At 40.6% G+C, this 138,082-nt stretch overlaps 3 protein-coding genes across 5 annotated transcripts; 1 reads left to right on the forward strand and 2 right to left on the reverse strand.

The window, feature by feature from the left end:
• Positions 1-7,709: 7,709 nt before the first annotated feature.
• mlc1 (modulator of VRAC current 1) lies at positions 7,710-24,315 on the reverse strand. 2 transcript variants are annotated; one of them, XM_033039777.1, is made up of 12 exons: positions 24,231-24,315; positions 23,953-24,143; positions 23,378-23,467; positions 22,454-22,507; positions 22,261-22,362; positions 16,207-16,308; positions 15,787-15,858; positions 13,352-13,468; positions 12,590-12,646; positions 11,459-11,581; positions 10,875-11,042; positions 7,710-9,981 (listed from the first exon to the last, which is right to left on the reverse strand). In XM_033039777.1, exons 2-12 carry the CDS (start codon positions 24,130-24,132, stop codon positions 9,907-9,909), a joined length of 1,140 nt encoding a protein of 379 aa, XP_032895668.1. In that variant the 5' UTR covers positions 24,133-24,143; positions 24,231-24,315; the 3' UTR covers positions 7,710-9,906. The 2 variants fall into 2 exon arrangements, with proteins under 2 accessions (XP_032895668.1, XP_032895669.1); XM_033039778.1 differs by having other exon boundaries at positions 24,228-24,310.
• Positions 24,316-32,322: 8,007 nt separating this feature from the next.
• Positions 32,323-72,596, forward strand: mov10l1 (Mov10 like RISC complex RNA helicase 1). The gene is made up of 26 exons (XM_033039779.1): positions 32,323-32,537; positions 34,480-34,658; positions 39,093-39,261; positions 41,290-41,402; positions 42,853-43,043; positions 44,109-44,255; positions 45,972-46,466; positions 48,085-48,285; positions 49,146-49,260; positions 49,349-49,526; positions 51,555-51,625; positions 51,801-51,892; positions 52,007-52,065; positions 54,432-54,550; positions 58,205-58,280; positions 59,281-59,465; positions 60,001-60,147; positions 63,136-63,257; positions 64,088-64,187; positions 64,712-64,873; positions 67,043-67,216; positions 69,166-69,315; positions 69,619-69,726; positions 70,609-70,749; positions 70,958-71,052; positions 72,015-72,596. Exons 1-25 carry the CDS (start codon positions 32,453-32,455, stop codon positions 71,045-71,047), a joined length of 3,669 nt encoding a protein of 1,222 aa, XP_032895670.1. The 5' UTR covers positions 32,323-32,452; the 3' UTR covers positions 71,048-71,052; positions 72,015-72,596.
• A 2,128-nt stretch (positions 72,597-74,724) lies between these two features.
• LOC116985197 (glutamine-rich protein 1-like) lies at positions 74,725-111,400 on the reverse strand. Of its 2 annotated transcripts, none has more exons than XM_033039780.1 (9): positions 111,311-111,400; positions 88,461-89,498; positions 86,617-86,788; positions 85,144-85,298; positions 84,869-84,983; positions 80,635-80,743; positions 80,207-80,358; positions 79,182-79,272; positions 74,725-77,747 (listed from the first exon to the last, which is right to left on the reverse strand). In XM_033039780.1, the coding sequence occupies exons 2-9, from the start codon at positions 89,487-89,489 to the stop codon at positions 77,555-77,557; spliced, it is 2,016 nt and encodes a 671-aa protein (XP_032895671.1). In that variant the 5' UTR covers positions 89,490-89,498; positions 111,311-111,400; the 3' UTR covers positions 74,725-77,554. The 2 variants fall into 2 exon arrangements, with proteins under 2 accessions (XP_032895671.1, XP_032895672.1); XM_033039781.1 differs by lacking the exon at positions 111,311-111,400 and adding an exon at positions 110,915-111,288.
• Between the last annotated feature and the right edge of the window lie 26,682 nt (positions 111,401-138,082).

Here is a 138,082-nt window from a genome sequence, read left to right on the forward strand (position 1 = left end):
TCTGTTTTTTTGTATTGTATATCTATTTTTCTTGACTGTCAAGAAATCATTAACATTTAAGAAAATGTATAAAACTATGTGGAAACCACAGACATAATGATTGCCCGGAGAACACTCAGAACGATTCCCAGAAATATAGCACAAATACAATGCATGCTCGAAGATCTCAGGTTGAATGACCTTAAGGTAATTCTGTTCTTAATTGTTCTACAATAAGCATTGGTTTCATTTATCCACTGTTTTAAGAAAGTTCAACAAAATAATCCAAACTATCCTGTCATAAACAGATTGTCTTACATCCTGTAATTTTTAAAAAAAGTAAAATTACAAAAGAGACTGCACTTCTGAAGCAATTCACTGGGTATTAAGTGTATTAGACCATACAAAGTTGTGAGGGCTCTTAATAAATTCATTTATTTTTTCAAAATTGTGATATAACATGAATGCCAAGTATTCAACTGATCAAATTATCTTTTCTAAACTTATTTTTCAAAATTGTGAAATCGTGATATCATTTGATTGCCAAGTATTCAACTGATCAAATTATTTTTTCTAAACTTTGTTTTTGCTAATTGCTTCAATCTTACTCTGATAGTATTTTGAAAGTTTCAGCCATTAATGTTTTCAGTTACATCACCTATGTCACTACAGGGTGTTGGAGTTGAACTGGTTTTTGTCAATATCAATTAAGGTGCCACAATAGTCATTGAAGTGGCTTAAGAGCACAAAATGAAGGTAGCAGAATTTGGTTCTTACAACTATATGTAGAACTGTAACAACATGAATACTGCCACAGGAAGTCCATCAATGAAAGGTGGAGGTGAGCAAATTTCATGAATGGTCCTTGAGCTTGAGCCTCAGTTAGAAATTACCAAGTATGATGTTTTGGGAATTACAGAGACATGGCTGCAAGAGGGCCAGGGCTGGGAACTGAATATTCAAGGGTATACTTCCTATTAAAAATAAACAGACAGGTGGGCAGAGGGGGTGGGGTAGCTCTGTTGGTGAGGAATGAAATTCAGTCCCTTGCAAGGGGTGACATTGAAACAGGAGATGTGAAGTCAGTATGGATAGAACTAAGGAATTGTAAAGGTAAAAAGACCCTAATGGGACTTATCTACAGGCCCCCAAACAATAGCCTGGATATAGGGTGCAAGTTGAATCAAGAGTTTAAATTGGCATGTCGCATAGGTAATGCTGCGGTTGTTATGGGAGATTTCAACATGCAGATAGACTGGGAAAATCAGGTTGGTACTGGACCCCAAGAAAGAGAGTTTGTGGAGTGCCTCCATGATAGATTCTTAGAGCAGCTTGTAATGGAGCCTACCAGGGAGGAGGCAATTCTGGATTTATGGTTATGTAATGAACCGGATTTGATAAGGGAACTTGTGGTTAAGGAGCCATTAGGATGTGGTGACCATAATATTGTACGTTTTAATCTACAATTTCAGAGGGAGAAGGGTAAATCGGAGGTGTCGGTGTTACAGTTGAACAAAGAGGACTATGGAGCTATGAGGGAGGAGCTGGCCAAAGTTGACTGGAAAGGTATCCTAGCAGGGATGACAGTGGAACACCAATGACAGGTATTTCAGGGAATAATACAGAAGGTGCAGGATCAGTTCATTCCATAGAGGAAGAAAGATTCCAAGGGGAGTAAGGGGTGACCGTGGCTGACAAAGGAAGCCAGGGGCAGTATAAAAATAAAAGAGAAGAAGTACAACATAGCAAAGATGAGCGGGAGGCAAGAGGATTGAGTAATGTTCAAAGAGCAACAGAATAGGCAATACGGGGAGAAAAGATGAGATACGAAGGTAAGCTAGCCAAGAATATAAAGGAGGATAGTACAAGTTTCTTTAGGTATGTGAACAGGAAAAAATTAGTTCAGAACAAAGTTGGACCCTTGAAGAATGAAAAAGGTGAATTTATTATGGGGAACAAGGAAATGGCAGATAAGTTGAACAGGTACTTTGGATCCGTCTTCACTAAGGAAGACACAAACAATCGTCCTGATGTACTAGTGGCCAGAGAATCTGGGGTGAAGGAGGATCTGAAGGAAATCCACATTAGGCAGGAAATTCTGTAGGATAGACTGATGGGACTGAAGGCTGATAAATCCCCAGGGCCTGATGGTCTGCATCCCAGGGTACTTAAGGAGGTGGCCCTACAAATCATGAATGCATTGGTGATAATTTTCCAATCTTCTATAGACTCTAGATCAGTTCCTGTGGACTGGAGGGTAGCTAATGTAACCCCACTTTTTAAGAAAGGAGGGAGAGAGAAAACAGGGAATTATAGACCAATTAGCCTGACATCAGATGCTTGAGTCGATTATTAAATATGTAATAGCAGTGCATTTGGAAGGCAGTGACAAGATCGGTCAAAGTTAGCATGGATTTATGTAGGGGAAATCATGCTTGACTTATCTTCTGGAATTTTTTGAGAATGCAACAAGTAGAATAGATAAGTGGATCTGGACTTTCAAAAAGCCTTTGACAAGGTCCCACACAAGAGATTAGTGGGCAAAATTAGAGCACATGGTATTGGGGATAGGGTATTGGTCATGCATAGAGAACTGGTTGGCAGACAGGAAGCAAAGAGTAGGAATTAACAGGTCCTTTTCAGAATGGCAGGTCTGTGACTAGTGGGGTGCCGCAAGGCTCAGTGCTGGGACCCCAGTTATTTAGAATATATATAAACAATTTAGACAAAGGAATTAAATGTGACATCTCCAAGTTTGGCAATGACACAAAGCTGGGTGGCAGTGTAAGCTGCGAGGAGGATGCTATGAGGCTGCAGGGTGACTTGGATAAGTTGGATGAGTGGGCAGATGCATGGCAGATGCTGTGTAATGTGGATAAATGTGAGGTTATCCACTTGGTGGCAAGAACAAGAAGGCAGTCAGATTAGGAAACAGGAAGGTGCAACGAGATCTGGGCATGCTTGTACATCAGTCACTGAAAGTAAGCATGCAGGTACAGCATGCAGTAAAGAAAGCAAATGGCATGTTGGCCTTCATAGCATGATTTGAGTATAGGAGCAAGGAGGTCCTACTGCAGCTGCACAGTTTAAAAATGAATAGGCCATTTAGGACTGAGATGAGGAAAAACTTTTCACCCCAGAGAGTTGTGAATCTGTGGATTTCTCTGAAGGCAGTGGAGGCCAATTCACTGGAAGTATTCAAAAGAGAGTTAGATTTAACTCTCAGGGTTAACGGAATCAAGGGATATGGGAAGAAAGCAGGAACGGGGTACTGATTTTGGATGATCAGCCTGCTTACATTGAATGGTGGTGCTGGCTCGAAGGACCGAATGGCCTACTCCCGCACCTATTTTCTATGTTTCTACATTTCTCGGATGGCTAGCCTGATCAAAATGCCCTTCTCTCCTTCAATGGCACAAGTCTAACAACCAGTCTTACTCTTCAGAGTAGCTCAATTGTAAACACTCTGATGTCAAACAAGCAGATTCTCTGTATAATATGTGCAAACATATTAGTTCTGTTAAGGAAAGCCCTTTGGAACATCGGACCCTTTTGATCTAATGAAATTGACTTGCAGTCAACCTTGCAGCAAAGCAAGAATTTCATTGTCCTATACAGGGACACATGACAATAAACTCACTTGAACTTGAACTTGAACTTAAACTTTACGTTATTGAATTAATTCCTTATTACCCCAGACTAACTTGTGACTCCATTCTCACCACCCTCCTCCTGAGAAAAGATTCTGGTCTTTAATCCCTGACGTTTACCTCTCGCATATTTCAGTCGGTGAAAGCTGGAAAATAGTGCAAAATATCAACCCGACTGACCGTGGTTGAAAACAATCCCGAAAGTCAGGAGCAGTGAAAACCTCACGAAATATTCATAAAGAAGCAGCATCCGCCTATTTCCAGAGCAGCTCCTCACGTCACAATATTGACCCCAATTCTAACCAGTACAGGTCTGCGCAGTACATCGTGCACAGGAGGCATTTACCAAGGTGCTGCTGGGTTCGTCTGAGGACATTTCAGAAGGATTCAGTCAGACTGTAGCTGTGAAATCAACAGCATTAAACGACCTTGCGTCAGACTAACGTCATATTAGTTATGAAAACTCCTGGCGATGACGCCAACACCCAGTTGTGGGCAAGCGTTAAAACGATGGTCATTCGCCTTTTTAACTTTTTTTCCATTGAAAATTGAGATATTAACTCTGTCTCTCTTTCTAAAGACGTCGCCTGGCCTGCTGAGTGTATCCAGCATTTTCTTCTTTTGCAGAGAGGTGCTGCAGTGTTAGAAAATACGTTAAAGCTGGAGTCCGCTACTGATCCTTTGGCACTATTCCAAGAAGAGCAGGCGATATATTATTTGATGTAGCGATGACGCTTTAACATTTCCACATGATTTAAACATGTATAACTTTTTGAATTATGTGCTTCTAGCTTTCCATCCTGATCTATATAATTCCAACTTTTGTGGGATTGTCATTGCGTATATTCCGATCGAGGCAGGCTACATGTAGGGGAAGGATAGAGTTGCGCCATAGACCCGGGTTCGATCCTGACTACGGGTACTCTTTGTACGGAGTTTGTACGTTCTCCCCGTGACCGTGTGGGTTTTCTCCGGGTAACCCGTTGATCTACTCCTGCAGTTTGTTTTTGCTGAAGATTCCAACATCTGCCGTTCCTTATAACTTCTCTTTAAATAAGCTTGAAGTCCTCTGCTCTAAACTTTTCTTGTTTAGCTCGGTGTTAATGTTATATATAATAAATAGTTCAGTACAGTGCCTTGGATCATTATACTAATAGGCCATTGCTAAAATGAAAGCTACAAAAAGTTACATTGACTTTAACAAACATCTTCTAATTCTGAAACAATGATCTTGTTCCCAATATTTGTCAATTAAGAAATTAACAGTTCAGCAGAGATGATATTTGATAATTGGATAATGAAAGCACTTCAAAAATATTTGTGTTTGAAAAGAGCCAGTTTTAGACATTGATGTTGCTGGGGAGATCCTGACACCATATAATGTTCATTCTGGGAGACAGCTTTTTATGCATTTTGTTAACAGTCATGGCTAGCAGGAATTCATACATTTAAATACCAGAGAAAGTCAAGAGTCAAGAGTCTTTTATTGTCACTTGTCCCAAAATGGAATAATGGAATTCTTACTTGCAACAGCAGCAGCACAACATGTTTGTAAACACAGTACTCAATAGATAACAAACAGAAAAAAAAATCCAATAAATGAAATACATCCAATATAGCACAAAAACAAAACAAAGACCAAAGTCCCTTGTGCAACCCAGGCAGTTTGTAGTTCGGAGTTTAATTGGAGTTTGTAGTGTTCAATAGCCTGATAGTCGTTGGGAAGAAGCTGCTCCTGAACCTGGACATTTACGTTTTCAAACTCTTGTACCTTCTTCCCGATGGCAGGAGTGAAATGAGAACATGGCAGGTAGTGAGGGTCCTTGATGATATTGGCGGCCTTTTAAGCCAACACCTTTTATAGATCCCGTCAATGGATCCACATTATGGCAAAATATATTTTATAATAGATTGATTTTTGAGAGATCAATTGATCAACAGGTTTAGTCATAGAGTAATACAGAGTGGAAACAGGCCCTTCGGCCTAACTCGCCCACACCGGCCAACAATGTCCAAACTGCCCTAGTCCCACTTGCCTGCACTTGGTCCATACTCTCCAAACCTGTCCTATCCATGTACCTGTCCAACTGTTTCTTAAATGATGGGATAGTCCCAGCCTCAACTACCTCCTCTGGCAGCTTGTTCCATACACCCACCTTTGTGTGAAAAAGTTACCCCCTGGATTCCTATTTCCCCTTCACGTTAAACCTATGTCCTCTGGTCCTCGATTCCTCTACTCTGGGTAAAAGACTCTGTGCATTTAACCAATCTACTCCTCTCATGATTTTATATACCTCTATAAGATCTCCCCATCCTCCTATGCTCCACGGAATGGAGACCCAGCATATTCAACCTCTCCCTATAGATCACACCCTCTAGTCCTGGTAAATCTTTTCTGAACCCTTTCAAGCTTGACAATATCTTTCCCATAACATGGTGCCCAGAACTGAACACAATATTCTAAATGCTGTCTCACCAACGTCTTATACAACTGCAACAAGATCTCCCAACTTCCAAACTCAATACCCTGACTGATGAAGACCAAAGTGCCAAAAGCCTTTTTGACCACCTTATCTACCTGAGACTTGACCTTCAAGGAACCATGCACTTGTATTCCTAGATCCCTCTGCTCTACAACACTAGCCAGAGGCCTACCATTTACTGTATTGGTCCTGCCCTTGTTCGACATCCCAAAATGCAACACCTCACACTTCTCTGTATTAAATTCCATCAACCCTTCCTCTGCCCACCTGGCCAATCAATCCAGATCCTGCTGCAATCATTCACAACCGTCTTCACTATCTGCCACTAACTTTTGTATCAGGTTTGCTACTAGATTGGCTATACTAGTGACCAATAATCTTAAAATGGCGATAAGACTCTTTCCATATCTCATCCACAACTATGTCCAGAAAAATGTATCCACTTTGGATGAATACGTTACATGCAGAGCACTGGTAAGATTATTTCTTGTTTTTATTACCAGTTGTCAGCAAAACAAAGTCCTGAATCCTACATTGTCATTGACTGTATTCAGTCCACGGCAGAGAATTGGAGCACCCACCAGCAGAGACTTGAAAGGAAAAGATAATTCCTGAAGATGGTTCTCAGAGTTACCGATCACAGCATGGAAATAATAAATATCTGTATGTGATCATGGAACAAAACTTGGACCCATTTATATGTTTTACAACTCTGCAGGTACCCTTGGCCATTGTGATTTTGATGACTGTCAGTTTTTGGTTCTTGTGTTCTTTGTTGCTATCTTTCACAAATAACTTTCACTGAGGAAGACATGCTGCAGAAATTATGGCATCAAGTTATTTTTTGCTTTTGTGTACCATTGTTATGTTGTTAATAGACAGTAAAATGTACTTGTCCTGAAAATTATATTTCCACATGAGATCAGTCTGTATTCAGTGATTACATAAATTGTAAGGTTTGGCATGTACAGAAGACACACACCAATTTTAGTTCAAAAAATGGTGCTGTATATTTATACAATATCAGATACAATATGAAATAAACTAAGGGAAAGAAAGATGGGAGACAGAGAGAAAATGGGAAGATACGCCAACATGATGTTAGGCATTTCATCCGAATCATTGCAACAATTAAGTAGCACATAGGATGCTCGCTAAGCAGTCAGATAATGTGGGCAAAAAGTATATCCAATATTGTCAACAAACACATCAACAAAGAAAAATCCCTTAGATTTCACATTAATGTACCATCTGAGCATTGGGGCAAAATTGACAGGCAAGTTTCAAGATAAAACATTCTATAAAATAAAACTCCCTTTAATAAGGCAGCACAGGGCAAATGGCTAAAATAACAGTAAGGAAGCTGATGACAATTCGGGTTCTGTCAGAGACCAGAGTTTAACTTAAATTAGACAAAGATAATTGATTATAAGATCATAGACGTTTAATCAGGGATTGATGGGAAATTAGATTAGAAGTAACCCCAGTACAGACACCATTAATGACAGGGACCACAACACTAGTTTATTGTAGTCAGAAATTGAATAATATAATAAACAAGTTTTGAGACTTTAAAAAGATATGCTCAAGATGAGGAAAGAGTTTAATCAAATTGTTTTATTGTCACCCTGAATAAACCATACCTTCAAAATATCAGAGTTTACAGGATAAATATGATCATTAAGCAAAGACATAACAATTTAGATTAACCCAACAAACTAAAATAAAGTATCATCAACTTTCAAATTGCAGAAACAGAAACATAAGGGACAGCAAAGAAAAATGAAGTCATTAAAATTTAAGCTATACATCGTAGTTATCAACACTTCTGCACAATTACAACATAGGAGCCGCTTTTTGTCTCCTACCAGTATGTTTCCATGAATGGAGCAGCAGTATAAGCATAAATATTCTTTGCCGCTACCAACGCCCACAACCATACCCACCCTATACACACTCCCCAACCAGGTAAAAAAAAAACTTCATGCTAGAGGATGCCACAGAAATTGTAGATGAATCATTGTTGGATGAGGAATGAAATATGCAGACATCATTAATAATAGGGACCACAAACCAAGCTTATCGCAGTCCTTACCGCATGATCTCGCACCAGATTTTGTCACAATGTGATTTTTATACAGGCCCAGTATCACCAGACACAGGGCAGGGACTGAACTGTTGTGTCAAAGTTCTGTAATATTATTCACATTCAGATGCCATGTCCTTGTCAGGTAACAATTGTACCACTGCATCCCACAATTCTGTCGTTTTCAGTGTGTCTGTATAATACTTGAATTTGTCTGTGACAGATCATTAGTTTTCGTTCAGGAATAGATGAATGCAGATCAATAAAAGTGGCAGATCAATGGTTAACAAGGGAAGTTGAAGACAGTATTAGATCGAAGGAAAGTCCTACACTGTTGCCAAGAAAAATCAGCTAACCTAAAAATTGGGAAATTCTCAAATTTTGGAAAAGACCAAGAAATTGATAAGGAAAAATAGAACACAAGAGCTAAAGACCAATAAGCATAAAAACTGCTATAAATATGAATAAAGCTTATTAACATATGCCCTACAGACATAGATAGGAGAAATTATATAAGGGAATAAAGAAATGAAAGAGAAAGTAAACAAATATCTTGGCTGTGTTCATGCAAAATGATAGAAAACCTCCCAAAAACAGTGGGGAATGTTGGAACCAGAATAGGGAAGTGAAATAAATTAATATTAGTTTAAAAAAAGATAGAAATGAATGGAGCTGAAAGCCAATAAATCCCTAAAGCCTCATCACCTGCATCCTAAGATCTTGAATTAGGTGGTTTTGCAAGGACTCATAGTTAGGATGCAATTAAAAAGGTACATTGGCTTATATCAAAAGAGGATTTAAAGAGTTGTTTTACCACAATAACAGAAAGCCCTGGTGAGATCACATCAGGAATATTGTGTACATAATGGGTACATGTCACAAAGAAATTTACAAAAAACATTGCTTGCTATATTACTGTTGAAAGCAGGGTGAGGGAGCACAACTAGGCTGTGTGGTGCATGAAATATAAGCTTTTTGTTTACACCTCATCCAGCCATGTCAAGATTGAATTCTCCCGCAACACTCTTACTTCTATTTTCTTATAACAAGTTTTATATCCATCAGAAACCAAGCTACTCAACTATACTTACAGAACATGATTCGGAGATTCCCGGCATTCTGCTTTGACAGCTCAAACTAATCCTCATGAATACACTTTTCAGCACTTTATAATTTATTTTTAAGACTGTTATTTCTTCCCTAACATTCCCTAAATACTTACTCTTTAACTAAAACAGACTACAAATTTACAAAACAAAGGTGGGAATGTAGCAACTGGGCATGTCAATTATTACTTCATATTATAATGCCGATTTGTATTTTCTGTGTCAATTTTTATTGCTCTATTTTCCACCAATAAACAAAATTAGTCTTCATCATTGCTTATATCTTTATCCCAGTTATTCCTGTACACAAATCAAAATAAACCTATATAAAAATCAGCTACTGTGTAAATCAAAGCAATATTGTAGAAAATGTTATATTTCAGTTAACTCATGTGAAATTAATTTTAAAAGATACAGACTCATTTGTTAATGTCAGTCTGGTATAGAAATTCGAATCAAATTAACATAAATGGCGTTATTTACAACGTTTACCTAAAGCTTTCACATTGGATGGTATGTCATGTTCAGAAGTCACCCGTGGATGAAGAAGACATTACATGTCAATGTTGGTGAGATAATTTGAAGGCTCATCCACCTTGTTATTACTGCACCATTTGAACCATGACTGCTTTCCACGCCTTGTCTTTGTCAAAGTCCTTTGTGACAGATTTGGAAACCTAGGTGATAAGTATACTTATTTCAAACCAGCTGTAACAATAATAACATGGAGAAACTAAGAAACCAATAGTTTAGTTTAGTTTAGAGATACAGCACGGAAACAGGCCCTTTGGCCCCCCCCGGGTCTGCACCTACCATCGATCCCTGCACATTAACAGTATCTTACCTACACACACTAGGGACAATTTACTTATACCAAGCTAATTAACCCACAAACCTGTACGTCTATGGAGTGTGGGAGGAAACCGAAGATCTCGGAGAAAACCCACACAGTCACGGAAGAATGTTCAAACTCCGTACAGACAGCACCCGTAGTCGGGATCGAACCTGGGTCTCCGGCGCTGCAAGCACTCTAAGGCAGCAACTCCACCACTGCAATAGTCTGCGCCCAATAGTCTGTCGGAAATTAAAATTAAAGCAAAAATGCTGGAAATATTCATCTGCTCAGGCAGTATCTGTAAAGGTGGAAATGTAGTTTATATTTCAGGTTGTTGACCTTTCCTTATGACTCCACAGATGCTGCCTCATCTGCTATTTCTGGCATATCTATCTTTATTTTGGATTTCCAACATCTTTAATGCTGATCTTCAACATCAACATATTGCTTTTTGGATTAATGGGTGGCCGGCATTTTTATATTTGCGATATTAGAAAATGCAGAAACAAATATATTTATTGCATCTTTTTCAATAGAACAATCTATATTACCTACAGAAGTGTTACCAATTCCCATATCAACGGTTCAATCAAGAATTTCTGGAAACAAAGTACCTGTATAATTAGGCAAAATAAGAAAATGTAGTTCTTAGATGTACCTACATGTCATAGACTGCCAAGTAGAAAATCCTGGCTTTGATTTATTGTGAATCTATTTGTGCATTTTTATACTTGCCTCAACTGTCTTGCAGCTCTCCTTTTGGAAGTCTGACATATTCCACGTTGACTCATGATATTTAAGCTGCATCTTGTAGCTCACACAGTGGACAAATGTGGCAAGCATGAGACTGGACTGAACCAGTAACAGAAGCATCAGAACAAAAACCAGAATATCATACGACTGCTGCAATAACAAAGTTGGAGAAATGTCCATTACAAATAATCTTTTGCTAGAGTGGCTTTCAGAAAAAGTAACAATGATTATTTTAACCCTTAGAATAAAAAATAAGCAAATGTGGGTGATAATTCTGGAGAACTATGAAATACAAGGGTATATTAAAAACCTGATCTAATATATATAACATATAAAAAAATAAAGAAATGAATTGTACTGCATAGGCATCGGAAATGTATTGTATACTTATCCTCTGCTCCATTATATATCTTGAAGGAATTAATTTGAAGGCACAATTCAAAATTCAATTTACTTAATATTTAACACTTTAACACTTTGGGATGTGGGTCTGGAATAAATGATATTGAAATGAATTTAAAAGTGAAATAGTAAAAGATGCCTTTTCTTTCAGTCGGCAAACTTACAAGCAAATTTGTTGAACTCTGTCGAAAGATGTCAATGAACTTCATAATGCTGAAGGATAGATAGCCAGAGGCAGTAAACAGCATTGGAGTTGTGACGCTGCTGATAGCAATTAAGACCTCGATCTAAACATTAATTAAACAAATGTCCATAATCATTAAAGAATGCATAGGCCAGATATTTTTTATTCCAATCCTTGCCAAGACACATGTCCAATATGATAAGGATAGACACAAAATGCCAGAGTAACCCGACAGGTCAGGCAGCATCCCCAGAAAATATGGATAGGTAATGTTTCGGGTCTGGTGATTGTAGTAGGGAGAGTGGGGAATAAAACCAAAAGCAAAGAAAAAACAGGACAAATTGGGGCTGGGTACAGATTACCTCAGTCAAGAAGGTTCCCTGATAGGCTGACAGTTGGCAACACAGTCGAGGTAGCTATGCATAGCACAGCCTCTTAAACAGCACAGAATTGAAATAACAGGGGGGCTAAGTCTTTGGCACTCATAGAACATTCATATATTATTATACATTAAACATTCTAATAAAAGTTTAGAAAATTAACATTTGAAAAATTACCTGTGATTTACCATAAAATTACCATTTATGAGTGATTCCAAGATTTGTTTGAAATAAATCAATGAACTCAACAAATTTAAATTGCTGAAATTTAAGCTTAAAGCTGTTCTTCTCCAATGACTTGTGTGTTGCAGCCAAACATGCTCAGCAGACGGATTTCCCAGATTAACCTCTAGGGATGGCAAACAATTGACAATCCATTGCAGAACTACAAGAAAAGTCAACCTTTCACTGATCATGACATCCTAAGACCCTTCCCACAATTCATCACTGCTCCTGGCATTTAAAAATACCTTTTTCCAATGTGTTTGCCATTGTGCATCCTGTCATTGCCTACAGCTCACCATCTCTGGGAAGTCCAAGGTACAGGATTCAAGTACCGAGTGCACCAGATCTTACTATTCAGGCCTGCAGGTCATTCCCAGATTTGAACCCCATCAGTTTTGATTCTAGGGCACTTATGTAGCTGGATAATCATAATACCATACAAATGATAACAGGAAAAGTTAAGTGAAGCTACTGAATCAGACATTGGTCATGTGTTACCTACTTACCATGAACTTGGATGGGTATTCTGCTGCGACATGGCTTGCAATAGCACCAGGAAAACACTGGAAGAAGCAATCACATCAAGAACATTGTGAATAGTATACCAGAACTTGTTTGTGTATGAAATCCCCTGAAATTAGAAGCTAAGGCCACTTGCACACAGATGTAGCCTCTGGGTGGTGCAAAAGTATAATAGTGGATTCCTAGAACTTGCAGCAATGCCTTAGTGAAAGTTGTCAGGTCAACTTGACTTTATGACAGATGATGATGTAAACATTCATGAACTATAGTTTTACCGTGTTCCAGGTACTCACCCACCCCCACCCCCCCCCCCCCCCCCCCCCCCCCCCCCCGTGTAAAAAAAAAATCCCTTCACATCTCCTATAAATGTTGTCCTTTCACCTTACAGCTGTGTACTCCAGTATTTGATTTTTCCATTCTGAGAAAATGATTCTGACTGTCTACCCTATCAATGCCTCTCATAATTTTATATACTTCTATCAGCTCTCCCCTCAACTTCCGGCTTTCCAGATAAAATGATTCATATCTGGTCAACCTCTCCCATATAACAACCCTCACAATTACATTCTCTCCAAAACAGTTGTTTGAATTGGAAATAATTGATACAGTTTACAAGATTGGAAGCAAAACTCTTGACGTGCAAGTTTAGAATTTCCTTTTTCCCCAATTGCAGTTCTGAGTCATGATTTATTGATTATGATAATACAACATTGATACAAACTACAACTAAACATTGAATGACTTACTGCAGCCAAAATCCAGAAGAATGTCACAGAGAGGTAGGGTCCAGGGACCAGGGCACCCATATTTAGAGCAATAATTCCACCAAAGACTGCACAAATCGCCACAATTACTTCAACCACCTGCGGAGAAAATATTAACATAAGTTTCACCAGCAAAATAATCTATTAAAAAGGTGCCGTGTTATTTCATGATATTAGCCCCACTAGCCCCTAAATAACTATAGAACAGCCAAAGGAGAGCTGTAAACATTAGCGAGTGCCACTCATTCAATGCCAACTGAATTATCCAAGCCAATAAAATTAGATTGGAAATGTTTCCTCCATGAAGCTGCATCTTTCCTTTCCATGGGCATAGTGTAACATCACTTCCTCAGTCCCTTTTCAAATTTTCATAACTTTTTGTATAATCCTAAACTCCTAGTGGCGGCGCGGCTCTGGCTGCAGCGGCTCTCCGGCAGTCCTGTTTGTTTTGTGTTTTTTGGGTTGTTTATTTTCGTTTTGGTTAGTCTAGTTTTGGTTTTTAGTTTGTGTTTTTTGGGGGGGGGGGTTGAAACGGGGCTTGCTGTCTCTCCCTGCGGGGGAATGCGACTTTTTTGTCGTATTCCCCTTCTCTGTTCCGTCTGCGCTGAGGCCTAATGGCGGAGCTGGCGACCTCGAGGCTCAGGAGGCAGAGCCCGCCAGGACTCGCACTGAGCTCGCTCCCGTGAGGACGGCCCGGCTCGGGGCTGGAACAGGGCTTTCGTGAGGGGCTGTGACGGCCGGCCCGAGGAAGGAACGGTGCTCCCGTCGGAGTGGCCGAGCTCGGGGAGGTACGGCGTTCCCAGCCCGAGGGAGGAGCGGCGCCCGGTCGGGGCGGCCCAGCCCGAGGGAGAAGCGGCGCCCGGTCGGGGCGGCCCAGCCCGAGGGAGAAGCGGCGCCCGGTCGGGGCGGCCCAGCCCGAGGGAGGAGCGGCGCCCAGTCGGGGCGGCCTGGCGTGAGGGAGGAGCGGCGGCCTGGCGCGAGGCTGAGACGGTGGCAGTACTCACGTGAGGGCGATCCGGCTCGGGGCTGGAACGATGCTCCGGGGGCTGGGACGGCAGTTCTGGTGGCGGTGGCCTGAGACCGGGGTTCGGCCGCGGGCCAGCGGCTGCGTCAGCAGGTCTGGTGAGCGGCAGCTTCGACCACCCCGGGCCGCGGTGTTTGAGCCGCGGGACAGGTTTTAACATCGCCCGGGGGGTATCGCCTCAGCGCAGAAGGAGAAGAGGAGGGAAGAGACTGCAGCCCTAAGACTTTTGCCTCCATCACAGTGAGGAGATGTTGGGTGGACTCACTGTGGTGGATGTTAATATGTGTTTATTGTTGTTTTTTATTGTATTGTATTGTATGTATGACTGCTTCAATTTCGTTCAGACTTCGGTCTGGATGACAATAAAAGGCTATCTAATCTAATCTATCTAAATTTATAATGCCTATTGAATTCCTGATTTTGATTCGAAAGCAGGGGGACCAAGGTTTCTCTCAACATAACAGATTTGAGCTCAGGAATTGGATGTAATTTCCAAATCTTCCAGCTGTGTTTTATTGCTCTGGACTTCAATGTCTCGCTCATTGTGCAACGTGGAAACTGTGAGAAGCACAAGATCCTTGAACGAGAAATTATGTAACTGGTCTGCTCCCCATTACCTTATTCTCCCTTGAACAAATCTTTGGAGATTTTGAGAAAATGTACCATGACTGCTTCATGATTCAGATACAAATTATCTAAAAAAAAAAAAATCTAGCCCAAGCAATGACATGCTTATAGAGGTTTGAAGCAGCATACCAAATCTCGTTGCTCTTATGTGCAATGACAATAAAATATATTATTATATTATTATTATTCATTCTTGAGGGCGAAATAAATAAAAGATGTTGAGGATAATTGAGAGAAAGTAATTAGATTGGGAAACAGTTGACCTGAGTGACCAGATTCTATCAGTTCAAGTAATAGCTAGAAACAAGGAACTGCAGATGTCAGTTTACACAAAGTGTTAGAGTAACTCAGTGGGTCAGACTGCAACTGTGGAGAACATGGATAGGTGACGTTTCCAGTTTGAAGAAGGAACCCAACCCAAAATATCACCTATCCATGTTTCCCAAGTAATTGCTAGAATCTGTATATCCTCTATCGGGAGAGATGCAAGGTGTCTATTCTCATCCATGAAAAATAAACAACTGCAGCTCATTGATTAGTCAACCTTCTTTTCAGTATCTTATATGACAGATATCACAACACACTCTCCGAACATAGCGGGAAAAGGTTAGTATCTGTAATAAGACAAATACTAACAAAAATAAATTTATGACATAGTACTTGAATACACAGATGAGATTTTAACAACAATTACCCTGATGATTAAATTAATAATTAGCAAAACAGCACTTTTGAGCTTTACAGATATTTAGTATTTTCCACTTACCGAATAGGACTTCAAAGTACGAGACGGAAACTTTATGTGACAAAAGAAGGTTGTTTCATTGTAAGGCAACACCTGCAAACATATTGTATGAGAGATTAACTAACATAAAATTAGAATACAAGCTCTAAACAGCCAAAAAGAAAACCATCTCGGAAATTTCAGCACTGTTACTTTAATTATGTATCTTTACAAAATATAAAAATGGGTGTAAATATTTAAAAATCTGGTGCATGATTTGCTTTCACAATAAGTTGTTACAATGTTACAAATTGATTTAAAAAAAAGATGCTTCTTGATATGGTTTATGTCAACTTAACTGCATCTACATGAAAAACAGTGCACTGATGCACTAATATATTGTTAAATTGAAAGCACTGCACAACAGACACACAGTGTAAGCATCACAACACGAATACTTGCTTTCTTTTTCTTACAGCACCTAGCATCCGATCTTGCTGACAAGATGACTTTACTTGCCATGAGAATTTCCAGAAGTACAAGTAAAAGCAAGTTAAAGTTTATCTGTGAAAGAAAGTAAATTGTAAATTATACCAACAGTAATTGAGTGAATTTAAGCAGTAAACTTATTTCCTTTCATAATTAAAACCCAGTGTGAATTCTCAGTGTCTACCCAGAATTTCAAATTAACACCAACTATCCTTTTATGAAGGCCAACAATAACTTAGAGAGCACCAGCAATTGTGCAGCTTGAAAATGTGAAACCCATTCCATCTCAAAGATTGAATAATGGAAATTGTCCAGATTTTGGAGTTTTGTTGACATCATTACTTCATGGAACAGGCTACAACTTTGGTCTATGTTCCCATTAAGATCCAAAACTGCTCAAGGAGTGTCGTTTTACAACTTCATCAATTATGAGATGTATAATGGGTTTCAATGACATAGCAAACCATAAATACTTCTATCGAAAATTACTTTAATATACTTCAAAACCTGGTACCTTTTGTACTTTGAATCTTAGAGTCAAAGAGTCATATAGCATTTAAACAAGTTCTTCAGCCCAAATCGCCCATGCTAATCAATATGTCCCTTCTACACTTGTCCCACCTACCCACATTTGGCACACATCCCTCTATACGTTTCCTATTCATGTACCTGTCCAAACCTCATTTAAATATTGTTATAGCACCTGTGACAACTACCTCCTCTGGCAACTCATTCCATATACCCAAAATGTTGCCCTTCAGGTTCTTATTAAATCTTTCTCCTCTCACCTTAAATCTATGCCCTCTGGTTCTTGATTACCCTACTCTGGGTCAAAGACTCTGTGCATCTACTCTATATATTCCCCTCATGATCGTACACACCTCTACAAGATCACTACTCATCCTCCTATACTCCAAGGGATCAAGTCCTAGCCTGCCCAACATCTCCCTGTAGCGCAGGCCTGAAATCCTGGCCACATCCTCATAAATCTTCTCTGCATACTTTCCAGCTTAACAACATATTTCCTATAGCAGGGTCACCAAAACTGGACAAGTTACTCCTAAGGTGGCCTCACCAACATCTTATACAACTGTAACATAACATTCTAACTTTTATTCTCAGTACTTTGACTGATGAAGGCCAATATACCATAAGCCTTCTTAACCATCCCATCTGCCTGTGACACCACTTTCAAGGAACCATGCACCAGCACTCAAGCTTTCTCTGCTCTAGAACTTCTACAAATATCTCCCTCCTTCTTCTTTCTCCACTAAAGGTCTATTAATCAGCTCCAAAGTTCGCAACGATGTATCCTTCTTGGGCTCACACCTGCCTTTATCCAAAAATCGGCCTCTCAAGAACCTCCTTGTCTAAGGTCATATGTTGCCAGTCCTGATTTGGCCTTTTTTTTCACTTCCACTTTTTTTTCCCCCCACTCTCCCCACTACAATCAGTCTGAAGAAGAATTCCAACCCAAAACGTCACGTCTCAAATATCTCTCGAGATGTTATCTGACCTGCTGAGTTACTCCAGCATTTTGCATCTATCATCCATCATCACCCTTTGCATCTTTCCATTAAGTCAATTCTCTATCCAGTCGGCTAGCTTTCCCTGGATCCCATGTGATCTAACCTTCCAGAGCATGTGGAATTTTGCTTAAATCCAAAGAGACAACGTCTACAACTCTGCCCTCATCAACCTTTTGGTTGCATCTTCAAAAAACTCAATCAGATTTGTGAGACACGATTTCTCACATACAAAGCCATGCTGACTATCCTCAATCAGCCTTGTCCATCCAAATGCATATATTTTTTATTTCTCAGATTACGCTCCAGTAACTTGTCTACCACGGATTTTAGGTTCAATAGTTCCATCTATTATGGCTGAGGAAACACAAACACAATTAATGATAGTGAATGACATTGAGACCTATTCAGAACCAGCTGAGCTCCAACAGACTTAAACATTCATTACTATATTAACAGGTGTAAATAGCACATGTCTTTTACATGTCAAGCACAAACTGGCATGCTCAAGTACCTAATATAGAACAAAACATTATTTGTTGAGTTTTGGGTCCCTCAACTGAAATAAAGCTAAAAATAAATGTGATTTTGCTTTGGCACAGAAGGTTACTTTTGTGTTCCTTTTCCAGGTCTGCACAAAACTTGAGAGTCTTTAATTTACAATGTTGGCAGCAAGACAAGTCAAAATGGCTGCACACACATTGTCACACAGACAGGAGAGAACTATATACAAAACATCCCCCTTTGCCACCTGCTGCACAGGAGGAGCAACGGGTCCTCCCACCCCACACAGTCCACCAAACATCACATTCACCCTTTCCAGTGCGAACGTCTCCATTTAGCTGGACCTCGCTTCACTCTTTTTTTTCCAGCCTTTTTTGCGTTTCACAACTCTTGCTAAAGGCTCAGAATCAACAGAGATTTCCTCGGTGTTCTCTTTTGAAGAGATATCAGTATTTGCTTTATCTGTATGCTGTTCTTTCTCCACTTTGCTGTAGTTTTTCCAGAAGCCTACATTTAAAGTTTAACTGATTGTAAACAAAAAGCAGGTTCTTTTGTAGCAGAGAATAATGAGGATTATTCATATGCTATAGATTTTGTGAAATGTAATCACAGCAAAAGAGGAAAGTATAATTGTTTTTCACGTTATTAAATATTGACTTAGGATCAGTTTAAATAATAACCATTACAATTTTAAAGTAGAAATTATATTCCTTGTGCAATATAATATGAAGGAGGGCCCAGAAGCCGACGATGTCTGATCCTCATCGGTATTGATCTTCCCATCATCGAAGACATCCGTAGGAAGTGTTGCCTCAAGAAGGGTGCGAAAATCATCAAGGACCCAGACCACCCTGGCCACCATCTCATTTTTCTGTTACCATCGGGAAGAAGGTACAGTGTTCCGAGAACCATTGTCTTGAGGTTCAAGAACAGCTTCTTCCCATCAACCATCAAGTTCTTGTACCACAGTACACAACCTTGAACCACACTACACAACCTTGAACAACACTACACAATCCTAACCATGACCCTACCTCAGCACGTTACTACTATGGATTTTGTACAGATTGTACTACCTACTCCAACTTGCACCATTACGAACTGATTACCTAATATAACTGAGCATTTACTGTATAATTGTTTGGTGTATTCAATTGTTGTGTTCCTGCAATTAATGTGCCAGTCAAACTTTAATTGTTCTGTTCATGGTGTATATTACAATTAAACACTCTTAACTCTTGAAAGATAGATGTAAATCATCAATTTTTATATGCATGATATCTTCTGGGGTATTGGGAAAATGTATCCAATTGAAGCAACATGGGAGGAAAACAAAGTTAAGAGAGATGTATTTTCTCCCAGATAATTATTATGTCAAATGAAGTCATCTTGTTACCCATACATTTACTAACAGACACATGTATATTCAATGTTCAATATCCAAAGTTTGTATCATCCAGAACATCTATTACATAGAACCAAAACACAGAAAGTAGAAATTCTGCCAGGTCTTTAGTGGACATCACTCCTTGCTTTTTTACTCTAATCCCTGTATTTCCTTATTCCCTTCAAATATCAAATCAAATCCCCCTCACCTGTATCCACCTACATTTACCTCCCTCACCTCTCTTCCAGCTTTATGCACCCCCTATTATAATCAGTCTGAAAAAGGGTCCCAACCTGAAACGGTACCTATCCATGTCGTTCAGAGATGCTGACTAACTAGCTGAGTTACTCTAACACATTGTGTCTTTTTCTGTAAACCAGCATTTGCATTTCCTCGTGTCAACATTCAGGTAAACTGCTTCTGCACCCTCTCCACATTTTTCCTACACTGGGGTGATCAGAACTCCAAAATACTCCAAATGTGGCCTAATATGACTTTCTGACTCTTATACTCAATGCCTCAACTGATGAAGATCAACATACCTTTTTTACTACTTTATTTGTTTGTGTTGCCACTTTTAGGGAGCTAGGACTTGGGCCGCAACAGCTGGATCCTCAACATCTGGACGCATAGATCACAATCAGTGAGGATAGGCAACAAAAGATCTTCCACAATAACCAATACCGGTGCCCAACAAGGATGTGTTCTCAGCCCCCTTACTATACTTCTTATACATTCACGATTGTGTGGCCAAATTCTGCTCTAACTCCATGTATGTTTACAGATGGCAACACCGTAGTTGGCCGGATCTGGAACAATGACAGTACGGAGTACAGGAAGGAGAATAAGAGCTTAATAACATGGTGTCAAGTCAACAACCTCTCTCTCGGTGTCAGCAAGATGAATTGAGCTAATTATTGACCTCAGGAAACGAGATGGTGTACATGTCCCAGTCAGCATCAATGGTGCCAAAGTGGAAATGATTGAGAGCTTAAAGTTCCTTGGCATAAATATCACAAACCACATTGAAGCTATTGGCAAGAAAGCACACCAACGTCTCCACTTCCTCAGACTAAGGAAGTTTGACATGTTTCCAACAACTCTTACAAACTTCCACAGATGCGCTGTAGAAACCATCCTATCGGGATGCAGGAGTGCATCACAGCTTGCATTGCTAGCTGCTTTGCCAAGACTATTAAAAAAATGCAGAGTTGCGGATGTAGCCCAGCCCATCACACAAACCAGCTACCCTCCCTCACCCCACAAATGACTATCTATCCCATGCTGCCTGGGGAAAGCAGTCAACATCATTAAGGATGTTAAGGTTGTTAACACCCTAGTCATTCCCTCTTCTCCCCTCTTCCATTGAGCAGAAGCTACAAAAGTGTGAAAGCATGTACCAGTAGATACGGGAACCACTTACTTCTTCCCAACTGCTAGCAAAACAACTGATCAGTCTTCTCACAGGCTAAGGGAGTAGCCCTGATACCGCCACCTACCTCAAAGCAGTCCTTGCACTTTTTGTACCTATACTTTCTCTGTAGCTGTAACATAATAACGCTGTAACACTATAATTTACACTCTGGTATTTTCTTTTTCCACCATCCTCTGCTTCTGTGGATAAGCCAATTCTGATTCCAAATTTGGGTATGACTTAATTGTACTCATGTATCGTTTGATTTGAATGGATTTCACAAAGAAAAAAGATTTTCACTGTATTTCAGTTGACATGGCAATAATAAACTAATATTAATAAATCAATGCTCTTGAGCGTCCTGCCATTTACTGCATACTTTCTCTTTGTATTTGACTTTCAGGTGAAGTTCAATGCCTCACACTTGCCTTGATTATACTATACCTGTCATTTATTTGCCTATATCTATAACTGATCTATATCCTGCTGTATTCTTTGACAGCTTTTTTCAGAGGCCACAACACCACTAATTTTTGTGCCATCTGCAAATTTATTAACCAATCCATCTACATTGTTGTCCATTTATGTCATATATATCACAAACAATAGAGATCCCAGTACTGAATCCTGCAGCCAACCAGTCACAGGCGTTGTGCCAAATAACATCTCTCCACTACTACCCTCTGTCCTCTGTAAGTAAACCAGTTCTGAATCCAAACTACCAACTCCCCATGAATCTCATGCATCTTAATGTTCAGGATCAGTTTATCATGAAAATCCATGAAGACAACATCCATTGCCCTACCTCTATCAATCATCTTTGTGTCCTCAAAAATCTCAATCAAGATCATAAGACAGATAATGCCATGTTGACATTGCCTAATTAGTCCATTCTCTTAAAAATATAAATATTCCTATTCCTAAGAATCTTCTTCAATAGTTACCCAACCACTGATGTGAGGTTCACTAGCCTATAATTTCCTGGATTATCCCTATTTCACTTCTTGGACACACAATAAACGAAAGATTGTTATGTTCACACTAAATCTCAAAAGGAAGTTTATGATTTTTTGTTTGTTTATACTTTTTAATCCTTGATCAAATAATATTGTCCAAATATCTGTTACATTCCAGTTACACATTTTTAACAAAAATGTCCATTAATTAAAAAAATGCATATAGTTATGATGACTTACATTCAATGCAGCTGGATTGAGGAGTAGTTTGCACCCATACCAAATCATGCATGTTGTTGTTATAGTGAATGTGGAGATGAAGAGAAGCTGGAGGTGTGGTAACTAAAGAAAATAATTATTTTAAATCTGTAACTTCAACCTTTAATCAATAAGAGTATAAATATCAAAATGTCATTGGCATTAATATACCTACTGCATTAACTCTTCTCCTAGCTGTGGCAAAACTGACAACTGCTGCAGGAATACACTAGGAAGGAAAATATCAATTAGTATAATATTTGCAGGAGCGGGGAAAAAAGTCCGCAAACTACTATGCCGCGTGCAATAAATACATAAAAATACCTGAAACTTAACTGGAAAAAATATTTTGTGCTACTCTTGGGATCATATTTGAAAATAAATTATTAATGCATGTATTTCATGCAAACCCTGGGTTCTGAAAGAATAATGGAGCAAAATACTTTTTGTGCTATCTCTCTCTCTCTTTCTCTCTCTCTCGCTCTCGCTCTCGCTCTCTCCCTCCGCCACCCCCCCCCCCCCCCCCCCCCCCACACCTCACCCCCGCACACACTCTGTCCTCTGAAAAGATTGAATTGAAATGCATCTGGAACACTCCTAACCCAGATCCTCATAGTCACCATTTTTAATTTGGAAGAAATTGTAATCAGGCCCAGAGAACTCAAAGAATTGCAGAACTCAAAGAATTGAGAATGTTTCCACTTCTTGCTTCTGCAATTCTTTGATGAGTTGGTGAGGGGGCATTTTCTGGAGCTGCTTGGAATTTAATCCCTGGATTTTTTATGGCACAAAACAAGCTAAGAAATTTTGAAACTCTAACATCCCAGAACTATATTCATGTTTTTTTTCATAATAGAAGGATATTTTCAGACTAAAAAAATCTAATGAATTATTTAGAATAGAAATTCCAAATATTTACTACAAATAAATTCTTACAAAAATAGCCTTATCTAAACTGACCAAGAAGTGAAACTTAAAATTCACACACAGCTCAAGCAATGTGAAATATTTAAATATTTTTATAACATTCCATTCACTATGCTTTCAACCATGCAAAATTAAGATAAAAATCTAATAATCACATTAAAAAAGTGCTTACTGAACCTGCTGCACAACGCAAGTAGTCCATTTCATCAGGAAATACATTCCCCAGATAAACGGAGAAACCAGTAATTATCAGGAGACAACTCTGTAACGCAATTAGAAATGTGATTTTTACCTAATGCAGCAGCATCTTACAATAAGAATAAAATCACAACCTCTAATCCATACTGGCATTGACTAGTGTGCTACGGCTGAGTAAAATTAAAGATCCCAGAACAAACTATCTACAAAATCTAAAGCAATTATAACAATTATGTTACAAACTAATTTGAACAACAAAACCTTTTTGCTATTTACTAAGGCTTTCTTTCTCAAGTGATAATCATTTAGTCTTATTGTGAATATTATTGTTTCATTTTGTTATACAAGATTTCATTCTTTTATAATATATCACATTTTTTTTTAAAGCCTACCTAGGTTACTTGTAAATTCCACTTCCTATGCTAAAATATTCTTGTGAAATCATATATAAAATGTCAAATTCAAATATGAGCATTGCTATGAGTTTGTAAACATTTGTTTACGTTTAGTAGTTATCTCTCATATAAAATGTTACATGGGTACATTTACCCCAATCATCAGACTGTAGATCCATCCCCTATGATGAAAACAAGTATGACATTTTCTGTTCAGCTGAAGATCACTGGATTGAACATCGGTGGTGTAACTTGCATTGTCTTGTTTTCCTTGTTCCAATGTAGACATTTTATCATAGCCAAAGTCCTCTTTGTAATCATCTTCCTTGGACATTTTTCTTCTCGCTATAACAAAAAAAACATTAGTCATAGGCATGGGAATGGTTCATGAGTAGAAAATAAGTATTTGTTTCAAAGGTATGAACTCACTACCGTTTTGAGGAGCAAAACTGCAAGTGACAGCAACCTTAGTGTTTTGCAGCGACGTGATGTGCTCACGCAAAGTGCTCCCGAAGATTTTACAGTGTAGTGAGCTTCTTTTGAAAAGTTTGCTCATCAACTTTGGCTTTGAGCATAATCTATTCAATTGCAAACAAAGCTGCAGCTCAGAAACTGTGAATTAGTGCCAGGAGAGTGGAGTGCATCCTGAATTTAAATGAGCTGAAAAGCCCAGAACAGGATCTTCGCTGAACTTAATTTACTTGTTCAAAACTTTATACGTGCACATACTTTTTTATGAAGCCAGACAATTTAAAGTCTTATAGGCTAGAGTGTATATGTGTCTTCACATGTTATATATGCCCAGGTTTCCTGAGTAAAAACATAATCACAGTTGTGTCATCCTGTGCATTTTGGCTACAAAATGTAAGAACGTGCAAGGCACATCTTTGTTGAACACTCTGGTGATTAATGCCCACAGGGAAAGACAAAGGCATGGATTACTTCAAGATTTTTCAACCACTTTGCAAATGTTATTACCCAATGTTCTCTTCAACATTGCTGGAGAAGCATTTTCACTGTTGCTCTTAACAAGCTCCGAGACTGTAGAGTCTTCAAGCAGAACAATTTGCACTTTGAGAATTTGTACCAAGAAATAAAGATGTACCAACCTGCTTCTTTTCGGAGTACTTCTTGAAACTGGCCTTATTTACAGGAATATTTGAAACAAAATCATCATATATAATTTGCAATGCTAAAGGAGGCCAATGGCTAGATCCACGCATGAGGGTCCCTGAAGGGTCAAGTGGTGAATGTCATAGTGAAGGACATTTGCAGAATACGGACCACAATATTGGAAGGTTTAGTCGAGAAGTCCAAGGAAAAACTTAGAATCTAAACAATCGAGGAGGGTTAATTTCAATGAACTCAGAGGGATCTTGATGGTTACGTTGGAGTCACGAGCTAGCAGTCAGAAATGCACAATGGATAGTCTTTAAAATCAGTGACATTCCAGTACACTTGTACACGGAGGTAAGAGCGGGCAACACAAACTTGAGTCTACTAGATGAGTTACAGAATGGGATAATGCAGAAAAAGTGAAATATAACTGATATCATTCAAGATTCAATTTAATTATCACATGTACCAATTAAGGTACAGTGAAATTTGAGTTACCATACAGCCATACTAAGTAAAAAGCAAAAAAACACACAGTACATAAAATAAAGTTTAACATAAACATTCACCACAGTGGAATCGACATTCCTCACTGTGATGGAAGGCAATAAAGTTCAGTCATCCTTTGTTCACCCATGGTCGGGGCCTTTGAACGGGGCCGTTGCCAACCGTCCGCTGTTCAACCCTTCTCGTCGGGATGATCCACCACCAGGTGGCACCCGTAATGGCCGCCTCGCCAGCAGTCTGTCTTGTCCCTTCTCTGTTTTTATTATTTTAAGTATGTCTTGAATGTTTTAATGTCTCTTGGTATGTTTTATGAGGGGGGTGTGCGGAGGGGATCGGGGGAAACCTTTTTCAGTCACTTACCTCGACAGAGATGCGATTTTTCTCCGTGTCGCATCTGACTGCCAGCAACCACCAAATTCTGTGAATGAATATAAAACAGCTTTTGATGGAACATCTATAGTCTGAAATATTAACTCTGTTTCTATGAATTTTGCCTGTACGTTTTCATTTGTGTTTATATTTTGATGCTTTATTACCACAACTGTGAGGAAAAAAAACCTCAATCACATTGAAGGAAAATATTATTAGGCAAACCCATTAACTTTGCTGTTCTTGCAATATCAATTCAGATTGTGAATTGGAAGAATTAATGATGGAAGGAGGTGGTTTACTCCTGGTGAGTTTAGAATGATTAATACGACTAAATTCTGCTTTACAGATGAAAACTGCAGCAAAGTGTTGACATTTTCTTAAAAGGATGAACTTTTCTTAAATCTGCCAAAGCAGCACATGTCAAACCAACACAACAACACTTCAATACAAACAATTTCTGCGTATTTTGATATTTCAGCACGATATTTCAGCTATATTTGGAACACAGAGAAAGACACAAAAGCATTTTGCAGTCAGGCATTTTGCTCAAGGCAAAAGTGGCACAACTCCAAATGTTATCTCAAAACAAATAGATTCATGCTTTGATTTGAAATATGAAACCACACAAGCATAAAAGTGCTATCACGCAGAAGGAAGCAATTGGATTATTTGAGTACACACCACATGAAAGATCTACCAGCTATTTGCATCTTTCACCATTGGCTCAGAATGTGGCTCCTCAAGCCTGGGATTTCTGCCTCTCCACCCCTCTCAGGCCATAAGTTCTAGACCCCTACCATCTTATAGGTGAGAGAAATATCCCTTACGTCTAATCTAATCCTTCCAACACATACTGAGTTTTTGATCCTTCTGTTCAGGAAAATATATCTTCTATGCACCTCAACTAAGCCTCCCAACCCTCCTCCATTCCATAGTAAATAGCCCAATCCTGATTACACCTTTGCAAATCTCCTCTGCATAATCCATGTGCATCTTCCCTGTAGTGTGATGACCAGAAGTGTACACTGTACTGAAGCTGCGATCTGAATAATATTATGTACAATTCCAGTAAAAGCTTCCTGTTCTTAAAGTCACATCTCAAAACAGAGGAAAGTGCCAGCACAGGCCATTTTCACCACCTTAATAAATGATCTCACTACCTTTTAGGATATGAAGACATATATTGTTCTATTTGTCCACGATGCTCAGCATCCTCCAATTGATGGTGCCTTCCTATGCTTTGCTAACTCACCCCAGATACATCACTTCCCACTTCTCTGGATTGAATTACATTTACCAATGACCAGACCAAGTGATAAAACATTGAGCTTGTGTTCTACAGCTTGAATGAGTCCAGGCACTGGTGAGTACATGGAACAAGCTGCCAGAGGAGGTATATAGCGCTATCAGAAGATTTCAAATACATTTGGACAGGTACGAGGATAGGAAAGATTTAGAGGTATATATGGGCTAAAATGCAAACAAATGGGGCTAGCGTAGATGACGTAATGTAAGGGTTAAACAGACTGTGTCATCTGAAATGGAATTGTCAGCTAAATTAACAGTGCCAAGCCTTAATTTGGAAAATTATTAAATGTTTTGGGAGGATGTTTAGGCTACCTTGGAGGGACGAATAAATCATGAGGCCACATGCAAGGTCACTAAGTAAGCTTGTGCCTTCATAGAGACATCCAAAACCAGTTTGGCATCTTATACGACAAATAATTAATGTTTTTGCCACTAAAAAGGATAGCTAGTTTTAAAGCAAAGTCACCTGTTGTTCTAACAGGTAGATTAGGGTAGAGACGCAATCTTATTTAATGCAAAATGCATGCTTTGACGGAGCTGATAGGAACTGCATCTTTGCGGGGAGGGAGGAGGACCTTACCTTTGGAGAGAGAATGACAGAGAGGGAGAGAGGCGGAGGGAGAGGGGGGTGGGTGGGTGAGGGGGGAGAGAGGGAATGAGGGAGGGGAGAGGGGAAGAGAGAGAGAGAGAGGCGGGGGAGGGAGAGAGAGAGAGAAGGGGGAGAGAGAGAAGGGGGAGAGAGGGATAGAGGGAGAGAGGGAGAGAGGGAGAGAGGGAGAGAGGGAGAGAGGGAGAGAGGGAGAGAGGGAGAGAGGGAGAGAGGGAGAGAGGGAGAGAGGGAGAGAGGGAGAGAGGGAGAGAGGGAGAGAGGGAGAGAGGGCCTGGACCGTGGTCATGCCAATGCCAGGACACTCAAGGTCTCCAGGCCACCCATCGCAGACAGGAATCTCAAATGAGCAAAGGGAAGTGAAATATAACTCTATTAATAATTTTCTTGCAATTTGCTTTAATAAAAATAGTTATTTCTACTCTTCAAAATATTCTTTCTCCAATCATTGATCAAGAAGAATTGGGGCATCTTGGTCAGCATGGAACTAAAGAGCCTGTTTCCATGCTGAATAACTCTCACTCTAAGACTAAGAAAGAGGTTCTTGGAGCTAATGATGAGAGACAAAAATTGCAATTCTCTCCAAGAGATTGAGTAATCATATACATCACAGTGAAATGTAATTTTCAAAAAATAAAATAGAAACACATCTGAATATAATGGAATAACAATGTATTATATTATATTACTTTAGTGAAGGCATAGAGTGAAATGTGTTTTTAATGTACTTTGTAATGATGTTCTGAACTTCCTTCATACCTCCCTATTTTAACCACAATATTCTCATACAATAACACATTGTTCCTTTGTCTCACTGGGTTGCATGACAACAGCTGATTCAAGATGTGTAAACTAAAAACCTGTTTGAATAGGATCATTTACAGAAGTCGGAAAAATGAAGACAAAATACAAAACATAGAGATAACCATGCAGAAATGTGGGACTTTGCTCATGGACAAAATATCTGTGCTATGTTCCATAAGTATCAAGTTATATTTAAACCACTTGCGGTAAGAGTTCTATTACAAAACAAATGTTCAAAGTTTTCAGACTTTCACGGTTGCAGTTGCAATAATTTCTGTAACCAGCATTTCTGAAGAGATCCAGTGTGTCAAAAGATTTGCTCTTTTTGAGTGAAAGGGAATGGGTAAAAAAAAAAGTTAAAATATTTTTAATTGTGCTTTGTGATCCCAGTTATATTGCAATATCTGTTTAATTTCCTCAAGCTCTATCCTGTTTCAAAATACATCCTGGATATTTTTCTGTTACAGTTCCTCTGAGGGAAATTGAAATCGGAACGTCACCCATTCCTTTTCTCCAGAGATGCTGCCTGACCCACTGAGCTAATCCAGCATTTTGCGTCTATTTTCACCAACAGCCATGTTCTTCTAATAGAGGTACAGCTGCATTAGACTGATAACCAGGAGACAAAACATAGGAGTAATAATTAAATACTGTTGAAGAAATGTATCTCTACAAGCTTGCACGTACCAGTTAAATGACTTCTTACATTCATTGCTAAAATGTTAACGAGCTTTCTTAAACTTTTCCCTTCCATTAGGTGTGAATTATGCCGATGTAAACCTAAGTTAAATAAATGTAGTACAATAAACTAAGATTACAGTAATTTATACAACTGAACAGTTGATCAGTTAGTTTCAGCAGATGCTTCTCACTCCATAAGACATAGGAGCAAGATTAGCCATTCGGTCCATTGAGTCAACTCTGCCATTCCATCATTTAGTTTTGATTAGTTTAGAGATACAGCGTGCAAACAAGCCCTTCGGCACACCGAGTCCGAGCCGACCTATCGTACACACGCTAGGGTCAATTTTCAATTATACCAAGCCAATTAATCATCAAACCTATATGTCTTTGGAGTGTGGGAGAAAATCAGAGCACATGGAGAAAACCCATGCAGTCACAGGGAGAACAACAAACTGTAGACAGCACCTGTAGTCAGGATCGAACCCAGGTCTGGAGCTATAAGAAGTGTCAAGGGCGATGGGGAGAAGGCAGGAAAATGGTATTAGGAAGGAGAGATAGATCAGCCATGAATGGCGGAGTAAAGTTGATGGGCCGAATGGCCCAATTCTTCTACTATTACATATGATCTTATGACCTTAAGACAGCAACTCTACTGCTGGCTGATCTAATTTTCCCTCTCAACCCCACTCATCTCTAATGCTGTGACTCTGGCTTCACACATAAACCAGACTGGGTATGAATGGCAGATTATGTACATCAGTGATCCAGTGTTTACAGCAACATTTTTTTTATATGGCTATCTCACAAGTCAAGTGGCATTTAAAAAAAACTCATCCCCAATCAAATTGAATAGAAACGTGTAGTTATTTTTTTTTCAAAAAGAGGAATGTAGGCATGCATTGAATAGCACTCTGACTCTGCAGCACAGTGCAAAGGCTGGAGTGTTGATGCTCCACGTGCCCCGGCCCCGCCCCGGGAGGGGTCTGCGCGCGACAGTGCCCCCGGCCTTGTGGCACAGGTGAGCTGCAGGAGGCGCCGGCACCCGGGCAGAGTGGACAGGTACAGGTACAGGGACAGGGACAGGTACAGTGCAGATGTTGCTGCTAGTGACGCCTTGCACTTACCAGGCATTTAATTATTTAGCTATTTATATATTTTCATACATGCATATACACACAGGCATAACCTTCAGCTTGCGCCACTCCACGCCCAGCCACAAAGCCCTCTCTGAGGAGCTCCTCTATAATCTTTGCTCTAAACAGTGACTGCATTTGTGTACGTGGTACATTAAAAGAACCTCTTAATTTAAAACCCCACCGTCTTGCAGGCCTGACCGATGCTTGCAAAAAGTAACTCGTATCGAGTTATGTATTGTAGACGGATTAAAACATGCTGGAAAACAGTTTGATCGAATTGTTAGCGTTTAAAATATTATTTCAATGTCAGCGTCGCTGCACCATGAATGTATTTAATTATTGAATAAGTATTTTATGATAATATGAAGCGGGGCTGTTTAAAATAGTGTGCAGTTAAGATGCTGTAATGAAGCAATGTGTTTTCCGATCAGGTTTCGCCTACACTTATTGCAAATATCTTGGAGCAGTATTAAATTCAACATTTGAATTTATTATTGTACTAAATATAAATGCCAAGTACTCTATGTTATTTATTTAGTCATTTAAATTTTTTCTGGCTAGTTTGGACCCTGAATCAGACCAGACGTATTTGTTTTTTGTTTATTTAGCTTGTTCACTTTCTGTGTGCTGTGGCTTCCTGTTTCAACTTCTAACCATCTTCTGGTTGTCATCGTCTTACAGCATGGAAACACACTCATAGAAACATAGAAAATAGGTGCAGGAGGAGGCCATTCGGACCTTCGAGCCAGCACTGCCATTCATTGTGATCATGGCTGATCGTCCCCAATCAATAACCCATGCCTGCCTTCTCCCCATATCCTTTGATTCCACCAGCCCCTAGAGCTCTATCTTGACCCAACTGGCCCATGCTGACCAAGATGTCCCATCTAAACTAGTCCCACCTGCCTGTGTTTGGCCTGCATCATTCTAAACCTTTCCTATCCATGTACCTGTCCAAATGTCTTTTGAAAATTGTGATAGTATCTGCCTCAACGACCTCGCCCGTCAGCTCGTACCCACCATGGAAAAAGTCGCCCCTCTGGTTCCTATTAAATATTTCCCCTTTTGCCTAAAATAAAGGCTCATTAATTTTTTTTTCTCCATTGAACAAGTTAAATTGGATAGTGAGTCTCGTCATGCCTCCACTTTTAACTCTTTAATTTTAATTCAATTTGCTTCTATATCTGGCCTCCAGTCTTGCACTCCTCCAATTCTTCCATGGATAGTTGTAACTTTGGGAATGAACAGTTTGGAGTACATCATTTTCGTTCTCTACCTTAACTTGATAGAGTTAAGACTTCAAAAAGTATAAATATGTTATTTATTTAGTCATTTAACATTTTCTGGCTAGTTAGGACCCTGAATCAGACCAGACTATTTGTTTTTTGTTTATTTAGCTTGTTCACTTTCTGTGTGCTGTGGCTTCCTGTTTTAACTTATCTTTTTGATTATATTTTTGGTAAATGTCTCAAGGTGTGTTATGTTACTGAGTTAGGACAATGCCCAAATTATAATAAGCACTTCATGTTTAGAAGGGAGGTGGGAATAGTATAATTAAGTTGCCTGTTGGCCAAAGGAAGGCTCAGGTCTGTGTCTTTAACTGGTAAAAGTTCTATATGCCAAGTTGAAAACTATTATCAAATTAATTGACTTTCCTAATTTGTTTGGAATTTAACTCTTCAAAAAAAAACTTCACTGTAGAATGAAGTAAGACCACATCCTCCAGTTTATTTCACCTGATACTAAATACAAAGTTGCTGCAGTAAAAATTGTTTGATGTCATTAACAATTTGCTTTAAATAATCTTTCTTAAAATATGTTGTTATTGTGTCCAGATGTCCAGACCTCTTGTGTTTGACTTTTTAACTGAACTACCATAAATCTCATCTGTTTATTAAAGGACAATAAGTGTATTAACATTCTTAACTCCTCCTGCTGCTAAATTGATGAGGCCATGTTCACTATTTTTCTAAAGCATTTTCTTGCACAGATTCATCAGGTCACCTGCATCTGTGGAACTTTTTGCTGTGTTGATTAGACGCAAACACATCCAAGCAGGCTGTGTTTTTCTCTGTATTAATTCTTTCTATCAAATTGTGATATCGTGAGGAAATACTACGATGCTGTCACTCCTGATGAAAGCTGCCACCTTCATGTTGAGGAAAGTTGATGAAGACTTGGAACAGGATAAATATGAAGCAGCAGGTACTGGAATTTACTCAACATTCTTGCAATTAATGGAGAATGTGTCTCGTAGTTTTAAAGAATGAAATCGGTTACGTATGTGAGGATGTCACTATTATTGAAGTCTAGCTGTTTTCAGACTTCGTTACCTAAAGGTTACCCCTCTCACTGGTTAACCCTTTCCCTGCATTGATGGCAGTTGTATATTAATATCAATAGCAACTGAGACATACATTGTTTTCAATAACCTACTGCCGCTTTCTTCAGCTTTATGTGTCCTGGGTTATGTACAGAATTGATAATGAATACATGGTGGATTTCAGCACATAGTCTTGGAGAGAACAAGAATATGTCTAATTATATTGATACAAGGATTGGAGAGGATATTTGATATCTTGCACTGGATTAGGCTGATTTAAAGTTGAAAATTCCAAGGCATGCTGCATTTCTCAAATTAATTACCCTAATACAAATTATTTCTCTTTTGGAATACTTAGGAATTTGAATTGCTTATTGGTATTTTAACCATATTCAATAATTGGCCAGCTAACCTACAAATCCACACTTGTTTGGGATTTAGGAAGAAACTGGCACACTGGAGGAAATCCAAGCAGTCACAGGGGGGAACATACAAACTCCACACGGGGAGCATCGGAGGTCATGATTGAATCCAGGTCTCTGGTACTGTGAGGCAGCAGCTCTATCAGCGGCACCAATGTGCTGTCCTTTGTTTCTGAATATATTTGATATTTGCAATTTTTGCATTTAGTCCAGTGCTCTTAGATTCCTAATATAATGAGAGTTGTCTTGAAACTTAATGTTCATTGAGATAGATGAATAGATCAGGTGGACGCATAGAGTCTCGTGCCCAGAGTAGGGGAATCGAGAACCAGAGGACGTACTGTAGGTTTAAGGTGAGGGGGGGAAAATTGAACAGGAATCTGAGGGGTCACTTTTTCACGCAAAGGGTAGTAGGTATATGGAATGAGCTGCCAGAGGAGGTAGTTGAGGCAGGTACTATCGTAACTTTTAAGAAACATTTAGACGGGTACATGGATAGGACGGGTTTAGAGGTATATGAGCTAAATGCAGGCAGTTGGGAGTAATGTAGATGGGACACGTTGGGCTGAAGGGCCTGTTTCAACACTGTAAGACTATGACTATCAACAACCCAGTTTAGGCAAACATTTCATGTCACGTAGTAGTCAAATGACATGTGAATGGTAAAGGACATATACAACTGTGCTTTTCTTTTTCACTCGTGGCAAGTAGGTTGAAGGTAGCAAGTTCCGATGAGGTACTGATCCACAGTTCATTTTACCTCATTTATGTCCAAAAAACCTTCTTAACGTTTAACAGTGCTCAGCTACTGTTTCATTCCCCATGAACCAAAGTTAATAGTTCCACACGGAAAGGAACTGCTTTTATTTAATGGATTGTCATTGGGTTATTTGTCACGCATGGTTGGTCTTATTTGAGTAATGGAACATTGAGGGTTTCACAGCCATCTTGTGCTCACCTTATGTAGCTGTGAACTCTTGGTTTGGATCTGGAAATGCAAAGTTAGGACGTGAATTAGTTACAGCGGAAATCAGAAAATGTTGCTTTTGTTTTAAAGTGTTCATGAGTCCCCCTGTAACTGCTTGGATTTCCTCCAAGTGCACCGGTTTCTTCCCAAATCTCAAAGGCGTGCGGATTTGTAGGTTAGCTGGCCAATTATTGAATATGGTAGAAATACCAATAGGCAATTCAAATTCCTAAGTATTCCAAAAACCTATTCCAAAAGCTGAATAATTTGTAAATAGTGTAATTAATGAGAAATACAGCATGCCTATGAATTTTCAACATTAAATTAGCCTAATCCAGTGCAAGATATCAAATATCCTCTCCCATCCATGTACCAATATAAGTGATTGATAGAAGTCATATACAAAACTTCTGAAACATTGTTTTATCATTTTAGAGTACAAAAATGTGTTTGGAGGTACCGTGACCAGGTTTTGTGATAAATACGGTTTAGTTGACGACTCCATCTATTTCACATCTAATGAGGTGCTGGGAGGCGTGCCTTTGCAGGTGGGCCAGAAGGTGAACATATTGGCCCAAAAGAGCGAGCCATCCGGGGGATGGAAAGCAATAAAGGTAGGGTGCGATCTAGTGATTGGGTATTTCATTCAGATAAAACAGAACTCTGACAAGCAGACTTTAAATGTTGCAACATTATCTCACTACTTTTAATTCTTGGATTGCAAATGTAACTCAGTATAGAGGTAAGGGTCATTGTCAGTGCACATGGTTAGATATCACAGAATATTTCATGTATCATGTAACATTTAATTTCATGTTTCATATATCTTGCATGTTTTATGACTGTTGGCAGACCAATTTCCCTCCTGGGATAAATAAAGTTCTATCGTATTGTATGAGGGCTTATGAAGAGAGGGCAGGAGAATGGGGTTAGGAGGGACAGATAGATCAGCGGAGTAGACTCGATGGCGAAGTAGATTCAATGTGCTGAATGACCTAATTCTGCACCTATCACTGATGACCTTATGTATCTTTAGTGTTCTTGTTCTATGTCTGTATAAAACTTGAGAGTCTTCAAGGTACAACAGAAGTCTTTATTACATTAACTCAATGCTGGCAGCAAGACAACTAAGGATGGCTGTAACCACACGATCTGCACCAAAGATCTTAGAGCAGAGCAAGATAGGCCACTCCTGCGAAATACAATGGGCTGACGTGTAGTACGCTACGGAGGGGATCCTGGGCATTTTTCCCCGCCCATTTTAGTAACCAGAGCTTACCTGACCCGACCCGACTCGCAGTGTAATCAATGTTGCGGGGCAATAGTTTGTGTGTGTGATATAGGGTTAGATTCATAATTCTGTTAGTTCATAATTCTGTTAATTCTTGTTAAAGAATAAAATGTTTATAAACACACATACATGAATGTGATATAAATGTATATAATCATATAACACACACAATTATATTTCTTCTGATCCAATGATGAACTTTATTTCAGACTAGACAAGGGACATTAAATAAGAAACATTGTAAACCTCCCCGCAACTTCACACACACTAGGCCTTATCCCACCCCTCAACTCCCCCCCCCCCCCCCCCCCCCCCGGCACTTCCCTCGCCTGCCCCCACACTACAATGTCTCCCCCCCTCCTATGCCCTCTCCCCTCTCCCCGGGCCGCACACCCCCTCTCCCGGCTGCCCCGGGCCGCCCACCCCCTCTCCCCGGGCCGCCCACCCCCTCTCCCCGGGCCGCCCACCCCCTCTCCCGGCTGCCCCGGGCCGCCCACCCCCTCTCCCCGGGCCGCCCACTCCCTCTCCCCGGGCCGCCCACGCCCCTCTCCCCGGGCCGCACACTCCCTCTCCCCGGGCCGCACACACCCTCACCCCGGCTGCCCCGGGCCGCCCACCCCCCTCTCCCCGGGCCCCACACTCCCTCTCCCCGGGCCCCACACTCCCTCTCCCCGGGCCGCACACTCCCTCTCCCCGGGCCGCACACCCCCTCCCCAGGCCGCACACTCCCTCTCCCCGGGCCGCACACCCCCTCTCCCGGCTGCCCCGGGCCGCACACTCCCTCTCCCCGGGCCGCACACTCCCTCTCCCCGCTGCGGAAACAAAGATCCGATCTTTGGCCGGAAGCCAGATGGCGGAACAAGATGGCGGAACAAGATGGCGGGGACTGGTTGCTAAAATGGGTCCTATAATCACCCATGAATCTGCCCATGAGCGTACTACGCGTTTGCGTGAGAGTAACCCATCTTGCTCTGCTCTAAGATCTTTGATCTGCACACTCACACTGCGTACAGACAGAGATAACTATACAAAACATCTCCCTTTGTCCTGTGCAGCGCCGCCTGCTGCATGGGAGGAGCATATGGTTCTCCCACCCTATACGGTCCATCAAACCTTAGTATCGTATATTTTCGTACAAAAAGACCACTAATTACTTCAAAACAATTACTAGAAATCAGAACTAAAATGAGAAAACCCTGAAAATACTCAATTCTGATTCTCCTAGATGATAAAGACAGATTTTGTGTTCATGTGCAAAATATAAAGTGTTGGAGAAAATCAGTGGGTAGGTCAGCGTCTGTGGGCAGAATAGATGGGCAATGTTTTGAGTCTGGACCCTTCATACATGATATGTCATGTTACATATTGAAGCTCCCTTGTGGGCTTATGTTGACTTCATTCACATTCTCTACCCCTGTCACATGTACAATGGCTTTGTGCACTGGAGTGAAGCCGGCCTTTTGAGGCCACTTCAGAGTCTGAAGAAGGATCCCGACCAGAAACATCACCTGTCCTTTTCTTCAGAGATGCTGCATGACTCACTTAGTTACTCCAGCACTTTGTTTATTTTTTTGTAAACCCGCAGCTGTAGTTTTTTGTGTCTCCTTTTGGGACCAATGTTGCTGTTCTTTACTTCACCTCTGGCCCTCAATGTTATATTCTGCTTACCTATCCCACACTCTGCCATCTGGTAGCAGTATGCTGTTTGCTGGCTGCCCAACTGGAAAATTGCATTGGGAACTGTGCTGGAATAACCAGCGTAGGCAGGGGCAGGCTTGGAGCTTTAGTTTAGTTTAGAAATACAGCGCGGAAACAGGCCCATTGGCCCACAGAGTCTGCACCAACCAGCGATCCCCGCACACTAACACTACCCTACACATACTAGGGACCATTTACATTTGCACCAACCCAATTAACCAACAAACATGTACGTCATTGAAGTGTGGGAGGAAACCGAAGATCTCTGAGAAAACCCAAGCAGGTCACGGGGGGGAAACGTACAAACTCCGTACAGGCAAGCATCCGTAGTCAGGATCGAACCCAGGTCTCTGGCGCTATAAGACAGTAATTCTACCGCTACGCCATCTTGCCAAGCTCTGGGATAATTGTAGATCTGCCCATTATCTTCTTAATGGGGAAAAGCAAACTGTTGGAGGAACTCAGCAGGTTGGGCAGCATTTTGAGTTGAGACCCTTCTTCAGACTTGAAAGCTTGGAGTCTGAAGAAGTGCCCAGACCATTTATCTGTCCATTCCCTCCCCAGATGCTGCTTGATCCGCTGAGTTCCTCCAGCACTTTGTGTTTTGCTCAAGGTTGCACCATCTGCATTCTCTTACATCTCTATCTTCTTGATGAATCTAGCTGCAAATGAGTCATTTCTTTCAGAGTCATGAATATATAGGTTATGTTTCTACAGATACCAATTAAAACTACAAACACAGTATAAAAGGGAATCCGGTGAAAACTTGCAGGGGAGTATTTGAACATAGTGGCAACAGAAACAATATTGAAGAGACTGACATGAGCATAGGTCTATTTTCCTACCATGCTGGAGTTTTTGCATTCCTATGAATCGCACTGCTATAAATCCTCATATTCCGGCATCATAAATGTCAACCCTTAACAGGTTCCTTTGCCATTATCGGCAGAAAATTTAGTCAAAACACCGTTCTTTGCCAAAAAAACTTGCTGATTGATTTTTCTGATGACAAAGGCTGTTCTGTACGTAGCAAAACCTACAATTCCTTTGTGTCATTTCAAATAAAAATTTGAATTATCTTTCCGCTATCCGTTGCCAATTTAAAAAAAAATCTTTATGTATCACCTTTTATATGTTTACTTAATGGAAAAGGAATTGAGCATCAGGTTAAGGAGATCTTGCTGTGATTACCTAGGACCCTGAGATCACACCTTGAAACCAATCTACACTAGTCCCACCTGCCTGCGTTTTGGCCCATATCCCTCTAAACATGTCCTATCCATGTACCTATCTAAATGTTTCTTACCTGCCTCAGTTACCTCACCCACCACCCATTGCGTGAAAATGTTAATCCTCAGGTTCTGATCAAATGTTTCCCCCCCTCACCTTAAACCTATGCCCTCTGGTTCTTGATTGCCCTACCTAGGACAAGAGACTGTGCATCTACCCGATCTATTTCTCTCTTGATTTTGTACACCTGTATAAGATCACCCGTTATCCTCCGGTGCTTCAAGGAATAGTCCTAGCCTGCTCAACCTCTCACTGTAGCACAGGCCCTCGATTCCTGGTAACATCCTCGTATCCTTTCCTATAACATGGTGTCTAAAACTGAATGCAATACTCTAAATGTGGCCTCACCAATGTCTTATACAACTGCAACGTGACCTCCCAACTTCTATACTCAATGCTCTGACTGATGAAGGCCAATGTGCCTAAAGCATTCTTGACCAAGCTACCTACCTGTGATGCCACTTTCAACAATCTATGTTTCAGTTTAGTTTATTGCTATGAGTACCAAGGTACAGTGAAAAGCTTTTGTTGTGTGCTAACCAGTCAACAGAAAGACAATACATGATTACAACCGAGCTATTTACATTATATAGATACATAATAAGACTTATGTACCTGTACTCCTAGATCCCTCTGCTCGAGAACACACCCCAGAGCCTTACCATTCACTGTGTAGGTTCTGCCGATGTTACTGCCCCTGAAATGCAACACCTAAGTTGTCCAAATGTTCAAAACAGTATTTCTACTGCTATTATACTTTTAATTCCAGGTGGAGCTAGTAACTAATCAGTGGGATGAAGATGGTATCTGTACACTATATTCAGATCCTTCAGACCAAATGGAGACTCACAAGCTGATTGGCATGATAACTTTGTGTACCAATGATGATGGCTACATTAATGAAACCACTTATTTTACCATGGACAATGTCTGTGAAGGTAAAAGTACACAATTTTCTTTTAATAAAATACCACATGTGGCGCACCAGTTTTTCTCAGTTTAAAAAGGTAAATGTTCAAAAGATCCAACTTTTATAAATCGTCTGAGTGGATGATTGTCAATATGTCACGTATTACTTCGGTGAAAATAATTGCTGTGTGGTACTACTTCATCTGGTAAGATTTTATTTCATTAGGCATATAGCAAAACATACTTGACCATTGCTGGAAAACCACGAATTGATTGAATTGTGCGCCGATGTTCATGTTGGCTGAAGAACATCTGTTGCAATTGTACCTTACACCTTATCAAGTAACCCCACCCCCCAGGAATGAGGGGGTTAACATATGATGAGCGCTTGATGGCACTAGGCCTGAATTTGCTGGAGTTTAGAAGGATGAGGGGCAAACCTCATTGAAACTTACCAAATAGTGAAAGGCGTGGATGTGCAGAGGATGTTTCCACTGGTGGGAGGGTCTAGGACTAGAGGTTGTAGCCTCAGAATTAAAGGACGTTCCTATAGGAAGGAGATGAGAAATTTATTTAGTCAGGGTGGTGAATTTGTGGAATCCATTGCCACAAATGGCTGTGGAGGCAAAGTCAATGGATATTTTAAAGGCAGAGATTGATAAATTCTTGATTAGTACAAGTGAGTCAGAGGGTGGTGGCGGCGCGACTCACCCGTTGCAGCGGCCCCTACAGCCTGTCTGTCTTTTTTTTTTTTTTTGTCTAGTTAAATGTAGTGTTGGTGTTTTTTAATACTGGTTTTAAATGTGTATATGTGGGGGGCGGAGGGGGAAACTGTTTAAAATCTCTTCCCTGTCTGGGAGACCCGACCTTTTCCCTGTCGGGTCTCCGTTGTCGTTGGGGCCTAGCACCGTGGAGCGGCCTTCAACCTGAACGACCCGGGGGCTCGGGAGACTGCGGAGCTGCGGACTACTCACCATCGTGGGGCTGGCCGGCCTCGGAGCGTGGGGAGCGGTGGTGACTCGCTGCTGCGACTCGACTCCTGGGGCTCGGAGGCTGCAGCAACGCAGCCGCAGGTCCGGTGGACTGTCGGGACATCGGGAGCTCGCGGGTCCGGGGGGAGAGAGAGACCGCTTCCCGGAGCTCCCGCAACGCGACTTCTCCAGCCCGGAGCGGGGTCATACATCGCCCGGCACGGCTTCATGGCTGTGGGACATTCCAGCGCCCGCCGGGGGCTCCAACTTCGAGACTTCTAGACCGGGAGCGGGGCCGTAAATCGCCCGGCACGGCCTAAAATGGCCGTGGGACTTAGCATCGCCCGCCTGGGGCTTGGACATCGGGAGAGTCATGGAGAACAGGGGAGAGAAAAGACTTTGCCTTCCATCACAGTGGGTCCACTGTAATGGATGTTTGTGTGAACTAAATTGTGTGTATGTCTAGGAATTGTCTTTGTTTGTATGGCTGTGGAAACAGAATTTCGTTTGGGCCTCACTGAGGCTCAAATGACAATAAATTGTATTGTATTGTATTGTCAGGGGTTATGTGGCGAAGGCAGCAGAATGGGGTTAGGAGGGAGATAGATCAGCCATGATTAAACGGCAGAGTAGACTTGATGGGCCGATTGGCCTAATTCTACACTTATCACATGACCTCATGACCCCCCCCCCCCCCCTGCTGGAAATAGAAGTCCATAGCACAACGTAAGCCAGGCCAGAGATCAGTGGATCCCAGACTTCATCTCTCTCTCCTGCTGAAGCTTCATTCTACCGAGGCAAAAGCTGAGTTAAATGCGCTGCCATTGCCCTCTGGTGGACAGGCAATGCAAGGTTTGGCAATTTGGAACTCCAGATATGAACACAACTAATCAGTGAAACACTCTGCCATCTCTAGACTGTGGACTGATTTCCGTGTGATGTGGGCAGTGTGATTTTATTTAAAATAGTGGTGAATCTTCTAAATAATTCTGTGCAGAATGATAGTTATTTAATATGCGTTTTTTGACATTTTTATCTTGTCTTGCTTCCCCCTCTTGATATTTTTCGTCTGTTGGATTTGTGCAGGTTTTCAGCCCTTTGTAGGTGACTGGATTCAAGCACAATATTTTATTGAACAGACAACGTGGAAAAGTCAAGCTTCCTCCGTGAAACCACTTAGATATAAAAGAATAGACAAAGTAAGTAATTTAAACAAACTTACACTTTAGGGACGAGAAAAATTTCATTTCAATTTCTGTTTTTCCTTGAATTGCTTTCTTTCCCACGTTTTGCTCATTTTTGCTTGCATTTATGGTGACACTATTTACAAATGCCAAGTGCATGCACTATATTCCGCAACTACCTTTTCTATAATCACATACTTGCTGGCAACACTCATCAGCTATGTTCTTTTAACCCATCTTTCCTTTTTTGCAAGTAGCACAACATGCATGGTCATTTGTCAGATCAACCTTTGCTCTCATGTTTATGTTCTGCTCAAGATGCCCACCATTATGTATAACTAGTGACTATCTATATATTATTAAAACTCTCATCTTGTTTGTATGCGTGTGCATGATATTCCCAAACCCTGCCAAAACAGTAGACGATAGCGCTCCAATTTTTGGCCCAACTTACCATGTCCTGTGATGTAAAATAAACAAGTTTTGTTCAGATTGATGGTATATTTTACAAGTTATTGACATTTTCAACTTTACATAAATCACTTTTCAAACCACTTTTCAAATTGCCTGCCCGTCAGCCGCGTTCAACGTCACAATGACGTCACAATGGGATCCAAAATCTCACTTACAATAAAAATCTTGATTTTCAAAAAAACTCAGTTTTAATTAAATTCCGCTTTCATTAACAGCTAACATTGTGTTTAGGTTATTTTTTTTAAAACATCGCGATTTTCATTGTGGGGGGTGGGATGGAGGGAGGTTTCTTTTTTTTTTAATCCCAATTTTCATTGTGGGGGGGGGTGGAATAGGGGGGAGGTGAAGAGTGGGGAAGCAGGGGGATAGAGGGAGAGGAGGGGGGTATGGAGGGGAGGGAGGGAAAAGTGAGGAGGGAGAGCGGGGGAGGAGGGGGGACAGAGAGAGTGGGGTGGAAGATACAGGGAGAGGAGGTGGAGGATAAAGGGAGAGTTGGGCAGTTGGGGAGGGAGAGTGAGGGTGGGATAAGGGGGAGGTGAATGGGGGAGCAGGGGGATAGAGGGGTTATGGAGGGAGGGAGTGACAGGGTAGGGGAAAGGAGAGGAAGGGAGAGGTGAGTGGGGAGGGGAGGAGGAGGGGGGAAAGAAGAGGGAGGGTGAAGAGGGGGGAGTGCTGGGGGATGAGGGGAATGGAGGAGGGGTAGGATAGAGGTAGGAAGAGGGATGGCGAGGCGCAGGTGGGAGTGGGTTGCCGTGACTCATGACACAACGGGGATCTCTGGCATCACAATTGGGGGCTACGGGTGAGTGGTGCAATATTGCGTTCGCGGACGGGGCCCCAACGGGTCCGCACCTGGTCTAGTATTGTAACAATATTTTAAATTTTCTTTTTAAACTTGAGTATAGGATAAACATGAACTCTTGATATTCTTGTGGTTTTCCTGTGCAGATTAAACATTCAGCCTTTTTTATTTTGCTGTATTTGTGTTAAGGTTCCGATAACTCGCATACTTCATCGAAGTGGTGTAGTGGATGATGCCATATTCTTCACTCTTGAGTCTCTCCAGTTACCCCTCAATTATGTTCCAAGAAAGGATGATGTGGTAAACCTTGTGGCTGTTGAGAGTAGTCAATCTCTGCACCAGTGGAGAGCTATATGCATTGCACCTGCAGAGAAAGAGAGGTGAGCTGTAATCACAATCTGTAATTTAAAAACAAATTCAATCCTCCATTTCTCTGTGTGATGAGAGACGGATTTTAGAATTAATAGTGTAATTCCTCTCTGCATCACATTATTTAATTTCTTGATAATTTTTCCTCCCGTGCCATGTCAAAATGCCCCCTATGTGGTGAATGTTGGCAGGCTCTCTGGCTCCAGAGTAAATTGCAAACAAGCTTTAAGTCTGTCAATGGCCTCTGACAAGGCAGCTTTTGCACAGCTGCGTGGGAAATGATTGTTGAACATGGTCAAAGAACATTCAATTTCACTTGAACGCAGTATTATTCAGATCCTACTTCATTTGATAAATCAAGAATATGTGGAAAGTCTAGTATAATATGTTAGATCAATAAGCTTAGATGAACTATAAACTGTAATTAAATACTGATCTTGGCACAGAATTGTGGAGATCGGCTACCTTAGCTCTAAATGTTCAAAAGTTCTGATTTTTTTAAATTGCATTTTCTTCTGTTGTTAATCTGTATTTCAGCAGCAGCAGTATTTGGAAAAACTTAATTCAAAAATAAGAAAAATAGATCATACCAGGCAAAATGGAAGGATTTGCTGATCTTTAAATGAACTGACAAGCGGAGTCAGGGGATATGGGGAGAAGGCAGGAACGGGTACTGATTGGGGATGATCAGCCATGATCACATTGAATGGCGGTGCTGGCTCGAAGGGCCGAATGGCCTACTCCTGCACCTATTGTCTAAGACACAAATTATTAATACCTAAAATCTTTGCTCTCTTGTCTGTACCGATGGTGGGATGGATCCAATGTGGAATGAACCTGAGATAAACATATTACTGGAAACGGAGTAGAAAACAGAGTTTATAATACCCTGTGGTAAACCTAAAAAAAATGAGCTTGTTGCTGTTTAAATTTACCAAATATAAATTAAGCAAATTTTATTTCCGTTTCGTGTCTAATGAAGGCCAACCTGTTCATTATGGCGCAGGTAGTGGAAATGCGCTGGATGGGAAATAATGACACCTTCCAATTCTAAAATGTACAGCTATCTCTTTCAGTGTTCCATTGCTGGCAATAAACAATAAAAATCTTGAACAAATTGATGTGGAATTATTCTCTGACAAAGGAGGACTGGAAATTACAAGGAGTTTTGACTTTGGTACTATGAAGAATGGGGAGAGGAAAGACTTGATGGTGTGGATTGAGTAAGTTTATGTGTTTGTTATCTGTACGAAACCCATCGTGTCCCCACGTTTGAGTTGTGTTTTGGGTATATGCATTACCTTTATTGGCAGGGTTTTTCTTTGACTAAGTGAAATAGTTGAAATCTTTGGTAATGATTCACTTTCACTTTTATTTGAAAAAGACACTTCCAAAATAGAATGTTATTGTGGGTTTGCAGAGGCGGAAGTGAATTAAATATGTTTGCACAATGAGTGAATAAATTGCCAACACTTCTGTCCACACTGCACTGAATAAACGGAGGTGAATGCCCATTAATCTAGGATTGTCCAGATAAACAAATTGTGTTTGGGTCTAAGATGGGCAGTGGGCAGGTGCTATAGACCTGCACGGGAAGGTAGACGCCCCTGCCGCCATGAGTCTCGGGCAGATGGGGCTCGTCAGCTTGGGAAGGCAATACATCTAGGTGAGGGAAAACTCTGATTTAAAACCTCCACTGCCTTGTGGCCATATCCAGTCATGGAAATGGCTCCAGGAGTAAACCTCAAGAAAATCCGGAGTCGGAGCCCCTAAGGCAGTTCGTCGTTGTCTACAACCTCGCTCTGGCAGCTCCTGCGACGGCGCTGGTGCCAAACTATAATGGCCCTGCTGTTCCTTTGGATCGATCAGCGACGCGGCGAGGGGGGGGGACTGTCCTCCATTTGACATCGCCCAGATTTGCATCCGACCAGGATGCATCACCCGTGGTCAGTCATGACCGAAGGGGGCCTACTACTACTACTACTACTAAGATAGACACAAAAAGCTCGAGTAACTCAGGCAACATCACTAGAGAAAAGGAAGGGTGACGTTTTGGGTTGAGTCCCTTCTTCAGACTGTGTTTGGGTCTGGCAGGCAGAACAGATGCTCTTCTAGCAGGTCGGGAAGTATCAGCTGGAATTATTTCCTCAAGGAAAATCCTGACCTTCCTGGTACTATATTCTAGATTTGATTCACTTGTTTCCACTCCTATGGAGGAGGCCCATTATCAAATGGTTACTATTATGGCAGTAATTCAAAATGGCATTGCTGAAGAATTGTCAATGAGGGTATATGGGAGGAGGTGAGAAATAAAGGGGATGATTTAGGATTGCACTATAGGCCCCCAAATTGTTTCTGTAGTCAGAGGGTGGTGAATCTGTGGAATTCTTTGCCGCAGAAGGCTGTAGGGACCATCAATGGATATTTTTAAAGCAGAGATAGAATCTTAATTAGTACGGGTGTCCGGGGTTATGGGGAGAAGGCAGGAGAATGGAGTTCGGGGAGAGAGATATATCAGCCATGATTGAATGGCGGAGTAGACTTGATGGGCAGAATGGCCTAATTCTGCTCCTATCACTAAGGCCTGTGAGTGTTGTACCCACCGTATCCCATATAGACATGTGGTGAAGGTGCAAACTCCACACAGACAGCAGGTTCCTATGGCTGAGGCAGCAGCTTTACTAACTTGCACTACAGGAGCAAAGCATTCTGATGGCAGAAGATTTGAGTGTTAATTGCAGATCCTAAAATGAAGGCTAAGAAGGAAGAACTTACCGAGTCCAACTTGAGTGGTAGCGGGTTTTTAAAAATACTGTGACTCGAGTCTGAAAGTTATTGATTTATGAACAGGTTCAGTTAACAGTGGAAGTAATGGCGTTATAGCATATTTGGTTTTATTCTGCATTATTTATCAGTGATTTTTTAATTTTTAATTTTAGGAACAAAGGAAAAGAGACCCAGACCCTTCTGCGTTATTCAGTGGCTGGATGGGAAAGAGAAAATCAATTCCTTTTGGCATCAGTGCAAATGGTTCCAGCCACGTTCTCCAAAGACAAGCAACAACAGGGACTCTGTTGTAATACGGCGGGGTCCCAATTGTTGTCTCAAAACATTGTCTCTCCTCTTCCCAGAACAATGGTTCAGGCAGATTCTCATTTCCTCTCTGCAACTATCAATCGTACACAGGGACCAACACTTTGTGAGATAACTTCAGGTCAAGATCTGGCGACTGATTCACTAAGTACTCTGGCTAAATTGCTAAAGGACATGCCACAAACCTCAGAGAGTATGAGTAATCAAATAAATTGTCCACCAGCTAACCATCCTACTGAGAAGATAAACCTGCACTTCAATACGGATGCAGAAATTGGTGAAGGAGCACAGCAAATATCTCCTGGTGGAAAGGCCTGCATAAACCTAACTTGTGAAGCAAAGTAAGAATCTGTTTATTGGAAATATTGCATTGATGAAAAGAGCTTTAATATGCTGATCAGTATCTGTAGCTTTAAAAAGTAGCAAACTGTAATGTTATTTCATAAACAATATTGGATGCAAGTAATAGAGGTGATCAAAAATGGTCACACCAAGTGAGAGCACTTGCCAATGCCCTTTTGCATATGCCCTTTTGATCCAAGATATAGTTAATTTCTTTATCTACATCACATGGACATTTTTAAATAAAGTGTAATAGATTTCCAAAGTATGAATTTAAAAGGAATTGGTATAATATATTGTTGCTGCAGTTACATCCTCTAGGGGCGCTGCACTGGCAGCAGCCTCTGCCTCCAGCCTGTCTGTCATTTCTATCTTTTTTTTAATTTTCAGTTAGTCCAAAGTCTGTTTTGGGGGGGAACTTTAACTTTTGTATGTGGAGAAGGGGGGCAGGGTAAGGGAGAAACCGTTTCCCAGTCTCTTCCTAGAAACATAGAAATTAGGTGCAGGAGTAGGCCATTCGGCCCTTCGAGCCTCCACCGCCATTCAATATGATCATGGCTGATCATCCAACTCAGTATCCCGTACCTGCCTTCTCTCCATACCCTCTGATCCCCTTAGCCACAAGGGCCACATCTAACTCCCTCTTAAATATAGCCAATGAACTGGCCTCGACTACCCTCTGTGGCAGGGAGTTCCAGAGATTCACCACTCACTGTGTGAAAAAAGTTCTTCTCATCTCGGTTTTAAAGGATTTCCCCCTTATCCTTAAGCTGTGACCCCTTGTCCTGGACTTCCCCAACATCGGGAGCATGTTCTGGCGGGGACGCGACTATTTCCCCGAGTCGCGTCCTCGCCCCCCACCTCGCGGCCTACCAGCTGGATCGGAGCGGCCTTTCCTGCCGGGGACCGGGAACCGGACCAGGGCTGCTACAGCGGCGGCGCAGCGCTGGAGTCACCGCGGAGCGGGCGATGCCTACCTGGGTCGCCGTTTGGAACACCGGAGCGTTGGGCTGCTGCTCCAACATCGTGGAGCTCTGGTGCAGAGAGCTTCCAACACGGGCGGCGCTGAACAACATCGTGGAGTCCTGGGGCGCCTTGCAGAGGGTCTACAGCAGCAGTCTCCACCCGGCGCGGCCTGCGGACTTTGGAAGCCGCTGACTCCGGTAGGAGGGGGCCGACTCTGTGTCCACGCCGCTGAGGACGTCCCGCAGCCCCGACGTCGGACTTGTATCACCCCGGCGAGCGGTCCTGGATATCGGGCCGCCCGTAGCTGCAACTGCGGAGGGCTTGGGGAGGCCCTGACCACGGGGAACAGTGGAGGAAGAGACTGACTTTGGTGCCTTCCCACACAGTGGGAACTTTGATTCTGCTGTGTGGGGATGTTTTATGTCAAATTCTATAGTGTGTTGTGTTCTTTATTTTTATTGTATGGCTGTATGGGAATTTCATTTCACTGTGCCATCTGGCACATGTGACAATTAAATCTATCTTGATCTTGATCTTGTGACAGCATTGGATTTTTAAGATTTTACATGAATTTAAAATTCTTGGAACACATGACAACAATTTTCTCTTTTTTTTGCTGATTCTAAATCAATATTTTTTTTTCTCAAACAGAAATCCTGGTCGTTGCAGAGATCTTATCCTGTTCTATTTTAAGAACTTTGTGATAGGTCGCTATGTGGTGGTGGACGTGATCACTGATGAGGAAACTCTCCTTGCACCAAGGTCACAGTATTATCCCGTACTACGCAGGCCACATCAAACGAATCAAAAAGAAACCAACACTACAATAATAACAGTGCAATATCCTAAAAGGTGCCATGAAATAATTTGTAAAAAATGCGCAGCGTAAAGAGTTCTTTGCAGTGTGTGGTTTATACATTTGATAAGAGGAATTGCAGCGATTCTTGAGAAAGTGGGTAGGGTGGTCTTAGATTCTCTGGGGTTTAGATGAATTAGAAGTGATCTTATTGCAATATAAAATATTTAGCAGGTTATTCAGGTTGGATGTTAATTACCTTGTATGGAGAGTTGAGAGTTATTCTTGGAGGCTAATGATGTGGGATCAAGTACAGGTAAGATTGATCCTGTTTTGATTAATGTGTTTGCCGATCTCGCAAGTATTGTAGAGGAGAGATACCCTAGGGAATGTACAGTTCCCTGAAAGTGGGTACATAGGTAGACACGGTGGTGAAGATGGCGTTTGGCATGCTTGTCTTCATTGATAAGGGTATTGAGTACAGGAGGTGGGATATCATGTTACAGTGTACCAGAACCATATAAAACTAGGACAGCTGACACCTTAGCTTCTGAAAGGGTTTTCCATTTCCTATCCATCTGGATTTTCCCTCCTGACATAGAAGATAGAAATCGTTTGTGTTGACTTTCAAGCGGTAGAGTTGCTGCCTTACTGCACCAGAGATCTGGGTTCGATCCTGATTATGGGTGCTATCTGTACGGAGTTTGTACGTTCTCCCCATGGGTTTTCTCCCAAGAAATTTATAAAGTTTGCAAATAAGTTTAAAGGCAGATTTTAAATGGAGAATGCGTAGCTCGATACTTCATTTTTGAAAGTCAACACTTTCATGTCATGCAGGGGAACCCAAATGGAAAGCCCTTTCAGAAGCTAGGGTGTCAGCTGTCCTCGTTTTTAATACTGTGTATGTTCTGTCTAGGCTTGTGAGAAGACACATACCGAGCTTCCTTCCACAATACCCCATACCTGAGCGACTGAAGGAATGCATTGGTAAGGGTGCTGATGTCCTCACCATTGAGCCAGATCTTGCCCAGGTCCGTAGCTCTGCTTATTTTTTTTTCGATTTACAAGAAAAACTATCATGCTTTTAAAGTGAATATTTGTTATTTAAAATCTTTCCAGCCTTTGAGTATGTCAAGCTATGTGAATCGTTTTTCAACACTTCTGTGGCTGGAAGAAATTAATGCTGAGATGGAGATAAGAGAGTTCAACATGATGGCAGTAGTTTTGAAAAAGCTCGGAGACTTCCTAGCTCTAGAGGTGCCAGGGCTGGTTGAAGGAAGACCATCTGTGGTTATTGGTGAGTTGGTCATTAATTCCTGGGATTGAGGTTTTTTTGGTTTGAAACAGGAGGGAATTCATAAGATCATGTGATATTAGGTAATTAGAGTAGAATTAGGTAATTTAACCCATCAAGACTACTCCGTCATTCAATCATGGCTGATTCAATCATGGCTCTCCCTCCTAACCCCATTCTCCTGCCTTCTCCCCATAACCCCTGGCACCCGTACTAATCAAGAACCTTATATATATCCACTGACTTTGCCTCCACAGCCTTCTGTGGTAAACAATTCCACAGATTCACCACCCTCTGACTAAAGAGATTCCTCTTTATCTCCTTCTTAAAGGAACGTCCTTTAATCTGAGGCTACGACCTCTAGTCCCAAACTCTCCCACTAGTGGAAACATCCTCTACACTATTGAACCTAAACGACAGGGGAGGCAGCAGCTGATTTGTGATGCCCTCACCACCACCAAGCTTCCTGACCACTAATGTCAACTTAGACTCCAGAACAAGGGGTCACAGTTTAAGGATAAGGGGGAAATCTTTTAGGACCGAGATGAGGAAAACTTTTTTCACACAGAGAGTGGTGAATCTCTGGAATTCTCTCCCGCAGAAGGTAGTTGAGGCCAGTTCATTGGCTATATTTAAGAGGGAGTTAGATGTGGCCCTTGTGGCTAAAGGGATCAGGGGGTATGGAGAGAAGGCAGGTACAGGATACTGAGTTGGATGATCAGCCATGATCATATTGAATGACGGTGCAGGCTCGAAGGGCCGAATGGCCTACTCCTGCACCTATTTTCTATGTTTCTATGTAGAGACAACCAGCAAAGCCACGTCACAGCTTACTGTCGGAACTATTGCCTTCTTTCAATTTCTCCGTCTATCTGCATCCCAAGCCTGCAGGAAAGAATTACAGATGCTGGTTTAAATCGAAGGTAGACGCAAAATGCTGGAGTAACTCAGCGGGACAGGCAGCATCTCTGGAGAGAAGGAAAGGGTGACGTTTCGGACCGAGACCCTTCTTCAGACACGAAACGTCACCCATTCCTTCCTTCCAGAGATGTCGTCTGTCCCGCAAAGTTACTCCAGCCTTTTGTGTCTACCTTCGGTGTAAACCAGCATCTGCAGTTCCTTCTTGCACACTTATAAGATTCAAATCTGTTAATGCTTTTAAAATGTAAAAATATAAAATACTTAATTCAAAATGTGTGTAATCACCAAGTCAGTTAATGAAAATTGGTGGTCGACACAAAAAGGTTTTCCCTTCCATCACAGCTGATGCTCTCCATTGAAATGAATGGAGTAGCTAAATCCAAGCCTGGTCTAACCTGTCGCTAGGTCAAGCACGCAGATTTCCTGATTGTGCTACGACAGTTCAGGAACTTGGTGCTGCATTGCTGGTGACCATTCAGAGCGGCACAGTCCTCTCGGGAAAAGTATCCAATTTTGTGACTGAAGAGGTAGTTGAGGCTGGGACTATTGCAACGTTTAAGAAACAGAGAGGAACATGGATAGTTGTTTAAGAAGGAACTGCGGATGCTGGAAAATCGAAGGTAGACAAAAATGCTGGAGAAACTCAGCGGGTGAGGCAGCATCTATGGAGCAAAGGAAATAGGCGAAGTTTCGGGTCGAAACCCTTCTTCTGAAGAAGGGTTGCGACCCGAAACGTTGCCTATTTCCTTCGCTCCATAGATGCTGCCCCACCCGCTGAGTTTCTCCAGGAACATGGATAGGACAGGTTTGGAGGGATATGGGTCAAACGCAAGCAAGTAGGACAAGTGTACTGGAGATGGGGCATCTTGGTCGATGTGGGCAAGTTGGGCCAAAGGACCTAATTCCACGCTGTATGACATGAATCTGCAGGATTCGTGATCTCTGACTGATGGATGTAAATGCCTACATTCCTTTAAAACTTCAGGGCCATTTTTTTACATGGAGTATTCTGCATATGATGGATTTAAAAAAAAAATATTTGTCCAATTGTCTTGCTGTCCACGTGATTTAATTAGAATACTGTGAGAATATATTTGTGTTTGGCTTTAGGTGATCGAGTGATAGTGAAAAGTTCTTATGGCATGGAAACTGAAGTGCAGTATTTTGGCTACGTAATCCAGGTAAACGGACAAATAAACGGTGATCTTGAGTACCAGTAATAATTGGGCAACAATCATCAGTCTGAAGAAGGGTTTAATGTTTAAATATGAGGTCTTTGTGTAACTCAATAACTTTGTGCTCTCCTCTTTCAACTTGTCACTTTCCTACTCCCTGCCCCCAAATCTCCTGCTCTAGGTGAACGATGATGAACTGGTGCTGAAATTTAATTCGGCATTTATCCAGACTTACGACAGGGAGCCTGTGGATGTGGAATTCACCTATAACAGGTAAACACTAGGTGTAGTTTGGAAAATGTACCATAACTGCAAGTAGATACTAAAATTATTATTATTTACCAGAATAGCCAATGACTTTATTGATTCAGAATGCTTCCATTTCAGAGTTTCAGCTCGGAGATGTCACTTTGGAGTGGAACAAGCTGTTTACCTTGGTGAAGCAGGTATAACGACCTCTGATTGAGTTTGTTTTCCAGCAAATGTCAAAATGGATGCAACTTTTCTTGTCTCTGGTATCAAATTACAATGTTTAAGCCTTGAAGGACAATTACATTATATAGATGTGAAAAACGTGTAAAATCTGCGCTCCTGAAGAAAACAAATGTGTTATTAGATTATCTTGATATCTCTCAATGGTTCAATGGTGCTATCATCAAGAAACAAATTGTGTTGCGAAGGGAAAGGAATAATGGTTGTGTTTAGAATTCAGATTTCAATCTTGTAATAGCTAGTTTTTTGTGGAACTTTATTTTTCAAATGAGATTCTGTGAAAAGATATATAATTTAGTATAGGTAGAATATCTAGATATAAATTAGATTTTCAAAAGACATTGCTTTAAACTCGTAAGATTATATATGAATGAAAAGGTGAGTTCCAGAGAAGGATGTCTCGTAATCTGAATGTTTATTAATTGAGCCGAGAACTAGGTTTTTACTGTGATGTGATGTGTATTTTAAATTGATACCCATAAATTAAAAAATAACATACTTTTGCTGTGCTTTGACTAAACGGTTATTAAATCTTGACATCCAGAATAAAAAATGTTTGATTAGCACATGACATAAAATCTACTAGAATGCATGGAATCCAAGGTAAGTTAGCCAATTGGTTGAAATTAAAGGAAAGAGACCAAGGATAGTTGTGGAGGGTTGTTATTTTTTTTTTTGATTGAAGGCCTGTGATCAGTGGAGTACCACAAAGGTCGTTCCTGGGTCCACCAGTGCTTTATATACTGTATATGATGAGTCGGATGACTATGTAGTTTGCAGATGACACCAAAATTGGGGGTGTTGTCGACAGTGAGAAAGTGATATCTAAATTTACAACTGGATCCAGATCACTTCGGGAAACACGCCAAGGTATGACAAATGGAATTTAACTCGGACAGGTGTGAGGTGTTGCACGTTGGTGTGTCAAACCAGAGTCGGGCATACACAGTAAATAATAGTCCAGGAGAGTGTTGCAGAACAAAAGATATCTGTGGGTGCAGGTGCATGGCTCCCTGAAAGTGGCCAGTCAAGTGGACAGTGTGGTGAAGGTGTTTGACACGCTTGCCATCATTGGGCATGGTATTGAGAACAAATGTTGGCACAAGATGCAATTATACAAGTAATTGGTAAAACCACACTTGGACTTGTGTGCAGTTCTGGTCGCCCAGCTACAGGAAAGATGTAATTGATGGAAAGGGCAGAGAAGAGATTTTCTTGTTATCTGTGCTCCCAGGCTTGAGTTATAGTGGGAAGTTGGACAGGCTTGGACTTTTCTTTGGAGGGTGGGAGGCAGTAGTGGCCTTATTTATATGTACAATATCATTAGAAGCATGATTTAAGTGAACTGTCTTTTCCCAGGGTAGAGGATTCTAGAATGAGAGGACATTGGCTTAAGGTGAGAGGGGAGAAATTTAAGAGAGACCTCGGGGGCAACGTTTTCCATTTGTACTATATTCTTTATCTGGAATGAGCTGCAAGAGGAAGCTATAGAAGCGGATACAATTCTAACTTTTAAAAGACAGTTGGACTGATATGCACACAATGCTGGAGTAACTCAGCGGGTCAGGCAGCATCTCTGGAGAAAAGTAATAGATGATATTTCAGGTCAAGGCCCTTCTTCAGATTGTGAGTCAGGGTGTTATCTGTACAGATACAGTATATGGATAGAAAGGATTTAGCTATAGGATTAACCCAGTTTGCCAACATGGTCAGCATTGGCAAGGTGAGCCAAAGACTCTGTTTCTGTGTTTGTGTAGCACTATGACTATTATAGGTAATTCAAGGACATTTTTGTGAATTAGTGCGCCTATACTAAAAGTATTAAAATTCAGCAAACAAACATTATGTGACGTGAATCTTAGTGTTCGGAACATACTTTTGTCTAAAGGGATCAAAGACGTGAAAATGATGAGAGGCAGACTTTGGTTGCAATATTTACAAGAATCAATTGATTATGATTTACAAGAATCAATTGATTATCATAAGCAATCATTTTGCAACGGCTGTTGATTAATGAATTAATTTCTAGCAAATACTTCAATTCTGCAGGAAATAAAGTGAGCTTCATGTTTGGTTTTAAAAATCATTTCAGTGGACAATTCTAACGTTGAACCTTTTGGCAATGGGGGTTATTCTTTTGAATAAGGATGCTACTGAGCTTATGAAATTTAGCAGAAATTGTTCTGTAGAAAACAGCCAATTTTGGATTTGAATAAATGGAATCCCACAGCTTTGAATAATTTCATATTTCTTTCAATAATATGAAATTCATTCTTTCAGTCAGTAACCTGCTGATCCTTTTTACCCATTCCAACCACAGTTTTGCTCCCAGCAAAGATTGTGCCCAAATCGCCACAGACTGTTACCACATGGAATGATATTGATATGGTCATGTTAGAAAGAAAAAACTGCTGCAAGTCTCAAGATCAGATGAAGAATGTAAGAATATTTTGGCGGTTTTATCAAATGTATGGAATATAAAAAATATGCATTAGAGTATGATGGAATATTACAATTTGTCTGAAAGATCACATATTTTGCATTTTCTTTGATCTCTTTGAATATGGGTTATTCTGTTTTCTTACCCACTCTGATTGGGATCAAACTTAAGTATCCTAGAACTGTGAATTCAATATTTTCTTATCCAGACCAACGTTTTTGTTGCAACATTTAGAGCCTGATGTTTGTTCCAAATGCTGGAGATAATTTAACTGGAGGAGTTCAAGAGATGTTTTAGGAATTCATTAATTCTCTATAGTAAGGAATTAAGATAATTTATAATTAAAACACAAAGTACTTGTGCTATAACTCCAGGATAAGCGCTCAACTAAGAAAACCAAGCCCAAAACCAAAGTATTATCTAACTAAATACACCAACTTGCAATAATGACTCCATATGCAAAAAAATACCCCAGCTATCTACATATTAATTATTTTAAAAAACTAATCCTGTAGATGCAAGTATATCATTGGGGTTATCAAGTGGGCACCTCCCTTCATTGGTGTTTCGTTGAGTTAGGCCCATGACACCTGGGGAAGGCTCAACAGTTGGTTCTGGCGTCCCAGAACAGCCCCCCTCAATACCTGCTCTCGCCACCTATGCTATCAACTAAATAAGGAAAGCTGCAGACAATTAGCTCACTCTAACAAATGCTAAACACCTGCATCCTACCTACCACTAATCCCAGTCCATCATTAAGCTTGTAACATCACAAATATCACCCTTGCATAAGACCGGGGTACACTTGCACAGACGACAATTACAAAGAAATACACATACTGCATGTCATATGTTTCCTTTCTGCCCCCAACTGACTCTTTTTGTTCTCCAACAAATCCACCTCCTGCCTTGCTCTGCTGCCTCTGACATTTGCTTTACAGCCTGACGCAAACTTTGTCCGTGAATTCCTAGCTCTCCAAATAGCGACATGGCCGATCTCGCTATGAAACCTCTACAACCCACCTCTTCCGGACGTTCTCTTGCTCTCCATCCTCGCTGCTCAACTCTACATATCTAAGCCTTTTCCTTACATATGCCTCATCCACTAAGTTCTCCCAAGGCACTGTCAGTTCTATAAAAGACTGTCTGCTGACTAACTGACACTATATCAGGCCTCAAACTGGCCGTAATTATTTCCTGCGGAACAACAAGCTTTTCTCCTAAATTTACCCGCATCTCCCAATCACTGGCTCCCCGAAACGAGCCTGACTCATACCTACCTGCAAACTTTCCTCCACAACCTTTCTCTCTGTCATGGACAAAATGAATCGCTACATTCCCAGTACTGATGCCTATTGAATTCACCTGTACTCTCCTCCTCTCAATTGCTGCAGCTGTACACTTCAATACCTGGTTATGCCGCCAAGTACACCGACCCTGCGAAAGACATCCTGATAAAATATGCCTCAACGTTGCCCCCTCTGAACACAAGGGACAGGTCGGGTCCCCACCTACCCAGTGTTTGAGGTTCTGCGGTGATGGCAACACATCATAAATAGCCCTTATAAGGAAACTTACATGACCCGCCTCCATGCACCGCAGGTCCCTCCAGCTAAACCTCCTTTTTTACCCTTTCCCAGTTCCATCCACTGTCCCTGCTTAACCTGAGCTACTGCCCTTACACATCTCACTGCTTCTTCCTGATGCCATACCTGCTCTACAACCAATTTCCTCCTTGGTTGAACCTGCCTTACTCCACACTGGTATCCCTGTGCTGAACCTTTAAAAAATACTTTAAAAACTACTTTAAAAACAAATTGGCTGCTTGACTGCAAGGAAAGAAACAGTATTTTGGGAGTGGAGTATAATGAGCAGAGGATATTATATTTGTTTTGACATTTATGATTCTCGTGTAATGGCCCTGTCCCACGATGCTAGTTCTAGGTATGTTGCAAAGCCTACCTGAAGCGTCGCTGAAAATCTGCCGCTGCGCGTGTGCGCGATTTTGGCGCCGTTTAGAGGGGGGCGGGTTTAAAACGCGATTTTCTCTAGGCTGTTCAAATCAAAGATGTTCAGCCTAGTTAATTATTAACGAAAAATCGCTGGAAGACCCCGTCGCAAAAGCTATTATTAGTTTTAAAGGCCTCGTAAAATAGTTATAGTAGTTTAAAAATCAATCTCTAAACCCGCGACCACCAGCAACCGCAGGGTCTCATAAAGCAAATAGCAGAAGGTAGGCTGTATATTTTTACCTTAAAAAGGGCTTCTAAAGATCCCTTTATAGAAAGTTTAATATTGCGAGTAGCTCATTTTGGGTCCATTATATCCCGCAGTATTTTTCTCGGCATTTGAGGGCACAAATCTACCGCAATGTGAACGTTCTAAACCAGCGCGTTCACAGGAACCCACTGGAAAGCTGATTTAAATGGGCATTTATTTACAGCAATTAAACACTAAATTCCTTCCATTTGGTCTATAAATTAATGTAAATGAGATTTAAAAATCATGTTTTATTGTGAATTATTTGTGAATATTATTTGGACATTTAGGCTATTTAAAAATGTTAATCATTTATTAAGAAATGGATAGATGTTTAGATCTAGTAATTGAAGTCTGAAATTAGCTACAATTAGGTAACTAACTAATTATATGCTTTAATTTCAGGTAATCCAAGTAAGATTATTTTATATTTGTTTCAGAATGCTTCAATCTATGATAACTGAAAATTTCATTCAGTTCTCTTAATTTTTAAGAAAGTTATGGGCTTTTGACTGTTCACGATCACAGCTTTTTTGTTATGTCCATAGAAAATCAATGGGGAACAAGATGCTCATTTCCGAGTATGAAAATGGCCATAACTTTTTAAATACTTGAGATATGAAAGTGAATTAGGTGTCAAATTAAACTTATTTTTATGCTTTATCTGATGGGATAAATTGCAGACTTGATTTTTAAAATCTCAAAATTTTGTAACATTGCTACTAGTTCATTCAAGAGCTCTCCCGAGTTTAAAAAAAAACAAACTCGTGGTAAGGAGAATGAACGTAGCGGGTCCGTCGGAGCTCGGGGACGTCTCTTAGCGGCTCGTAACACTAACGGCAGGTGCTCGGGAAGACTCGTGAAGATTTTTTAACATGTTGAAAAATGTCCACGAGAGCCCCGAGTACCGACGAGCAGCCATTACCGTAAATCTCTGAGTTCGAATCTAGGGCAAACGCGGGAGAACTCTTTAAATGAACTCGTCAGTGGGACACGGCTTTTAGTAGTTCTCCTGCACATTCATTGCGCATCTAACCCCATTTTTCAGTGCATCTGTTAATCTTCCTCTTCTTTCCTTGCCTAACATCCTTTTGTCTCCTTTGCACCACTAGCCTTTGTCACTATCTCCGAATCACTGCTCCCTCAACTGTATCCATCTATCACTTGCTTGGCTTTATCCCACTCTCGCCCCTCTTTTCCAGTTTTCTCCCCCTACTTGATCTGTCTGAAGAAGGCTCCCGACCCAAAACATGTCCTATCCATTCCGTCCATAGACGCTGCCTGACCAGTTGAGTTCCTCACCACTTTGTTTTGTTAAATGACAAGTTGCTGTGTTGGTAAATATTGTCAATAACAGATTTTTACAGCAATATTTTATTCTAACACTTTTCCAGAAGGATACGAATGCAGAGTTAAGTAATTCTTGTGCAGGTAAAGGGGACTCACCGCTGGATACCGGAGACACAGTTGGTAAGGATCAAACACCTGTAATAGTGCTCATGCATAATAGATTGCCTATTTCTGCACATTACAGTCAGTGAATTCACATCAATCAAACATTTACATTTTCTAAAAATGTAAACCATAGAGATTTTTTTGTAAAGAGGTACAGCAGGGACACAGGTCCTTCGGCCCACCGAGTCCACTCCGGCCATCGATCACCCATACACTAGTTCTATATTATCCCACTTTCACATCCTACACACTAGGTGCAATTTACCGAAGCCAATTAACCTACAAACCTGCAAGCCTTTGGAATGTGGGAGGAAACACTCAAGGGTACAGGGAAAATGCACAAATTCCGCACAAACAGCACCCGTAGTCAGGCTTGATCCCGGGTCTCTCGTGCTGTATGGCAGCAGCTCTACTGCTGCGCCACCCCCAGATGTTTTAGATTAAGAAATTAAAAACTTGATACAACCACAGCTAATCTGAACTAAAACCTAAACCAAGCCCATGGAATTTTAATCTTTTTTAAACCTGGCCCAAGTTTCACAGTAAAATAACAATTTTAAATATGCAATTTGTGTGCAGTAATATTAGGCAAATCATCCTTGCCCAACCTGAACCTAGATGTTTTATCAGATGTAGATCAGACTGAATTCAAAGCCCCACTTGTAGTTGGGTCCCCAGAGTGCCGACCTCCACAGGATGCAAACCTTTGTAAATTGCTATATTGCACTTTCTACAATCAATAATTAAATGCAATTTAAAAAATAGAATGTTTGGTAATTGTAACTTGCACAACCATTTTCATCCTCCCTGGAATATAATCCACATGGAGCGACTGTTCTGATCTCCCCATTGCTCCGTGTGATGTATGATGTTAGAGACAAGTGTTTGCAGAGAACAAAGCTGAAGTCACTTTTTGTTGCATTGTGCTTGTGGATCACCCTAAAGTGTTTAACATTTCAAGATGGTAGACTGTTAGAAACTTTAGTTGCCTACAATTTTAACAAAAACTTTGCAGGAGAAAATCTTGGAGCTGAACCGTCGGGCCAAAAAGAATGTAACTTTTACAATTCACTGCTGAATGAACATCAGAAGTTTGCAGTCAGACAGATTCTCCGTGGAGAATGCCGACCAACGCCGTACATTGTGTTTGGGCCACCAGGCACCGGGAAAACGGTTACCATCCTTGAAGCCATTTTGCAGGTATTTGATGTCTTGTATGTTATGATTGTATTTTTTGATTGCATTGGCTTTTCACAGCCTCTAAACGCCAGTGAACGGATTTGCTGTCTGTGTTTGGAATAAGTCACACGATCCCAGCAAGGATCATCAGAAGGGTAGATTTTTCCGCTTCTCTTTATTTATTTGGTGTAATAGTCTCATCTTGGCCTTCCATCAGTACTAAAGGGTGATTGTTCTATCCTTCTCCCTGTGGGAAAGATGTGGACCTGTACACATGCCTGATCTGTAAGTGAAAGTGGTGAATCACCTTCCAGTACACAACTCAAGTTGTGCCATTTGATGACATAGTGTATGTACTTCACAGTTATATCCATGCTGATGACTTAATAACAAATTGTGTAGGAATCCACTTGCTCACAGAGTTCCAAGTAATGCTCTTTAAGGTAGGTAGATTTAATGAAGTAAAATTATCGGGTGCATGAAGATTGGGGTTTCAGTAGTACAGTAACTTATTATTTTAGCAAAGTTTTAACGCTGGTATTGATTTTCTATGCAGATTCACTTTACTTTGCCAGATAGTCGGATCTTGGCTGCCGCTCCATCCAACAGTGCTGCTGACCTGCTCTGCTTACGGTTACATGAAAGTGGTTTATTGAAGCAAGGAGACATGGTGCGGGTTAATGCCACCTCCAGACTGGAAGAGGTGCGATCATCCACTCTGCAAAAAGAGTTTTGGGGGCATTTGTTGTCAGGATGGAAAGGATCCACTGTGCTTAAAACCAGTTCAAGATATTGTTAGATTAGAGTCAAGAGAGTGTTTCATTGTCATCTGCCAGATAAAACAATGAAATGATTACTTGCTGCAGCACAACAGAATATGTAAACATAGTACACTGCAAACAATATGATAAACGGCAGAGAGAAAAAAAGGTCAATGGGCATACACACACACACACATTATTAGTGCAGTAATAATAATAGTCTATTGTAGTTCAGAGCTTATTTGAGGTTGTACTGTTTAATAGCTTGATGGCTGTAGGGAAGAAGCTGTTCCTAAACCTGGACGTTACAGTTTTCGGGATCCTATACCTTCTTCCCAATGACAGGGGTGAAATATGTTTGTGGCCAGCGTGGTGTAGGTCTCTGATGATGCTGGCTGCCTTTTTGAGGCAGGGCCTCCGATAAATCCCTTCGATGGTAGGGAGGTCAGAGCTGGTGGAGTGGGCAGTGTTCACAACATTTTGCAGTCTTTTCCGCTCCTGGGCGTTCAAATTGCCGAATCAGTCCATGATGCAACCAATCAATATGCTCTCTACTGTACACCTGTAGAAGCTCAAGAGAATCCTCTGACATACCAAATCTCAGTAATCTTCTCAGGAAGTAGAGGCGTTGATGTGCTTTATTTATAATTGCATCAGTGTGCTGGGTCCAGGAAAGATCTTCGGAAATATGCACGCCCAGGAATTTAAAGTTTTTGACTCTCTCCACCATCGTCCCTTATACCGTTGATATAAACAAGGTTGTTGGTCCACATCCTTCCTCTTCCAACGTCCACTTGGTTTTACTAATATTGAGAGCCAGGTTGTTGTGCTGGTATCATTTGGTCAATTGATCGATCTCACTTCTATACTCTAACTCATCACCATCTGTAATTCAGACAACAACGGTGGTGTCGTCAGCGAACTTGAAGATGCAGTTCACACTGTGTCCAGCTACACAGTCCTGAGTATAGAGTGAGTAGAGCAGGGGGCTGAGCACGCAGCCTTGAGGTGCTCATGCTCTGATTGTTAATGAGGAAGAAGTATTTCTGCCAATTCGAACAGACTATGGATGAGGAAGTTGAGGATCCAATTGCAGAGGGATGCGCAGAGACCCAGTTCTGTGAGCTTGGTAACCAGCTTGGAGGAGATGATGGTATTGAACGAGCTGTAGTCTATAAACAGCCCGACGTGTTTTTATTGCCCAAGTGGTCCAGTGCAGAGTGGAGAGCCAGTGAGATCGCATCCTCCATTGACCTGTTTTGACGGTAGGCAAACTAGTGAGTCGAGATTCTTGTTGAGTTGATATGCAAATAGATTCTGAAATAGTAGGGCTTGTTAAGAAGACTCCTTCTGGCAACTTGTACTACCCTGTCTTCAGATCTTCCTGTACACTACCACCAGTATTATATATTGCTCAGTGTAAGCTGGCTGCCACATTTACGACATGACCTGAACAGCTGGATTTAAAAATCAACTATAAAGGGTTTTGGGATATCTTGAAGGAGACAATGCAAAAGACAGTGCAAATGCAAGTCTCTTTACCCAACATGAAATACTTCCCACATCCCTCTCTCAAATTCATTCACATGCACATGATAAACAGTTTTTCAATATGCCATGAAAATGTACTAAATGTCTTTCTGCATTTCAAACTGGGGAACTGAATTTAATGAGCTTTGCCATATTTGCATTTTGTTTGCCCGCAGTCATTGAGCCAGCCATTATGTATCATTATTCTGCTCTTGTGGCTTAAAGCAGTTGATTGTGGACCCAGGCCATGGAGTTATTTTGATATTTTCATTTCATTTGTCAGAAAATTATATTAAAGAATGGATCCTTTAAAGGAAGTGAATATCTGATCTGCACAAAGAACCTTCATTCTCATATGACTATCAGGAAAGACAAGGAAATGTTAAATGTTGATCAATTAAATGGACATTAAACCCAAGTCTGAACCAGCATTATAGCATTTGACCCTCTGTTGCTTTACTCTGCCAGTACAGATTCTGCAGTACAGTGTCTTGAATCTGAATAAAGAGAAGTAGGATATGGCATGAATGTAGTAGGATAGATTAGGCAGTATTTCCAAATGAGTTAACAGTGAATAAGCAATGGAAAAATTATAAAGAATATGTATATGGACTACATCAATTATGTCTTCCCCACTGTCACACAAATATTTTCTAAGAAAGGGCTTAATGGCTTGCGAAGAAAACTAAGGATTGTGTAAGTGTTGACATTACCTAAAGAAGTGGCAGTTCTGGGGGTTGGAAGTAATTCAGAATCCAGCAAAGTAAGACTAAAACGTTTTTATTAAGAGTGGAAAGAAGAAGTACGAGAATCAGCTTGCGGGGAACAAAAAAATTGACTGTCAAAGCTTGGCTGTAAGTATTTACAGGGAGTGTTTTTGGTGAATTCCAGTCTTGGTCCCCTCCAGCCCAAAAATGGAGAAATTACAATTGGAATTAAAAAACAGAACAATTAGTTCTGTCTTCACAAAGGGAAAAAAAATAACATCTCAGAAATGTTAGAGAACGTTGGGTCTAATGAGCAGGGAGAACATAGCACAATATAGTACAGGAACTTCATGTTCATATCTGTCTAAATGCCTCTTAAATATTGTCATGGTATCTGCTGACTACCCTATCTATGCCTTTCATAATTTTACATATTCTCAGACTGAAGAAGGGTCTAGACCTGAAATGTCACCCATTCCTTCTCTCCAGAGATGCTGCCTGTCCCGCTGTACAAAATGTATTGGCTGGGATTTTCCCCAGTGAGGACACACACATATGGGGAATACCCAGATATTACTATTTCTTGCATTTAAAAAGTACAGAAGTTTTTGTGTTTAAATGTAACACTCTTCAGTAATTGTTCGATTGTGTCCTGATAATTTTCTGATTTGACCCCATATATTTCCACTCCAGTATATTCCTGAAATTGTCCAGCCGTACAGTAAAGATGGAGAAGATCTCCGGGATGCAGCGCGATTTAGGATAATAATAAGCACATGTAGCACAGCCGGATTATTCTATCAAATTGGATTGAGGTACAATGAAGCATGTAGCAATGAAATACTTTGTAATTAAATTACATTGTAATGTAATAGCCTACAGAAGAACATTTGTATTCTATGATGATAAATATATAATCCACTCCGTCTTGTGTGGTCTCAATATTGACCTGGCCTTGCAAATTTGACACTGTACTGAGAAAAACATTTAAACTGTGAAAATAGCCACAGTTATTTAATATTTGGAAGAGATTAACGTGATTGGTTTTCGTCTAGAGTTTAGCATTTGCCTTTCTGTGTTCAGCATTCTCAAAAATTGATTAAAAAAAATTAATTAAACTTAGTTTATTGTGAATAACATTTATACAGAAAAAAACTTTGGTTTAGCGATACAGTGCAGAAACAGGCCCTTCGGCCCACCGAGTCCACTCTGACCAGCAATCCCCGCACATTAAAACTATCCTACACACACACTAGGGACAATTTATAATTTTTAGCGAAGCCAAAATAACCTACAATCCTCTAAGTCTTTGGAGTATGGGAGGAAACCGGAGCACCCGGAGAAAACCCACGCAGGTCATGGGGAGAACGTACAAACTCCGTATAGACAGCATTCATAGTCAGGATCAAACCCGATCTTTGGCGCTGTAAGGCAGCAACTCTACAGCTGCGCCACCCTGCCACCATAAACTGTTGCAAAACATGATACCAATTCATCAAGAAAAAAAGACGTGCAACAGTTGATAAAATTATTTCTTTGGTGACAAGATTCCTTTTTGTTGTAGTTGGTTGGTGAATAGAAAGGTTACACTTTATTTCCAAAGCAGGTGATTGTGCACTTTTTTGTTTTCACAAATGCAATAAAGAACTGGACACTTTACTCATGTATTTGTGGATGAAGCTGGTCAAGCAAGTGAACCGGAATGTCTCATCCCTCTGCTGCTGGTATCTGAGAAGGACGGACAGGTACGGCATGATAGCACAAATAATTAGATATTTTTTTTAAACAGTCAGAATCCAACAATAGTTTAGTTTGTTCACCCGTCAAGGAATCGAAAGATCCTCTGAACAGAGCCAAAATTATTAAACGTTGATGCTGCAGTAAATTGAGTAGAGCTTGGCACAGTTTTCTTGATTTAATATTCATGATTGTTTTACTGTAGTATTCTTTAAAAAAATGTTCTTTGACCCAACAAATTAGGTACTACAGCTTTACGTTTGGCTTATTCCATTTCATGGAACATTTTGGGTCTGGAATAAGTATTTCCTGAGATAGCAGTAAAGATGGATAACAAGTTTATATTCTGGTTTGTTTACATTAACTCTGTTTTAAACTTTCAATCTGATTAAGGAAACTCATAAGACTATAATAGAAGATAGTGTTGAGATCTGAGATGTTTTGAAATGTCTTCCTGTTACAGGATAATTGAATATTGGCTTCTGTAACGCAGCAATAATTAGCCTTGTGCAATTATTTTATAATCCAACAGATTGTGCTTGCTGGGGATCCAATGCAGCTGGGACCAATAATAAAATCGAAAATTGCCAAAACCTATGGTCTGTCTATTTCACTTTTGGAGAGACTAATGACCCAGCCTTTGTATTCTAGAAATGAAACCTTGCATGCACTTGGATCCTACAATCCACTTTTGGTGAGTTTAATGTTTATTCACTGTAAATACAAGTCCCATATAAATACTCAGTTTGAGGTGATTTGTTAGCATTTGCCATTTTGTACAGTAGTTGGAATTGTAATCTTGCAACCATGGAAACAAGGTTGAGGAAAGAACAGGGCTGACAGTTCAATGCTTTGGGATGTAGATATTTTAGATGTGAGTGGGGAATACTGGAGAGAAGCATGGTCTCACTAATTATGGAGAACATAACAGTGGTACTTAGAGGGGATATCCTGGAGGGCTCATCCAAAAAGGAACTTAGAGTGGATCCTGCGAATAATCGAGGGACAATTATTTTTCTGGTTCATAATACAGGCCTCCCAATAGTCAATGGTAATTTGAGGAACAGATTTATAAAGAAATCCTAAAAGGTGCAAGAATAACACAGGCAAAAGTTATAGTAGTGAGGGATTTTAATTTCCCCAGATTTGACTGGGATTGATTTAGTGCAAGAAGCTTAGATGGGCAGAATTTAAGTGCTTACAAGGAAGTTATTTGAGACAATATGCAGAGGTCATCATGAGTCAAAGAAGTACATGACTTTAACTTCAGAAATAAATCTGAGCAGGTGGTGGAAGTGTGGCTGGGGGAACAGTGAGAATAATTCTATAAATTTCAAGGGAGTTTTGGATAGGGGTGAGATTAAGGTTTTAAATTGGGGGGAAAGATGATTTCCGAAGTGTAAGCAAAGACCTAGTAAATGTTGATTGAGAATGGATGCTTGCAGGTAAAATACCTGACAGTGAGTCCTTTAAAAGAGAACTAGTAAAAATTCCCAGCTTGTATGTTCTAGTCAGGGTATAAGGTAAACTGGGAATATTGGATTACAAAGGATATTGAAGTTTTGATCAGGAATAAAAAGGAAGCATATGGCTCTGACAGATTTTAAAGGGCATTTGAGAGTATTTCTGTGATATACAGAGCAGCTAATATTCAGAACTTGCTCCAAAGGAGATGGTGGACTCGAGTACAATCACCTATGCTTAAGAGACATTTAGATGGCATGGGAACAGGCAAGAATATAGGACACCGACCGAATGTGGACAAATAGGAATTACTACAGATGGCACAAAAGTTGGCATATTTAAATTCAAAGACTCGTGTGCTCATTTTCAGTCTCTTTTGCACTGCAATGCTAAAATGGCCATGTAACCGTGGGTCATGTAACCAATCTCAACTGCATTCAAGGCTATAAACCCAAAGCCCCAACCTTAGTACTAGGGCTGTGGATTAGTTCAGTGCTATTGTCCTGCCGGTTGGCCATTGGACATGCCCTCCCTCTGGGAGCCTCAAATAATTTTGCATTTTCGGCATGGAGAGGAATTAAACCTCTCGTAGCAATCAGCTTGAGTACATGAGTGCCATCTTGTGTTCTGCAGAATAATTTATATTTGAGTAGCTTTGGAGAGTGATTTATTTCATTTGACTACCAGTTTACACAATTACAGATGTAACTTGAGGGATGAAAAAAAAGTGTTTCAGAATGTATATTTCATTATGTATAATAATTCCAGGTTGCAGAGCAGTAACTGAAGGCTACTCTTAAGAGCATACCTAAATTAACTTTAAAGTAGACCATTCTTTATATTAATCAATAGCTTTACCAATGTCTGCACTCAAGGTTACACTCTTCAGTTTGCACATGGTGATTGCAGAACATGCAGTAATTTCTGATGAAATTGTTAGAGGATCTAATGTAAAAACAGAATAATAAGATGTTCGTTTAAATGATAAGTTTGTTTCCAATTATGTGAACCATTGATAATTGTCTTGTCACTTATCTTGTACTCACCAGGACTTTGAGGGGAGCAGTGCTTGCATCGTTGCTAGGCAAAAAATAAACAAAAGTTCAAAAGTATGATAAAATCTTCCCCAGTACCCATCAAGCCTGTGCACCTCTGTGAATGCCAATGAAGTAATTAGCCTTTTATCTGCACATAAGTTTTAGCAACCCAATTGACCCCATGAGTCAGAGCCACTCATTTTGAACTGTACTACTTTAAAAATGACAATTCATTAAAAAAAATTGGTTTTAATTTAGTCTAGGATGATTTAGAAGTACCCGAGAGATACAAATAATATGATAGGGAAAGACAAACTGTAAATGTATTCTGATTTGCAGTTGAAATAGTATTTATTTTTTAGGTGACAAAACTGGTGAACAATTATCGATCACATTCATGTTTGCTTGACCTGCCTGCGAAGCTTTTCTATCACAATGAACTTAAGATGTGTATGGATCAGTCTGTGGCCAATACATTTTGTAACTGGGAAAAATTGCCAAAGAAAGGATTTCCAATAATTTTTCATGGACTGAGGGTATGTTGTTGAACACAGTATATTACTAGCCTCATTCATACTTAAAACATTGCATGATTTTGTTTTCTTTTTCTATATTTATACAAAATAAGAATTTTAAGATTCAATTATTAATCTCACTGCTTCCCAAATGTAGAGATATTTCATTTATAAAGGGTGCTGATCTGGAGTATGTATGCAATATTGGTTTCCTTAATTAAGCTAGGATGTAGAGAAGAGATTTATACGTCATACCTGGTGATTGTCTGTTCACATAGGTTTGCAAAGGCTAGGTTGGTATGAAGAAGGGTCCTGACCCATATCCTCCAGAGATGCTGCTTGATGTGCTGAGTTACTCTGGCACTTTGTTTTTAAATCTAGGCTTGTATATGTTGGAGTTTAGAAGGTTGAAGTATATGATGGTTGAAGACCCTGAGACGTCTTGACAGGGTGGATGTGGAGAGAATGTATCCTCTTGTAAGAGAACCTAGAACCTGGGTAAGTAGTTTAGACAAGGCCAAGGGGAAATGTTGTGTCTCAGATGGTTGAGAGTCTTCAAAATGAGTGATTGCAATTGGGCCATTGAATATTTTTGACACGGAGGTAGATAGATACTTGATATACAATGGGGTGACTAACTAAATGGGAACGTGCAGTAAGATTAGCCATGATATTATTAAATGTGCATCCCTACTTCTTTTTAAACTCTAATGGCGCATTTAATAAGCATTTCAACTCGATCCAGAAAATAGGTAACAGAAAACTAAACAAAAGTACTCATCAAGTCGAGCAGCAAATGTTGGAAGAGACAAAGTTGGTGTTAGTGATCAAGAAATCTTCATCAGAACTGGAAATGCAAAACAAGAAATTTGTGTTTAAGTTGCAGAGGGGTATGATGGTGAGGAAAAAGTGCAGATGAAAGTTGTCAAGTTTTTTTTTTTTTTTAAAGAACAGTAATTGGAGCAAAGAATAAAGAGGCATATTGAAATAGAGGCGTAGCACATTTGTGAAGAGGTTTGAAGGATTATTACCTGAAAATAGTAACGTTGTTATCAAATCCTAGGGGGCTGCTGCAGGTGATCTGCAAAATAATCACCTGTTTGGTTTATCCAGTGTAGGGGTGACCACCGAACACAATCTACATTGGGGACACCAACTGTAGATTGGGTGGCCTCTTGCAAGTCCACAAGGACAATCCTGAGCTTTCAGTTGCCCATAACTCTACTTCCATATGCCCAATCCTGCTATGAACACGCTGCCTTTATGCTTCTACATTACTTCCACCAATTATGTCCAATGCAAGCTTAAAGAAAAACACCTCATCTTTCATTTGGGTATGTTGCAGCCCATGAATTTAATACTGCGTTTAATTTCAAATAACGACCTATCCATTGCTCTCTCCACAGATATGGCTTCACATCTCCATTTCAATGTCCCTTTCTCTCTCGTCTCCAGCTGCTGATTTGTAAGGAGTTGTTACTTTGACAACTTTGCACGACACTGTAGCATGGCCATTCCCTCTGTTCACTCCAACCTTCCTCCTCTCTGCAACCTGAAACCTGTCTTCTAACATTTCCAGTTACAATATGAAACATTGGCTCTATTTCTCTACCTAATGGCCTTGCCTGTTCTAAGTGTTTCCAGTAAATGTTTTTTCCTTCCTGATGTCCATCTTTCTGACTTCCAGCCCAATATGAAATAATGAATCCAAAAACATTGAGCACTTAAATTGTCTTTAACAATGGTGGCAGAAAACAAGTTGATTTTACTCGCTATGCAAATGTATTCATAAGACAATGGTTCATATTCCCTTGAACTCTATTTGTGGTATGAAGTACACACATGCACTTGCATGGAATGATATGAAATGCACTATTTTAGTTTCTTTGCAACGTTAGTTTCTAGAAAGGATGCATGACATTTCATTCTCAGATTCTAATTTTGTAACTGCTGATTGTTTCAATTTTCAGGGAAATGAAATGAGAGAAGGTAGCAATCCATCATGGTTTAACCCTAAAGAAGCAGTTCAAGTTATGCGTTATTGTTGTCTGCTAGTGAAACTTTGTACAAGCCCAGTGCAGCCTTCAGACATTGGGATCATAACACCCTACCAAAAGCAGGTACACACAGTAAATTCATATTTATCCTTTTGTTTCAGGGTGCCATTATTAAACTTTTTGTGTCTATATTGGAAGTAGGTGGGTCTTAAAGATGTATGAGATTTGTGACCAGCTAATAATGCTTCCCTATTAAAGTTATGTCAAGACAAAGACTGAAAACAGAAAATCTGACTAGAGAAATACTCAGATCCAATGATAATTGCGAGCAAGATGCACCACGTAGAATTGAAATATTTAATTCCGCAGACCTGGATCATCATGAGGCTCCTGTGTGAAAAAATCTCTTTTTGTGTGTGTACATAGGTACAAAAAATTAGAGTCCTCCTACGAAGTGTAAATCTTGCCGATTTAAAGGTTGGATCTGTTGAAGAATTTCAAGGCCAGGAGAAAATGGTTATAATTGTGTCAACAGTAAGTTACATTAATTTATATGTGTATTAGGCATCTTTAAACCGTATTAACAATTGGGTATCAGTCAATGGTAAAAGCAGTTAACCCTTTTTTGCCCAAATACCCTATTTTGTTACCACTAAATATGGACCAGTACTGTCAACAGGAATAACGATTTAGTTTGTCTGGTATTTGATCATTTAATAAATGTTACTCTATACAACACCACAATAGAAAATATTTAGGGCAATCATAATGATTGATAATATCAATACAGTAGATCTGTAATTTTCGGATCAATCATTTTTGGTGTAATTTTGTGCTTAGTGCTAGAAAATATGGTGCATTAGTGTTCAATAGAGCTGTAATTATTCAACTTAAATCTGCAGATCAAAGAAACCGGAGTAATCTTTTTTTTTAAACATGATTTATTTAGTAATGCTCGTGAAGCTGAGTACTTAAAATTGAAGCAAAATCTTTTTTAATTACAGCTCTAATATCTACTGATAGATTAACATAAATATAGCAACCAGGAAATGCAGATGCTAGTTTATATAATTATATTAAATATTTGTATCATAAATGTTGGGAACAAGATGTTTGGTGGTGATGGGGTAACAACATTCCTTCATTGGTCATGAGTTTTTTCAAGTAAATTTCGAAGTTGAAATCCATTAACCAGACTTGTGTACAAATGTTGATTAGAGGTAAAGCAACCCACCAGAAGTAATGATTCTGCTCTGCAGCATTAATTTTTCACACTCGCTTAGTAATATTTCTAATAGGTTACATAAATTTAAAATATTTCACTAGTTTTCAGGAGGATATTAAATGCAGAGCAAATCAGTGTTTTTTCCCCAACTTTTTGTCAGAAATCTTAAACAAAATATGCTTATTGCAAAGGTACGGTCGAGTGAAGAAAATCTGTCTGAGGATAAGCGTCACATCTTGGGATTTCTTTCTAATCCAAAAAGGTTTAATGTTGCAATCACCAGAGCTAAAGCATTACTGATTGTGGTTGGGAATCCACATATTCTCCTTAAGGTGGGTAGAACTCTGTGTAATAGGATTTTTGACATTGTTTTAATGAATAACTGGGTATTAGATCAAGCTCTGTTTAATATAACTTAATTTGTTTGCGAATGTGGTAATTTTATTTTTAAAAAGTAGCTGCATGAAACCTGAACTTAAAGGAGAATTTCTTGTGGCATTTGAGTTTAAGGCTGATTTTAAAATGTGTAATTCTTTATAGGACCAATGCTGGGGCACATTTCTGGAATACTGTGTTCTAAATAATGTATATGTTGGTTGCAATCTCCCAAATGAACTTCTAACCCAGTGAAGAAGGCAAGTTTGTTTTCTAAATACCCATTAATTTATGATCCCATCTTTTCTATGATTTTTATTTAAACAATGCTAATAGTTCAACTAAAACTAAGCTTGGGCATTATCTGTAAACACTCTGCATAAAAACAATTACAGGTCTAATCCAGTGGATGACTATTTAAAGTGAAAGTTAATTAAAAAAGAGTAAACTTGGAAATATACCCACACAGGTTAAAAAAAAGAATCACCTTTGATAGGCTTAGTTGGAAAACAAAAGATGTTTAGTGATACAGTGTGGAAACAGGCCCTTCGGCCCACCGAGTCTACACCGACTAACGATCTCTGCACATTAACACTATCCTACACACACATAAGGGACAATTACACTTGTACCAAGCCAATTAACCTACAAACCTGTACATCCTTGGCGTGTGGGAGGAAACCCAGTCACAGGGAGAACGTACAACTCCGTACAGACAGCTCCCATAGTCGGGATAGAACCTGGGTCTCCGGCGCTGCAAGACAGCAACTCTACGGTTGCACCACCCTAACTGGCAAAGGTGATATATTTTATAAAGGAAACCTTTAAATTTTTTTTTTTAAGTAGTTCAATTCTTAGAGGATACTTGTACGATTTCTGATATCTCCACCCCATGCTTGTGCTTCCGAGTACAGTAATGAATTTGTAAGAACGTTTACTGAATTGTTGGTGAAAGAGCAGCTTAAAAAATGAATTGGGAAAATCATTTAGTGTGATACAGTGACAATGGTTTGATTCTGCACCATCGCTAGATATTTTTGCAGTGCTACTAGAGTTAAACCAATCATTGAATGAATTATTTGAAGCTATTCTAAATTTGAGTGTTTCAGTTATAGCTTCATTTATGTGCTATCATACAATAGACCATTTGGTCCAAACTTTGAAAGACCTGCCTAAGCAATTGCTTGCAATACTTATGATTTTTTTTTGTTGTTATCTTCAGATGTAACATATCTATTTCTGAGAGGACCTGCTGAGAAAAGGCTGCAATTTTCAAAATTGAAGAGAAGACTTTTGAGGAAAATGATGCCGTCACATTTTGGTGTTGCTGGTTTTAAGTTGTAAATGGAGCACACTCCCTCCTTAACTCTGATTTCTTGAAACTTTAGGAAAATTTGATAAATCCCTTTGGTTTGGCAGAAATGTTGAATGTAAGCTGATGTAGTTAGCTTAAGGTTTTTTTTATGGCATTAATAATACATCTATTTAAAAAAGGAACTCACAATGTGGCCTTGATTGCATTTTAAAAATCTTGGAAATCACCAAAAACTCAATTGGAGTTGCCACAAGAGGGAGCACCGGTGCAAGACATAGAAAACTTAATGGTCACCTGCAATAAATAGTCTAACTGTATTTTGTGTTTCATTTCACTTTTTTAAAATATTTTCATTGCATCTGTAGCAATATAGAATTAAAGGATAAAATACAACATAAACATAGCAAAGTACTCTCCATGAATCATACAAATCAATTCCCATATTCTCTTTCACCTATAATGTCCATCTGAAAGTCTCTTAAACACCACTATCCTATCTGCCTCCACCACCAGCAGCGTGTTCCAGGCACCCACCACACTCTTAATAACCTGCATTCTACTGACATTTCCACCCTGGGGAAAATGGTTCCGTCTACCCTATTAATGCCTCTCAATTTTAAATATTTCCAATCAGATCTCTCGGCCTCTGACACGCCAAAACAATCAAAGATCAAAATAATTGAATTATTCAGTTTTGCTATTTCATGACTATTTTCAACCGTTGGAATACTGCACTTCATAATATCCTTCCAAAGGTAAAATATGCCATCTAAATTAATATGCATATAGTGAACATTGACCAACAAGGAAACAAAATAAATATTATTCTTGGGTTGTCCAGCTTTGAGTGGTGTGGTCAGTACTTGGGCCCTAGCTATACATGATCTATCAATCTTAGGGTACCAAATGTCACATTCCCAAGTTTTCTTATGCATCTTGTTAAATATGGGATTGTGAGTGGAAGATATCAAGGGGATACAGACAAGCTGAATTTGCAAGTCCCTAGCAAATGGGATATAATGTGGGAAATAAGGTAATTGTAAAACTGCAGATGTCACGAGTCTAAACTACAACCTGGGAATAAAGTAAGCTCACGCAGCACCGACAGGTCAAGGAATCAAGCACCATAATCATACTTCATTAGCCAAGTATGTTTTGCAACATACGAGGAATTTAATTTGCCAGTCATCATACCAATAAAAAGCAACAGAACACACAAAATACATTTTAACATCCTCCACATTCCTCACTGTGATGGAAGACGATAACAAATTCAATCTGTTCCCTTTGTTCTCCTGCGGTTGGGGGCCTCCAGCCTTCTAATGACGGGACGATCTTGGCTCCCGAACCCTCTATGTCGGGGGGAATCTCAGCTCCCCCGCGCCAGACGATCTGACCCCGGTCATGGCTGGTCGAAACCTTCTGCATTGTTTGGAGCTTCCCGACGTCGGTCTCTACCCAAGACTGCGAGCTTCTCGATGGTGAAGACCGCGGGTTGGACGTCGATCCCAGGCAAGGGCTCAAAGTCAGTCCGAGCAAAGCCTCCAGCTTCATGATGTTAGGCCGCAGAGCGACCAGAGATACGATCCGAAAATCAATCGCATCTCCGGCAAGGTACGAGATTGAAAAACAAGGTAAGCTTACATCGTCAGAGAAGGGACAGATAGAAGAATGAAATGACAAAGCATTTCTTCACTTAAAGAATAGTGAACCTTTTAGAAATGTTTTATCCTGGAAGTTCAGATAGTATATTCATTCCAAACCAATTAAGGTTTCTGAACTTTAAGAGAATCAGAGTGAAATGGTGCTGAAGTAGCTCAGCCATGGAACAAACTCAATTTGCCAGGTGGCCTTCTGCTCCTTTTTCTTAATAGTGGAATTAAGCCATGTTTCTTCCCTTTCATCAACCAAACTAATCAACATACTCGTACTTCACGCTATTGGACAACCAAGCAAGACAATCCCTGCACAAGCTGCCTTTCATGATCAATTGTTTCAGTAGCTGGAATACATCATAACATTTAAAGATGGGTATGGCAAATTTTTTTTAAACTTTCTCAAACATGCTGCCAGGAGTGGAGGCTTTTAAAAAATGTACATAACCATGGAATAGAGAGATATGGAGCACATACTGACAGAAGTGACCAGTGACATGGCATTGTTTTCAGTGTGGACATTGTTGGCCAAAGGGCCTGTTCCTGCAACTCTTTTGGTTAGAAACAATGGCATTTTCTGAACTAAAAGGAGTTCAATTATCTCACTTTACAAGCATGATTCTCCTTTAGGCAAAAGGCTGGGAATTTTGCTGTTTGTGTCATTAACATGTCCTTATCTATTACCTACAACTTTCTCTTATACCGTAAGTCATTTCAACACTTTTCCAAATTGTTCTTTTCTTCCTTCAATTTCCCCACCTCTGTACTTGCTTAAAACCTTTCGCAGTGCAATGTTTCCAGTTGCAATTAAAAATAAGCTTCAACAATTGGTATGTTGCTGCCTAACCTGCTGTGTTGTCCTTACATTGTTTAGAAGTTAATTCAATTCAATATCTGGAACAAAAGGTACTTTGTATAATGAAATCCTTGTGCAAGTAACAGATGTCTGTTGTGATGCTGCATGAGGAAAGAGAAACATTTTTAATATTTTTTATATTCATACAGTACATTTTGATGCGTTATAGTATGTGCTCAGACATTCATATCTTACCATTTGTGCAATGTGCTGTTCTCAAAGATTATTTGCCAGGTATAGCATCATATATTTCAACATAGTACAAAGTAATAATTCATAATCTACAAAATATTAAATTAACTTTGATTTTGTCCTCCTATAATCACATTATGCCTATAGTTTTCCTGTATTCAAATTAGTGTTGTGAATGCTTTTGTTCATTTCAGCCTTAAAGCTGTTTTATACATTTACTATACCTTTTGCACAATAGTTTTCACTATAAACCTCCTTAAATTAATTTGCAATGGCACAATTCCATGAATACAAACAGTTTGCAGATTAGCAAACTGTCTCAAAAAATAAACCTCCTCAGTTATTATACTTTAAAGTGAACAGAATATTTTAACTTCTAAATATTGGGTTTAATGCTCCCTGAAATCAGAGGAAAGTTGGTTAACACATAAACCATGAAGAGGCAAGGCAAAAATACTGTAAGATCACATTACGAAACAATAATAACACATACCATAACTTCTCATTTCCCTGAACACTGCATTTTTAGTAACTGGTCATGTAGTAGCTTAGAAAGAGGCAGTGAGCATGCACTACAAGACATGATGAAACTGCTATTAAGAGTTCATTTACAAGGATGCTATTACCAAGCAGTATAGCATTAACAAAACCATGTAACAAAAAGGGGAAACAAATGTGCTAATAAAATGGATAGGAGGGTAGGATATGGTGCAAGATATTATATGGCCAGCTGTCACACATCCAATTTACAGCAAGCAGATGGAGGGAGACCCAGCCAAGATGACATTAAAATAATCAAGACCATAAAAAGCAACAAAAGCATGAACGAGGATCTCTGCAGCTAATGAACTAGGCCAGAGTAGGATAACTTAACGGAGTAGACATTCTTGGTGATTACATCGAAATATTAATCAAAGGCATCTCAGGGCACTAAAGTTTCAAACAATCTGGCACAATTTCAGACAGTTCCCAGGTAGAGAGATGGAGATTCTGCCTTGGCAATCTAGAGTTTGAGATGACAAAGTTTCTGCTCATTGCCACAACTTGTACAATGTTGTTGACTGCACTCAAATGAAAAGGAAACCAATGGTGAATCCTTGGGGAACACTAGAGGTATTAAAAGCACAATAGATGAAAGTATAGTAGCCAAGTATTACTGAAATGATTGAGGTTCTTAAAGTTTACATTCAATGTATGCATTATAATGAAACTTAATTCAATAACATTTTGTTAAAACCAAGCCATCGATTTTAAAGTATGCTTCCGATGGTTTTGGAAATCTACAGCCATAAAAGTTCACATGCATGCTAGAAAAAAATGACAAATAGACATAATAACTTGAATGAAATCATACAGATTGTAAGAGCCAACAAAACAAAATAAATCCAAAATATTAAATGCACCCAATAGAAACAGCATAAAAGTAAAGCAGAATCTTATTTGGAACATATTTAAGACCAAATATTGACCTCAAACAAAAGGCAAACTCATCCTCAAACCAAAGCTTTAACTGTCCTTTTGCAAATATTTTTTTTTAAATTCCATCAGTGTTTCTCTTGTGCCAAGAATTCCGTTATGCAGGAAAATATTGACAACTTGTCGAGAATGTCTAAATCAGCAGTAATTAATTTTAATTACCGATCTGTCTTTTTTTAATCCAGTTAATGGATGCGAGATATTTAGACAACCTTTAAAAGGTTCTTATTTTCTTAGATTTCAAAACAAAAACGTCATACTCAAAACCAATAAGCTGTTATATTTTTATAGGCAAAATTTATTGTTTCTACCTAGACCAACGAAATTAGTGAATGATTTATATTAAAAAACTTACAAAGATAATGTGACAACCCTGGTATGCACTACATGAGTATAACAGTGTTTATTTTAATCAGTGATTCAAAATGAAGTAAAATGGAAAAAAAAAATTGTCCCCATAAAAGTAAAAACCACCAAACCGAACTATTCAAAATCTTCCTAGCACACTATAGTCTGTAAGAAATTATCCTGTGCCCGTCTGATACCAAGCCATAATGTCACAGGTTTCGTGAGGTAAAGTTGATATGGTTTAAAACCTAAAACCAACATTTTTTCTTAAACCTAGTTTAATTCTGTTCATGCAAATGCAATATTTATATTTTATAAAGTTTCTTCTCAAAATATGTAGTGGAATATCCACATTAGGCACAGAAGTACACCAGGTACATTACATACAAAAACATGTTAAAGAACATATCAGTCTGCTAAAAAGACGACTGTTCATGGAAGCATCAGTAATACAGGTTGAGACGGAATTGGAGTCTAGATCCAAAGTAATTAAGTTATACAATGATCACAATTATCTGTGTTGCCACAAATTGGAATGCACATAATTTATATTTACTTTCAAAGCTTCGTTAAATTTAAAGATAATTAGCAAACTTTACTACCACCAACTAGAAATAGTTTTTAAATTTTCCTCTTATTTACAGTTTGTTCAGTTAAACCGTTACATATTTCAGTATAGTTTAAAGAAACAATAGAACTGGTCAGGCTTTTAGAACTGGAACATAATCCACCCAAAATTTCCACTGGGTTTACAAATTTCGACATCCATTTTCATAATTCACAAGTTCTCAAGCACATCGTGCATGAACATCTTCTGAGAGCGCAGGAAAAGGCAAGATACTTGTCTTCCATAAAATAATATCCTATGAGTTGCTACTGTCAAGCACTTTCTTCCCTCATCATGCAGCTTGGGGAGTTTTTCAATGGAATGAAGGAATATGCGTATTTGCGCAAGCTTCTTGGACCTCCCTTATCATTAGGATTCTGGTCAACATTTGTTCCATTGCTTCATAACTGACAGGTTGCGTTGAATACCATATTGGACTATTTGGCGCAACCACTGGTTCGGCATTCAAGTAGAAGGCATCATTTCGTCCTTTAGCACTCTGTGGACTACATTAAAATGGAAAATGACATGCCAGAGTTATTCAGTCGAATAATGAAAAATAAAAGCAAGAAATTAAATTAAACTCTCAGTCTTTGAGATAAATCTAAAATTTCAAGATAATTGGAAATGCAACCTTACATTATGGAAGGAACATTATGCTTTCATTAATTAAGTCATATAGCTAACATTAAAAATTTGTAGAGAGGTCCAATTTTAGAGTCTCATGCATGGAATAATATTAAGTAAAACCAATGTGAATTCTTTGGTTAATTACATAATTTCTAACAAAATTAACATTTGGAAGGCAAAAAAAATAACATGTTGTATGTAAAAGTTTTAAAAAGAGAGAACACAGGTCAAATCCAATCAGGCTAATGAGGACCCAGTCTACTGTCAAAGGTATAGAACAACTCCAAGTAATACGGTCACGATACGATAGAACTTCATTTATCCTAGGAGGGATATTGATCTGCCAAGTCATAAAACACAAGATACATGAAATTAAAGTGCCGAATAGAAAGGATTGGGGATGTGCAAAGACTGGGGAGTCAGTCTACCTCACGACAGAATGGGGAGGAATTGTAGTTTGAGAGCCACAGGGAAGAAGGATCTCCCGTGGCGTTCTGTACTGCATCTTGGTGGAACCAGTCTGTTGCTGAAAGTACTCCTCAGGTTGACCAGTGTGTCACCAATAACATTACTGGTACCCAATCAGGAGCGCACAGCTTAAAGCAACCTTGGTTCAAAGGGAAGGCAAGAGAAACTTCACATGATTTGATAGAGTATGGCACTTTTGAGCCCTGGTTAAACCAAACTAAAGGGGCATTAAAGGGAAACATACCAATAGATGGAGTCATGTCTCAAACAAAAAAGATGGTTGTGATTATCAAAGGTAAAATCATTCCCAGGCTCATGATATTGCTTTAGTAGTTCCTCAGGACAGTGTCCTGGGCCATCCATCTTGAGCCACTTCATCAACACTGATGACCATGAATATTCAGCTCTATTCACAACTCCACAAAAAAATGAAACATTCTACACCTGCTTGAACCAAGACAGTACAGGTTGCAGACAAGGGTTGTTGTGGAATATAACTTGATATATGCCACAATATATAAGTGAGGCATCAGCACCAAATGCAAGAATAATTGGAGGAAAGTCAACTGGTAGACAAAAAGATAGAAATCTAACCAACTGACAAAAAGATTCAAAAATTGAACTTAATTGCATTATATTCAACATGGAGTAAAAAATGATCATTAAAGTCTTCCAATTTTAATAACCTTAAAAGATAATTTCACTCAGTTTAGGCCTGCTCATCCAATGCATGGACTAAAATAAATCCTTTATATGATAATAAACAAACATCAAGAATAGAGAACAGTGCAACTTAAAAGAAAATCACAATTGCTGCACGAAAGAAACCTGGTATGCCTCACCATTTGAAGAGGTAGAAGTCATAGAGTTTAATGGGACACCTCAAAGGATTCTCAGAATTTTCAAGTTGCTCAACATACATGTCTTCTGTAACTGAAAGACAAACATCAAATTCATAATTTCTCTTCTAATAGTTCTAATCAACAGGTTTTTCATGTAACTATAAACAACAATGTACTAATGTAGTTCATTGAATACATTTTCACAGTAAGCCTTGAAACACTTTTTTTGTGCATGGCATAAAGCTCCATGTCCATGGACGCCCACTGAAGCCAGTCCTATGTAAACACCTTGAAGTTTCCGACAGGGCAGACAGGAGATTAAGTTACAATGTCACGAAATACTGCAGCTAAAGAGTTTTATCACAAGCGACAGGAATGTTTAATCCACTGAATTCACCAGTTTGCGAAACGAGTACTCAAAATAGAGTCAAAATGTAATAATAAATCTGAAGTAACAGGAATGTTGTAACAGTAACATCTGCTTGTAAATGACTAAATGTAAATCAACTAAGCAACACTTACATATCTGTAGCAAGTAATAACAGCGGAGGCTTCAAATTAACTTCTAGTAGTGAAAAAGGGGCATTGGGCACTTTTTTATAATGCTTCAATCAAATACTCTAAGCTTATCTGACAAAGGAAAGTAGATAAAGACAAAGGTCACAGTAGAAACATTTGCTCACTGAAACATTTCCTATACGCATAAAACAGAATACTAGTAATTTGCATATTGTATCTCCACATTTATCTATTGCAATTTAGCCATCAAGTCAATCACTTGAGCAAAAATCAAAATGCTGGCGGAACTCAACAGGTCAGGTAGTATCTGTGGAGAGAAATGGATAGATGACGTTTTAAGTCAGGACCCTTTTTCACACGTATGCTGCCTGACCTGCTGAGATCCTCATACATTTTGTTTTTTGCCTCAGATTCCAGCATCTGCAGTCTCTGGTGTGTCTGGTCACAATAATTTATTGGTCACAAAAATTTTAATAAAGTTTTTTTTTAAAGAAAGTGCACACCACCTTTCTGTCCAGCTTGATGTTGCCCATATAGTCGTAGATATCGGATACTGGAACACTTATCCTTTGAATTGCCAGGATTCTTCTTCATCTGCTTTAATACTTTTGAGAAAGCTAATTTGGAGTGTTGTTCTACAGTTTTCAGCATAAAATACCTGTGAAAACATTTCACTGTTATAGAGTGCAGAATGCACTGAAGCAAAAACCTTGCCCCTTTCAATATTGTTTGTTGCAACAAAAAAAGTATACCAAATTGAAGAAATGTTACCATAACAGTCTTGCTTAAATAGAAGATAATGTAATTTGTAAGCCGCAATTTGAAAAAAACAGGAACACAATTTCTACAGTAGATTAAATCATTCAAGTACACAGCACATAATGATTTCTCAAATTGGAATTTATAAACAAATAATGAAAAGGCAAAATCATACTTGGTATTGAAATACATCAACGTGTACAAAAGAGTAGCTGGAGAATGTGCTCCCAGTTGCTTACAGTCCCATAGCATCTCCTCGGTAATACGACTAGGAATGACATAACCTATCAAAAGAATGTAATTAATTTTTTTTAAAGCTGCTTTAAGTGGTGCCTTGCAAAAATAAACTATTTAAATATATAAACTTTAACAATACAATAAAAAATGTGGATTTCACATACTAATCCTATACACAATGGAGTGATAGGAATAAAAGATCTTAAGATCCATAAGTTTTGGAAACAAATTGTTAGGACAAGCTCTTGAGCAATGGTACAGTACACCAATAAATACATCACATCAAGCTATCTTTGAAGGTGAAGCTAGCCAAATAAAGAATAATTTTGGGTTATACCTCAAGTATACATTACAATTACTTGCTGTACCAGCACATTGGCTTTTAATCACTTGCGTACAAGCAAATTGTAGGCCGCTTTGAACAACAACAACCCAATCTCCCACCATTTAATAAATAATAATTCTATTGGTAATGCCCAAAGTGAATAAAACGCCGCTTCCAAATTATATTCCATCTGCCAAGGTCTCACCCACTTACTCAATTCATCCACATCCTCTTGAACCATCTTTACATCCTTTGAACTCACAATTTGACCTTGTTTAGCATCAGAACAAATATGAAAATATGATATATGGTCTCTTCAGCCAAATCATTGATAGATTGCAAAATGCTGGGTCTAGTCACTGAACCCAGCTAGTAACATCAGTAGTTATTGTTGCCAACCCAAGAATGACCCATTAATTCTTAATAACTAATTTTTAATCCATTTCTTTTTTTAATCCCAAATACACTGTCTTCAATATCGCTGATCAACCCCTATGCAGTATCTTACCAAACACCTCGCAAAAAATTAAATACACTATATCTACTGGTTCCCCATTAATTTTTCTACCCGTCTCATCCTCGCTTCCAGCAGATTAGCCAACCCCAATTTTCCTTTGTACACAAAAATGCTGGAAAAACTCAGCGGGTGCAGCAGCATCTATGGAGCGAAGGAAATAGGCAACGTTTTGGGCCGAAATCCTTCTTCAGACTGATGGGGGGTAGGGGGGGCGGGGAGAAGAAAGGAAAAAGTAGGAGGAGCCCGAGGGCTGAAGGAGGAGGGGAGGAGACAGCAAGGGCTAATAAAATTGGGAGAATTCAATGTTCATGCCCCCAGGATGCAGACTCCCCAAGCGGAATATGAGGTGCTGTTCCTCCCATTTCCGGTGTTGCTCGCTCTGGCCATGGAGGAGACCCAGGACAGAGGTCGGATACAGAATGGGAGGGGGAGTTGAAGTGCTGAGTCACCGGGAGATCAGGTTGGTTATTGCGGACCAAGCGGAGGTGTCTCACCGATGTAGATCAGCTGACATCTAGAGCAGCGGATGCAGTAGATGGGGTTGGAGGAGATGCAGGTGAACCTCTGTCGCACCTGGAACGACTGCTTGGGTCCTTGAATGGAGTCGAGGGGGGAGGTAAAGGGACAAGTGTTGCATCTCTTGCGGTTGCAAGGGAAAGTGCCCGGGGAGGGGGTGGTACGGGAGGGAAGGGAAGAATTGACAAGGGAGTTACGGAGGGAGCGGTCTTTGCGGAAGGCAGACATAGGGGGAGATGGGAAGATGTGGCGAGTGGTGGGGTCACGTTGGAGGTGGCGAAACTGACGGAGGATTTACTTGTTGTGACGGCTGGTGGGGTGAAAGGTGAGGACTAGGGGGACTCTGCCCTTGTCGCGAGTGGGGGGGGATGGGGCGAGAGAGCAGTGTTGCGGGGTATGGAGGACACCCTGGTGCGAGCCTCATCTATGGTGGAGGAGGGGAACCCCCGTTCCCTGAAGAATGAGGACATTTCAGATGCCCTGGTGTGGAACGCCTCATCATGGGAGCAGATGCGGCGTAGACAGAGGAATTGGGAGTAGGGGATGGAGCCCTTACAGGAAGCAGGGTGGGAAGAAGTGCAGTCCAGATAGCCATGGGAGTCAGTAGGTTTATAGGGGATGTCGGTCAGAAGTCTATCACCTGCGATGGAGATAGTGAGGTCAAGGAATGGTTGAGAAGTGTCGGAAATGGTCCAGGTGTATTTGAGTGCCGGATGGAAGTTAGTGGTGAAGTGGATGAAGTCAGTCAGTTGTCCTTTCATCAATTCACACTAACTTTGGTAAATCCTATTATTAGTGACAGGAATTTTAAAGTGTAGTTACAAGAGACTTGTGGAAAGAATGTTTCTACAGTCTAAAGGGCCTGTCCCACTTGGGCGACATTTTCGGCGACAGCCTGAAAAGAGGTTGTTGCGTCATGGTCGGGACGTGACTTGTCGCTCGGTGTCTTCCTGTCGCCCCTGGATTTTGGGTGTCTCATCGTGCGCCCCGTCACATGCTGACGTATGCTGTCCAGCGGGTGCCGCCCGGTTAGGGTTGGGGTTAGGGACCACAGATGGGCTGTAAAATATTCTTCCATCAATGCATGGATTTTATATATTAATATATTAAAATTAACACAATAAAATCAATTGTGCAAATGAAAAGATGTCCGAGTCGTTCAGTTTTATTTACAGATGTATTGGTCTGCTTCCAGATCCAATCACCGTCTCTAACTTTTCACAGGGATGAATTCAGTGAGTGTAGACTGAACTCCCCTCTACCCCCCTCCCGCCCCCATCCCTCCTTCTCCACTCTCCCCCCCTACCCTTCTCAACTCCCCTCTTCCCCCCCTTCTTCCCTCCCTTCTTCCCTTCCCCCTCTTCCTCCATTCTCCCCGCTCCACTCTTCATCCCCTTCTCCCCCTCTCTTTTCCCATTCTCCAACCCCCCACTTTCCCTGACGCCCCCCATTTGTGGACCCAGCCTGTGACAGCTAGATCCCACTAATAGAACTGCAAAAGGCCACATCATCTGTTTTAGTAAAATTAAGTATGAGATAAATGCAGACTTTGGGAACAACCCCCCCCCCACCCCCCCTCGCCTTGCTTCAAAATGGGTGGTGGGTATTTAGACTCAGTGGCTGGAGCAGATGGGTGGCACTGGTACAGTGACAACATTGCCTGTACCAAGTTGAAAAGCTCGCTGCCTCTGGGGGTTTGGAGAGACCATTGGAAGAGAGATCTGCCTCTGGGACAACTCGTGGCCAACAGTTTAGTTCCCATGAGGAGCAGGCAGAACATTGGGGGTTCGAGTCCAACCCCTGGGGCCCCTGTGTCAAATTTAATTCAGAGATACAGTGCCCTTCGGCCCACCGAGTCCGCACCGACCAGCGATCCTACGCACACTATCCCACACACGCTAGGGACAATTTATACTTATACCAAGCCTATCAACCTAGAGTTAGGGTTATGGCTAGGGCTCCCTCCCACACTCCAAAGGCGCACAGATTAGTATAAATTGTCCCTCAGACATCTGTTCATTTGCACAATTGATTTTATTGTATTAATTTTAATTAATTTTAATATATTAATGTTTAAAATCCATGCATTGAAGGAAGAATATTTTACAGCCCATCTGTGGTCCCTAACCCTAACCCTAACTCTAACCCTGGCCGTAACCCTGACCCTTACCCTAACCGGGCGTCACCCGCAGGACAGCATACATCAGCGTGTATGTCATACAACTTGACGGTTTTACAGGCATCAGTCACTGACGCTCGCAGTCGCCGAATAAAATTGCAAAGTGGGACAGGCCCTTTAAACAAAAGAGGCTGGGGATGGGGGAAAGAGTAGTTAGACTGATGAAGATGATTAAAAAACCAGGACCAAAGGACTTCCAAAAATCATTGGGATGGCTGCTGCTCAGTCAGGAGAATAACAAGGGAGGGAGAGGTTGAGCACCGAATACATGAGATCAGAGCAGCAAGACAAGGGTAAATTTAAAATAGTAGTTAAAATTATCGAGGTGAAGGAACTGCTCAATAATGACACAGAGGGAGAACATCCTGATATGTTTTGGTTAGACAAAAAAAGAACCATTAAGAAATGGTTCCTAGGTTTCAGGAAATTTGCTGATTTCTCATCCAGCATTTTCATAAAAATGAAAAAAATTCATACATTGTGAACAAAACAACCAATTCAGATCTCCAGTTTAATACTGATAATCTTAAAATTATAGATGTATATTAGACGGCTAGCTATACTAACAACTTGCATACAATCCCATAAAACTATTTGAACTGCATCATTATGAAAATGGACAAATTACCACTTACCAAGAAGACTTATTTTAGGATGCCATTCTTTAAGGACTTCATGCAATCTTTCAGTAAATTTAGAATAGTAGAGATCTGCAAAAATATTATCTATTCTTCCATTTTCAAACATATGCTGTAAAATAAATAACTGATGTTTACACACAGAAAACCTTTTTTGCTCAAATAGAAATTAAATTCAAGTTACAATAAACATTTTAAAAGAAATATTACAAAAATATTCTTCAACCACTAGTTCCCCACCCATCCAACAGGGAAACAAATACAAAGACTACCTTTTGAATACAAAGAAAGAAATAATACAGCAAGTCTGCTTCATAAGGAGCACCATCTGAATCTCTTGCTTCTTTGGTCATTAAACAAAGTCCATAATTGAGTTCTACTAATGTTGCACAAAGTGCATCTTCTCTGAATTTCATTGGCTGGCGTCCTAACGTGCGAATGGAAAAAACGCTATTAAAACTATTTAAAAACAGTTTATTTCATTCAAACACAATTGGTCACATTTGTGTATCTAATAACAGGCAATCCCCCAGTTACATCCAATCAGGAAACAGAAATAAGCCCTTATATAATTCACACACCACTACCATAAATTTGATAGAATAAAATTCTCTCAGAATTTGTGAAAATAAAAAATACTGTTTTCAACACTCGTTTCTTAAAGCATGCAAAGATGAAGTGGCTTCACATAATGAAAAAAATTACAATACAGACATTTTCTAGCAAAGTGACCCCCCACTCTACTCCCGTAACACAAATGTCCCCTGTACAAGTTTAGAGCTTTCAATGTGTTAACAGACTGGATCAGAAAAAGGGATATTAAAATGTTGCCAAATTCTCTTGGTCTAAGTGTACAAGTTGAAAATATTTTAAGACTCATGATTCTTTAGATTTTACAAATGTCATTTAAAACAAATTGTCTATCATTTTTGTATAGTTCTTACATTTTTAAAAGATAGCTTAATTTGTACCAACTCAGGATGCTGGCTGAAAGTCACAAATTATGATGAAGCAAAGAAAATTAATAGTCCCATTAATCCCATGCTTCCATTTCTGCCTAAAAAGTCTCAACTGCAAGCTCTAGGGTAAAATACTCACAATATACATCTCTCTAATATAAAATTCATAAAGGGCAATCGTAATCTAAATAAATAATAAATCGTATTTGGAATTAAAATAGCTCTCTTGAAATTAACCTTTCTCCTGAATTGCTGTTGCATAATTAGGGGCAGATTTACAATTAATGACAAAAATATTTGAAATCTTCATATTATTCACAATAATAGTATTGCTTCACCAGCTTTCATAGAGTTGACCCATTACACTGTTTAAATGCTAAAACACAGCAAAAGCAGATGAGCAAAACACTGGCAGATTTTTGGATTATAAGGTTTTAAAATGGTTATTTTAAATATTGAATGACTATAATACTAAAATTATATTAATTTCTAAATCAATCTTCAAAAAAAACTGAAGCCAATTGTTTCACTACCATCTCTACAGGATAAATGTCTTGCTCCAGTATAACATTTCCCATTTAACATTGTAATACTCTTGGTTTATTATTGATTCACAAAATGGCCTTACAATTTGTCCTAATATGCATGCAAGCTCTGACACCAAAATCCTAATATCCTTAACTGGAAAAATCTAATACTTAATTATCGTAAAGAGTGATATGCAAAACAGATTAAGCTATTGCAACCCTTTAAGACAAACTTTTAAGATACAAAGTAAATCATTACTTCCTGGCAAAGGTGGTTTACTTTCAGCTTCTTTCATTATTTCTGCATTCTTTATTTGAGCCCAGTTCTGCCAGACAGTGGCTCCTTCCTCTGGCTTTAGAGTATCAGACAGCATTAAATCAGCCTGCACTTCAATTTGTTGTTCCGTCGATTGGGGATGCAATGCTTGAGTCTACAACAAGAAACAAACAAAAGTGCAGGTTCATAAAAATGGGCACTGAGCATATACTACTTTATAAAGAATCAGTACTAGAACTGTATACTAACTCCAGCAGAATTTAGCCAATATTCAACATGTTTAGCATCACTTTTCTATATTTGAACTCCATTCATCTGGAAATATACCCTACTATTTTGATTGCTAAAATGCCTAAATATCGTGCCGTTTTTTCCTTTTATTTGAGATTCCTCCGATTCATTTCAATCAATTCCTCCGATTTCACCTTGCAATCTTATTTGTCAACTATTTTCCTTTATTGTCACATTTATGCCTGTATAAAAGTTAATTTACCAATAGTATCCATTCTACAAATTTATTAATGTAATCTTTTTCCAGTTCTCCTCAACACTGACCATCTCCACTCACCCCACTATGTGTGTTTTTGATGCCAACGCTTAACCTTAAGGACAAATTATGAGTAACAGTCCCAGTTTCTTCCTGGTGGGACCATACCATCTACCTTCTACACTTTGCAGAGTTTACCCTTACGACAACACCTTACTCAAAGTCAGTTAGCAATCTATTCAGCTATGGGTCCCAACTTCAAGTGCTCTGACATTCACATCTTTTATATGTTGGTTTATTGGAAGTCTCTTGGAATTTTATTTAATTTAGGTTGATCAACTGATATTTATTTCAAATAAAAGCACAAACTGTTGGAGGAACTCAGCAGGGGAGGGAAATGGACAGTCAATGTTTCAGATCAGATTGAATACTTATTGCAATCCATATGGATTTTGTAGGGCAGTACCGACCATACTTAGCTATTTTTGTTGTTTTAAAATTAATTTCTCCCCCCTCACCCCCAACGAATATACATTGGAAAATAAATTGCGAGAATTAACCAGAACTCCGCCAGTTTTTAAAGGATTAAATATTGATGAGTTAATTCTCCTCGGGTTTCCTCAAGTTATGAAGACTGAGGAATGATCTTCCAGAGATGCTTAAACTGATAAATAATTCATTAATTTATTATATAAATAACTATTCCCTATTGAGGGAAATCCCAGAGGATCATAAAGAACGAGACCATTTGGAAATCAGGGCCAGATATTTACACAAAGAACTGTAGAAAAGTGAAACTTGCTTCCAAAACTTGCTGATGTCAAGTCAATGAAACTTTATGTTTGGATGATGGAGTAAAGGAATAAATTGATGAAAGGAATAAATTCAATGAAAATACTGATTATCAGTGGCTGAACCACTAAGCCCATTCCTGCACGTTTATCATTAATTGTAGCGCTATGTGATGTGTCACCTTGATGTGAAAGTTCAATCGGTTTTGAATCTCAGATAATCATTCTATTGTTGCTTATCAATGGCCTCTTTAGCTATATAGTCCAACTGGTAGTTTTTTCCCCCTTTTCAAATGAAAAGTGTTGAAATTCCCTAGATTAACATTTCATGACAAAAATATTTGAAATCTTCATATAATTTACAATAAAGGTGTTGTTTCACCAGCTTTCATAGATTTGACCCATTACACTGCCCAAATGCTAAACCACAGCAAATGATATGTACATTTTCCCTAAATCTGTTGCAGAACCATTTAGGAATACTTACATTTGTATTTAGTTCCCTTGTTAATTATATATACATAAAAGGCAACAGTTTAAAGGAATACCTGTGCTTGCTGTGGATCCCAGTATTTCAGAGATTGATAAGCTCTCCCACCAGCCTGTATCGTAACAGGTATGTGAAGATTTCCATTTACATTCACAAACTGTGTTGAGAATGCAGCTGTCGCAGATGGATGCATCATTTTATCCTGTTGGGTTTTCCCTGCATCTGACAGAGCCAGTGTCCTGTCTTTGTCCTCTTCTATTTTAATTCCAGTCACGTTCATTGGAATTTCATCAATGTGGACCAGGTTACAGCCATCAGGAGGAATTGTGGTATGGAGTACAGTTTGACCTTCAGAGCACGATGTGGGGGTTGTATATATAGTCCACGATTCAGCATTGGATAATGGGCCAGATGTCGAGGTGGTAGCTGGAACAACGCTATATAACTGACTACTGTCCACTGTAAGCAGTTCCTGGCGAACAGGAATGTAACCTTGCTGCTGGACCTGAGATGGTAAAGTAAGCACAGTCGTTACTGCATTTTGCATTAAAGACTGATTCATGGTGTAGCTTTCTTCAACTGGCAAATCAACTTTCCTTTTCTTCACAGGCTGTGGAACACCTGAAGAGCTAGGCCTTCTTTCTTGTGCCAAGGAGCTGATTACCCTATTGCCAGATTGTGGCTCCTCAGATGTTTGTGATTGCAACTGAGCTTGCATCTGCTTTGCTTGCAGGGTCTGGTGATCCGTTTGAATTTCCAGCTGGTGTGATTGTTGTGCCTGTACGGGGTGAGACTGCATCTGTTGTTGTCCTATTGGCGATCCCTGGGCTGTATGTTGCTGAACTGGAGAACTTATAGGTCTTGATAATTCAAGCAATGATCCAGCAACATCAGCACTGTCCATGTATATGTAATGTCCTCTTTGTTGGTACATTGTAACAGGAGTTTGAACAAATTGCTGGACTTCTTCAGATCCCTTCCCATTCACAGAATCCAAAAATTCTTTCATACGATGCTGCGGTATTGTCCGCGCTTTCATTCTTAAATATTCTTCATAGGGAATCGAATTCTCCAGCGAGTGATTCATTTTGGGTGACTGCAAAAAAACAGGATAAAGCCCATCAAATATTGCATCAACTCATCACATTTCCATGATGGAAATTGAATCATGTTTTCATTATTCTACAAAAGAAGGCTATACCACAAACAAACAATTTTTAAAACATTAATGTCAGAGCAAAATCAAATGAATTTATAATGACAACACGAAATGAAGATATTTAAGACTACCAAAATAAAGTAACGGGAAGTTCACTTCTGTGCGGGAAAAGGTTATGCAGTTAGATACCCAAGACAACTGTGTGAATAAAACATGCAGTCATCAACATTGATCAACATGCCAATTAAAATGGGGAAACCCACATGAACTATGATTACAGAAAAGGAAGCTTAGAAGGAACTAAAAGGGTTGAAGATGTAAAATGTTAAAACAACAAGTATAATATAAAGGAGACACAAGGAACCGTGCATAATACAAAAGTACTTTTAGTGGAGCTGGATTTAAATTATGAAAAACAATGTTAGATTACAATAATTAAAGGCATTAAACTGTGCAGCATACTTAAAATCTTACAAACTAGAGTTTCAATTTGGAAAGTGGGTTAAATTAGAAATTATGCAATAATAAAAATACCGTTTGTCAATGTTTTAATGAGGGGAAATGAATTTGGGGAGAGGAGGGATATGCAGAAGAAACAAAACTCTGAAGTGGGATAAATTGGGAAAAGTTTGGAAACTTTAAGTCCATGTGGCAAAGATAGTATTTCAAAGGGTAATAGTCATGAATTTGCCACTTAAATGCCATACAAATTGAAACATTTGAAAAAAGGAAATTTGCTTGGGTATGTTCGGGTCGCGGGTGTCTTTAGGCCTTATTACTGAGTCATAATTGAGCAAAATGTTTTTGTTTCCCCTTTGTTACAGGGAAATACATCTGACCTAATCACTACAGAACCATCATACACAGATATCTACACGGACAGCAGCACTTAAATCTGGACCTATCCAGGAATACAGGTGGTCAGTTCTCGGCAGGGACTGCAAATGCCCATACTGCACTGAACTCTAACACAGAAACAATGGAATTTTCAAAGCCTGTGTTCTATAGTCCCTATTCAAGTGAATGTGAGAAATCAGCTGCTGGATGAATATAATGTGATTTTTTAATTACATTGAGTTAATTTCAATGTTTTAATCATTTTTAGCATGTGCACATAGTTATATGCAACAGTCACATTTATAGGAATGAGCATAGAAGCCTGGAGGACAAGGCCTCGCCACCTGGAACCCTGCTAAACTAAATAGCGTAGCCCAGAGGGAGGTAAGCAGTGATTTTTGGAACAAAGGAAGATTTATTGCTTAAAAGCCTTATGTAGGATTAAAAAAAACATAAGTGAAGTAAATCTGAAGACTAGTCCAACCTAAAGGTAAAACCATGCAAGAAACTACAAAATAAAAAAGGACTTCAGTATTCAGATACAACTTAATCCAACAACTTAAGCAAACATGAGAAAGGAAAAAATCATACTGCACCACGATCATAAAGTAACCATGATTGCAATAACTAAGATGTAGCAGTCTCAGTAGATGCGACTCTTAATAAACCCAATCAAATTCTAATCAGGTATAAACCATCAGAACTATTAAAATGTTTGATAAAATATGAAAGAACACTGATCTGACTGTATCTTGAGTGGTGCATCCTCATCTAGGTACAAAACAGATGTTGAATTACTGAATCCAGCAAGGCATAGTTATGAATGAAACTATTGAAGTCGATTTACAAGGTTTCATTGAAACAGGCAAATTTAGATGCATCAGATATACAGGGGCAAAATAAAACTGCTGGAGGAACTCAACGAGGCAAGTGGCATCCGAGGAGACAGAAGGTATAGTTTACATTTTGGGTCAAGACTGCATTATAGTTCTGATGCAGTCTCAATCAGAAATGTTGACTTTCCCTTTACCATCACTGATGCTGCTCAACCCATCAAATTCCACCACCAGTTTTATTTGTTTGCTCCAGCTTACATCATCTGCAGTCCAATGCCTCCTTAAATATACAGGACCTTATTAAGAAAGGGAGTTAATTCCAAAGCCTCATTGATTGGCTGAACTTTTTGAATAGTCATGGCAGTGAGAAGTAACTGTCCTAGAAATAGATCCAAAAGGCAGGAGTGGGATGCGGTGGGGGCATGGTTGGTATTTTCCAAAGGAGAATAAACGAGTCAAATCCTGAGATAAGGAAAAAAATCCTAATCTTTGAGACAAAAAAGACAAAGTTCAGGGCTAAAGAGAACATCAAGATTTTTTACCTCCCATTTTTACTGAATTTGCCTCTGAAGTTTCATTAGTATTGCCAAAGGCATTGGTTCTTTCTCTTGCCAACACAAGTTCTCTTGGAGTATGTGTTAAATAATTTAACTCAGTTCAACCGTAGGTGCTGTCAAGTTCTCAGTGTCCAACAAATTAACACCTCGGCTGCTGTTCTGGGAATCATTTAATTCAAATTCCATTCTGATAAAGCATTATTTACTTTGGTCTTGTTTGTTGGAATACTGATGGCTTCCCCAAGTTCAATGCAGAAGAACACTTACAAGCAAGAGAACACTCCAACAAGGAGAACTTGCCAAACGTACTAGATTAGTACATGGAATGAACTAGTTGTCTTATGAGAAATGTTTCCATTAGCTGGGTTAAATTGCTCGAGCGAGAGAGAGAGAGAGAGAGAGAGAGAGAGAGAGAGAGAGAGAGAGAGAGAGAGAGAGAGAGAGAGAGAGAGAGAGAGAGAGAGAGAGGACTTAATTAAAATGTAAAATATACCAAGTGATCTTGACGGAATAAGACACAAAGTGCTGAAGTAACTCAGCAGCTTCTCTGGAAAACATGGTGGATAGGTGATGTTTCAGGTCGAAACCCTTCTTCGGATCTTGCAAGGCTGGATATGGAAAGAATATTTCCTCGTGTAGGAAGATCTGGAAAGAGCAATGATTTGAGACAGATTGGGCAAAATGTGTTATCCTCAGAACACCGACTCCTTGGAACGCTATTTGTCAAAAGATGATGGAAGCAGACTTTGAATTTTTGAGGGGGAAATAGATTCTTGATAAGCAGGCAGGGTGTGAAAGACCACTGGAAATAGAATACAAGGTTACGATCAGACCAGCAATCTTATTTAAAGGTGGCGTAGGTTCGAGGGCCTGGTAATAAAATTACTCCCACTCCTAATTTGTGCACATGTTAATATGCAACTTGAAAAGTTGAGAGAGAAGGGAGACGAATATTCTTAATTTTTAAACATTTCAATATTAAATATATGGTTTTAGAAATACTCGATTAAGTACTGTCCCACTACATAATCCCAGAGAACACTTTGCTTTGGCTGTCTTACAATTTTGCAAGCTTATTAAAACCAAATTGGATTTTATTTTATGGCATCGTGCTTCCTGGAGGATTCTTACCCAGCTGTATCCACAACATTTGTGCGCGATTTAACCTAAAAACATAATTTAGAAGAAATAAAGGAGTGAAGAAGAGGTTTAAGAGGATCTTGCAAGGAATCAGAGACTTTGAGTGATGACTGCATTGTTACAACTGGAAGGGAAAAAAAATCTGATCATGGTAATAAGCAAGACTTGGAAAAACTCAATTCTCTCAATGACAACTTTCATGGGGCTGGGGAGTCTACAACTGACCTTGGCATGGGGATAGTCAGAGGTAGGATATAACCATACAACAATTACAGCACGGAAACAGGCCATCTCGGCCCTTCTAGTCCATTCCGAACACTTACTCTCACCTAGTCCCATCTACCTGCACTCAGACCATAAACCTCCATTCCTTTCCCGTCCATATACCTATCCAATATCAGGGGGTGTGGCTATTCTATGGAACCAGAAGCTTGACTCATCAATAAATGTGGTCCAGCTTGATGCTGACTGGTGTATTGCAATACACTTTGCTCGCAACAACAAGGAATTTGTTATCCTGAACATATATACGCCCTATGAATGCCATCAGAATAAGGATGAATATTTAAATAGACTTGCTTTCATCTATTCCTTTATTCAAAACAATAATTATTCTAGTTTATATGTCATTGGGGATATGAATGCAGATATCTCAGACAGGAACTCATTATTTGCCAATCATGTGGCTCAGTTCTGTCAAGATAATAATTTTTATATTGTCAAGCAAAGTGCTTTTACCTACAGATAGTTATACTTATATTAGTGAGACCTGGCACACATCATGGCTGGATCATTGTATTAGTACAGCTGATGCACATGCCTCATTGGGGTGCATGAGCATTCTTTATGGGGCAGCAATGACTGATCATATACCTGTTGCTATATCAATAAATGTTGAACATCTACCTGAGGTATCCAGATATGGAAATAGCTTTAACACAGAAAAAACTGGACTGGTCAACCTTCACAAAGGAAGACATCTTAGCCTATTATGCTCGTACAGATAAATCATTAAGCAATATACATCTACCTAAAGCTGCAATAATGTGTAGTAATGTTAATTGTAAGGATATGAAGCATAGGAGAGCTATCTGCTCCATGTATAATGATATAGTAAACGCTTTATATGTCAGCAGTAAGGCCTACTGCAAACACTAAAATATGACACATAACATCAAGCCTGGCTGGAATAAGTATGTAGCTGAGTATCATGCTGAAGCCCGTGAAGCCACTAAATCATGGGCTATGGCAGGTAGACCCAGACAGGGGCCAGTGTTTGAGTACAAGAAGCTCACTAATGCAAGATAAAAGTATGCTGTTCGCTTCATCTGTAAAAATGAGCAAGCTATGAGGGCTGATTTCATGGCTAAGAAGCTGCTAAGTAGCAATGAAACTGATTTTTGAAAAGAAGTTAGAGCTCTTAACAGCTGCAAAACATCTCTACCATGCACTGTAGATGGAATCTCCGGAACAGCTAACATCGCGGAGTTATGGCAACAACATTATAGTACTTTATTCAACTGTGTCCAAGGTGATTTGTATAGGGCGTACAATATTGAGTGTAATGACTCAATGGTGATTATGTCACATGAGGTGTATTTGCCATGAACAAGCTGTCCAACCACAAAACAAGTGGCTTGGATCATATTTCTGCTGAACATCTTAAGTATGCGAGTATGAGGATAGCTGCTCTCCTTGCTATTTGTTTTACTGGCTTTTTGATTCATGGCTTGTTACCAGACTCAATGTTGTCTGTTCTGCTGGTGCCGGTCATTAAGGACTAAGCTGGTAAAGCAGGCAGCCAAAATAATTACAGGCCCATAGCTTTAGCCAGCGCATTGTTAAAAGTCCTAGAAAGAATTCTGCTGGATAGATTCAATGAGTTTGTAACTCCACGGATAACCAGTTTAGTTTTAAAGCTAAACATGGCACATGTATATATGCCCTAAAGGAGATTGTAATCTGCTTTAATGATGCTTCCAAAGCCTTTGATTGTGTTAATCGTAGAAAGTTGTTTGTTAAATTGAGTCAAAGAGAGGTGCCTAAATACATTGTGAGAATTCTGGCTATTTAATTATCATGGTCTTATCAAACATAAGGTTTAGCACTTCACGCTATGAATCCCAGTATGCCCACCAGACTATGCAAGTAAAATTGGGCAAAAGGGTCTTAGCCCCATTTAGGGTTAGCAATGGTGTTAGACAAGGGGGGATTTTGTCCCCAGTCCTTTTTAATCTTTATATTGATGATCTGTCCAAGCAATTGAAAGTCTGTAATACTGGGTGCATGATTGGTAATATTTTAGTGAACCATATTATGTATGCAGTTGATCTTGTGGTCTTTAGTCCATCTAGCGCTGATCTCCAGCAGCTCCTTACTATATGTTCTGTGTATGGTGTGGAACATGATATCAAATATAATGCTTGTAAGAGTGCTGTTATGATCTGTAGAACCAAAGAGGATAAATGTCCTGATTTTAAATTGTCTGACAATAATCTTAGTCTGTAATAAGGTAAAATATCTTGAGCATTTTATTACAGAACAAATGACAGATGAGGATATTTATAGGCAACGATGTATGCTGTTTGTACAGGCGAATATTCTCTCACGTAAGTTTGGTGCATGTACAGATGTGGTGAAGATGTTTCTGTTTAGAGCATATTGCACACCACTCTATACTGCACACCAGTGGTCAAACTACAGAAAGAAAAATTTACAGAGACTAAAGGTGGCTTATAATAATGCCATGAGAACACTAAGGAAGCCTAGATGGTGTAGTGCTAGTGAAATGTTTATGGCTGCAGGGATCAGTACTTTAGAAGCTATCCTAAGAAATCATATGTATAAATTCATTTGCAGGATTAATTACTCTGAAAATTTAATTATCGTGGTCTTATCAAACATAGGGTTTAGCACCACGCTATGAATCCCAGTTGTGGAGACATTGGTATCGTTGTAGGACATTGATCTTTCTTTTTATTCTGGATTTTAAATCATGCATTGTGTTTTTGTATATAATTTATGATGCTCTAAGTAATTTACTAAGCTTTTAAATGTATTTTATGGTCTTTTTAAATGCAATGTATTTTATGTAATGTCGTCTCTTGTCTGGAGCCTTGAGTCTGAAATAAAGTTTAATAATAATAATAATAATAATAATAATAATAAATGATAATGACTTTTGAGCTTAAACATGTGGCCTCTTCATAGTCAATCACTGATCATTACGGGTTACCTCCTTGTATCGTGTATCAATTAACAGATTTTAACCATTTCAAACTATCTATCATCTCCTAACCCAAACCTGGAAATAACTTCTCACATGGTTACAATTATACTAAAATAGTTCACTGTTGGCTGTGAACCTTCGACTGCCATTAATTTACTCTCTTAACCAGCTAAATCAAACCAGAGAATTCCTGCAAAAAGCTTTATAAAATCAGGTTGCTGCTGAATCTAGGAATGCAAGAGGTAATGCGTTACCTCCTTGATTCACAAACAGCCACAAGATACGATAAATGATCTGAAAAAAAGTGATGAAGCGGCACACGCAAAGGCTCAGAGCAACCTCAGAAAGATATCAAGAGAGTTTATTTTTTGATTTGTGCAGGAAGGAACTGCAGATGCTGGTAAAACCGAAGATAGACACAAAAAGCTGGAGTAACTCAGCATCTCTGGAGAAAAGGAATAGGTGACGTTTTGAGGCATGAAGAAGATCTGAAGGGTCTTGACCCAAAACATCACCTATTCCTTTTCTCCTGACTCGCTGAGTTACTTAAGCTTTTTGTGTCTATTTTCCATTTTTGATACTTGTTGTTAGGATTTCATGCATTGCAATGACAACAATCATGAAGCATTTATCTCCTAACAGATGCTACGAAAACAATTGTGGTGCCTCAGATGTTTAAGAAGAAACTGCATATGCTGGAAAATCGAAGGTAGACAAAAATGCTGGGAAAACTCAGCAGGTGAGACTGCATCTATGGAGCGAATGAAATAGGCAACATTTCAGGTTGAAACCCTTCTTCAGACTCAACATCATCTTTTAGCTACAAGATGGAATAATGATCTGAGTTCCACAATCACAGTCAGTCTTGATCATGTCCTCTCTCCTGATGATAAACCATGTGGTCTCCCATGAGTTTCAACAGATGCCTGTACTTGCAAAACTCATCAAACAAGATCTTTGATCACAGAAATAGTGGGTATGGAGACAGATGAAAAATCCCGTTGACAAAAAAGAAAATGTTCCAATAGGCTCCCAAAATCTCATCACAGTCGAGCACTTAGAACCTTAAAGGCCTGTCCCACTTACGTGACTTTTTCATGTTGCAAATCCAGCGGCGACCAGAACAAGGTACAACTCTTTGGGCGACTACTCACGACCATACAGGCTTCACCCCGCGACATGTCGCCAGGGTGTCGCCTGTATGGTCGTGAGTAGTCTCCTAGTCACCTAAAGAGTCGTAGCGTCTTTCTGGTCGCCACTGAATTTTCAACATGTTGAAAATTTTCGGCAACCTGTAACAACCTATGACGGGTGCCGGCAGTCGTCGAAAAAGTCACGTAAGTGGAACAGGCTCTTTACTCTTAGATAATTTTAGCACATGAACAAATTACAAAGGAGACACCAGGACTAATTGTGGTATTCTGTGCAAATCCATGTATATTAAAGCAGCGTTGAAAGATAAAAGTGAGTGTTCTTAAATGCACTGCCAATTCACTGAATTTGAGAAGTGGTTTGTACATCAGTTTGGAACAGGATGTGCTTCTTTGCCGATTTCTTGTGAAATCTATTTCACAAGTTATTGATGGTTAAATCTTTTTTTTAAAGGCAAAAACCGCTTCTCACAGAGAGCCTTTTTCCAGCAGCTTCCAGTGACGATGTAACAATGCCACTCACAGTGCACCAATCACAATGGGCTCTCAAGCTGCCGAGTGCTACAATGACATCACAATGGGGTGTTGCCAACGGTAGCCGCAGCATCTCACAGAGCCTTTTTCCAGGAGCTTCCAGGGATGTCACAATGCCACTTACAGTGCACCAATCACGATGGGCTCTCAGCCTGCTGAGTGCCACACCGGGGTGAGCGCCGACGCCGCGTTCTGGGACCAGCCCTCCCTTGTGACGCAGCACCCCCTCCCGTGTGATGCCGAGCCCCCTCCCCCTCCCAACGTGGGGACGATTGATTGCCTCCATAAATTCCATAATTTTCCTTGTGGGGGGTGATTGGCTCTGGGGGGCACATGTCTCCAGGGCGAGGGGACGTGGCCCAACGGGACCCACTTGGTGTAATCTCCTATAAAACCACAACCATAAGCAGAAACAGGTTTGCTCTGAACAAAGAAAAATGAAACAAACATGTGGTCTCCATAACCTAGCTGAAAGGCATGATGTAGAATCCTTTCTTAGAATCAGTCAATCAATCAAAACTCCTGTTTCAGATAATGTTTATGAACTTTCAAGCTTTAGAACTCGATTACTTTTGTTATTTGATAAAACCCCTGTCCCACCGTACGAGTTCATTCCAAGAGTTCTCCCGAGTTTGCCCTGAATCGAACTCGGGAGATTTACTGTTATGGCCACTCGTCGGTACTCGGGGCTCTCGTGGACATTTTTCATCATGTTGAAAATTTTTCACGAGTCTTCCCGTACTTACCTGCCATCAGCGAGTCTTCCCTAGGACCTGCCGTTAGCGCTAAGAGACGTCCCCGAGCTCCGACGTACCCGCTACGTTCATTCTACGTGCTTACGAGTTTGTTTGTTTTTTAACTCGGGAGAGCTCTTGGAATGAACTCGCACCGTGGGACAGGGCTATTAGCCACCTTTCAAAAGGATTGACTAAGGAAAAGTGCAGTTTTGGCCTAAATGGTAAAGTTTCTCAGCACAGAAGAGAGGTGGGGTTATACCAGAATTGAATAATGCTGGTTAGGAAGTAACGAGTATAGTTCTAGTCTTCACACTACAGGAAAAAGGGACAGGATGGCAAAGGAGGTTTTAGAAGAATATTATCAGGACTATAAAACTTAAGCTATGAAATTAGACTGGATAGGCTGTAGTTGTTTTCGCTAAAAGGAAACTTAACTGAGATGTCCAAACTTATTACAGGTGTAGAGAGAAACATAATAAGAGCTATTTCATTGAGCCAATTCCAAAACACAGGACATAGATTTAAAGTAATTGTTAAAAGGATTGAAGGGAAGATGATAAAAAAAGTGTCCTCACCACACTTAAACACCACATTTTGTATCTGGATATCTGCGCCCTTGAAGGCTATGAATCAAATGCTCTTTGTGGGATAAGTTGTGGTGGCTCATTTTAAATAATACGTTTTCTATGATTCTTGAAATCACTGAACTCAAACATTAGACCCAGAACTCAATTGTGCATAATCAGAAAATAAACTACTGTTCTTCAAACTTTCACTGAGCTTCAGAAGACAGAGAGGTTCAAAGGGATCAAAATGGGAGTAGAGAGTTAAAGCAACAGGAAATGGAGGACGTAATGTGAAACATAGAAAATATGTGCAGGAGGAGGCAGTTCGGCCCTTTGAGCCAGCACCACCATTCATTGTGATCATGGCTGATCGTCCCCTATCAATAACCCGTACCTGCCTTCTCCCCATATCCCTTGACTCCACTAGCCCCTAGAGCTCTATCTAACTCTATCTATCTATCTGACCTGAGTGACTGTTGAGTGGGGCACCTCTACGCAAATTAATTATGAACAAAGAATATGGTATACTAAAATGAATGAACTACTATTACACTATTACTCCCAGTATTTGTATAGCTTTTAAAATTTGAGGGAAATTATGCAAGGTGACACAGCCAGCAGAGTTGTTGACTCACAGCTCCAGCAATACAGGTTCAATCCCATCTTCCGGTGCTATCCATGTGAAGTTCGCACATTCTCTCCATAACCATGTGGGTTTCATCAGGTGATCTGTAAACAGGTGCTTTATGGTGAGTGCAGATGCATTGGGTATTGAGCCCATTTCTATGTGGTATACTTATGACTCTAAAATGAAATACAAGCTTTTAATTTTCTCCATTGTGCAAGCATCCAATATATTCTGAGGCAATATCCCAAGGTTTCATTATCTTTACACTGCACAAGACAGCCTCTCTCAATTTATTGAAACTAATGCCCTGAGCTGCATTTGTTTTGATTAAAGTATAATTTTACGTTTCCAACTCACTTCTTAAGTGGCTTTAAATCAAGTCATTGTCATTATTAATGACATACTTGCACAATATTTTACATTGCTCAAAAACTCATTAGAAAACTCGTAAATCTTAAAATAAAATATACTTTTTCAATAAACATTGCTAAGAGTCAAGCCATGTGAAAGAGAAGTCTTCCTGAAGGTAGGTTTCATTTACACAGAACTATGATATACCAGAATATTTTCATTAATCTAAAATCTACATTGGAATTGTACAACGTTTAAGCATCATTGATTGATCCTCTCTATATCACCATCAAACCCTTCAAATATTTCAAAGTTGGGTTCACAATTTAAGGCCATGAAGAATATTTTGTGGAAGCAATGCTCCAACTTAAAGGATGCTTCTCACAAACTCTTAACTCATTACAACAAAGAGCTGGACTGCTGCAGAATCGGGCAGCTGGGCCCTCACCTTAGTAGGGCTAATCATTTTAATAATTAATTGGCACAGCATCTAGCAGTAACACTTAAAATGCTTAGAAGAGACCCTCACGAAAGTTAAGTTTCTTCTTCTTTCCCCATTCACCTTGAAAATATTCACCTGATCAGTGTGAACTGATGCACATGTTGTATTATTTTGAATGATAGCTAAACAACATTTAAAAGATAGTTTAAATGTCTTGTGTTAAATACGGATTTTTAGAAAGTAAGGAAATACATTTTTAAAGAATAGCACGATCTCTGGAAGGGATGAACTTATTTTCAAAGACTTGACCAACATCAAGGCTGAGTTAATCACCTAATGACCACAAACACCTAAAGGAGCCTGATGAATGCACACTCCTACAATTCAATTTCTGACACCAAAAAACTGCTGGAAATAATTCACAGGACCAGAGCGTGGTCTGGTCCTGTGTCTCTCTAATCCTAATCTCTCTACTGCTTTCAATCCATACCCTCTCAGATTAACCTGGCTCGCCCTCCAACGACGGAGGCCCCATAGACCGGAATCCGCCCGGAAAGACCGGCTCGCCTGCCTCGGATCGAGGACCCACAGAACCCACCTGGAGAGCTGGTAAGCAGACCGGCTGTGGGAGGGAGTGCACGGCTTCAACGGTTGGAGGCCCTGCAGCAGCCTGGGGCTCAGCTGCTCCGGGCGCCGCTCCCAGAGGCCAAGCATGTGGACTGGACGCAACCTACAGCGGTGGAGGACACCACGGCTATGCTTAGCCAGGCCGACCCTGCAACGCCGGCAGGACACAGACATTCATGGTCAGATCAAGATCCCTGCACTTACAACTGGGTATTGAAAATGGCGGCAAGCTGGCAACACTGTATACTGTCTCAGTGTCCTGCTACTATACCTTTGAACTGTATCTGGGATGCTTATCTAATATGTGTCTAAGTGCTTAAGTATAGTGATATGTACAGAACTGTATACAAAAATGAATTTCACTGCACCACATTTACATGTGATAAAGTACCATACCAAATACTATTTTCCTCTCCAATCCATGCAGCAGGTCAATCATCATTCTACTTCTATTTCAAAGTACTCATTACATGGTAAGTTTCTCTCCTCAATCCCCAATCGGGTTTACATAGTATCCTGTTGTGGCATTTACAAAGTAAGGGCTTGCACACATCTATTAAAGACAGTCACATTGTACCCCCCTCCATTGCCAGTTGAAGCAGTAAAAACATGAAGAGATGAGAGATGAACATGTGGTTAATGAGCTGGTGCAGGAGAAAGGACTTTAGGTGCTCAGAGCATTGGAACTCTACTGGCATAGTTGGGAACGATGCAAGGAGAGATTGCACCATAACTGGAGGGTGATCATTATCCTTACAAAGGTTTCCTCACTCTATTTGAGAGTTTAAACTATATTGAGAAGCATTCTAGCAGTACAGGGGGTGGTGGGGGTGGGGAGAGGAGAAGAATGGGGAGAATAAATCAAGTCCAGTGGCAGAGCAAACTGAGGCAAGTTAGAGAACAAGTTAGGACTGTGAGGCTCAATTGCATTGACTTTAGTGCTGGAAGCCTCACAGATAAATCAGATGAACTCGGAGCATGGTTCAGCATTTGGATCACAAGCTGCAAGAGATGGGGACGGGGCAAGGCCAGGCAAATGATAGGTGTGTAGGAAGGAACTGCAGATGCTGGTTTACACTGAAGATAGACACAAAAAGCTGGAGTAACTCAGCGGGTCAGGCAGCATCTCTGGAGACAAGGAATAGGTGACGTTCGGGTCGAGACCCTTCAGACTGAGAGTCAAGGAAAAGAGAAATTAAAGACATAGAAGGTGAATAAACGAACAAATGAAATAAATGCAAAAAGCACCAATGAAAAGGTGGAGCCCACAATGGTCCATTGTTGGCTGTTGGGCAGGTGACAGGTGTATACAGACAAGGGGATGGGGGGGTGAATGGCAGATGGATAGAAAAATGCAGGAGTAGAGGACAAAAAGCTGTTAGAATAGATGCTGTCAACCTGGACTTCAAAAAGACATTTGGCAAGGTCTCACATTGTAAACTGGTCCAGAAGGTTGAGACGCATAGGATCCAAGGCAAGCTGGCTAGTTTGCATACAAACTTGGCTGAGAAATGGAAGGCAGAGGAAAGGGTGTTTTCCCCGATTGGAAGTCTGTGATCAATGGTGCACAGCAGGGATCGATGCATGGACCTTGTTCGTTGTCAATATAAATGAACAACTCCAAACATACAAGATATAATTAATTAAGTGTGTTGATGACATGGAATTTGGCGTTGTAGATAGTGAGTTGCAATGTTGAGGGAATGATCAGAGGTACCATTTTTCCAATGAGATGTTCGACCATTGACCATTGACGTCGGCCACGAACGGCGCCAGCAAGGCCAAGTGGTGCTGCTAGCACCAAAGATGGGCCTCCGAGGCTCGCCAATGCCGACCAACCTGCACCAACTGTAGTGGTAACTGCGGCCGGCCAAAAATATCACCTTCTCTACACGTCATTCGGGGCGGCGTTTCCTCGTTGACACAGGAGCAGAGGTCACTGTTAGCCTCCCTCGGGCACCAACACTCGTTCCGGAAAGCAGGGGCCTCCCGTGACCACTGCCAACAGCAGCAACATCAGAACATACAATCCCGCACAACTTCAACTCCTGTCGCTTCAAGTGGACCTTTACCATCCCCGACGTCTCACAACCACTGCTGGGCACCGATTTCCTCTGGGCGCATTCCCTGCTGGTTGACGTGAAAGGACAACGCCTCGTTAATTCTGAGACGTTCGAGTCGATCGTCTTGCGCCACGCCGAATTGATTGCGCCCCACCTCGGCGACCTTCTCCGACAACGAGTACACCAGGATCTTGGTCGATTTCCCTGACATCATAACTCCCCAGTTCACAACGGCCAGCCCCAAGCATGGGGTGAAACACCATATCCCTACCACCGGACCGCCATTGCATGCACGCGCATGCAGGCTGCCCCCACACAAGTTCTAACTGGCCAAAGACGACTTCCGCAAGATGGAGGCAATGGGCATACTGCGCCGCTCAGATAGTCCGTGGGCATCTCCGCTTCACATGGTCCCTGAAGCGTCTGGGTGTTGGAGACGCTGTAGGGACTAAGTATCAACCTGGCAAAGTGTCAGTTTGGCCTCACTTCCATCAACTTCCTCGGCCACATCAACCAGCACGGAGCGGCCCAGCTCCCAACCAAGGTCGAGGTAATTCTCAAGTTTGCCAAACCCTCTACTGTGAAGGGGCTCCAAGAGTTTGTCGACATGGTCAACTTCTACCACCGCTTCATGCCAAGAGCCGCCAGGATCATGCAACCCTGATCAAAGCCCTGGCCAACAAGCCGATTTGGGAAGACTCGGCCATGACCACGTTTGACAACGCCAAGGAGACGCTGGCAAAGGCAACGATTATGGTACATCCACGGGCCAACGTACCAACTTAGGCAAGCAATCAAACATTTGATTAAAGGGCCAGGGTTTAAGGATCATTGACAAGACTTCCAGCCTTCCTGATGCAACACGCGAAGATGGAATGGATGGGTGGATGTGATGAGCGCATGAAGTACTGGGCTGTGTTTGGGCTGTTAAGAGTAAAACAGACATCAGGCTCAGATGCATCCCATCAGAATACTTTCCATAGTGCATCCGCTACACTTTCATTACAAACGCATACTGCTAGACTCCTCAGCAACACCTTCAAGAAATCTGATCACTTAATGGCCTGTCCCACTTGAGCGTCATTTGCACGTCACGCAGGTGGCGCGCAAATGTGGTGAGGATTTTGAGAATCCCCAAATCCTGGGCCGCCGCGCACAACTGCCTACGCCATCACACGCCATGCGCTCGTAATGCATGCCATGCGCACGTTACGTCGTGCTTCGTGACGCGTAAATGACGTGCAAATAACGCCCAAGTGGGACAGGCCCTATAGTCTGCTCCTACTATCTGCCTACAAACAAAAACTGAAGCTGGAAAATCTGATACAAAAAGTTGTTCAACTCTGGTCGGCTGACACAGATGATATCCAACAAGACTGCTTTGAGTCAGTGGACTGTTTCACATGCAGGGTTTCTGCAGCCAACCTGAATGAGTACGCCACTGCTGTGACTGACTTCATCAGCAAGTGTGTTGAGAAGTGCTTGCCAAATATTCACCTGATCAGTGTGAACTGATGCACATGTTGTATTATTTTGAATGATAGCTAAACAACATTTAAAAGATAGTTTAAATGTCTTGTGTTAAATACAGATTTTTAGAAAGTAAGGAAATACATTTTTAAAGAATAGCACGATCTCTGGAAGGGATGAACTTATTTTCAAAGACTTGACCAACATCAAGGCTGAGTTAATCACCTAATGACCACAAACACCTAAAGGAGCCCGATGAATGCACACTCCTACAATTCAATTTCTGACACCAAAAAACTGCTGGAAATAATTCACAGGACCAGAGCGTGGTCTGGTCCTGTGTCTCTCTAATCCTAACCTCTCTACTGCTTTCAATCCATACCCTCTCAGATTAACCGGGCTCACCCTCCAACGACGGAGGCCCCATGGACCGGAATCCGCCCGGAAAGACCGGCTCGCCTGCCTCGGATCGAGGACCCACAGAACCCACCTGGAGAGCTGGTAAGCAGACCGGCTGTGGGAGGGAGTGCACGGCTTCAACGGTTGGAGGCCCTGCAGCAGCCTGGGGCTCAGCTGCTCCGGGCGCCGCTCCCAGAGGCCAAGCATGTGGACTGGACGCAGCCTACAGCGGTGGAGGACACCACGGCTATGCTTAGCCAGGCCGACCCTGCAACGCCGGCAGGACACAGACATTCATGGTCAGATCAAGATCCCTGCACTTACAACTGGGTATTGAAAATGGCGGCAAGCTGGCAACACTGTATACTGTCTCAGTGTCCTGCTACTATACCTTTGAACTGTATCTGGGACTACAGAGGTGCCTAATAAACCTCTATGATAATCCTCAAAAATGTACATTCTCAGCCCTCTACTTTACTCCTTATACAACTGTGCAGCCAAATAAAAATCCAACTCATCAGTCTGAAGTAGGGTCAGATGCTGCCAGTCTGAAGTAGTTCAGATGCTGCCTCACCCGCTGAGTTACTCCAGCATTGTGCCGACCTTCAATTTACAAATTCACAGACACAACCACCATAGTTGGTCGGATATCAAATAATGACGAGAGGAGTACAGGAAGGATATTGAGAACCTTGTGACTTGGTGCCGACAACAACCTTTCCCTCAATATCAGCAAGACAAAGGAGATTGTGATAGACTTCAGTAAGTGAAGTGGTACACATACCCCAGTTTAAATCAACGGTGAAATAGAGATGGTTGAAAGCTTCAAGTTCCTAGGAGCAAATATCATCAACAACTTGTCCTGGACCAGCCATATCAAAGAAATAGCCAACGAAGCAACCCAACACCTTTACTTCATTAGAAGGCACAGGAGGTTCGACATGTCCCCAACAACTCTCACCAACTTCTACAGTTGCACTGTAGAAAACATTTTATCGGGATGCATCTCAACATGGTTTGGGAACATCGCCATCGAAGACCACAAGAAATTGCAGAGAATTGTGGACAGTCCAGAACATAACGCAAACCAACCTCCCTTTCATTGACTCCATTTACCCTTGATGCTGCCTCGGCAAGGCCACCAGCATAATCAAGGATGAGTCTCAACCCAGACACACTCGTGTCTCCCTTCTCCCATCAGGCAAGAAGTACAGAAGTATGATAATGCATACCTCAAGATTCAAGGACAGTTTCTTCCCAACTGTTACCAGGCAACTGAACCATCCTATCACCAACTAGACAGTGATCCTGACTGACAATCTACCTCATTGGAGACGCTCAAAGCCTCTTTAATCAAACTTTACTGGTCCTTCTCTTGCACTAAACATTATTCATTTTATCTGTACACTGTGGACAGCTTGATTGTAATCATGTATAGTCGTTTTGCTAACTGGATAGCACGCAACGAAAAAAGCTTATTTCTGCACCTCAGTACACGTGACAATAAACTAAACTGTAGGTTTGAAGAATCTTTGTGAATATGGGAATCTTCTCACATGCCAAAGTAAATGTGCTTTCTCGATCACTGCATCAGTGTGAATGGACCACGTTAGGTCGCTGGTGCTATGGATGCCTAGGGACATGAAGCTACTAACCATCTCTGCAGCAGGTCCATTGATGAGGACAGGGCAGTGCTCACCCCCTCACTTTCTGAGATCAACAATCAACCCTTGTCTTGCTGACATTAAGAACTGGATTATCATTCTGACACCATGACAATACATTAATCTCATACTTTGGCTCAATGTTATTGTAGATCCGGGCAATACAGTTGTATCATCAATGTTGTATTTGGCCATTCCGTCATGGGGGTACAGGGTGTAGGGCAAGGGACTGAGTACACTACCTTGAGGAGCACCAGTGCTGAGGGTCAAGACGAGGAAATGCTATGACCAATTCTAATCAAATGACGTCTGCTGATCAAGAAGTTCAGAATCCAGTTACAGATGGAGGCTCCAAGGCATAGGTCCAGATGTTTAAGGGGGGCTTATTTGTTATTATGGCGTTGAAGGCAATGAATAGCATCCTGACATAGGTATTCTTAATGTCAAGGAGATCCAGGACCAAATGCAGTGCAAGAGAAATGGTGTCCTCCATAGACCCATTTGTTCTATACATTAAATGCAAGGGCTCTAGCGGCATAAGAATGTATTGTTTAGGTAAGATTGCTTCTCATTCTTCTCGTGCATATGATAGAATCCCATTCTGGACATACCTTCGAGGACAGCAGCAGGTGAAGGAGTGCAGGGATTGGCTGAGGAATTTAATTCGCAAATTGATAAATTGACGAAATAGGCAATTTATCAGCCAATATAAACAAGGTTTGCTCTTGGAGAGCTGCCTGTCGGGAAGCAGCCTTGTCGAGGGAAGTGCCTTATGAGTAAAGTGCGAGTCTTTGGCGAGGAGGCCGAGGCAAGGAGGCTACATTTGTTTGAATTTTTTTTTTGTCTTCTGAAGAAATGGCAGGCATGTTGGTACAGTGCGTTTCCTGTAGGATGTGGGAAGTCAGGGACACTGCTGGAAACTATATCTGCAGAAATTGTGTCCAGGTGCAGCTCCTGAACGAATGTGTTAGGGAACTGGAGAAGCTGCTGGATGATCTCAGGGGACAAAGAGATCTGGGAGTCCTTGTTCATCAGTCACTGAATGTAAGCATGCAGGTGCAGCAGGCAGTGAAGAAAGCAAATGGCATGTTGGCCTTCACAACAAGAGGAGTTGAGTATAGGAGCAAAGAGGTCCTTCTGCAGTTGTACAGGGCCTTAGTGAGACCACACAGGGAGTATTGTGTGCAGTTTTGGTCTCCAAATTTGAGGAAGGACATTCTTGCTATTGAGGGATTGCAGCGTAGGTTTACAAGGTTTATGGCGGGACTGCCATATGTTGATAGAATGGAGCGGCTGGGCTTGTATACTCTGGAATTTAGGGTGAGAGGGGATCTTATTGAAACATATAAGATTATTAAGTGTTTGGACACGCTAGAGGCAGGAAACATGTTCCCGATGTTGGGGCAGTCCAGAACCAGGGACCAGAGTTTAAGAATAAGGGGTAAGCCATTTCGAACAGAGATGAAGAAAAACATTTTCACACAGAGTTGTAAATCTGTGGAATTCTCTGCCTCAAGGCAGTGGAGGCCAATTCTCTGGATGCTTTCAAGAGAGAGTTAGATAGAGCTCTTAAAGTTAGAAGAATCAAAGGATATGGAGAGAAGGCAGGAACGGGGTACTGATTGTGGATGATCAGCCACGATCACAGTGAATGGTGGTGCTGGCTCGAAGTGCCGAATGGCCTACTCCCGCACCTATTGTCTATTGCTTAGTTTTACATAATGAATGAAGACTACATCTAAAGAATCAAACTGATGAAAGAAACAACAGAAAATACAGTATGCTCGCAGCAGTCCAGACAGTATCTGTGGAGAAATAGAGTTACTGTTTCAGGTTAATGACCCTTCATCAGAACAAGAGTCAGCAACCTGAAATGTTAACTGTTGCTCTCTCCACAAATGCTAGCTTTTTCCTTTTCAATTTTACTACACACTCGCTCTATGGCATGTAAATAGAGAGACCAGACCAATACCCAACATTCTAGGTGCACAATCAGCTTGACCCCATGTAAAAATGTCAGTAAGACTGCTTTGTTCTTATGAGCAAATCCTCTTGTAATGAAGTCCAATACACCATGTCTTCCTAAATGCTCGCTCTACTTGCATACTAACCTCCAGGGATTCACCTACTTCTGAACACATCTTTCATTTGCTTATCTTTTTAAAACATATTGGGTTACTAAAGCAAATGGCCTTGCACTTTTCCACTTTAAATTTCATCAGTCATGCATTCATCTATCCTGAAACCTCTCTGCATCTTCCTCACATTATCCATAGGTGTATCAGCAGCATGCATGACGTATTGCCCTTGACCACATTGTGGATTATTTATGAATAGCTGCGGTCCCACCACTAAGCTCTCTCGTAAGCCACTAACCTCAGTCTCTCAACCAAAAAAATTATCTATTCATACTAATATTTTATCCAATACCTCACTGGAGGGCTTCGTCCAAATACATCAAATCTAGTGGTGCCTCTTCTCTATTCTACCTGATTCCAATCTCTAAAACTAACTTATCAAACATGACTTCCTTTTCATCTTATATACGATTATACAAGAGATTTTGATCTGTAGCAGAAAAAAAATCATAAATTGCAATTATAAATGAATGGCTTTTGATAATAGCACATTTGATGAACAACTGCCAAAACTGTTATACAGATAAATACTTTAATGCAGTACACAATGCAATGAATGCTTTAAGGGCCAAATTAACCAGCAGATTTGGGCTCAAATTCTATTTGGAGAGTGGTCAACCAGTTGCAATAGTGTTTAAGAAGGAACTGCAGTTGCTGGAAAATCGAAGGTACACAAAAAATGCTGGAGAAACTCAGCGGGTGCAGCAGCATCTATGGAGCGAAGGAAATAGGCAACGTTTCGGGCCGAAACCCTTCTTCAGGGGTTTCGGCCCAAAACGTTGCCTATTTCCTTCGCTCCATAGATGCTGCTGTACCCGCTGAGTTTCTCCAGCATTTTTGTGAACCAGTTGCAATAATTCTATATTAAATATTTATAAAATATTCAACAAAGCAAACTCACGAGTCAAGATCCAAAGCACAAATTTGCATATTTTCCAAACAATTACACATACAATTAATTTTAAAACAATGCTGCTATAATTACAAAGTTACCTTGCATCTGCATTACACCAAAAAAGTTTTCAATTAACATGCACATAAAGAAATACGATACCCATTAATACAAAAAGGAATTATAATTGTCAAATTCTTCATAGAATACTCAAGATTAGGACTGAAGCGAACAGTCCTATTTGCCTGGTTCCTAATATGACAGAGAGAACATAGCAAGGGGTTTTACACTACAATAGGTATTCTGTAGTAAAATGTTGCATTAATCGAGGCAGTCATTTTTGGCAAGTTCTGAAATAATCCAGTTTCCATACAAGCTGCAAACATTCTTTAACTGCTGTCAACAAGATAACTTTACAAGTGAAATGACTTTGAAAGTTAAACTTGCAATAATCTATTTTTCAACATACTAATCAACAACATAAAATCAAAGTTATCAATTGTGCTGCTCGAATGGATGTTAGCCTAATAGGACGATTCACATTAGTCCCATAATTAGAATAATTCAATTTGAATGACTTTTCAGGAGGTGGTCACAATGATTTTGCAAAATAGCTGAATATTTCTTCTGAAATGAAACTGTAAATCACTCAAATATCTCATGCAATTAATGTCTTATTTCTCACCAGATTACTGCACTATCTTAAAGTCATGGTGACAGGTTTAAGTTTTAGAAATACAGCATGGAAACAGCCCAACATATTTGCCACAGTCAACTAAGTTCTGAAAACATATACTAATTTATACTTATCAATTAAAAAAACGGACAAAATTATGCTGACAACCTCCTGAAATGTATCATTCCTATTGTCATATTATTATGCACACAGAAAACAAAAGGATTCGTGCAACGGAAAACATATTGAAAACCTGTCATTCGCGAAAGCCTTGCACCTTTTCGGAGGGGAAAAGGGAGGTTTTCAAAGGCAGGTTTTCCATGATAAAGATGCAGCAGGACCTATCCATCCGGTGCTGCCAATGGAGATTGCACTCTCGGTGCTGGGGGGGGGGGGGAAGAAGAAGAAACACCCACCGACTGTTGGCACCAGGAGACTCAGGCGGAGCAGCTCCTCTCACTCTGCCGCACATTCCCCGCTGTTTTGGGGATGTTGTGTGCGTTTCGTGCTCGCTTTACCTTCCTGCTGGTGTGTTTGCCCGGGTATTGCCGGCCGGCGACGGGAGAGGAGAGGGGTGAGAGGGGGGGAAGGAGGGTGAGCGGATGGGGAGAGGGTGAGCGAGAGAGGCAAAGGGAGCGAGGGGGAGGGGGCCGGGCGCCCAGAGCCGCCACCGCCGCCGCCGCCAACCCAACCAACCCACAGGCCCCGACTCTCCGCTAACGCTTAGAGACAAAACACAAGGGAGGGGGAGTATATTATTTGTTTGTCTCTTTCTTTCCGACACAAATAGAAATAAAGGTTTGAAGACGAACCGACAAAGTGCGAGCGCAGCAACAGATCTCCTGCCCCTCCCCCCACGCGCATGCGCGCTCTTCGCCAGCGCCCGCCCGGACCGGACCGCCGCGCATGCGCTAGGAGTCCGCCCGCAACCCTTCACCCCGCCCGTCCGCCCGCGGCAGCCAATCGCAGCGGTGTGGGGGAGGGGAGGGCGGTCCCGGACCGTGCAGGGCGCTGTGTGCAGGCGTCAGCTGCAAAGCAAAGATCCTAAAGCTTGCTGTAAGTTGCAACGCTGCTTCGCTGTTAGTTGCAAAACGGCATGGGGGATAAAGCAGGAACGGGGTACTGATTTTGGATGATTAGCCATGATCATATTGAATGGCGGTGCTGGCTCAAATAACCGAATGGCCTACTCCTGCACCTATTTCTGTGTTTCTAAGTTGCAGGCAGCAAGTTGCAAGCCTAACGGCGTGAGGAATCAGAGAAGGAATTCTCAGTGTGAAGAAGGGTCTCGAGTTGAAACGTCACCCATTCCTTCTCTCCAGAGATGCTGCTTGTCCCGCTGAGTTACTCCAGCCTTTTATGTCTGCATCACAATATCACTCGTTCCCTTTCCCCTGACTCTCAGTCTGAAGAAGGGTCGCGACCCGAAACGTCAGCTATTCCTTTTCTCTAGAGATGCTGCCAGACCCGCTGAGTTAAGGGCCTGTCCCACTTTCACGACTTAATTCAAAACCTCTGCCGAGGTTAAAGGACCTAAAAAAAATCAAGATCGTGGTAATCTACGAACTCCTACGACCTTCCACGACTATGTTCACAAACTTCTACGAACTCGTACGAGTATGTCTACGAATTCCCACGACTATTTCGATGCCCTCCTTACGAGTAAAAAATTGCAATTTCTTCCATCCCAACCATTTTTTTGCTCGTGGACATTTTTTATCGGGCTGGAAAAAACTTACCTGATGCCACGAGTACCTACGGCTAGCATAACGAGCCGCTACGATATATCTACGGACTTGATACGAACATTCTGCGAGTTTGAATCAAGAGGAAAACTCAGGAGAATTTGTGAATTACCTCGTGAAAGTGGGACAGGCCCTTTATTCCAGCTTTTTGTGTCGACGGTTTAAACCAGCATCCCAATTCCTTCCGACACCTTTTGTGTCTATCTTCAGGCTAATGGCAAGCATGGCATTTGTTGTCCCGATAGGCATGCAGGTAGACTCTTATGCCATTGGAAGTTTTAACGATAAAAAATAAGTCCTCTCTTCGAATGCAGAGCACAGTGCTCATCCCAAATGCAATTGATTCATTGGGAGATCCCACGGTACTGTTATTGTACCACCCAAATGAACTCGTGGTGTAGACTTCAAGTGCAGGGACTTTTATTCGACCTGCACAGCACACTTAGTCCACAGTTGCATAGAACTTTGGTACAGGAAGAGTGCAGGAGAGATTTATGAGGGTGTCACCAGGCCTGTAGAATTTTAATTATGAGAAAAGATTAGATTGAGGCTGTTTAAAATGGGGAAGGATGAGCTGAGGGCTAATAGATATATAACATTTTAAAGACGTTACATAAAATCTGGTTTCTATAGTTGAGATATTAAGAACTTTGTGTCTACCATAAATTTTAAGATGGTTATGAATAAGGATAAGTCTGTACTTTGGGGGAAGGTACTAAATTGGGATAATGAAGATTACAACATTATTAGGCAGGAGCTAGAGAGTCAAAAAAATGTTAATTAATATTACTGTGAATTTTGCATTTATTATAGAAACAGCAATTTGACTCACCGGTATTTTGAAAGTCATTCATCAAAACGAATTTCAAACAATGGTAGTGATCCCATGAGACTCAAAGCGAGGTGAGAGCAAGTAATTATATAATATACAGAGTACACATCATTAAACTTAAATAGACTTGTAGAGTAATGCAGCATCGAAACAGGTCCTTTGCCACAACTCGTACACGCTGACTATGATGCCCATCTAAGTTAGTTCTATTTGTCCATGTTTGGTCAATATCACTCTAAAGCATTCCTATCCATGTACCTGAACACATGACTTTTGAATGTTGTTGTTATATCTTCCCCATCCACTTTCTCGTGCAGTTTGTTTCATCTATGCACCACCCACTATACAAAGAATTTGCCCCTAAAGTGTATTTTAAATCTTTCTCCTTTCTCCTTAAATCTATGCCCTTTAGTCTTTGTTCCCTTCCCTCGGAATAAAGTGTTCACACTTTTTATGCCCCACCTGATTGTATGCACTTCCATAAGATCAGATTCCTTCATTCCTGCGCTCCAAGGAATAAGGTCCTAGCCTGCCCAACTCGCCCCAAAACTCAGACCTTTTCTCTCTTGGCAGCTTAATGATATATTTCCTATAACAGTATAACCAGAATTGTACACAACTCCAAGTGTGGTCTCATCAACATCTTATACAACTGCAACATAACATCCCAACTCCTATACTCAATGTCCTGACTGATGATGGGCAGTGTGTCAAACTCTTTCTTACCTGTGCCACCACTTTCAGGGAACGATGTACTTGTACTCCTAGTCCCTCTGTTTTACAACACTCCCCAGGGGCCCTGCTGTTCATTGTAAAAATCCTATCATGTTTGACTTCCAAAAATGCAACACCTCACGGTTAACTGAATTGAATGTCATTTGCCATTCCTCAACCCACATACCCAGCTGATCAAGCTCTCTTCATACTTTGTGATAACCTTCATTCGCTGTCCACAATACTATTTATTTTGGTGTAATCTGCAAACTTACTAACAATGCCTTGTACATTCTCATCCAAATCGTTTATATAAATGACAAACGCCAATGGGCCCAGCACCGGTACCTCTGCCATGCTATAAATCACACGCATCTAGTCTGAAAAACAATCTGCCACCATCACCCTCTGCTTCCTACAATCAAGCCAACTATGTATCTAATTAGCGAATTCTCCCTGGATCCCATTAGGTCTAACTTTGCAGACTAGCCTACCATGCAGGCCTCTGTCAAAGGCCTTGCTAAAGTCCATATAGACAACGGCCACTAACCTGCCCCCATCAATCCTCATGGTTACCTCTTCGAAAAACTATAAACAAAATTGTGACACACGATTTCCCAAGCACAAAGTCATGCTGGTAAATCCTGTCCCTCAAAATGCCTTCCAGCAACTTACCCACCATTGATGATAGCCTCACTGGCCTGTAGTTCCCTGGCGTAGCCTTGCTATTATTCTTAAATATCTTAGGATTGTTTGGTATGGATTTTGCAATGGATAATAAAGATAAAATCGGCTCGTTTAAATTGAGTGAAAGCAAGGAAAGAAAGAATATAAGATTATTCTGCTCATTTATTTGAAACCTTTGAAGAGAAGGTCTGATGTAAATTAGATCACGTATCGGTTGAAATTATGCTGTACTCCGAGAATGAAATCTCTCTGCTTACAGTATTTAACAAAAATATTAACATATTTCACTTTTATTAAAATGGAAATAAGCTGATTTTATATTAATTTATATACAATTCCTGCACCTCTTGACCCAGATTAAAGTAAATTTAAAAAAAAAGAAGCAATTTTTCTATTGAAGACCTCCAGTGGTTTTTTAAGAGTGTGGGGAAAAACAGAATACTTAAATAATGCAGGCTTAACGCACACTCTACTTAATTGCTGATCAGTTTCAGAGCAGGACTGTTAAATGGGCAATCTCGTCAGCATAAACAATTACAATGAGAATTTCATATCAAAGGGCAAGATTAGTTCATTTCTGACATATTACACATAAGAAAAGTGCCTTCTTGAGAAGAGAAACTGAATTAAAAATCCAAATACATCTGATTGTAGATAGTTTAAATGAATCTAAGCAAATGTGCATTTGTGCTGAATTCTGGAAAAATGTGAACCTTCAAAACTACTTGTTTGAATTTGAAAAAAAATCCAATCAAAGTGACCTGAATTGGATTCTGTAATTTCTGTCACATTTGTGGAACATGCTCAATTTCATGGATTTATAAACTAGGTCAGCTCGTGTTTTTTTTTCATTAAATTGGGAATGAGTTCCAGGTCTAGCTCAGATAAGGTAGGTGGAAGATGATATACATGCAACACCTGCCACAACACAGACATGATGCGTTGTGATGTGATGCACCGCTCCATCAACTCTGGATCCCAGGCCCAAGTTAAAAAAAGAATGATCTTCCTGCATGGAAATCCATGCTCCGAATAAGTTGTCAGATTTGCCGCTCTAAGCACCAACATTATGTGCTCTACTACAGTTTTCATGGGGCTAAACATGGGCCCTTCTCATTCTGGGCTTTCTACATATTCAGGACCAGCAATGGAATAAGGGGACGAAGGTTTAAGATTTGTGTCAGGAAAGATCAGAGGACAAAAACTTTTTTGGAAAGCAGCTGCAGAGTGTTGATTAAGATCCGAGAGAGGGAAGGAATGAGGATAATTCGTTGTGAAGAGAACTCATTAATATCAACCCACTCCTTCCCTATCATGTGCGACATTAAGTGCCTCCTACCCTGGTGGGAACAGGTCACAGCAATACACTGCTCTTCGTCATTCACAGCCGGTGACTCCAAGCAACTTTTTGTTATAGATAGGTTAGTGATCTCCAAGTCAAATGTAGTATCCACAGCAGAATTAACTCATTACACATGGAAAGATATCTAATTTGTGTGGCTGGAACACCAAGAAGGATGGCAGGAAGATATGACTTACATTCATATCATTCTTCCTTCTGCTAAAAAGATCAAAAATACATTGGTGGGAAAAGTGTTCAGGCAGAAGGTCGTTATGACATTAATACAAAATCAGGTCAAGTTTGAGACAAGCTTTGAAAAAAATTAGAATCCCTTTTTAAAAACCTGTATCCTTTTTCTACATGCAATCAGGTCATTATTAAAATATCAGGTGTGCGATGTGATTAATTTAATTATACATTATAAACCGGATTTTCACAGCAAGGTCTGGTTATAGTTACAAATATGTCCAACAGGAAGTTAAATGCAGGACAAGGACAGGACACAGGTTGACGGGTCCATTTTGATATAACTTACTCCTTGACTGAGGTCCTGTTCCTCAAACAAATCTTGGGAAGTTTTGTCTGTTGAATACCAATATTACATATAGACAGCAGCTATTTATTGTTCCAACAATCATTACATTGTTAACCATCCCTTGATTAACATAATCCCCTGGTAATTATTTGGGATTGGTAGGCAGTGAGGATTGGGGGAGGGGAGTGTAACACTAGATCATGGATTGAACAATCCAACTAATTGTACTATACACAGGGAACATTTTCTTCATAGTTATAAATTCGAAGTCTAGGAGAACTGTATAAAACACCATTAGGCTCCATTTGCATATATCTAGGTGAAGATTAGGTGAAAGTTAACAGTTGATTTCTGTAACTTTTTTGTTGCCAGTCATTTATCCAATGTATTTTTGAAATTGACCTGAGAGCTAATAAAATGAATAAAAAATCACTGATTCTATGCATTCACATGCCAGGCCTGCTATACGGATTTTTAACAAAAATTGAAATTATATGTTTTTAAATACTGATGGGTAAACTCTTAATCTTCACATTTATAGCATACTAGACCAAGTGGGATCCGTTGGGCCCCATCCCCCAACGCAATAATCCACCACTCACCCGTTCCCCCACGCAACCCGTATCCACCACTCACCCGTTCCCCCAGAGCAATATTCACAATTCACCAATAGCCCCCACGGTAGGCCTGGTCCCCCAACGCAACCCGTCGGCGCTCCCTGGAGCCAATCAATCCTTCCCACATGGAGGGGGGGCAGTTGGCGCTTCCCGGAGCCATAGAATGGACTCAACTTTTGAGTCAGCGTCGGCGCTCCCTGGAGCCAATCAATAATTTCCACTGGGGGGGGGGGGGGCAGACGGCGTTTACCGGAGTCAATTAATGGACTTGATTTTTGAGTCGGCGTCTGCGCTCTGTGGAGCCAATAATTCCTTCCCATGTGATTCTGCTAATGGTGATGCTGCTGGTCAATGATTGGGCCACCAATGCCAGAGAGGGGCATCGCCATCATTCTGTCTCTCAAAATTCTGAGGGGTGTGGCAGCTGAGATCCCATTGTGATGTCATTTTCGGCTGGCAGAATGTTCATGGCAGCATATGTAAATGAGATACCATTGTGATTGGAGGACTGTGAGATGCCATTGTGACATCATCACTGGAAGCTGCTAGAAAAGTCTCGCTCTCAGTCAGTTATTCTCAGTTGCCTTTTTTAAACCTTTAAATATCAATAACTTGTGAAATATAAAATCTGAAGGAAACGTGATTAGATCGTAGACGGGAAAAAGCTGGGTACGGTTCTGCAAAAATTGTAGCGCTACCATGTACCATTTTGGTGAAAATACCATCACATAGACACACACATAGAAACCAGACGAGACTTTTAATAGTACATATACTAGACCAACTGGGTCCCGTTGGGTCCCTGACACACGGGAGGCCTGGTCCCCCAACGCAACTTGTTCCCCAACGCAATATTGCACCACTAACCTGTAGTCCCCACGGGAGGCGTGGTCCCCCAACTCAACCCGTTGCCAAACGTAAGATCCCCTGCCTCCCTCAACACTGGACTTAAAAACAAATTCCAATTGCACTTCCCCAATTGCAATACCAATTTACCCTCCCCCTCCCATCCTGCCAGGAGCTGGAGTAAGTGTTGTATGATGGCAACATTGTTGCAAATGTCGGGTGGAGGACTGTGATATTCCATTCAGGTAAAAAGTTGGTGGAAGCACAGAGTGTTCCTGTATTGCAACTTTGCCTCGAAGTTTGTTGGAAGCCGGCAGGAAGGATTTTAACATTAAAATCTTGTTAAAGTTGCTTTTTTAAACCTTGAAATATCAATGACTTGTGAAATATAACATAAAATGTGAAGAAACGTGATACGAACGACCACAGGAAAAAGCTGAGTAAGATTCTACAAAAGATTTCACGCTATTGTGTACCATTTTGACATAGCTTCTGAGATCACAGACAGACAAACAAGTGGAGACTATTAATAGTATATAGATAGATTTATCCATCAAAGTTTCTATTATATGTCTTTTACATCATTGGGAATTAATAATTTATTCATTTCAAACTCTGCAAAGACTTACAGAGTATGTATAGCTTAACAAGAGATTCTTCAGTAAAAGACCTACTCTTTTTATAGAAAGGACAAATTACCCATGTAATTAAAATAGGTTCCAGCTGGAGTTAAAATTGTAAAGGGAAAAATATATCATACAGGTATGTTAAACATTTATTCAATAACAATACCAGCAGTGAATTTAAGTCTTTTAATATCAAAACTCCTTGAAGGATTTTTCACAAGATTGCCAGTGCATTAGCTTGGAAAGCACTGGATTTAGCCTCAATCCCTGTAGATATTCTTGCTGAGAACTCTGGGGAGCTCTGACTACATCCTGCAGTTGAAAATAAGACTATTATTTCTCAAGCGTGTGATGAATGAAATGAAATTTCTACTGTATCCAAATAAACTTCACGACGTAAAATTCTTAGAGGATTGGACAGGGTAGATGCAGGAAAAATGTTCCGATGTTGGGGTAGTCCAGAATCAGTATTGAGGAAATTCCTTAGAATTTAGATTCAGAGTCATTGTTACAGAACAAAAACAGGCCCTTTGGCCCAACTCATCCATGTAAATGAAGATGCCCCATCTAGGTTAGTCCCATTTACCCACGCTTGGCACTTATCCCTCTAAACATTTATCCACGTACCAGTGGCAATTCATTCCATATACCCACCAGCTAATGTGTGGAAAAGGTTCCTATTAAATCTTGTCCTTCTCACCTTAAGCCTCTAGTTCTTATTTTAACTACCCTGGGGCGAAAAACTGCATTCACCTGAAGAAAGACACAAAATGCTGGTGTAACTCAGCAGGACGGGCAGCATCTCTGGGTAGAAGGAATAGGTGACGTTTCAGGTCGAGACCCTTCTTCAAACTTAGTATGGGGAGAGGGAGATACAGAGATAAGAAAGTTTAAGGTGTGAAAATGAGACAAAGGGGATGTAGTTCAAGAAAAATGTAGAATAGATCATTTTACCTAGGAGGAGGTAACAGCAAAGCAAACAGATAAAATGTAAATGAGGACAGTCATCTTTACGAGATGGGGGTTTCCCTCTTCCATCATAGATTCAGGCCCTCACTAGGGTCTCCTCGATATCCCGTAGCTCCGCTCTTAATCCCCTTACCCCCAGTCGCAACAGGGACAGAGTCCTCCTAGCCCTCACATGTCACCCCATCAGCCGACATTTTTGCCACCTCCAACGGGATCCTACTACTAGCCACTACTTCCCATCTCCACCCCTTTCCACAGAGACCGTTCCCTCCACAACTCCCTAGTTAACTTGTCCCTTCCCACCCAAACCACCCCCTCCCCAGGCACTTTCCCCTGCAACCACAGGAGATGCAACACATGTCCCTATACCTCCCCCCTCAACTCCTTCCAAGGACCCCGACAGTCCTTTCAGATGAGGCTCACTTGCACCTCCTCCAACCTCATCTACTGTATCGGCTGTTCCAGGTGTGGACTCCTGTATATCAGCGAGACCAAGAACAGGCTCAGCGATCCTTTCACTGAACACCTCGGCTCACCGCCTAAACCTACCTAATCTCCCGGTTGCTAAATACTTTGACTCCCATTCCCACACTGACCTTTCTGTCCTGAGCCTCCTCCATTGTCAGAGTGTGGCCCAGCGTAAATTGGAGAAACAACACCTCATATTTTGCTTGGGCAGCTTACACCCCAGCGATATGAATATTGACTTCTCTAACTTCAAGTAGTCCTTTCTTTCCCTCTCTCTCTCTCCATCTCTCCCCCTTCCCAGTTCTCTGACTATCCTTGTTTACATTTTATCTCAGTTTGCTTTGTTATTACCTTCTCCTAGCTAACAATGATCTATTCTACATTTTCCTTGATCTCCATCCCTTTTGTCTTATTTTCACACCCTACACTTCCTTATCTCTATCTCCCTCTCCCTTGACTCAGCCTGAAGAAGGGTCTCTACCCGAAACGTCACCCATTCCTTCTATCCAGAAATGCTGCCTGTTCCGCTGAGTTACACCAGCATTTTGTGTCTATCTTCGTTTTAAACCAGCATTGCCGTTCCTTCCTACAACTTTGCATTCACCCTATCTATTCCCATCGTTATTTTGTACACCTTTAAAAGATTACCCCTCAGCCTTCAGTGGTCCAAAGAATAAAGTCCTCATCTGCCCAACCTCTCCCCGTAGCTCACGGCTTCTCTGCACCCTTTCCAGCTTACAGCATCTTTCCTGTAGCAGGGTGACTAAAATTGAATACAATACTCCAAGTGCAGCCTCACCAATGTCTTGTACAACTATATCATTACTTCCCAACTTCTATATTAATTCCCTGACTGATGAAGCCCAATGTGCCAAAAACACCCATCACCACCTTATCTGCCTGTGATGCCACTTTCAGGGAACTGTGTATTTGTACTAGGTTTCTCTGCTCTACAACAACCCCCCCCCCCCCCCCCCAAAACCCTACCTTTCATTGTGAAGGTCCTGCCCTGATTTGACTTCCCAAAGTGCATCTACAACTTTTCTGCACTAAACCCAACCCACTTCCCCAGCTGATCAAGAACCTGCTGTAATTTCTGATAAAAATCTTCACTTTCTACAATACCATCTACCTAAGTGTCATTTGCAAACTTACTAAAGGGGCTGTCCCACAGTACGAGCTAATTCAAGAGCTCTCCCGAGTTAAAAAAAAAATCAAACTCGTGGTAAGCACGTAGAATGTATGTAGCGGGTACATCGGAGCTCGGGACGTCTCTTAGCGGCTCGTAACGTTAATGGCAAGTACTCGGGAAACGCGGTAAGCTCATGAAGACTCGTGAAAAAATTTCAACATGTTGAAAAATGTCCACGAGAGCCCCGAGTACCTACGAGCGGCTATTACCGAAATTCTCCGAGTTCGAATCAGGGGAAACTCAGGAGAACTCTTGAATTAGCTTGTACAGTGGGACAGCCCCTTAATCATGCCTTGTACAATCTTATCGAAATTGTTGATATAGACAACAAATAGCAATGGGCCCAGCACTGATTCCCAAGGCACACCACAAATCACAGACCTCCAGTCTGAAAAATAACCTTCCACCACCACCCTCTGCTTCCTCCCATGAAGTCAATTCTATCCAGTTAGCTAGCCCTTCCTAGAACCCATGTGATCCCACCTTCCAGAGCAGCTTGTCATGCAGAATCTTATCAAATGCCTTGCTGAAGATTATGATTGTAGATTATGTCTAGACACAAAGATAGACACAAAAATCTGGAGTAACTCAGTGGGACAGGCAGCATCTCTGGAGAGAAGAAGTGGGTGATGTTTCGGGTCAAGGCCCTTCTTCAGACTGGTTAGGGATAAGGGAAACAAGAGATATAGACGGTGTCTCTAGCCAAGCCCTTCTCACTTCTTGGTTCCTTCTTTAAAAAAATCAATCAAATTTGTGAGATGTAACTCCAGTGTCAGAAGGCTCTGCCTCAGTCTGTAGCAGCAAACAATATGAGCAGATATATTTTGTTGAAAAATATTGCTTGCCAGATGGGACAATTTAATGAGATTGAAAGAGAAAGAAACATGTGGGTGTTTGCTTCCAGATCTTTGAAGATGGCAGGAAATAGTTAATGAAGCAATCATGATCTTGAACATTATAAGTAAACACCCAAAGTGCAAAAGTCAAAATGTTAGAACCAACCTTTTGTAAGTCTTTAGTTTATTCAGTAAAATGTTGGTCATCACTTTTAGGAAAGGCATGAAGGCTTTGAAGAGGTTACCAAAAAGGCTTCCTGGAATGAATTCCAGGGATTGCAGTCAAGCGAAAAGGCCTGTAGTGTTCTTCTTGGAACAGAAAAAGACTGAAGGGCCATGGGACAGAGATTGTTCCCAGAGTAAATTGACAAATTGTTGACAGAGGCTGGAGAGTTAGTACCAAGAAAGCAGGCTAAAGGTGATCGATAAAGGAACCAGAAGTAACATACGGAAAACCATCTTCAAGCAAGTGGTTAAGACCTGGATGCAGATTCAATAATAGTCTTCAAACTGAATTGGCTAAACATTTGAATAAGAAACAAGATACAGGAGCATGGGGAAAGGGCAGGGAAGAATGAGGCTGAAACGATTGATATTCAACAACCACAGAATTTGTCCTTGTGCCCGGAGAAAGATACTCCCCTTGATTTCCATTTTGTTAAATTTCACTGTGGTTCTTGATGTCATACTTAATCAACTGTTTCATTGACATCAAGAACAGTCGAGCCGACATCTTGAATTCTGAAATTTTAAACAAAAAGTGCCCGAATTTGGAATTAGTTCAGTAACCAGCAGAGTCTGGTCGGGACACCCTTCAAAAATGGAATTGATATTACTCCAGGGGGGCAGATGAGTAGCAAGGGTGTTTTGTTTTGTGTAAAGAGGTGTGTTTGAAGGGCAGCACAGTGGCGCATCGGTAGAATTGCTGCCTTACAGCGCCAGAGACCTGGGTTCGATCACGACTACGGGTGCTCTCTGTACGGGGTTTGTACATTCTTCTCATGACCTGCGTGGGTTTTTCTCTGAGATCTTCAGTTTCCTCCCACACTCCAAAGATGTGCAGGTATATAGGTAAATTGGCTTGGTAAATGTAAAAAATATTGTCCCTAGAGGGTGTAGGATAGTGTTAATATGGCTCTCTGGTCGGTCCGGGCTTGATGGGCCGAATGGCCTGTTTCTGCGCTGTATCTCTAAACTAAACTAAAGATAGGTGTGGACCTACTGAATACGACACACATGAATGTGTAGACGCTGAGATTGTCTGAAGAGTTTATGCACGATTATTATTTTGTATATTTTTATTCTGAATAAAGTTTATTTGGAAGTGAGGGAAGTAACAAATGCCAGTAGTTGTTGTTCGACCATTTCACCATTATAATATTCAGACAGTCATTTGTCCAAGTTATGCTTGATACAGATCACTTCTCATGCCCTACTCTCTCTATTCCCATCCCAACAAAATTGCTGCAGTCACACTTATTATTTGTAGCCCCACAAATCAAATGGAGATCCAGACCATGCGGTCTCAGCATGGTCATGTTTAAGTAGCACAACTTAATTTAAATGATTAAGATTGACTTCAAAAGGAAACTTATCTTTAAAATCCAAAGTTAATTACACCATTCAAACAATACCATACTGTGTGCCAAATATAGGGGGTGTAATGGTGAAGGGTGGAATGCAAAGTGGCCCCAGTCCCTCCCTCAACACGACTGTCATTCACCCATGTCCTGAGTGCTGAGTCCAACAGCAGATCAGGAGGATAGATTCCTGGGTGTCTGAACGCATATCATAATAAGGTCATAAGGAATAGAAGTAGAATTAGAACATTCGACCCATCAAATCTATTCCGCCGGTCAATCATTGCTGATCTATCTCTTCCTCCTAACCCCATTCTCCTGCCTTCTTCCCATAACCTCTGACACCTGCAGTAATCGAGAATCTATCTATCTCTGCCTTAAAAATACCCACTGACTTGGCCTCCACAGCCTTCATTGGCAAAGAATTCCACAGATTCACCAACCTCTGACTAAAGAAATTTATCATCTCCTTCCCAAAAGAACGTCCTTTAATTCTGTGAAGAAGATTTTTGGGGGGGATTTTCGCTCTGGCTTTTTCTGCTTGCATCTCACATAAAGTCAAACATCCTTCTCAGGGCACTGTCCAACTGCCATTGGCAAATCTCTCCTCAATTTGCTATTCAATTATGTCGGAGCCCAAAGCGACATTCCACTCCACTGGAAATGGTTTCCTGGCCAAGGCTGATCCAAAGCCAGCAAAAATATGCTGTCGGGCATATTATCACAGCCGAATTGAAAGAGACTGCAAATGCGGGAATTACAGAGATAGAAACATAGATGCAGCAGTGGCCGATCATCCAAAATCAGAACCCCGTTCCAGCTTTTTCCCCAAATCCCTAGATTTCCTTAGCCCTAAGAGATAAATCTAAATTTATTCTTGAAAATATCCAGTGAATTAGCCTCCATTGCCTTCTGTGGCAGTGAATTCCACAGATTCACAACTGGGTGAAAAAGTTTTTTCTCATCTCAGTCCTAAATGGCCTACCCTTATTCTTAAACTGTGACCCCTGGTTCTGGACTACCCCAACATCGGAACATTTTTCCTGCATCTACCCTGTCCAATCCTCTAAGAATTGTATATGTTTGAATAAGATGCCCTCTCATCCTTCTAAATTCCAGCGAATATAAGCCCAGTCGACCCATTCTTTCATCATATGTCAGTCCCGCCATCCCGGGAAATAACCTGGTGAACCTACGCTGCACTCCCTCTATCGCAATAATGTCCTTCCAAAGGCAATTAACCTGCAAACGTCTACATCTTTGGAGTGTGGGAGGAAACCGGAGCTCCCGGAGAAAACGCACTTGGTCACAGGGAGAACATACAAACTCAGTATAGAGAGGATCCTGTAGTCAGGATCGAACCTGGGTCTCTGACACTGTATGGCAGCAACTCTACCACGCTGCCACCGTGCTGCCCTGTTAATTAAGGACAATCATACCTAGACAATATGGTAAATACCAACAATAAATGACCAACACCAGTTCCATCGTATGATTAAACAGTCAATGCCAGGGTCCAGCATGGAAACATCCATCTGTGCAATAGTGTTCTGACGTTATGTGAATGATTTCCATCGGCACCATCAGCCGGGATTAAGACTGGAAAATGTAGCATACCTCCAAGCAGTTGTGATTCAATTAGATGAAATCTGTGAGCTGCTGGGGTAAAATTGATTCTCTATTAACTGACGTCTTATTAGAAAATCCATTGGGGTAGCCGTAAAATTAAGCAACTGAATGGAAGCATTTTTGATGAAACGGGTCTCCTATCCTGAGGAAGGCACAAGTTGTAACTGTGCCCGTAGCTGCAAGACATTAATTGTGAAAGCTTTAAAGTCTGAAAGCCCACGCAAAGCTGTGCAGCGCTTTAGCCCTGACGTGCTGATAGCTCTTTGTTAATGCAAATTCTTTCTTTATGACCAAATACACTTGGATTTAATTCCTTGTGAGCATCAGAGCCGAGACTCATGCTGTTTGCCAAATAGTGCTAATTTTATTTGGTGTTATTAGCTGACTCAACAAGAATTTTTACCAATCTGCTTAAATATTTCCAATGCACTGGCCTACGAGCATGTTTGGCTTTATTCATTAACTGCTTACTAACCAGCAAACATAATAAAATATATATATTGTTATCTCTTCAAACATCTGCATATCCTTTAATGTAGGATATGGGCAATTCACTTGTTATATTAGTTCAGGTAATGGAAATTTGCCTTCACAGGAAGCACAAATACCTACCCAAACAAATTGAGATATGGAGTAAAATTTAGATCTGACAGTCTTTGGCTTCTTCTGTCCCCTTTTGTCACCTTTTGACTCATTTTTACCCCAGCTTTTATCCACCAATCTGCCAATCAAATCCCTCACCTGTATACACCTATCACTTGCCTAGCTTTGTCACATCCCCACCTCTCTTGCAGCTTCCGCCCCTCAACTACAATCAGAAAACGTCGCCTGTCCATGTCCCCCAAAGATGTTGCCTGACCCACCAAGTTAATCCAGCACTTTATGTTCTAACCAAAATTAATTTGTCCCACTTTGGCATCATTAAATTTGCATTAAATTAGTTGAATTGGTATGGCTATTTAGCAGTCTCTATGGATGTTGCATAAAATATATATTTTTTACCATTTGACTCAATTTTCATTTTGTCTTCCAAGCCACAACCTCAGAAGAGATAGAAGCTCCCGGCTTTCTCAATGCTTTCCACATTCATTCACGGTTATGCAGGGGTAAAGAAAGTCAAGTGTGTTTTATTGGTATACGTCCCAGATAGAACAATGAACTTCTTGCTTACAGCAGCACAACAATATGTAAACATAGTACACTAAACAATATCATATACTAGAAAAAAAGTTTATATATATGTGTGTGTACACATTTTTTTAAATGTGTGCCGTATACTGTACGTGTGTGTATATATATACACACACACACACACACACACACACACACACACGGTACACATTTAAAAAAAAACACAATAATAGAGCAAAAAGACAAAACCAATGTCCCCAATTCTATGTAGTTCAGAGCTTATTTGGAGTGGAATATCAGAACCCAATTTCCTATCAAACAATGCGTATGAAGGAACTGCAGATGCAGGTTTAAATCGAGGATAGACACAAACTGCTGCAGTAACACAGCGGGACAGGCAGAGTCTGGAGAGAAGGAATGGGTGACTCTATCAACATTAAACAGTGGCAAGTTCTTAGCAGGGTCTCTGTTCTGCTGTAAACCTTAGGGGTCGGAACATAGAATAAATGTGGAGAATAAATTCAGGCTATTAATAAACAGATAAAATCTCACCATAAATCTGGCACAGCCTTGCAGAAATCTTTCTGTGGTTACACACTAGCGGCACATTGATGTGGTTGAAGATTATTCCTGTTTGATGTCGGGTTTGCCAGATTGCCACATGCTACATTCAATGAAGCTCCACACTTGTGGGAAGCCAGCCAAAGCCACAAAGCCAAGTGTTTGCTCATTTTGACTGGTTCCATCACTGGCAAAGTTGAAAGCAAGGTAGACACAAAATGCTGGAGTAACTCAGCGGGTGAGGCAGCATCTCTGGAGAGAAGGAACGGGCGAATTTTCGTGTCGAGACGTCGCCCATTCCTTCTCTCCAGAGATGCTTCCTCACCCGCTGAGTTACTCCAGCATTTTGTGTCTACCTTCGATTTAAACCAGCATCTGCAGTTCTTTCTTACAAAAGTTGAGAGCGATCTGTCTGCCCAATGTGTTTGTGAACCTCTGATTTGGAAATCCGACAAATGTCTGCTGCACAACCCAGGAGCTGTCTGAGGCCAATTGGTGATTTTGATAGTTGATCAGTCAGAGTATTAAGATAGAAGTTGGAAGGTCATGTTGCAGCTATATAAGGAGTTGGTGAGATCGCATTTAGAGTATTGTGTTCAGTTCTGGGCACCATATTAGAGGAAAGATGTTGTCAAGATGGAAAGGGTACAGAGAAGATTTACAAGGATGTTGCCAGGATTCGAGGGTCTGAGCTATAGGAAGAGGTTGAGTAGGCTGTGTTCCTTGGAGCTCATAGAGGTGTATAAAATCATGAGAGGAATAGATCGGGTAGACGCACAGAGTCCCTTGCCCAGAGGAGGGGAATCAAGGACCATATGATATAGGTTTAAGGTGAAAGGGAAAAGATTTAATAGGAATCTGAGGGGTAATTTTTTTCACACAAAGGGTGGTGGGTTATGGAACGAACTACCAGAGGAGGTAGTTAAGGCAGGGACTATCACAACCTTTAAGAAACAATTAGATTCTGACAAGCTCCTTCTGACTGGAACACTCTGCCTAGTACCATAAGAACTATTAGCTCATTTCGTCTATTTAAAAATACACTTTTACCCTTCCTTATAAAACCATGTACCTGTTTCTAGTAAGGAGTCTTCGAGCTCCTTTATCTAGCTTGCTCTGTGTGTGATCATTTGGCATAACTATTGTATATGCATGGCCATTACACTTATGTATTATTGTATTGCATAGTGTAACAAGGTCTTATATTGTATTATGTCACAATATCATGAAATAATATATCATGTAATAATGTTGATAGTATGTATTAACGTACGATGTATGATAGGTGGTATATGGTATTATGCATCAACATTATGCTGTACCACATAACTATTATTATGATTGGATATGTAAAGCCAATTAACAATTGTTATAAACTATAACAAGTGGGGATGGAGGGGTTTTGGGATTGGTGTGTGGGTAGGTGGGTCAATGAGAGCCTCTATGTATGTTATGTCTTGTGCTGTATGTTCTATGTTGGACCCCCTCGAAAACAAGATGACTGTCCATCTCAAGGGGTTATCCATGAATAAACTTGTTTCAAACTTGTTTCAGATTAGATCATGGATAGTACAGGTTTAGCGGGATATGGGCCAATAGCAGGCAGGTGGGACTAGTGTAGCTGGGAAATGTTGATCAGTGTGGGCAAGTTGGGCCGAAGTGCCTGTTTCCGCGCTGTATCACTCTATGAGCTGTCGTTAGAGCTGAGGCTCCCTGCTGCCAGAGATGTGCTCCAGAGATGCTGCCAGACCCGCTGAGTTACTCCAGCACTTTGTGGCTCCGTTACCCATATGCTGCTCTCCTCTCCTATTTTGGAATCTGCTTCCTTCCCTGACCTGCAATTGACTGTTCCCTCGGCCTGCTGCTCCCTCCCCACTCCTCTTCCCCACCAGCTCCACTCTCTGCTCTCTCCGTGCTCAGCCTTCTCTGCTGCACTTCTTTGCTCCCCTCCCTGATCCCCTCTCTGCTGTTTACCTCTTCTCTCTATCCCTTCGCTTGCCTCTCTGCTTCCCTCTTCCTTCATACCTTCGCTGCTCCCCCCTCTTCTGGATCCTCGCTTCTGCTGCTCTACCCTCGCCCAATCTCTTTATTCTCCTCTCAGCTGCTTCATCCTTTCTCAACTATGATGGACCTTAGCAAGTAAACTAAACCTTCAACAAAGATAACATGAACAAACTCTTTCCCATTTTCAACGAATAAACCAGCTGTAATTTTTGAGTGTTTATTGTCATATTTTGATAAAATAACTTGAGTGCCATAATTACCATAATGTTCTCACTTAAAGTCATAGATACATAGATACATAGAAAATAGGTGCAGGAGTAGGCCATTCGGCCCTTCGAGCCTGCACCGCCATTCAATATGATCATGGCTGATCATCCAACTCAGTATCCCGTACCTGCCTTCTCTCCATACCCCCTGATCCCTTTAGCCACAAGGGCCACATCTAACTCCCTCTTAAATATAGCCAATGAACTGGCCTCAACTACCCTCTGTGGCAGAGAGTTCCAGAGATTCACCACTCTCTGTGTGAAAAAGTTTCTTCTCATCTCGGTCCTAAAGGATTTCCCCCTTATCCTTAAGCTGTGACCCCTTGTCCTGGACTTCCCCAACATCGGGAACAATCTTCCTGCATCTAGCCTGTCCAACCCCATAAGAATTTTGTACGTTTCTATAAGATCCCCTCTCAATCTCCTAAAATCTAGCGAGTATAAGCCAAGTCTATCCAGTCTTTCTTCATATGAAAGTCCTGACATCCCAGGAATCAGTCTGGTCATAAAGTCATACAACATGCAAAATAGACCATTCGGCTCTAGTGCGTGTAGGGTAGTGCTAATGTGCGGGGATCGCTGGTCGGCACCAAACTCGCTGGACCTAAGTGCCTGTTTCCGCACGGTATCTCTAAACTAAACTAAACTAAATTTAAAGATAGATCTCAAATTTGCAGACAGTTCTTAGATAACTGGAGAATGTGATTCCTTTACCACTTGCTTCAAAGCCAGGCCTATTAGACCCAGGCATCCTGTCACAAATTGCTACAGTAAACATTCTGTATAAATTTAATTTTTTTCCTTTAACTCTTGAAACCACAGAAGCTGCTCCATTCTCCCACTTCCCTTTTCTTGTTTCCTTTCTTCGTGTGTGGTTATCTGGGTTGCAATGGTTTAGCATGGAAATGATAGACAGCTACCTCTCAGAGGGGTAAATATATCCCGTAAAACAGTATTATCAGACATGAGATCAGCTTGTTACTTGAATTAAATATGAGAGTTTATGTATTAAGGTTTAACAATTCATTACAACATAGTAGAGGATTGTATAGTGATTACATGTCTATATTAATATAGCACCTCAAAATGGAGCTGTTCAAATGCTACAAAACGCTACAGTTTTATGTTAAAGCAATAAAATTCATACATATAACCATTATAACCATTCAATTCATACTCAATTACAATTTTTAGATTTGATCGTTAAAAGGATCCAGCAACTTTACAATTAGCTGTAGCATTTAATTTCCTAAAGTAGGACATTAAAGTTAAAATGTATGTTAATAGATGAAATTGTATCAGGTTCTAATATTCTTGCACAAATGCGCAATGCATAAAACTCATGGCTGTTGTTATGTTTGGATAGTTTAACAACTGGGTAATATTTGGTCATCCATAAGCCATATGTCCACATGGGCTATTTCAATACAAAAACCACAGTGATATTAGGGAAGTAACTCAGACATAAATACAAAAGCCATTCAGACGTGCCAATGACTTAACTGTCGTGTTTCTTATAAAAGAAATGGCAATTAAAATGAGAAATATCAATGAGCAAGGGAAATGATGAACAGAGAGTACATAGAATAAGGAGAATTGAGCATTAGAAATATAACAAAAATGCATTGATGACCCTATTTAAGACTGGAACAATGCAGTGTGGCAGTGGACTGAGTCACTTATCTTTTAATAACCCACTGGAGAAAAATTGCTTCTTACCTTTCAGGATTGAAGCTTTATTTTATTACCATTTTCTCTAAAACATAAATTAGAAATTATGCCACGAATACAAAAACTAAAACAGGACATTGAGTGTGAAACTAATTAAAATATGAATCTAATGGCAGGATGTGACTAGTGGGGTGCCGCAAGGCTCAGTGCCGGGATCCCAGTTATTCACAATTATCCACTTTGGTGGCAAGAACAAGAGGCAGATTATTATCTGAATGGTGTCAGATTAGGAAAGGGGGAGGTGCAACGAGACCTGGGTGTGCTTGTATATCAGTTATTGAAAGTAAGCAGGCTGTGAAGAAAGCAAATGGCATGTTGGCCTTCATAGCGAGATTTGAGTATAGGAGCAAGGAGGTCCTACTGCAGTTGTACAACATACATTAATGACCAATACATGCAGCATTGGGTACAGTTTTAGTCTCCTAATTTGAGGAAGGACATTTTCCTATTGAGGGAGTGTAACGTGGGTTCACCAGGTTAATTCCCGGGATGGCGGGACTGACATATGATGATAAAATTGATTAACTGGGCTTATATTCACTGGGATTTAGAAGGATGAGAGGGGTTTTGACAGGCTAGATGCAGGAAAAATATTCCCGATGTTGGGGGAGTCCAGAGACAGGGAGTCACAGTTTAAGAATAAGGGGTAGGCCATTTAGGACTGAGATGAGGAAATACGATAGTCATTTTAGATAGATAGATAGATAGAATCTTTATTTGCCACACGACCAGGGTTGGTGGTATTTGGGTTCGGTACATGATGGTACACTGCTTTAGTCACATTAACACTAATAACAACACAGATCACAGTAATAAAGTGCATCCATACCACATCACAAATCACAAATCTCACCAACAATACATAGTGCAAAAGAACAGACAAAGACCATAGACAAGACACTGTATACATCAAAAGTCCTTAATATTGACTGTTATTGTAGGGAATTGAGTGTTCTTATTGCTGAGGGGAAGAAACTGTTTTTAAAGCGGGTGGATTTTGTAGCAAGTGACCTGAGGCGCCTCCCTGAAGGGAGAGACTGGAAAAGGTGGTTTGCTGGATGGGAGGGGTCCGAGATGATCTTTATTGCCCGTTTTGAGGTACGTTGGAGGTAAATGGAATGGATTGAGGGGAGGGGGGAGTTGATGATCCTGGAGGCCTTGGAGACAATGCGCTGTAATCTGTGTAGTGAGTGACTGTCAGTGTTTCCGTACCAGACTGTGATTGAGGAGGTGATGATGCTTTCAATGATGGATTGATAAAAACGGACCAGGAGGTGTTTGTGGACTGAACTTTTTTAGGAGACTTTTGAAGAGGAATGGAGGGATATGGATTATGTGCAGGCAAATAAGAGTTTGTATTGGCATCATGTTCAGCACATACATTGTGAGCTGATGATCCTGTTCTTATGCTGTTGTATGTTAAATCATATTCAAATGTAAAAATCATATAGAATTTCATATTTTACATTTTTACATTAACATGAAATTTCATCTTTTTTTAAATTGAAGAAGAAAGTATTAAACTCTAAAGGCCCAAAGCAAAATAAGTTCCATAAGATATAATTGTCTACACACAGAATCACATAAAGTAAGATTAGCTTGCATAAAATACTTTGCTGAACCTATTTGTTGAACAGTGTGATTTTTACCTGGATATTGTTGGGTGGTCTGTGCTTCACAAGCATGGTCATGGTCCTGTTATTTACTGAATCATGTGTCTGAACAGTAGATGGGGAGGGTGGACAGGAAACCTGGAAGTGCATGTTGTTTCCCCTTGGGTTTGCTGCTGCACACTCAGCCTGATGGACTACACAAGACTTCAGCAAAGGTGCAGGTGGATCCTCGCATGGGGAGAAGCAATGAAGGGGTAATGAGAGTAAAGGAGAGGTTCATCAGTTGACACTGAGTGAGGGGAGGGTAGATGCTGTCCAGGGTTTTGGAAGTGGAAACATCGTCAGCATGGGGGGCCTGTATTGGTCTTCACACAAAAAATGTATATTGTTCATGAAAGACAGGGGGCATCTGAGATCACAAGCAGTAGAGAGAGTGGGAAATCCAGTAACCATGGAGGTGGATTATCTGATGGAGGGTTCACAGAATTGAGTTTAGTTTATTGTCATGTGTACCGGAGTACAGTGAAAAGCTTTCATTACATGCTAACCAGTCAGCAGAAAGACAATACGTTATTACGATCAAGCCATCCACAGTGTAGGTACACGGTAAAGGGAAAGTTGCTTCTTAAGTTCTCAGGAACAATTCCTGCCACTCTTGGCCCAAAAGCTAAGTTGCAAATGCATTCATTTTTTAGATCCAGATTTATTTACAAAGGTCAGGATTCCAACTGGCTGAGAAACATGACTGACCATATGAAAGCTTTTGATGTTGAATCATGCTGCATGTATTGGTCATTAATGTATGTTGTTGCTCTAATAAAGACAAAAATGGGTGGACACAAAGTGTAGTCGGCTTCGGTCTTACGCTTTTTTTTAAAATGTTACCTTTCTGTCCAAACTAAGCACCCTGATTTCTGAATTGTAGTAAAGTTCCCTCTGTGAAATAATAACATCCATTGAGTGTGGAAATGCCTGGATTATTAGCAGCATTCCAGAAATGATATTCAATGGTGAATCATTTAATACAATTTCTTCCTTGGTCTCTAGTATTTCTGCACAACATTGTGGTAGTTGTGCATGTTCTCTGCATCCAAAATGTACTTCCATTACAGAGCAAATCACCAAGCTGTTTGCCTTTACTCCAATTTCAGCTCAAAAAGCTGAAGACTAATTTTTAACACAATGAGTCAGAATCACATAGCACTGAATGAGACCATTCACTATATTGTAAATGAGACTGCCTTTTCCCAATAGTCCTATAAATGTTTCCCTTTCAGTATTTTATAAAATTATCTTATGAAAGTAGTTCTTACCATTGTTTGCTTCGACCATTCCATTCCAGATTGTGAAATATTTCCATTGATGTTTTATCGACTAGTTAACGAGTGAGTTTCTCAACAGATATTTTTATTCCTTTTCAAGAGAGTCAAGGCTGTTTAATTGTCATATGTACAGGCAACAGAACAATGGCATTTTACATGCTACAGTCCAACAGGCCAATTAGCACAATAACACTAATAAATGTACAATAATCAATAACAAAATGGATTAATAATCAGTAATTAAAATAGTGCAAACCCAAAGTCCATAGTGCAGCCAAAAACAAAGTCCATGGATGTGCATTTTTTTAAAAATGTGGACAGGTACATAGATAGGATAGGTTTAGAGGAATATGGACCAAAGACGGCAAGTGGGACTGATGTAAATAGGGCAGCTGCTCGGCATGGACAGGTAGGGATGAAGTGCCTGTTGTTTCCGTGCTGGATGACTGGATGACTCTATGTCTAAAGATCATATTTGCTGAGGTAGTAGTTAATGTTGTACAGTGTTCCGGAGCCTGATGGTTGCTGGCAAGAACCTTTTGGTGATGCATAACAATAAATGTGAGTGTATAACATAAATGTGAGTGTATATATTTTATTTCAGGACCAGCATCATACTGCTATACAATTCATTGGTGCACAATATCTCTCTCTTCATTCGAACAATTTCTTAAAAGTAATTCAAAGTGTCAGAAGCCATGGTGATAGACCAATACTACTGTCGATTTCCCAATGGAAAAAAAGGTATCTGCCGCACAGAGCATAAAACTTTTATCAGGAGTCAACATTTCTCGGCATTAAGGACGGTACTCATCTGGTTTGCATTCCCATGGACAATGGCTCAACGTTTCCAGCATTTTCTGTTAATATTTCAGATTTCCAGTATTTATAGTTTTGGATACTTTTGTAAGTTGATTCCAAAAATAGAATGAGGTATTCCAAATGGGATCTGTACAAGTCTGTGCAATTCAAGCATGACATTCTCACTTTTGCATTCCAACCTCCTTAAGGAAAATCCCAACCAACATCAGCATTGGAACCAACAGCACCCAGGCCCCTCCTGACCACAAGCATTGATGTAAGATGATCATTAACTTCCTTGATTACTTTTTGCACCATTCTTTTCAGTATTCACATAATTTCTGGCCACAATTCTCAGATAATTTCTTATATGAGAGAATAAAGCAATGATTTGCATTTTCCATAATTTACACCCAGTAACAATCATTTTTTTGTGGGAAAATAGACATACATGAACGGTTAAGGGAAATGCGAAATTAAATTTAAACAACCAAGCATTGATATTTCAAGATTTTGTTGATTGACTGATTTTGGATTTATTTTCCATTTACTAGAATCATTGGGTCATAAAGCTAAACAGCTCGGAAACAGACCATCTACTTTTAGAATCCTCTACTCTGGGCTGAAGAGGGGAATCTCATTGAAACCTACCAAATAATGAAAGGCCTGGATAGAATGGTTGTGGAGAGGATGTTTCCACTAGTGGGAGATTTTAAGACCTGAGGGCCCAGCCTCAGAGTAAAAGGACCTACCTTTAGAAAGGAGATGAGGAGGAATTTCTTCAGCCAGATGGCTGTGGAGGCCGTCATTGGATATTTTTAAAGCAGAGATTGACTGGTTCTTGATTAGTAAAAGTGTCATCATCAGCAATGATTGAATGACGGAATAGACTCGAATGGCCTAATTCTGCTCCAATGTCTTATGAACATTAAAACAACTATGAGGATTCACTTTATCCATGAACCTAATAATCTTGTACACATCTGTAAAGTCACTCAGCTTTCTACACCAAATGAAAAAGGTCCCAGCCTCTCCCTATGACTCAAGCTCTCAAGTCCAGGTAACATCCTGATGAATCTTTTCTGGACATTTTCCAATTTAATGGCATTCTTCCTATAGCTGGGCGACCAAACCTGCACACAATACTCCAAGTGTGGTCTTATCAAAGACTTGTACAGCTGCATCAAACTAAACTAAACTAAATGTAGTGATTTGAATATTCACAGGTGATTCTAACATTGCCACCAAAGACTCATCCATGAATAGCTGCACAGCAGCGAAGTTTGAGGGTGTTATTTACTCCCAGGGTGTTTGAATGCTTCTCTTTCACATCTCACATTCTGGATGTGGTCTCCATCACGCTTCTCACTCTGCATGTGTAAAAGCTGTAAGACATGGCAAGCTTGAATAAGTCGCTACTAAAGACAACATTCACAGGTTCACTTCTGCTCATACTGAATGAAAGTTGTAAAGGATGCAAAAATCATATGGGCAGTGTTGATAATGTATGTGTACCAAAGAATGTCGTACTTTTCGTGGAACAAGGAGATATTTCACAGAAGATGGCCACAACTATTAAACGCCATTCAAACATGGACAAAGATATGTCCTACTGAGGTTCATTATCATTGTTCTTTTTTCCAACGTGCTACAGAAAATCTGACTATCATTTATGGGAAGTAATAAAAATAGATAAATAAGGCTACACTCATGTATAACCATGGATGCCATCAACACTGTTGTATCCCAAGTGAAAGAAAATCCTGAACTTTTATTTTATCCAGGAGTGGATAACATGGAAGAAAGGCAGGAAGAGAGCTAGATTTAGCTCTTAGGGCTAAAGGGATATGGGGAAACAGCAGGAATGGGGTACTGATTTCAGATGGTCAGCCATGATCATATTGATTGGCAGTGCTGGCTCGAACGGCTTAATGGCCACTCCTTCACCTATTTTTCCATGTTTCTAAGGGGAAGGAACAACAAAGACTGATACTAACCTTTCTACAACTATGCAACCAGCCTTCATGACACTGGAGAAAGAGCCAGAACCCCATTGCCAAATATGCAAAGGATTAACAGAACATTTCTCATTAATGCCTACACTGTTTCTGTTGGGACTTTGGGATCAAGTGTTTCATTACCAGCTTGAAGATGCCAGTGAATTAGTTGGAGACAGCCATTACACAGAGATTTATTTACCTTGTTGGTGCCCAGAAGTCTGCTCTGCTAATGAACATGCCAGGGAAGTGCAAAGCAGCAGCGGTGTGGCAGACAAAGCCACGGACGATGCTGCTCATCCTCAGGACACTGGTGCGTACACAAAATGTACGTTCTCAGAGTCGATCATCAGGTAGTCGCCATTGACTTGGACGATGCAGTTAGTAACAGAGTTACGCATCATAAACTGCTTTAATCCCACAAATGGCCATTTCCCATTCACCTCATTCCGCTTTTAGTAGGATATCGGACAAAGGTAGAGATTCGAGATACAGCACGGAAACAGGCCCATCAGCCGATCGACTCCATGACGACCTGCTATCACCCCATACACTAACACTATTCTACACACTAGGGACAATTTACATTTGTTTTTTACCAAAGCCAATTAATCTACAATCTAATACATCTTTGGAATGTGGGAGGAAACCGGAGCAACCGGAGAAATTCCGTGCAATCACGGGGAGAACGTACAAACTCCGTACAGACAGCACCCATAGTCAGGATCGAACTTGGATCTCTGGTGCTGTAAGGCAGCAACTCTACCACTGCACCAATGTGCCAACACTGTATCTTATTAAAACATATAGCAGTACAGCACAGGAAGAGACACTTCAGCCTACAATGTCTGTGCTGAACATGTTGCCAAGCTAAATCATTCTGATCTCAGGAACAGACCTTTCAGCCCATAATGTCTGTGCTTAACACGATGCCAAGCTAACGATCTCATCTGCCTGCACATTATCCATGCCATCTTCATGTGCTTATCTAAAAGCCTCTTAAACGCCACAATCATATTTATCATTGGTAGGGGGCGCTGCTCTGGCAGCAGCCATGTCAGCAGCGCGTCAGTTTTTTCAACTTTTTTTTTGTTTTTTAGTATGTTTTAAAGTATGTGCTTAATGTTCCTTTGTGTGTTTTGTGTGGGGGGTGGTGTGGGGGGGTGAGGGGGAAACCGCATCGGTCGCCTCCTCCATGGAGAGGCGACTTTTTCCAGGTCGCCTCCCCCGTGGCCTAACATCAAGGATCGGCGCGGCCTTTCCCGGAGACGCGCCCGGGACTTCAGCGGCGGGCGCAGCGTGGACTCTCTCGTTGTGGAGCGGGTGAGCCCTCGCTGGGGCTCGCAGGAGGGGAGCGCTCCATTTCGCTGGCCCGGGGCAGCCGGCAGCCTGAAGTCGCAGCCTGAAGCCGCAGTCTGCAGAGCTCCAGCTGGTGCAGCGTCTACAGCCCGGCATCCCTCGTGGGGGACCCGGGGGAAGAAGAAGCCATCACTGCCGGCCCGCGGCAAACTTCTACCGTGGGGCCGGCATGGACTTACCA

The sequence above is a fragment of the Amblyraja radiata genome, chromosome 21, assembly GCF_010909765.2.
Source record: "Amblyraja radiata isolate CabotCenter1 chromosome 21, sAmbRad1.1.pri, whole genome shotgun sequence".
In the NCBI taxonomy this organism is placed as follows: Eukaryota; Metazoa; Chordata; class Chondrichthyes; order Rajiformes; family Rajidae; genus Amblyraja; species Amblyraja radiata.

Excerpts from the sequence above, each read along its gene's own strand:
- mlc1 (XM_033039777.1), bottom strand. The coding sequence starts at position 24,132 with ATGTCCAAGGAAGATGATTACAAAGAGGACTTTGGCTATGATAAAATG. Across the intron at positions 22,508-23,377 it reads TGCGTTGTGCAGCAGGTTCA|TGTATTCCTGCAGCAGTTGT; the intron begins GTAAGCACTTTT and ends TTTCCTTCCTAG. Across the intron at positions 9,982-10,874 it reads AGAGCTGCAAGACAGTTGAG|GTTTCCAAATCTGTCACAAA; the intron begins GCAAGTATAAAA and ends CTTATCACCTAG.
- mov10l1 (XM_033039779.1), top strand. The coding sequence starts at position 32,453 with ATGCTGTCACTCCTGATGAAAGCTGCCACCTTCATGTTGAGGAAAGTT. Across the intron at positions 39,262-41,289 it reads CATGGACAATGTCTGTGAAG|GTTTTCAGCCCTTTGTAGGT; the intron begins GTAAAAGTACAC and ends GGATTTGTGCAG. Across the intron at positions 44,256-45,971 it reads GACTTGATGGTGTGGATTGA|GAACAAAGGAAAAGAGACCC; the intron begins GTAAGTTTATGT and ends TTTTAATTTTAG.
- LOC116985197 (XM_033039780.1), bottom strand. The coding sequence starts at position 89,489 with ATGAATCACTCGCTGGAGAATTCGATTCCCTATGAAGAATATTTAAGA. Across the intron at positions 85,299-86,616 it reads TAAACCACCTTTGCCAGGAA|GACGCCAGCCAATGAAATTC; the intron begins GTAATGATTTAC and ends TTCGCACGTTAG. Across the intron at positions 77,748-79,181 it reads GACTTCTACCTCTTCAAATG|TCCACAGAGTGCTAAAGGAC; the intron begins GTGAGGCATACC and ends ATTTTAATGTAG.